The sequence below is a fragment of the Thamnophis elegans genome, chromosome 17 (assembly GCF_009769535.1).
Source record: "Thamnophis elegans isolate rThaEle1 chromosome 17, rThaEle1.pri, whole genome shotgun sequence".
Taxonomy (NCBI): Eukaryota; Metazoa; Chordata; class Lepidosauria; order Squamata; family Colubridae; genus Thamnophis; species Thamnophis elegans.
Genome location: NC_045557.1, coordinates 62 through 133,811, shown reverse-complemented (window position 1 = coordinate 133,811; position 133,750 = coordinate 62). Strand labels below are relative to the sequence as shown.

General features: G+C 49.3%; 2 protein-coding genes across 2 annotated transcripts; one reads left to right on the top strand and one right to left on the bottom strand.

Annotated features, from left to right (window-relative positions):
- The first annotated feature begins 21,671 nt into the window (after positions 1-21,671).
- PC (pyruvate carboxylase) lies at positions 21,672-132,201 on the top strand. The gene is given in 24 exon segments (XM_032233835.1): positions 21,672-21,815; positions 43,217-43,355; positions 43,605-43,789; positions 46,329-46,463; positions 46,465-46,495; positions 50,664-50,785; positions 50,787-50,827; positions 51,140-51,246; positions 52,364-52,515; positions 52,984-53,102; positions 59,836-59,855; positions 59,858-59,997; positions 77,157-77,339; positions 112,616-112,760; positions 113,203-113,292; positions 119,527-119,748; positions 125,943-126,099; positions 126,431-126,671; positions 127,029-127,278; positions 128,453-128,697; positions 129,220-129,399; positions 129,738-129,983; positions 130,636-130,776; positions 131,118-132,201. Coding segments are annotated over 24 exon segments (3,669 nt in total). The 5' UTR covers positions 21,672-21,686; the 3' UTR covers positions 131,367-132,201.
- LRFN4 (leucine rich repeat and fibronectin type III domain containing 4) lies at positions 87,841-97,591 on the bottom strand. The gene is made up of 2 exons (XM_032233836.1): positions 91,924-97,591; positions 87,841-90,651 (listed from the first exon to the last, which is right to left on the bottom strand). The coding sequence occupies exons 1-2, from the start codon at positions 93,405-93,407 to the stop codon at positions 89,991-89,993; spliced, it is 2,145 nt and encodes a 714-aa protein (XP_032089727.1). The 5' UTR covers positions 93,408-97,591; the 3' UTR covers positions 87,841-89,990.
- Positions 132,202-133,750: the final 1,549 nt, after the last annotated feature.

Here is a 133,750-nt window from a genome sequence, read left to right as displayed (position 1 = left end):
TTTGGGGGCTGGGCCTTGCTTGACCCTTTGTGCCCTAAGGAAATCCATTTTCCAGCAATGCAGTTTTGTTAATCAGAAGGAAATAATATGGGGAACCCTTGAAATGGGCTCTGTCTAGAACTAGAGCGCTAACTGGCTGTGTAAGATGTGCTCCCGGCCTCTCTGTCACCTTCCCTGGCCGCCTCCTTGTTTTTGTTGTCCAAGAAAGCCAAAACCAGCCGAGCCCCCCCCCACCCACCCAAGGGCCCTCCGAGCTTTCCTTCCAGACGAGGGAGCTGAGCCTTGCTTGCATCCTGGGGGGCGGGGGGGGGCATTGCTCCCTTAATCTCCCAAATGGGAACTAGCCTCCTCACAGATGCTCGAGGGGATCAAATAGGTAAGGTTGTAGAAACACCTTTGCCTAGAATCCCAGCTTGATTTGTCTGCCCGGATCCCCTTTTTCCCTCTGGGAGGACAGGAGCATCGCTCGCCCTTCTCCCATCATCCTTGGCCGCTGTGGTCACAGAAAGGCGACCAACAAAGCAGGCAGGGGCGGGTGTGGGGGGAGGCTCCTGTTTAGCCAGGCCCCTAAAGTCTGGGGAAAGAGCCATAAGGGCCTTCCTAAGTTACTTCCTAACAATTAGCTTCTTGCTAAGGTGCCTCCTTGGTGAGGTTATAAGAAAAGATGTGGAGACACATCTGGAAAGAGTGCAGAGAAGAGCAACAAAGAGGATTAGGGGGCTGGAGGCCAAAACATAGGAAGAACGGCTGTCTGGTGAAAAGAAGGACCAGGGGAGACAGGATAGCAGTCTTCCAATATCTGAGGGGTTGCCACAAAGAAGAGGGAGTCAAGCTATTCTCCAGGGCACCTGGAGGCAGGACAAGAAGCAATGGATGGAAACTAACCAAGGAGAGAAGCAACCTGGAACCGAGGAGAATTTTCCTGGCAGAACAATTAACCAGTGGAACAGCTTGCCACCAGAAGCTCCGGCACTGGAGGTTTTTAAGGAGAGATGGGACACCCACTTGTCTGGAATGGGGCAGGGCAGGGGGGTCAAACTGGATTTCTTCAAGGGCCGGATCAGCCTTGTAGTTGATTGCGGGCCAGAGAGGGGGGCCGGTGGGGAGATGAGGTGGCTTCCTCCTGCAGCACCCTGCTGGCCAAAAGAGGCTGCGTGCGGCCCGTTTTGGGCCCCATTTTGACCTGTTTTTGGGCCCGTTTCTGCCCAGCAGAGGCTGCAGGAGGGCATGGAGTTTGAAAACGAGGTGCAGTAGCCGCCGGAGGGTTATATCCTTTGATAAATCCAGCTCTGTGGGCCGGATTTAAGCACCCTGCCGGCTGGATCCGGCCCACAGGCCTTGAATTTTACACCCCTGGTATAGGGTCTCCTGCCTGAGTGGGGGATTGGACTCAAAGACCCCCAAGGTCCCTTCCTACTCTCTTATTCTGTTCTCATTGCACGTCTCTCCCTTTCAGCCCCGTTTGCTTCAGCTCAGGTGAAAAGCTTCCAGGCCATCCACAATGGCTTCCTAGCCCCCCCTTTCCCTCCCCCCCAATAGAATGGAGCGCAATGGACTTTATTCAGCCCAAAGTGGGCTAATGCAGTTTATCTCCTGTGTTTCAGGAGCTTTTTAAAGAGAAGCTCCTGACGGTTATGCAGAGATTGCCCAGCTTGAAAAATGGGTGTGCGGTTTATGCTGCCCAAGAATGTGGGGATACTTGAGCTGGGGGTGGCGGTGGTTGTGTGTGTGTGTGTGTGTGTCTTGCTGAGGCTGGTGATCCTGAAGCCTCCCAGAAGCAGCCGTCTCAAATAGGCACTGAATGAGGAAGCTGCCTCTGGTTGCCACAAGTTGGGAGTCCGAAGCAGCTTTGAGTCACAACTTTTATTAAAAAGCAGAATATTTTGTGAGGGGCCTAAGATGGATTTACAGTTTGTGCTGTTAACAGCTGTTAAACTGTTGAAGATTCAATTGTTTGTGATTTTAAAAGGGTGTTGTAGAAGAATCTTTAATTTAAAGAACAACATTTAATACCGGTGTATTTTATTTATTGTGCACCGAGGTCTCTCAACTTTCAGGCTTGGAAGTAGTTTGAGTCAGTGGGGGTTGCAGTCAGGGGCACGGAGTGGGCGTCCTTCTTTGTGTCACTACTGAGGGGCTGGCAACTGATCCCCCCCCCCCGGCTCCTACTTGGGGGTCAGTTATTTTTTCAAGTCAGTGGCCTCCCTGGGGAAAGCCTTTGGGAGCATCTTTGCTGGGCATCTGGGCGCCTCCTTCCTTCCAAGGTCAGGAGGGAGACTGAGCGGGAGTGCAGAGACGGGCCCTGATGCCGAAGGGGGTGTTTGCAGTGGGGCAGCTTCCCCTCCAGGGGAGCAACCCTCTCACCCGCCACCCGTCAGGGAGGAGTTGGGGCTGCCTGGGGGCACTTACCCTTTTTATCCACCCGCCTGGATAAGTCCCTGGGGGTTGGAGGGCCTCCACTGGGTGCCAGGCTCTCTCTCTCCCTCGTGGGCCGCTGCTGCTGTTGACCTTCGGGGCAGCCTCCCGGCCCTCTTCCTTCCCCACCTGCGGGGCACAGCTGGCTGCTCCCTTCGCAGAGTCGAGTAAGATGGCAGGACCTGGAGGCACGTAGCTTCTGCTGCTGGGGAGGGGGACAGCTTTACTGGAAGTCCTCAAGTCACAACCATAATTGGGACCAGAATTTCTGTTATTAACTGACAGCTGTTAAGTGAGCCACACCTGATTTTATGTTTTTTGCCACCGTCATTAAGCCCATCATTGCGGTCGTTAAGTGAACCCAGCTCCCCCCATTGACTTGGCTTCCTGGAAGCTGGCTGGGAAGGTTGTGAGTGGGGGTCCCAGGGCCCCAGGGGGACGCGGCAATTGCTGTAGCTGCAGGCTGGTCGCCACACACCCAGATTTTGATCAGGTCACCACAATGACGCTGTGTTGGTTGTAACCGTGAGGACCAGTCATAAGTTACTTTAGTGGGTTTGTAACTTTGGTCACTAAATGCGTGGTTGTAAGTCAAGGAGTACCTGTGTTTCTCGACATTTAATAGCCCTTTGAGCCTCCTGTACCAGATGGACAAGCTTCCCGTTTTGCAAGTAAACGTGTGCCTAAGGGCCCCCTTTTGTTTCTTTGAATCCCCCCCCCCCAGTTCAAGGAGAAGAAGGGCGCGGTGGGAGTCACCGCTTTGATTTGGCTGGGCAGCCAATGACCGGAACCTTTGAAGGGGGGACGTTTGTTGGGAGGGAGGCTGGGTGCCCAAGGAGCCTTTGTGTTCTTCTGCTGATAAGAGGGTTTCTCCCTCCCCCCCCCTCCCTCCCTCCCCCCCCTCTCTCTGTGTAAGATTAGAGATTAGAGCTTGAAGAGAAGGGAAAGGGAGGGGGCTCCCTCTGGCTGAGCCAGAATACCCCCAATGGGCTCCTGCTTGCAGCATGAAGCAGAAAAAGTAGCATTGCCCTCTGCCCCCCCCCCCAGTCAAGCTGCCCCGCCTCCTTCAGACCCAGCTCCACTCCAGCTGAGCCCCCCCCCTTCCCCTGGGCCAGAGCCATCCTGTGATCATCTCCCTTGCTGTCTTCCGGGGTGTCTTTGGATCCCCCTCAGTGCTTCTGGTTCTCCCCCAAAGACAGAAGACCGTGCCCCCCGACAGTGCTTGGTCTCCAGGGCCCCCTAGGGATCCCTCTGGGTCCCTCTTGCCTCTTCCTCTGCCTGGTGGGGCCCCCTTTGCGGACTGCTAGAGGGCCACCTGGGCCCTCAGCCTGTTGGCAGGAATCCCAGTTCAACCATCCCAGTCAGATGGCCGCCCGGTCTCTGCAGCCGCCTCTGGTCGCTGTGCACGGTGTAAGAGGAGGTGGTCTGCAGGTGGCCCTGTGCTCTGGGCTGGGGGTAGGGGGTCTAACCCCTTCCTCCTTGAAGAATGAAGTCATTGATCCGCCCCGACAAAAGAGGAACCAAAGTCAGTTCTGAAGGTCACCAAGCGGCTTTGCTCCTATGTGTGGGGAAAGCTTTGGAGAAGAGGGGGAAAGGTGAGGGGTCGGGGGGGGGGGAAAGCAGTTTTGCAGTCTCCAGGTTCAGAGGCATTTTGCTGGGTAGATTCCTCCCCCCCCCCCCACGGCCGGTCAGGCGGATATAGGAGCCCCCCCCATCTGCTGCGGGGGGGGGGCTTTGGCTCCATGATAACCAGGGGACCCTTGAGGGAGGCTTGCCCTGCTTGCAGCTACCAACTTGCTTTTCAGGTTTCCTTGACAAAGGAAGGGAACCGATTTAGCTCTCTCCTCCCCTGCCCCCCCCCCTGTTTATTTAGCAGGTTTCTTCCTTCGCCCGCCCTTCCTTGCCCTCTGAAGGGTATTCCTTTGGCCGGCCGAAGGTTTGCCTCGCCCAGGGCTCAGAATGCAGGCCAAAGGGTTTCTGGGAGCATGTTTTGGCTCAGGGAAAGCCCCCCGCAGCCCCTTCCTCTGGCCCTCCGGTGGGCCCTAGGAAATAAGGACGACCTGGCTCTCTTGAGTCCAAAGCCCCCCTTCACTCCCACAGGTTGCTGGCCCCTGGGAGGGAGCCTCGTAGTCTTGTGCCCCCCAGGGGAGTCCCCACAGAGACCTCCCCCCTGGGCTTCCCCCCCTCCCCTTTCCCCTGGGGGCAGGAGGGTGCGGGAGCAGACACTCAGCTGCTGGTTGTTCAGCCCCGGGGTGGATTCAGTTTAAATCAAGTCGATTGAAATAACTAGCAAGAAGGCTTGATTTAGATCACCTCGATTTAAATCATAATGTTTAAAGAGCAACTGCAGATCCCCCTCTGACCCTCTGCTGATTATTGCAGAATATGCAGCCTCCTCCTGCTGTATAACTAAGCTCCATTTCATGCTGAATAAATTAAATTATTAATTTACCTTAAATAGAAAACTATCTTTAGATAGATTTTTACTCCAAAAGCATTTATGAAAATAAATTTAATAAAAGTAAAAAAAAAATCTGATTTAAATAAAGACATCTGATTTATTTATTTATTTTTAAGAATCAATTGTTATCCACCCTGCTCAGCATTCCCCTCAGTTCAAAGTGTCCAGGCCTGGCCTGGTGTCCCAGTTTCTCAAGAGCCTCCCAAATCTTGACTTGGCTGCCTGCAAATGTGATGGTCACATTTAATTTCTATTCTTCCTGATTCTCAAACACTCCCCCCCAAAATCACCTTTTATTGGGGCCTCTTTTCCAAGCCCAAGTTTCTTTTGAGTTTTAGCTTTCTGCAGTTTTTAGTACTGTCCAGAGCATCTCTTAATAATTGAACGTAGCTCCTGTTTTTGTACATCTCCCCATTTGCTACTTACCAATTCTTCCGGTATGTTACTATTGAGCACTTCCAACTCTCTTGTGATTAACATAGGGATTTCTCCCCCCCCCCGCCCCCCACCCCCGATGAGGCCGAATTTGTGTTGAAGCTGGCTAAAGACTCTCCCACTTTCTTTACCCATCAACCAGCTTGTTCCAGTTAAGCAGCATCAGCTCATCTGGAAAATGAAATGGAGGGCAAGACCGAGGAGGGCGTTGGAGTTTTGGCTGAATTGATTTTCGTGACAGGCTCCAAAAACCAAGAGAAACACGGTTATTTCTGAACTTTTGTTGTTCCTCACATTTCATAGACACAAACCTTACCAAACTAAAGCTGCTATTTGCGTTGTCAAAAACGCACAACATCTAGGGAGGATGGTTCAATGATTAGAGCCAATGATCTAAACCTCTCTTGGTCCTCTGACTGGAGTGCAATCCCTCCTTCCTGGGACTCCGGAACGCACACCCCACCCTGACCCTTTATGTCTTTGCCAGTGACGCCTGTCCCCAAAAGCCTGTAATTTAGGAGAATGCAACATCTTCTGATCTATATTCTTGCTTTGGGGGTAAGGTGCTGGAGAATTTCAATTAGAATTGGGTTTTCTCAGGAAATAGTTAACTGAATCCTCATTTCTGCCCCTCTGCTCTGAGATGAGACGGTGCTGAAGAAGGCAGTGGGACTTCCAAGTCTTGGGGTGAGGGGTGCTCAAGCGGGAAAAAGAGCGGTAAACTTCAACTCCCGGCTGTCCCCAGCTCAATTGGGAGGTGGGATTTGCCCCAGAGGATGTGCGGCTGCTGGGAACCGTCCCCTTTAGCATCTCCTTTCAGAAGAGTTTGGAAGGAGGATGGCTGACGTCCCTTTCCCCCTTCCCTCTACAGGCCCTGCTTCTCTGAGACCGGATCCTCTGGTTGCCTTGCAGAAAACCCCGGGGTTCGGGCGCCTTTGCTGAGTGTGCCAGAAGAGGAACTCTTCCTGGAAGAAAGGTGCGTCCATGCGGGCGTTGCAGGGAGAGGGGAGCGATGGGCGACATCACAGGCAGGATGGAGGCATTGGTGCCAAGGCATACCGACCCACCTGGCCCTCTTCCTGCCCTCTTCAGGCTTCATGGGGTGCGTTGCAGCTGGTCTTCTGTTGGAGGGCCTACAGCCTGCTACAAGAGTAGAAAGATAGCTTTAGAATTCAAGGCTGTTTTGTTCTCTTCCAAAATGTCCAATGTCGACTCTCGTGTTTTCAACACGGGCAGGTCCACATGATCTCCTAAGCCATGCTGTGGTTCCAGTTGCCTTGTCCAAACCGACAGTGATAACGGTTCAATCCATCTGAAATCATGGCTTGTTTTAATTTCATTAATCTTCTGGCTGGTGTCAGGAGTAGCCACTTCTGCCTCAACAACTCCATCTGCTGCTTTGCCTCCCCCCCCCCTTTCCTATCCTCCCCCCCCCCCCCGCTCCAGTCTGGAGGAAATCTCTGCGGGGGGGGGGAAGAGCCAGAGGGGAGGGGGCCACAGAGGCATGGCTGAAAGGCTGGGGGTCCTCCAGGTCACCTGCAGTCCATCAGGCGACAGAAGTCTCTCAGCCCGGGTTAATATTAAGTGCCTTGCTGGATCTTATCAAGTGTTGGGCTGATCCATTTGTAGCTCCTTTGCTCATTGTGTACTTAGGAAACACAAATACCTTCCTTCTCCTCCTGCGTTCCTTAAGTCCTCCACGCATAGTGTCCCATTAGTGTTCCTAGTTCATTTAGTGACCGTTCGAAATTACAGTGGCACTGAGAAAAGTGACAGGACCATTTTTCACACTTATGACCGTTGCAGAATTCCCATGGTCAGTGATCAAAATTCAGATGCTTGGCACTGACACGTATGGCGGCCGCAGTGTCCTCGGGTCATTTCTGTGATCTTCTGGCAAGCAAAGCCAATGGCGAATCCATCAACCATGTTACTAACTTAACAACCGCAGTAATTCACTTGACAACTGTGGCGAGAAAGGTTGTAAAATGGAGCAAAGTTCACTTAATAAATGTCTCACTTAGCAACAGAAATTTTAGACGTTATTGTGGCCATAATTCGAGAATTATATGTAGTTAAGATTCAGCAGTAGCTCAATGTAGAATTGTGGTGTCCTCAGATCTGCTTTAAATAACCTTCTTGATTGATCCAAGTGTGGTTGGATTTAGGGATCTCCTCTTGATGCAGGGGGGATGGGTGAAGATCCGCCAGGCCGTTTCTTGGAATCTGACTTTGACACAAGTATAACACACCTGTGAATCAGAGGAGATGCACGTGTCCAGATTTGTGGAGATTCCGACATACGTGATGGAGTTAAAATGTGTGTCCGTTGCTTTTCTCTCAGACAGAAAAGCCTCAGGAGAAAGGAGGCAGAGGACGGATTACAGCCGTAGCTCCTTTAAGTCACTTCGGTCATAGGGGATTCTTACAATTTTCCATGTTTCTAAATTCAAATTTAAAATAAATGTAAGTAATTACCCTGAAGCAAATCAATAAGAACAGAAACAAAAAAAGAAATCAGGAATGCCACACTCAGCGTTCCAGACATTAAAACCCCTTTCTTCTTCAGAGGGAACAATTTCCAGCACTGGTGGAAGGGCCACAATTTGATGGACTTCTGAAGGTGAAGAGGGATGGGGCCATTCAGTTGTCTGGGACAAGCTATTCCTGGAATGATTCCCTTCCAGAATCCCTGTGGATGGTAGCCCTTGGCAGAAGGGGTGTGGAGGGAACCCACCTTGCTGGATCTTCTCTGGCCAGCCAAAGCTGATGGGAGAAGGTTGTGCTGAGGGAAGCAAAGATGTCAGGGAGGCAACACCGTCCGGTTTTGTTTTTAAGCCAGAGAGCTTTTAGCTGGTATAGTTTGGCAACTTTCCCCCCTTCCAGCTCAATCTCCTTTTCCAGTTTCCTGGTCTGCCAGGATGGGATCTAAGCCTCTCGGCTCAACAAATCACTTTACTTGTTCTGCGTCTCCTCCAAGCAAATTGGTCTCAGTCCCTTGCAAAGCCGGTTCTTCAAGTTCCTGCAGGAATTATGCCCCCCTGGTTGTGTCCCCCCCCCCTTGTTACCACGTTGATGTCTCATTTATGTTTTCCTCCTTTGGGGCTGCCCCATTATTGTGGAACAACAAGGCAACCCTTTGAATACTGTGAGGCTGCCTGAGTTGAGTTGGGCTCAGAGGTTTCGCAGGTTCAGGTTGGTTAGTCCTTGGATGGGCAACTTGCACAGAGATCCGGTGAAATTCCAGAAGACGGGAAGAGCCTAAATGTAGTCTTCCAAAGAGGGAAGGGAAAGGCTTCACTCTGACCCCTTTCCTGCTCAAAGATCTTCAGCACAGATTAACCTGACATTGGTGAGCGCTTGGATAGGAATGTGTCAATCAATCCACGAGAGCCAGAATGAGCTTGTCATGAACAAGTCTTGAAAGATTAACCATGGGAATTCCAGGCACCAGGAAAACATTCAGCAAAGTTCTTCTTTAATGAAATGGTCCTGTTCTCCTGTGCGCTGCTTGGAGAGTCCAAGCATGGGCTAAATACAGTCTGTCTGCCCTAGGACTGCGTAGATTTTTCTTTAACCACGCCTCCTTTGCCTCATTGAGGACAGTTTAAAAACTCAGTCCGCCCCTTAGGACTAAATTTGGGGAGATCCCCAGTTCTAGGTCAGATAGACTGGACTCCCCAAATAGAATGTTCTGCAGAGGCTGCAAAGTGGGACGTTCGGCTTGGAGAGCGGTGGTGTGCGGTGGCGGCCATTTTAGGTGCCTTTCTCGCCAGATCATCATCGGAAGACTCGTGGACCACCGCATCTTCGCGCTAAAGCCCCTCAGCTGCAGATTGCCGCCAGGGAATCTCTGACTTTGTCCGGGGCGCCGGCAATGTCTACCTCCCTGCAGCATAGTCGGGGACCACCGAGTGCGGCCCTAGGAGTTGTGGCTACTTAAGTCACACCCCCATCTCTGTTGATCTGCAGGCGCATCGGAGCCAGCCGGCCCGCGCCTGGTGCCACGCTACTGCTACAGCCCCTTCTATCCATCGGAGGATGACCCTTTGATCTGCAAGTAGAACACCGTGGCAGACGGAGGTTTGGAGGCGCAGGAGGAGTTGGCAGGGCCCTCTTCGAAACGCAGTAGGCCAGATCCTCCATCACAAGGGGGGGAGGGATGGAAAGGCACCATAGGGAAGGAATCCCAGGGTCCCTCGGGCAATATGATCACCCCTATGGAGGAACCCCGGAAGCACAAGCTCATTACAAATACTGCGGGAAAGGCAAGCGGGCCAAGCAGATCAGCCGAGCAGAGGGCTCCCTCGCCTGACCCATCCATTGAGCAGATGCAGGAGGAAGAAGTACCCGGATCCCCTCAGGGAGATAGCCCTCCATCCCCATGGTTGAAGAGGTGTTGTGGGACTCTTCCCCTGAGGCCTCCTGGGGATACCCTGACTCCCCTAGTTCTTCCATTAGGGAGGAACCGGAGCCCTTCCAGTGTTTTCCTCCCTCAGGAGGAGGACACACGTTCGAGCAGGGCCGGAAGCAGGTCCACACCTGCTCTAGGGCTCGACCTAAAGAGGACAAGGGCTCTGCCTCATCTGCAGAGATGAGGGAGGTTATTGCCATAGCCATCTCGCAGGGCATACCTGAGGGGATACGCCAGAAGGATGCTCAAGCCTCTGGTTCTTCCAAGTCTCGATCATGCCCTGTTCAGGACAAGGACTGTGCCCCGGTCTCTCCTGGCATCTGGATGACCACGGAGGAATCTGTCTCGGAGGGGGAGGAGGAGGCAGAGGAATTCGAGTTATCGGAGGATGAGGACCTTCCTCCCGATAAACCCACCTTCACCGGCCTTTTTAAACCGTCCTTATTTAAAGCCATCTTACACAAGGCTAAGGCCTCCGCCGAGTTAGGAGCCAAGGATAAGGCAGCCCCCTCCACCTCTCAGGACCCCAAGGAGGATCTATTTAAGGAAAATGCCCCAACGCAGGAACTGACTCCGGTTCCTGATCTCTTTATGGACATTGTCCAATGCCAGTGGGCACAACCTGGTACCCTGGCCAACCCGAGCGGGGGAGATAAAAATTTATATTCCGTAGAGACCAGAATGGATGACATCTTGAAATTGCCGGAGGCAGATGCTCCGGTAGTCTCATTAACTTCTAATTCAGCTCTGCCGGTGGACCTTTTAAAAGGTCTTAGGGAGGAGGATAAGAGGTCAGGGAGAGCCTGTCATAAAACACATCAGGCGGCCGCCTGGGCAATCAGGGCATCCACCTCGGCGTCCTTCTTTACCAGGGCCTCTCTTCTCTGGCTGCGCCAGCTTAGGTCTAAACCTCCTTCGGAGGGGTCTCGTTGGCCCCATGACATCAGCAAAATTATCACTGCTGTAGAATATGCAGCCGACGCTTCGATGAATGCGGCCAAGTTCGCTTCTCGAGCGTTGGCATCCAATGTCACCTTGCGCCGCCTGCTATGGTTTGTTCACTGGCAGGCGGACATGAAGGCCAAGTGGAAGTTGGCTTCCTCTCCCTTTAAGGGTGGGCAGCTTTTTGGAGATGCCTTAGATAAGTTTGTGATAGAGACGAAGACAAACGCAAAATCCTTCTGTCTACTCATAAGAAGAATGAGCAGAAGGGCTCGTGTTTATTCAAGAAACCGCGCTCATCCACAAGAGCCAGCACAGGCCTCTTCTGCCCCTTCCTTCTCCTACCAGAGGTCCTATTCCCAAGCTGGGGACAGGAACCAGGATAGAAACTCATTTGGGCCCTAGGGTAGACAACAGCAGGCTTCCTTTCGGAAGCCCTTTCGTGGCGGTTCCAACTCTCGCCAATTTCGACGTAACAACAGGTTCCTCCCATAGGCGGCCGACTACAATTGTATGCCCACAAATGGGAGGAGATCACCTCGGACTCTTGGGTCCTCAACACAATCAGGAGGGGCCTAGTTCTAGAATTTCTATCATTTCCTCAGCAGAACTTCATCCGCTGCCCGAAACCCAAACATCCCATGAAGAGATCCCTCATGCAGGCGGATATTCATCACTTCCTGCAAATAAGGGCCATAGAACCCGTACCGAGGGAACAAGAAAGGAAGGGGTTCTACTCCATTCTTTTCCTGGTCCCGAAAAGCTCAGGGTGGGTGGAGGACCATCCTAGGCTTAAAAGCGCCTGAATCAACCTCTGGCCTACAAGCGCTTCAAGATGCAGTCCCTCCAGTCCATCCTGGGCTGCATAAGGCAAGGAGACCTGTTCACCTCCATAGATTTGAAAGAAGCTTACCTGCATGTTCCCATCACACAGGAAGATCCTGTAGTTCTATTATGATGGGAGGCATTACCAGTACAGGGCCCTCCCATTCGGCTTCTCGTCCACGCCCAGGACCTTCACAAAGCTTCTGGCAGCTGTGGCAGCTCACCTCTGGGCCCGTCCGATTCGACTGTAATGCTACCTGGACGACATCATCATTCAGTCCTCGAGCCTCAGCCAGGCCCTGCGAGACGTTCGAGTGACTACATGCATCCCCCAACAACATGGCTTCTTGGTGAACCGGAAGAAAAGTCACCTCGAGCTGACCACGCGAATTCAGCACCTTGGCACCATCATGGACTCCGTCTCTTGCCAGGTCTTTCCTCTCACCGGACCGTCTGCGCATCCTCAGGAGCAGAGTGCATCAGAGCCGGCAGTTCAGGTCAGTGGCGATCATCAGACTATCGCAACTTCTCGGCATCATGATTTCCTGCCTAAAGGTAGTTCCCTGGGCGCGCCTTCATGCCAGGGAACCACAGTGGTTCCTTCTGCCGATGGAGAGGTAAAAGGACAGCAACTCTCTGAGGCAAGTACTTCTGCCACAGAAGGTGATCCGCTCCCTTCGCTGGTGGCAATCGGCAGCAGTGGAAAAGGGGTGCCAGCTCAAGGAGCCCGAAAGAATTGTGGTGACCTCAGATGCCAGCCTCTATGGATGGTGGGCACATAGTCAAGGACAACTGACACAAGGCAGATGGACGCAAAGGGAGGCAGCTCACAACATAAATTGGGTGGAGCTGAGACCTGCCTGGCTCGTCCTACGACGGTTTTCAACACAGATTGTGGGCCGCCACGTAATATTGCTAACAGACAATGTAGCAACAAAGGCACACATAAACCGGCAGGGTGGTACCCACTCCAAGAGACTCAGGACAGAGGCAGAGTCTCTGGGCAGGCGGGCGGAACGCCACCTAGCGTCCATCAGAGCAGACCACATATCTGGGGCAAGCAACGTGAAGGCAGACGGGTTGAGCCGGCAGACGATCAACAACTCCGAGTGGCGTCTGCATCCAATGCTGTTCCAACAGATAGTTCGGAGGTTCGGCCAACCTCAAGTAGACCTATTCACCACTCACGCCAACACACACCTGCCAAGGTTCTTTTCTTGTTAACTCACCCCGGGCTGAGGGGACGGATGCGCTGAGGTGCAAGTGGCCCTCAGGACTTCTCTACACATTCCCTCCCCTCCCACGTATTCCACAAGTAGTAGCCAAACTCTTAGCGGAGGAAGCGGAGATCCTCCTTGTGGCCCCACACTGGCCCAGGAGGTCCTGGTACGTGGACCTTGTCAGTCTCTCCATCCAAAGACCGTGGAGGATTCCTCAGGAGCAAATCTCCCTCAGCCAGGGGGCTGTCTGCCATCCGGGTCCCCAGTGGCTCCAATCCAAAGAAATCACTTAACTCCTTTTTTGCAGAATTAAGAGTACTTTTACTGATTATGAGTAGATAGCAGCTAAGCAAAGCAAGATCTGAGGCAAAAGCACGCATAGATATCAATAACCCCATCCCATAGTCTAATCCGCACAACCCTCAGGTGTCATATGGGTTCTATCTTCAAAAAGCACCATCAGGTTGATATGCTGAAGAGTTGGCCTTGGCAGCAAATCCACTATCTGCAGCATGCATGGTGAGAACAAAACTCCCTTTTCACTCCTGTACTTAAGACTTCCCCTCCCAAATACCATGCCTCCCCCTCCCTGTTTCAATGACAGCCGAAGCAAGAAGCGAAGCAGAGGCTGACAGTCCTGAGGGGACAAAATCTTTCTGACAAGGTCATCAAGACTATTCAAGCATCCAGAAGACCATCTACTAAGCGAATATACGAAGCGACATGGGTCGCCTTTTCAGCCTGGTGCAAGGAACGTGATATAAGGGACATTTCGGCTTCAATACCACAACTACTAGACTTCCTTCAGGAAGGTTTGGACAAAGGTCTGGCACCCAACACTCTCTGGCGCCCAACACTCTCTGTCACCCAACACTCTCTGGCGCCAGGTCGCTGCCTTGTCTACCATCCTCGCTAGGGGCTCGTCCAGGTCCCTGAGTCAACAACCTCAGGTCAAGAGTTTCCTGAAAGGCGCGGCCAATATCTGCCCACGGACTATATATCCTTCCTGGAACCCCATTTGTTCTGCGGGCCCGGATGAGCGCGCCTTTCGAGCCGATTCAAAGTACGAGCCTGCGTCATTTGACACTTAAGACCGCCTTCCTAGTGGCGATTACGTCTCCTCGGAGGGTCTCAGAGCTTGCGGCTCTCCCAGTCAGGGAGGAGCTATGTATAATTCATACTGATCGGGTCATATCGAGACTCGACCCCACCTTTATTCCCAAGGTGAACTCTCACTTCCACAGAGCCCAGGAAGTGATCCTCCTCAACCTTTGCCCTAAACCTACGCACCCCAGGGAGCGTACTTGGCATAAGTTAGACGTTAGGCAAGCTGTTCGCATATATGTTAGGAGGACTAAAGAACTGAGACGCTCCGAGTCCTTCTTTGTGTCATTTCAGCCTGGGCCGCTGGGCCACAAGGCATCGTCTTCAACCATGTTGGCTGTGGGCCTGCATCAAGATGGCCTATGAACTTCAGGGCAGGGCTGTGCCTGGTCGGGTGACGGCACACTCCACAAGGAGTGCTGCCACCACAGCAGCGTGGGTGACCCAAGCGTCCATCATTGACCTTTGCAGAGCGTCTACAGGGGGATCCCCCACTGCGTTCATTAGAAATTGCAAGATTGACACCTTTGCCTCATCCGAAGCCTCCTTTGGGAGACGTGTTTTGCAGAAAGTTCCTTCGGATCCGGACACTAACTCTTCCTGCCCTGGGACACAATAGCTTGGGTACTCTCCAAGCAGCACACAGGAGAATGACCGTTGGCTTACCTGAACGGTTGTTCTCTGGGCGCTGCGGGAGAGTCCACACCCGCCCAGGGTTTAACTAGGTGTCCGAGACTTGTCACGGTTGAAATTCTGTAGGGCATCCTGCAGCGGACAAGACCTTCGTTTTTAAACTGACCTCAGTGAGGCAAAGGAGGCGTGGTTAAAGAAAAATCTACTCAGTCCTAGGGCAGATAGACTGCATTGAACCCATGCTCGGACTCTCCCTCAGCGCCCAGACAACGACTGTTCAGGTCAGCCAACGGTCATTCAGGAGATACGATACTACTGTTAGATGTGCTCACTGTCGGTTGAATAGGGGTCCTTAAAGGCTCTGCGTCAGCTTTACAGTAGGATAGGGCAGAGGGCCGGAGGGCTCCATCTGAGGCCCTGTCCTTGTCAACATGTTCTTTCCCCCTGAAAAGGCAGTTTCGGCTTGTCCTAAGAAAGCAGAGTCTGGGTTGCAGTAAATACTTGTTCCTTTTTTGCCTGGGACATGGAGCAGCCAGAGAGAGCTCAGAGATTCCAGAGCATGAAGAAAGCAGATCCTTTGAGAGGCAGGAACAGAGGGGTCTTCGGAAGAGAAGGCTTGAGGGCCGATAGGATGGCAGCCATCAGGGGCCTGAAGGCCTCTTGTGGAGAGGAGGGGCGGGGGACATATTCTTGGTTGACTCTCTGTTGACCCAGAGGGCCGGTCCAGAACTAAGGGACTGAATCTGCAGGGCAGGAGACATTAGGAGAAATTCCCTGAGCTGCCAACCAGGGAAATCAGCTGCCTTGTCTTCACTGGAGGCCCCTTCGGAGACTTTCGCAGATCCTGCGTTGAGCAAGAGGTTGGACTCTGTAACCCTTGAAGTCACCTCCAATTTTATGATCCTGTGAGATACTTGTTTCTGTCCTTAGGATGGAAAAGAGATCAGCTCTTTGTGCGACACACCTCGAAATGTTTCAAAAAGGCTCTCTTCACCTTATCTTAGTTATCTTTACTAAAGGCTAATAACTTCTCCTTTTTCTCTTCTGATTATCCTCGTTTTTCTCCTCCGAAATCCTCTGAAGTTTCTCTGAACTTAAATAACAGTTCGATAACCTTAACTGGCCAGATACGAATCTAAGGGGATGATGATGAATGAAACTTGAAACTTTTGAGTTTGGGGAATTACTTCACCCTTCAGCCTTTTTTCATTTATCCTTCTAATGGCCTTTTCATACACGCCGATGATTCCCTCTCCCCGGAACTCTGCACTTTTTTCCCCCCTAAATGAAGACTTTTGTATTATTTCCATTAATCCTATGGTGCCATTTCAATTTGATGTGGAACCATTCCGTAGTTTTAAAGCCAGCCACAGATCTCAGTCTGTTTATGACTTGTGGTAGATCTTCCCATATGACAGATCTGCAGCTTCCCGGTTTTCCTTCTCATCCACTTTTGAAGAGGAGAACGAAACGACCCATTCTTTGTGATTTCTCAAAGGTAGATTATTGACAAATTCCTTTACTATCTTGGAATGCGATGCATTTATAACTCTGCCCTTTTAAACCCAAAGGAGTTACGTCCCCTGACCAGGCTTAAGTCCTGCCCCCTCCTCCTCCTCCTGCTCTTTGTGGAAGAGGTTGGTGGGACATGCTCCCTCTTTCCTGGAGGAAACGGCACTAAATCCAGCAGATGCCATGGCTTTGATTTTGGCTTCCTCGGAGGAAGCTCTCTGCTCTGTAGCTGGGATCCTTTTCCCGAGCTCTGCTTTCTGTCATGGGATGGCCCCTCTGGGTTGGGCAGCCACACATTTCCCCCTCGCTGGAATAGTTGGACCCGTGTTCCCATTCCTGCTCTGTACGTGCAATCAGCCCTGTTCCCATTGCAGGGAGCCTGAGCAAATTGCTCAGGTGAACCACAAGCTCTTACTGCGGAGTCCTTGGTGCTCTCTGGGGAGTCCCTGGTCCCTCTCCAACTGTGGAAACGTTACCCTCTTTCCTCCGGCAGTTTTGCTTAGATAGAATTCCTAAGTAGGGACAACACCCCACCCCCCACCCCCCGTTTAGATTCCCTGCCTCCACCCGCTGGTCACACACCAAGGCCACTTGGGACCTTGATGGCCTTTCTTGCAAAGGGAAGGAAAGATGAGCCCAGGCGGACTCTGACTTCTGTGCCTTCTTCCGCTGTCTGGGGAGGGGTGTGTGCAAAGTGCCAACTGACAAGACGGGGGCTCAGCAGTGGGGGGATTTCCCCCTTGCCATGAAGCATGGATAGGCATGGTATGGATGAGGAGGAGGAGCAGGACAGGCCCTCCCGTGGTTGCAGGCCCGCCGTTTCCCTTTGTGTCGGGGATCATCAGGTTACACAATCGCTTGCTCCCAAGTCCCCACAATGTCTACAGAGCCTTCCCCCTTTGGCTGCATCAAAGGTAGCTTGAGCTCCTTAGGTCTATTTCCATTCCCTTTTTTTAATTAAAAAGTTTTTTTATTGAACATAAATTTAAGACGTTGGACGCAGTGTAAACCGCCCCGGCAGAATCTATGCCATCCATGCTAAGATGTCTAGTTACACATTGTAGCCACCCTGATTTTTTTACATTTGATCCATACTGTATTTACAAAAAAGAAAAAAGTAAGCTACTTCCGGCTGTGTTGGTTTGTGTTTATCTTGTACATTCTCGCATTTATCATTTCGTACATTCTATGATTCTTGGCTCATGCCTATTTTTGGCTTTCCCTTTTCTACTCCAACCATCAATAAAATGTATCCCAGATCTTATAATATTCTGATTCATCTTTATTCTTCAGTTCCCACCTCAACTTATCCATTTCAGCGCAGATCAAGATTTTTCCCTAATTATTTCCCCTTCTTGTGGAGTTTCCCTATTTTTCCAATTTTGGGCAAAGACCATTCTTGCTCCATGATAATATGTCTTGTTAGAAAGATAACCCTCTTGTTGTATTTCTTGCTTATAATTCCCAAGAGAAATAGTTCTGGTGTGAATTCTGTTTCCTCTTTGGTTATCTCTGTCAACCACTTTTGGATATTCTGGCAGTATACTTTGACCTTTTGGCACGACCACCACATATGGTAGAACCTGCCTGGTTCACATTTCCAGCAATTTGGTGATGAATTTCTAAACATTTTGGCGATTCTTGCAGGCAGAAGATGCCACCTATAAAAGGTCTATTTTTCATTTCTGAAAGTTGCGAAACAAGGCAGACTAACCCTGGAAAAGGTGGTTGAGCTGGACTCTCAACAGAAGCGAGGAACCAAAATCTCCCACTATTTCAGCTTTAGGTCTCTTTCAAAGACGCTTTTGAAGTCCCCATCCTTCTTGGTTGTGGGGGGGGGGAGGGAAGGGGGGGGGAGGAAACCACAGGGCTGCTTCTTCCACCTAACCTAACACCTTAATTGAGTCTGAGGTATCTTTAATTCACAGTTTTCTCCCTTTATATTCCACCAGTTCCTTTTGAACAAAACATATTTTTCAATTTTCCACAGTTTTAACTGATAGGCCCACTTGTACTACATGAATGGGCTTTGAATGCTATCTAAAATTGACTTTGAAGTCACTGAAATCATGATGAAGCAGACTTAGAATATTTCCGCCAGTCAGTGCTGACTGGCAACCACAAGGAGGAGGGCCTTTTCAGTAGTAGCTCCGACCCTTTGGAACGATCTCCCCGTGGAGATTCGCACCCTCACCACCCTCCAGGCCTTCCGCGCAGCCCTCAAGAACTGGCTATCCCGTCAGGCCTGGGGACAAAGATTCTAATCCGTCCCCACCCGAATGATGAATGAATGTTGTGTTCTATTTTTACTTATGTATTGTCTCATGTCTTGTCTTGTATTCCCCTCCCCACAAATTGTAAGCCGCCCTGAGTCCCCTCAGGGAAAAGGGCGGCCTATAAATAATAAACAAATCAAATCAAATCAAATTTGCATTTGTGAACTGATTCATAGCCTGGATTTATAGGAAGTGACAAATTTGATAATATCAACTTTTGATACACTGAAGTTTTCTGCATACATTAAGACAATATTGATTCGTTTTCAAAAGTGCATCAAGAATTTTCTTGTTTGTGTTTTATAGCATCCCTATCTCGAATGGTATGATTGTTTCGCATTTAAATTATGTATTGTTTTTGTGTTGTTTGTCAAATTGTTTGTATCCCCCCTTCCCTTGTTTTGAGTTGTGAGCCACCCTGAGTCCCCCTGGGGGGTGGGGTGGGGGGAAGGGCGGCATACAAATGAAATAAACAGTTAAACAGTTAAACAGCATTGCATCTGAATTACTAGAAACACTCCATCATGACCTGTGAATATGGAGACCGTCCCAAGCTTTTCATGGGACTGATGTAATGGAACGTATCAAAGCTAAAGAATTGCAAATAGATGAGAAAGTTGCTTCGTTTTGTTTATTTATTCAATTTCTATAGCCGCCCATCTCAGTCAATGACTCTGGGCAGCTTACAATTTTAAAAAAATGCATTGCAATTAAGCACTAAAACCTTTTAAAGCAATAAAACGAACAGAGACAGCAGCCGAGATGCTTGGCCAGTTAGCAGTAGTGTTGCAGTCGTAACCATCAGAACGGCCCAGGTCCCCGGTGAACCTCTCGGCCCCTGAGGTGAGGTGGGCTGCCCCCCTCCCGACCTTTCCTCGGAGCCTCAAGCCTGAGCCTGGGGGATCCAATGGGGGAACTTCACACGGCAGGTGGTCGATTAATTAAGATCCCATAATTTTATCAGCGGTTTTTATCTGCTGTGTTTTTTACAATTTAATATTTTAATACCTTTCAGTGTTTTTATTCTATAACCTGCCCAGAATCATTATGAGATGGGTGGCAAATGAATGTTCTGAACGAAGGAACCCAGGGCAGTTTCGGAGGAGCTTGGGAAGGTTGGCAGGTGCCTCCTCTTGGCTTGGGATGACACTGGGCCCCACGGCGCTCTAGGGCAGAAAGGAGCAGCTGAATCCAACTGCACGGGGGGGGGGGGAGCCTTAGGAAGAGGGGCATTTACTCCTCAGGACAGCTGGGCAGATGTACCTACCTGCGTGTTGCTGTGTGCAGAATTTCTTTGTGTGACGTGTTCCTAACTCTCCACAAGGACTCTACACAACTGGCGCTGGGCCCGTTTGGAAAGGCAGAGCTGAGACGCAGCTGCTCTTCTGGGTCAGCCTCTCTGCAAGCCTCGGGGTGGGTGGGGTGGGGTGGGTGAAGGGCCCAGGCCAGGCCCTCGAGGGACAGGTGGGTGCTTGCTGCTTGGAGAACTTTCTCCGGGGCCCCTTCTCCAGTCGGCACGGGTCCAGGAGCCCAACTTCGCTTTGGTGATGGCCATGGCCTTCAGCCTCCTTCCTTATCAGAAAAGCCACTTTTTAGTTTATGCAAATAATTGCAAAATATCCCCTGGGATCACTGGGTGAGAAGTCAGTCCCTTCTTCTCTTTTGCTTCTACACCAAAAGCCTGGATTTAGTTAGGGTGAACAATATCCCCCTGGGTATCTGAGAGCATTTTTAGGAAGGCTGAGGGCAGCTCAGGGCCCCTGGTGATGGGCTGACACCCCCTCCCCTCCCGAACTGCGGAGCTCCGGCAGTAAATGGGTGTTTGCAATCTGCCCAGCAGCCAAAAAAAGGCTGGAGGCCACAGTACATTTTCTCCTCCTCCAAAAGCCGTGGCTTGGGGATTCTGCTGAGGTGGTCTCTGTTTTGACTCTGCTTTTGAGATGGAGGAGCCGCAGCCCAAAAGGAAGGGATGCTGCCTGCCCCCCCCACCCCCCTGCCTTTGCTGTGGAAATTTCCCTTGGGACGCTCCCGTCTCTAGATATGGTGGCTTCCAGAGGTGGTGAGGGGGGGGGGGTTCTGAAGCAGTGTTAGAAATATTTGCAGAATTTAGTTTTCCTGCTGTGCGGGGCCTGACTTCCCCAGACGGAGACCCTCAGATTTATCTGCGCATTTCCTGCAGGAAAGGGCTGGTCTAGGAGGCTGCTGGCAGGAGAGCCACTGGCTGGGTTCTTGGCAGCCCCTGGCGGTTCTACTTTGGAGACTTTGTCCCCTGGCACACTGGATTCCCCAGGCGCGACAGAGTCGGGAGAGAGGTACCCTCTCTCTCTCTTTACCGCTTTCATTTTTGTAGCCTGCTGTCTGCCGGTGTAACTCTGGGTAGTAAACAAAAGATAAGGCGTAATACATCATATATTAAAAGCATCCAACTGAGGCGGCTGTAAAAACACTGTCCGATGGCCAGGCTGTTGCATGGCCTTCGCTCCCTGGGCCTCATCGCTCGGGTGTCCCCATTGGCTGCCTCCTGTGGAAAAGCCTCCTGGCCAGTGACCCCAGCCGGCTGAGCTGCTCGGGTTCCCCTCTGCTGCTGGCGCGTTTCTCCCTTCAATGGGCGAATTTCCTGGAGGCTGAAGTGGGCATTCCCTCCGGCCACCCACCTCGGCCACCTGCTTTGGGAGGAGGAGGAGGAGCAGCATAGCCACAGGCTGCTCCTGGGTGCAAGAGCAGGGCAATATCCCTCCCCCACAGCAGAAGAAGCCTCCTCCTGCTCCTCTCCCATCCTGGAAGGGCTGGTGAGCCAACCTCCTTGGCATCTCCCTCCATTCCAGAGGGCAGAGAAGAGGGAAGACCTGAACGGGGGGGGGGGGGGTGTGTGGGGGTGCATTAGTGAGCATGGTGTTAAGTGTCGCTGTGGGAGGGGGAAACAGCAGGCGGTGATATCTGGGGCTAGGCAGAAGGGCAGGCGGAGCAGGGAGGCCTCTGGTTGCTGAGGCTGCTGCTAGGCTGGCCTTTTGGGGTTCCCTTTGCTACTGAGGAGGGGGCTCCAAGCCCAGATTTGGGGGGAAGCTGCCTCCCCCTTTCCTGTGCTGACCTGCAGCTCTAGTGACTCCTGCCTGCCTCCAGAGCTGCTCTGCCTGTGGTCTTAGTGGGGCCAAAGGTGGCTGATTTGGGCTTTTGTTTGGAAAGGGGAGACCCCCCCCCCAATCCTCGTGATTATGGCAAAGGGACCCAAAGCCAAGTGCCAGAGCCTACAAAGTATTGGGCCAGCTGGGGAATGGGTGTGTTTGTGTGTGTGTCTGTGTGTGTGTGTGCAAGCCAGCTTTTAGCCAAGGCCAAAGAAGGCTCCAAGAGCCGAGAGCCCTGTGCCTGTCTGCCCACCCCCCCCCATTGGTCCCAGCAATGCCCCCCCCCCACCTTGGTGACAAGGCTACAATCTGTGTATATAAATTGTGATGCAATTTAAAAAGCAACAGTCTTTAAATATTAAACAGGGAAGAAGTTTGGTCTTGTGGTGGAGGTTCCAGGCTCGAAGCCAGGAGACTGTGAGTTCTGGTCCTGCCTTAGGTCTGAAAGGCAGCTGGGTGAGTTTGGGCCGATGCCTTTCTCTCACCACAACCCTCCTCACAGGGCCGTTGTGATGCAGAAAATGGGAGGCAGGAGTGTGAGATACGTTGCCTCCCTGGAGTTGTTTGTAGAAATGATAAAGGCGGGAGACAAACTAAGAAACGCAGGGAAGCCCTGAGCTGAGCAAACCCTTGGAGCAACCCTTGTGCGTCCTTTGGCCTGAGAGGGGCTCCTGGACGCTCCCTGCCCGCTCTGGGCGAGATGGGCTCTGTGGCTTTGCTCAGAAAATAAACCCATGACAAAATGAATGAGCGACATGGGCTGCGTGTATATTTGTGACATTTAAAAGTGTGTAATTTAGGCCGTTCAGGCTCCATAAAATCATCTCCTCAAATAATAATCTAGAAACCCAGAAGAAGGAAATGCCGGAGGCCCCCCCCCCTACCAATTTCCCTCCCAGATGTAGCAAGGGACCCCGGTGGTCCTCAAACAGCCCCATGCTGGCAGAGTTGGGGTTGATCCCCCCCCCTCCCCTCCCTTTCTGGCTGGTGCTGTGGTGGCCAGATCCAGCTGCTCAGCAAATAGCCTGGGGCATCGGTCCTTTGGGGATCCAGAGCAGGTGATAGGAAAGGGGCGGGGGCAGCTGAGAAGAGTTCCATTGGGGGGGGGGGTCTACCATCTCTACTGTTTGTGGGAGAGGCAGATATGGTGGGGGCCGAGGGCCAAATTATGTTCGGGGGACACGGGTTCGCTGTTTAAGAGCGATCGTGCGTTTCGACCCTCATCACCCTTCTCACACCCCTGGGTGCTCGGGATTACAGGACCCTGGTCTCCGGCTGGTGTCGCTCAATGCCAGGTCCGTGGTACATAAGTCTCCCATCGATTGCGACCTCATACAAGAGGGTAGAGCGGACTTGGCGTGCATTACGGAGACCTGGTTGGGCCATGGGGGGGGGGGTGTGTTCCCCTTAGTGAATTATGCCCACCAGGCTTCGGGCATTTCACCAGCCGAGAGCCCAGGGCAGGGTGTGTGTGTGTGTGGCGGTGGTTATTAGGGAAAGTCTCGGACCTCAGGAGGTCACTGGGCCGGGGAAGGGCCGGAACGGGTAGGGGAGATCTGGCTCACAATGAGCGGTGCCCCACATGCTGCCACAAGAGGGCAGGAGAGAGCCAGACTAGAGTCCCGATGAAGCCGGGAGCTACCTGGGCAGGAATGAGGGGAGCCTCTTGAATTCACTGCAGTATCTTTTCTTCCATGTTTGCAGGGAACAGGATGGTTTTGATTTCTTCCTGGCCAGGGAATAATTTGAGATTTAAAAACCAGAAAGCATTGAAGAGCTCTTTGTCTTCCTGGCTTCCTTCAAGGCCTGCTATTTTCTTTTCTTTTTTCAGAGGCTTTGTTCACTTGGAGCAATTTCAGAAAGGAAGTTCTAGCTTTGCCGAGGCAAAGTTTTTCTTGCACAATATTTATCGGGTTCTGGGTTGACAGGGAATGTGTCAAGTACAAATCTTGGCAGATTCGATTGACTGAAGAGAATGCTGCAGCCATCATATGTTTTATCTTCAGAAAAGTCTTTGGCAAAGCACCCTATGACAGGTTGCTGGGACAGAAATCATATCCTCCCAATACTACCCTAATTTGAACCCCAATTTTAATTCCCATTTACCTTGCAGTGTTCAGCTTTTAATTAAAAAGAACAAATCATGCAAAGAAAGGTAATTGCACAGAAAATTTTCAGTAAAGGTTTCGGACGGAATACCCTGTCTCTGGTTTGTACCTACAAATTGTTGGAAAAGTATGTACACATATTTTATATATGTGGATAGATTTCCCCCACAGTGTATGTGCCCAGCCTGGCCTTTCATGTTTTCCATGGTCCCCGTGCTGACTCTGTCCATCCTGCAGTTGGTCATTCTCTTCTTCCTCCCCCCCTTCTCAGCCCCCGGCCTTCACATAGGGCATCTGAAGTGAGATCCCTTGAGCCTGGTCATTTACGCCCAGAGTGGCAACTCTAGGATGATTTGGACACTTAGATATGACACAATGACACAACTAAAACACTGTTTGATAGGATGGATGCCAAGTTTTAAAGAAACAGTCACAATAGAACAGTGAGAAAAACTATGGAATAAACCTATAAAATTTACTGCAAATTACAACTTGAAACTGGTGTAAAATGCTTTTGTTGAGGGTACAACAATGTATCAGTAATCAAAAGATAAACAAATCATATAGTAATAAATACTGGAAATGCCTTAAGAACATTTTTCTATATCTATGAATGTGTAAAAAGCCACAAAAGTACTGAAAAGAAATATACCACATTATCCAGAGAATGTTGGAATCTGAAATGAATCTGGTTTTTTAATCAGGCATAATTCCAAAACATATTAATAACACAAAAATGTCACTATGGATTTATTAAGATACATTAGATGTTCAAGGCCTCCAGGGCAAATCTAGTACAATGCTGAAAAATTGCATTATATCACTCTGGGAATTGGTGTGTGCCGTCATTGCAAAATTAACCACATATATCCACAACTGGTTGAGGTATATTTAAGCAATATTACATGTTATACAAGGCAAATTAATCACCTGGAGTAAGGAAGAAGGAAAACTATTTGAACTTTCTAATGTCAATAGTCTTTCTAGTTTTTAATTTTTGTTATATTCTTAAACACAGGTAGTCCTCAATTTAAGACTATAATGGAGACTTCCATAGTTGTAAATTGTGAAGGTCATAAAATGCATCAGCCATGTGACCGACCCTAGTTTATAACTATTTTTGTGGCAGTCATTAAGTCAATCACCACGGTGATTAAGCAAACTCCATGGTCTTTAAACGGCCCGGTTTTGCCGAAAACCAGAAATAAGTGCCAGTTTTTGGCAAAAGCATCATTAAAAAATGGTCCCATAACTCTGGGATGCTGCGAACAGCCATAAACGCGGCCATGTTGCCCAGCGCCTGAAGCTCCATTGTGTGGCGACCCTGGCACTTGGCATCTGGGTCACAGGTGGCCCCAAGGGAGGTCCATTGTAACTTCAAGCGGTGGAGGACTGCCTGCGGCAAAATAGGTAGGGAAGACTTTGGCACGTAGCTTTCAAGGGATCCAAAACGATCCACAAAATCCTTCGTATCATCAAACCTAATGAAGTCTGGTGTTGTATGACTGATTTTCCATCAACGGTGTAATAAAACACTCAAAACACACAAGCTCTATAATCCCTTCATCCATGCACTGTTACTCTCCGTCTGCATTTTTCTTTTTTCTTCTTTCGCTATTTTTCTTTGGAACAATGAAGTTCAGAAACAATGATACACCCCCTCTTTATTAAAGGACCCTAAGTTCTGGCTGACCCTCTCTCCAATCCCCCAGCTGAGACCGCGGGGGGCTCCCTTGTATTCTGAAACAGTAATTCAAGCTGAGGGGATCCCGGGGTCCCTGCTGGGTTGACCAGCGCCTTTTCCTGGTTGGAAGAGGATGGCCCGAAGTAGGCATCCTATCTTCCTGCCAGCCCCAGGGGAACGGAGGGCCTGAGGGGGCTGGCAGGGGAGCTTCCATCCCTTCTGGGTTCTGGTGGGGGGTGTGTGTGGGGGGGCCCCTCAGCGTCAGCCAGTGTCTGCCTGCAGAGGTGCTTTCTGGAGAAGGCAGGGCGGCCTTTGCTTTTCAAACAGGCCAAGATGGGCTTAGAAAGAGGCCCTTCTCCGAGGTTGGTGGAGACAGCGGTCATGCAGGGGTTAACCAGTAGAACTGCGTCTACCAAAGTGATGTCATCCGAGGAGCTCCCACTTTCTAGACTCAGTTCAATCGGAACTGGCTGTGCTAATTGCTCTCTCTCCTCAACTTGATTTATTAACTGACTATTCTAAATTAAAAATTCTGCTGGATACTTAGCCCCGGGGCTTCTGGAGAGGCAAAGCCCGGGCTTCTTCGTGGCTTTTGCCTCCGGACTGGCCTTCGGGCTTCAGAGGCTCCCTGGAAAACAGCGCGATTGGGCAATAGCCGTTGGAGGCTCCGCTGAGCGCTGCTGCCTCTGCTGGCTTCACCTGGTGGTGCCTTTCTTGAGGTGAGGACCCCCTAAAGGCTTCAGTCCCCCAACTCTTGGAGTTCTTACCACAGGGGCTTGATAAGGGCCTCTCCCCAAACACCTTACGGCGGCAGGTGTCGGCTCTTTCCTCGGTTCTCTCACTTCACTGAGACGAACCCCTCTCCTTGCACCCCCACGTCCGCAGATTCATGAAGGGAGCTTCTAATCTCTGCCCTCCTGTCATTCACCGTTTCCCCTCATGGGATTTGACCAAAGACTTTCCCACTGACCTGCCCTTCGGACCTCTCGGGTCAGCCTCGTTGCACCATCTCACGCTTAAAGCAGCCTTTCTGGCGGCCATCACTTCTGCACGGAGGGTCTCAGAACTGGCTGCTCTTTCCATCCGTGCTGTTTTGTGTGTGTTCCACCAGGCCGGGTGGTCCTTCGCATCGACCCCACCTTTGTCTCAAAGGTCAACTCGGCATTTCATCGATCTCTGGACCTCACTCTTCCAAATGTCTGCCCTGCTCCTTCTCACAGCCTGGAGCGCAAACGGCACATGTTAGACATAAGGCGGGCTCTTAAGATTTACATAGCCACGACGGCAACCTTTAGACGCACCGAAGCTCTCTTCGTCTCTTTCCACCCTACCAACAAGGGGCTGAAAGCCTCTCCATCTATGATTGGCCGTTGGGTCAGGTCGGCGATCCCAAGGGCTTACCTCTCGCATCACCTCACGCCTCCTTCCAACATTACGGCTCATTCCACACGCAGAGCAGCTACACCAGCGGCATGGACGCAACAAGCTTTGGTGGAAGAAATCTGCAAGGCGGCTACCTGGTCTACTCCTACCTCATTTATCCGCCATTATAAGGTGGATAGGTACGCTTCGGCGGATGCGGCCTTCGGAAAACGGGTCCTTCAGCAAGTTCTTTCTTCTTCAAGCTCCTAGTCCAGTTTGTTTCCCTCCTGGGGACACGCCAGCTTTGGTACGTCCCATGCATGACCGCTGTCTCCACCAACTTAGGAGAATGGGGTGTTGGTTCTTACCTGATACGCCCCTTCTCTGGGCAGGTGGAGACAGCGGCCATCCCCACCCTTTCGGGCTCCTGGCCTAGTCCGCAAAGGGAGATCTGGGAGCACTATTGTAACGTTGCAGGATGGAGAGCAATTGTTTGGCGCACAGCAGTCTACTTATCTCCTTCGCCAAGGAAAGCGGGAGCGTGCTCCTCAGAGGCGATGACATCACTTTGGTAAACTCAGTTCTATTGGCTACTGGCTGAGTTAACCCATGCACGACCGCTGCCTCCACCTGCCCAGAGAAGGGGCGTATCAGGTAAGAACCAAGGCCCCCTTCCCTTGCAGGTTGCCTCTGCCCACAGCCCTCAGGTTGCAGCTGCGAAGGGAACGGCTCGAGTTGTGCAACCTGGGAGATGATGACACACCTTGACTTGATTCCTGGCAGAGCAACTGTTGCCGCAGCCTTTGGGCAAAGTGGAAAAGCCCTGGGGGGGGGGGGGAAGAGCCCCGAAGGTGTTTCCCTTGGGCACCTGGGGAGAGGAAAGCAACCATCTCTCGCAAACCTCCCTCGACCTCTGCTCAGCCTACCAGCAGAACCTACCTGCCCTGCTCTGGTACGGGGTTGGAAGAGGGGAGCTAAACGGAGGGGATCCCATGAGGCTCCTTCCTGGAGATCCTGCCAGGGGCAGAAGCCCTGCTGACGGAACCCTCCTGTTGCATTATCCAGCCCCATCTGATGTTACGACTGTTGTTTGAATTTTAAATTGTTGTTTTTATTTTTGTACCCCCTTCCCTTCTTATTGTTAGCCGCCCTGAGTCTTCCGGGAACAGGGCGGCATACAAGCCAAATAAACCTACTGTATATACTCGAGTATAAGCCTAGTTTTTCAGCCCACTTTTTGGGCTGAAAAAAGCCGCCTCGGCTTATACTCGAGTCAGTGAAAAATTTGCCCGAAATGGAGGAGAAAAAGGGGCGGGGCCATGCCGCTGGGTGACGCTCGTGAATGGCCCGGCGCCCCTGTGAGTTTCCCCTCCCTCTGTGTCAGTTTGCCGCGCAGCGCGCACCGCACCATCCCCCCTCCTCACGTTCTAATGTAATGCAGGGCTGTCTTACGATTCCCCTTCCTCCCCCTCCTGCCGCTCTGCAACGATGTCCCACCTCCTCCTTGTTATGGCAAGCAGCCACATAGCGATGTCCCACCTCCTCTGGTACAGTGATCCAATGATAGGAATCACTGTGCCGTGTGTCATAGGAGGCGGGACATCGCTCCCGCGGCTGCACGGGACATCATCATCACAGCGGGACATCAGCATCATGAGGTGAGCGAAGTATTTCATTGAATACACCGCTAGTTTACTGTTTTTCTTTGAAATAAATATTCAAAAACATTATTGGTATCTATTTTTATTTTTGAAATTTACCGGTAGCTGCTGCATTTCCCACCCTAGGCTTATACTCGAGTCAATAACTTTTCCAGTTTTTTGTGGTAAAATTAGGTGCCTCGGCTTATATTCGGGTCGGCCTATACTCGAGTATATACGGTAATCTAATCTTCAATCTGGCCCAGCAGAGCCTGAGTCCGGATCTGTCCGAATTCCCTTGTTTCCCACCTGGGAAGCAAAGTGCCTGCCTGTTCTGCCCCCCCCCCCACACACACAATTACCCAGAGTGCGTATGGAGGCAGCCCCTCTGCTCCAGGTCAGTAGTGGGGCTCTGGGTGAGCCTGCTAAGTCCTTTGATGCGGTCGGCCCTGAACCTCCTTGGTGAAGGGATGGATTCCAGCCGGACTCTCGCCCTGCAAACACTGGTGGATCATTAAGCCAAAGAAAGGAAAAGGGAAGCCCCTCCCCTCGCATTCCTGGCTTGCGAAGGACAGGCATTTGGTCTGCCCTGTGGATGGAAGCAAGGCCGGCTGGCTCCTCACCCCAGCCTCCCAGCTGCTTTTCCTGCTGAGGCTGCACCCTGCAGGCAAGGCCGTGTCCGTATTTGCTGCTTGTTTAGCCTTAGAAAAACCCTGCAGCCAACGTGCCCTAAGTGGAATCTGCAAAGCGTTGGGCAAAATTCTTAGCAGCAAAGCCATCAATCAAAAGATTGCGGTGTTTTTTCATGTGAAAATACTTCTGCATTTTCCTCCTTCAGGCCCGACCTGGCTCCCCAGTTGCAGCTGAGAGGGAGGAGGACAGGACCTTCCCCTGCAGCAGCACTTTGTCACACACACACACACCCCACACACAGGGGTCTCCGGTCCTTCCCTCCATTATCCTCTGGACTGGGAGAGCCCCCCCCCCCCCAGGTGAGCAATTGGTGGAGCAATTAATGCTATTTTCCTTGGCTTTGGGCTGGGTGACACCCCCCGTCCCAAAAGCCCCCCTTCCTTGGGCGGTTCCCAATGGGTGATTCCGAGGTGGGCAGCTTCTTTGCCTTGTGATTTCGACTTGGCCTTGCTCTCCGAGGCAAGTGGGGGTGGGGGGGGGAGGCAATTGCCAGGCTCCCTCTGGGCCTGAGCCCACCCGTGGGAAGAGGCTTCTGGCAGGGAACAGGGGTCACGGAAGGGGGCTAGGAGCTTGAGGGGCATCGGCCTGGAGAAGGGCAAAGAGGAAGGGGGGAAACAGAGAGACAGGCAGAAGTTCCCATTTGAATGTGCAGGGGGCTCTGTTTGCAGATCTCCCCCCCTTAGCTGGGGAGTTTTGGAAAGGGCTTCCTCTGAAGGTGGCGGCCCTCGTGCCGGTGAGGGGGCTTCAGGAGCAAGGAGGCGGCATTCACACAGCATGTCTAACCAGGCCAGAGCTGCGTTTGCATCCAAGCTCAAGTGAAAGCGAGAAGCTGGAACCCGCCTGCTACCACCCAGCTCCCTGGTGCCCCAGCCTGCTTTCCCGAATGTATTTCTGCACAAGCAGCATCCGTCATGGCCACAAAGGCACCTGCCTTCCCCTTGCTGCCTCGGCCTCTGATAGCCAACCACACAACGGTTGTGGCTGCTCTTCACTGCCCGGGTCCCCATCTTGCTGTACCTGCGACTGCTGCTACTGTGGCCTAAGGAAGAAATCCTCGGTTGGCCTTGTCAAATCCTCCCTTTCCAGCTGCTTACATTGGAGTCGAGCCATTTCCTTCCATTTGCCGGTTGGACAAGCGTTTCCTCTGCAGGCCATAGGCAGGGCCTGGGGGTGAAGCTTCACTGGCGCTTCCTTCTGGCTGAAGGAGGCTGGGGGAGAAAGTGTTCGGAAGCCTGAGAGAGAGAGAGAGAGGGAACCATGCGTGCATCTCTCCTTCGGAGACGGATGCATAGTTGTTGCATTTATATCTCTGCCAATGTTAACCTTAAGCAACAGAAAACCTGGTGGGATCAGCCAATCAACATGCAGGGCGCCATCTCCACCTAACGTGCACTTGAGATTTGGGAGGTGTGCGTATTGGCTGGTCTGCAGCCGTTGCTTTGCAACCCAGGGGTGGGATTCAGCCAGTACAAACCAGTTTGGGGCCAACCAGTGGTTCTTGCGATCAGGTGACCCTGCCCCCCCTGACCTCCCCCCCCCGTGCTAGTCTGTCCTTTAGTTCCTTTGTTTGAAGCCCAGCTGATAGGCCCAGAGGAGCGGATTGCCTCAGCTGTTTTGCTCACTGGGGCTGCGGGAGAGGTCGGCCTTAGAGCTGTTTTCAAACTCACAGCAGGTGTGCGGAGCATCCACTTGGCACGTGAACAGTCAGCAAACCAGCTGGTACTCTGGTTGAATCCCACCACTGCATCCATCCCTCTGCGGCATAGGAGTGCACCAACTCCTCAGTGCAGCTGCAGAGAAGCCTAAGCAAAGGTTTGAGGAGGAGCTTTTGAACCAACTGCACCCACTAGGCCAGGGTTGGCGAAAGGGGAGAGCGGGGGAAACACCAGAAACTGGAAGAGCAGCTCCCTGGTGCGGACATGTGGGAACGCTGGAAGCCAGAATGGCTGTTCTGACACTGTGGAAGGCTCTGCTGTGGGGGTCAGACAAATGACTGTATCTCCGCAAGTATTGCACTGGCCAATGAAAGACTTTGCAGATGCACATTGGAGACGTTTTGCATGTTCCCACCAAATTTCACCAAAATCTGTGATGGTTGAGCAGGGAGCCCCAGACCCCTTGACATGGAGTGACCCTGAGGTGATCACCGTTTCTACCCTTCTGACAAGCAAAGTCAATTCAGAAACCAGTTTCACTTTACAACCGTGTTACTAAGTTAACCACTGGAGTGATTTACTTACCAACTGTATGTGTGCGCCAGGAAGCTGAGTGCATCGGTCACCTGGTCTTCCGGTTTCTGGCGCGCATGAAGTCCAGCTGGTGGAAACCGGAAGAGCAACGGACGACAGCTGGGGTGCCCAGAGAGATGCCTCTGTGTGTCCGGCACAGGTGCTATGCTGTTATAATTTGACCGCTGAAGTTCTTTGGGGAAATTAAGGCACAGCATTCCCACAATCCTAGAAACTGGATACTTGATGAAAAAGCCAAAAACCAGATGAAAATTTGACTTTGGCTAGGATTGTTTTTGACAAATTAATAAATCTGTTATTTCCAAGGGGCTTTCAGATCCTTCTCTTGAATCAAAGGGCTCTAGAGTAATTCCCATTCTCAGATGGCCTCTCTGCTGGTTGCCAGGTCCTTGTTTACTCCACTCCAACGGTCTGGCCTTTCTCCAGTTCTTCAGGCTGCATCAGAGATCATACTAAAAGCTCTGGTCAGGCCATCAAAGGGCTCTTCTCGCTGCTCCTGTTTCGCTGATTCTTTTTCTAGGCCTCTAATCACCACTCAGGGAAATTGCTTCCAATTTTTACAAGCCTTTTTGCATGCTTTGTCCGTGGCTCTGAAAAGACAGTTGAGGCCAAGATCTGGCCTGTTTGCAGGCTCTTTCAGAAGGAATAACTGAGGGTTTGGCACCCAGGGTGGATCTGGAATGGATCCACCAAAAAGAGAGTCACAAAGAGAGAAAGGAAGAGTTGGAAGAGTTAACGGAAGCACTTTTGTTAGAGAAAGAGGCTCCCACGAATTCTACATTGCTAAGATTTTAATTTTTCAAGCCACTCGGCTTGAAAAGGAATCAGTTAACAGGAATTTGGAAGACCCGTGACATTTTCCCTATCAGAGGGAAATGATGGCCTAGATTGAGCTCCTTTGCCAGAGAAGCACAGGAATACGAGCAAGAACTGTGCGTTGGTCCCCAGAAGGCCGCTAAAAAGAAACATCCATTCCTTAGCACTAGAACCCAAAGAGTTGGAAGGGAAGCTAAGCAAAGTAACAGTGCAAGAAGGAATAAAATCACTAGAAAAACAGTCATCTACATCTTTTCATCATCAGCTAGAGAAGACAGATTCTAAAACGGGGAATAAGAATCCCGCCTTGAAAACAGAAAACTGACAAAGAGAAGAGTTAGGAAGGGCCCTTCCATTCGGCCTATCCTCAGCACCCAGGGTGTTTACCAAGCTGCTGGCAGTGGTGGTGGCGGCCCACTTTTAATCACGCCCGAGCAGGATAATGTGCCACCTGGATGACGTCCTCCTGTTGTCCAGGTCCCCCAGTCAGGCACAACGAGACCTGGAGGTCACTCTACTGTCCTTGAGGGATCACGGGTTTTCTATGAACCCGTCAAAAAGCCAGCTGGTCCCGTCCACTCACATTCTCCATTCAGGGCCTCTGATAGACACCAGAGAAGTCAGGGTCTGCCTCTTGAGAGAGTGTCAGGACAGTCTCAGGGCCCTGGTCCAACACCTGCGGAGGTGCCATCGAGTCCAGCTGCTGCTGCTGCTGCTCTCTCAACTCCTGGGCAAGATGGTCTCCTGTTTCGCCGTAGTGCCCTGGGCCAAACTGCACAGCAGACCTCTTCAGTGACTCCTCCTTCCGCATCAGAAGGATAGCAGCAGCTGTTCTTCAGTCGCCATTCTGATCCCTCCAGATGTGACCAGATCCCTAGCCTGGTGGGAGTCTCCAGCCATCACAAAGGGGTCTCTGTTCCAGGACCCCTCTCGTGTGACAATCACCACGGATTCCAGTCTATTCGAGTGGGGCACACACTCGGCGACAGAGGTGGCTCAAGGTCAGTGGTCCCAAGCCAAATTCAACATACCATCAACTGGCTGGAACTGCGGACGATACGTCTCAGACTGATCCACCTTCAGAGGGCAGTGGAAGGGAAGCATGTGTTGATCCTCACGGACAACATGACGGTGAAGGCCCACATCAATTGACAGGGCGGGACCCATTCCACAGTTCTAATGAAGGAGGCCAAATGCCTGGGGCTCTGGGCGGAATCACATCTCCTGTCGTTGCGAGCCGAGCACATCTCAGGGACAGACAATGTCAAGGACGATTGGTTGAGTCGCACTCGGGTGGACCAGGCGGAGTGGACTCTTCACCCATCACAATTCCAAGATCTGACCAGGCTATTTATGGTTTCGAAGGTCGATCTCTTCGCCACCAGAGGCAACAAGCAGATCCCTCAATTCCTCTCAAGGTACTTGACACTGGAGGCGGAAAGAGTTGATACCTTCTGCTGCCCTTGGCCTGCAGGTCTCCTCTACGCCTTCCTGCCATTTCCCCTGATCCAGCGGGTCATCTGGAAACTGCTGGAGGAGCGGGCGCAGCTGTTACTTCTGGCACCCTCTTAGCCACGTTGCCCATGGTTTGCGGACCTCATGAGTCTCTCAGTGGCATCTCTCCGTGGCAAATCCCCCCCCTCCAGGACATCTTGCTTTCAGGGATCTGTAGCGCACCCAGATCTTCAGTGGATCAAATTGACCTCCTGGAGGTTGAGTGGCACTCAATGACTGTGGAGGGCCGCTCCCCATCAGTCATTAGGACTATACAAGCTGCAAGGCGACCCTCGACTAATCTCATTTACAAGGCCATGTGGAAAGCCTTCTATCGGTGTGGGCCCAAAAAGATAGTTCCCTCCCAGGCCCTCACTCACCAGGTCCTGGATTGCTACAGGAGGTTTGAACACAGGGTTGTCTCCCAACACTCTTAGGAGGCAGGTGGTGGCCCTTTCGTCTATGTTGTGCACTGTGTCCAGCACGTCTCTGGTGCTTAATCCACTGATCCGGTGGTTTCTGAGAGGGGCCACGAATCTACGGCTTCCTGTCGTTCATCGGTATCTATCCTGGGATTTGCCCTTGGTACTCCAGGCATTCACAGGTCCGCCATTCGAGCTGTTGAGGGAATCTTCCCTGATGTACCTGTCTCAGAAGGTGGTCTTCTTGGTGGCAATCATCTCGGCGAGGAGGATATCAGAACTGGTGGCCCTATCTGTCAGGCAACCCCTGTGCATTTTTCATGCAGACAGAGTCGTCTTGAGAGTCGATCCGTCAACCTGAAGATGAAATCTAAATTTCACCGCTCTCAAGAATTGGTTTTACCGAATTTCTGCCCAGATCCTGCCCACTGTCTTGAGTGTAGGTGGCACATGCTCGATGTACGACGAGCACTCCGCGTCTGTCTCCATAGAACATCTTCCTTTTTCTTTCATTTCAACCGAACACTGTGGGGCGCAAGGCATCACCTTCACTGTTGGGCAGGTGGATCTGGGCCTGAATCTCAAAGGCCTATTCCTTGCAGTCACAATCTCCTCCGGGTCGCATCACGACCCACTCCCCTTGGAGTGCAGCCACCTCAGCAGCATGGGGGACACAAGCTCCACTTGAGGTGTGCAGGGCTGCCATGTATACGTCACCATCAACCTTCATTCGCCATTATAAAATTGATAGCTACGCGTCGGCTGATGCGGTATTTGGTAAGTGAGTTTTGCAACAAGTTGTAAGGTTTCCTAAAAAATGCCCTAATTGATTCATGAGTATTGAGTCAAGTTTCAAAATAAAACTAGTCATTTATTAGGAGCATCATAGGCAAGATCTGTTTGCAATCGAGTCTAAGCTTTGTTTGAGTTATAGCTGAACTTTAACCGTGTTCCTTCTCTCCCCTCAGTCTGTGTCATAAATTACATTCCCCAATGAGTTGCACCCCTCCCAAGATGGCTGCAGTAATCTGAGATCTGACTTCAGCCGACAGTATGCATTGAATGCGCTGCCCCTTTCTCTCACGATGACAACGTTGGGAGTTGACACAGGTCAGTGCGAGTCAGCAGGCTCCGGCCTGGACAGCGTCCCACCCACGAAGTACGGACAAGTTTTGGTATATCCCACGCATGGAAGCTATGTCCACCAACATTGAAGAATGGCCGTTGGTCTTACCTGATACATCCATTCTCTGGGAAGGTGGAGATAGCATCCAGCCGCACCCTACAGATGGTCTGGTCCGGTCACAGTGGGGAGAGGTTGTTCAATGGTTCACGTGTCAGTCTGCATCAATGCCTTCATCAAAAAGCTGGGTGGAGCAGCAGGAGAAGGCGGGACTTTAACATTGCAGACTCAGTTCTATTGGATGACAGACGAGGATAACCTACACATGGATGCCATCTCCACCTTCTCAGAGAACGGGCGTATCAGGTAAGACCAATGCCCATTACCAGGCTACATTAACAGAATCTAGCAAGTCTGAGAATACAGCTCTCCCGCCATCACTTTTAAGTCTGAAACATTAGGGAGGATCCTTTTTGGCCACTCCCCCTTGTACCTTTCCCTAGGCAGCATCTCTTCCTCAAGCTCAAAGGACCCCGAGTTTCCTGCTTGGACAGTCAATGGCAGAGCGGGAAGAAGCGCCTGGGAAAGGACAGCCAGGAGAGAGTAGCCTTTTCCCAGGGCTCAAGCAAGGGGCCTCCAAGTGTCCAAGCCATGTTAACAAAGAAAATGATTTTGAGAGAGGGAGAACCCTGGTGATTTGAATGGCTAGAGGTGGGGTAGCAGGGAACTAGGACATTATTCAGGCAGATTAGAAGCTTCTGGTCTAATCTGAGTGGAGGAGTGCCGTGAGTAGTACTTAGAGGGCCCTCCTAGATTGGGAATGGTGCTGGGGATGCTGATAGATTTTGGGCTGCTGGCATCCTTCTGGAAGAATCAGTGGGAAGGGCTGATTTTACCCTGCGCAAGAAATCCTGCTCAGTGGAAGGGAGGCTGACATGCGCCTGCCTGACTTTCAGACCTGATTTAAGGTTGCTTTGGATTAGGAGGTCCGTGGGTGGTTAAAGAATTGCTGGGAGGGCCGAGTGGATGGGGCACCTTCTTTTGCCCCAGTCTCCTGGGGTGAAATGGCGAGTATTTGTGTAGATGTTTCTGTGTGCTTGTATTTGGCTCCCTGATGGGCCCCTTGTGATTCACCTTTTCTTGTGCCCAGATAGATTTGTAAATGTGCGTCTTTCCACTAGTGATGTGATCTTAATGTTAGATGCTCAAGGCAAGTTGAAGAATTTCATTGGCAAATGTAATATTTGTTGTAAAAAAGAGCAGACTCTTACAGAAGATGTGTGAACACAGGGTGGTCATTTGGGGTGAGAAAGGAAGAAATAGCAATAAGAGATGGAGCAAAGGAGCCCAGAGACCAAAGAGAGATAAGAAATGGCCAGAGCAAGGTGAAACATGGAGGAAGAAATAAAAACAATATCAATAAATATAAAAGGAAAAGAACTTTTAATAAATTGGTGAAATTAAAATTGGACATAATTTATTTACAAGAAGTTCACATCACAAAGCAACAGAAAAAGTTTTTGGAACACCCAAAGATGGAGAAATTGTACACTGCACTTATGCGTCAAAGTAAGAGGGGTATTGCGCTATACATTAAAGAGACAATAAAATCTAAACAAATTTTGAGAATGAGGGAGGGAAGATTTTAATGGTCGAGATAATGATGAAATACAAAGAATACTCTTAGTGGTGATATATATGCTCCATAATCAAGAGGAGTTTTACAGTAAATTACACCGGAAAATAATAGAATTGAGTATGAAACATATGCATCATGGGTGCTTTTAATGCAATTGTAGATAAAGAATTGGACTATAAAACTACAAAGACAAATAAGCCTAGAAAAACACCCCCCAAAACTTTTTTTACAATGGTGGAGGAAGATACCAAACTCATGATGGAGGCACACATGTCACTCTTATACTGAAAGACGATACAGACCTGCAACGGATAAAAAATTATAGACCAATTTCCCTGTTAACTGCGGACTGTAAGATATTTGCTTCAATAATGGCTGAAAGATTAAAGAGACTTTTAAATGAATTTATCCATACAGGATTTATACAGGATTGCTTTCGCACAAAACTGGAAAAAAATCAATACACCCGCAGATGAAACAATAATTAGAAAAGTACTTGAATGTGCAGAGATGGACAAAATGACAATAGAATTAAAAGAAAGAGAAGAATTGGATTTCTATAAAATATGGAATAGAATTTATGAGTGGCTAGAAAACAGAAGCCAAAACAGAAAATAGAGAATGCAAATATTAGATTAGATTAGATTAGAGGTTTATTTGTATGCCGCCCTTTTCCCTGGGGGGACTCAGGGCGGCTCACAATCCAAAGGAAGGGGGGAAAACAGACTTTTACATATAAGACAGTACATGATTAAAACGCAACATTCATACCATTCGGGCGGGTCACAATCTTTAGCCCCAGGCCTGACGGGATAGCCAGATTCTGAGGGCTGTGCGGAAGGTCTGGAGGGTGGTGAGGGTACGAATCTCCACGGGGAGATCGTTCCATTGGGTCAGAGCTACCACCGAGAAGGCTCTCCTCCGCGTAGTTGCCAGTCGGCATTGACCAGCAGATGGAACTCGGAGGAGGCCTAATTGATGAGATCTAATAGGTTGCGAGGAGGTGATTGGCAGTAGGCGGTCTCTCAAGTACCTAGATCCACTACCATGGAGGGCTTTATGGGTGGCAAGTAGCACCTTGAAGCGTATCCGGAGATCAATAGGCAGTCAGTGCAGCTCGCGGAGGATAGGTGTTACGTGGGTGAAACGAGGCGCACCCACAATCGCTCGCGCGGCTGCATTCTGGACCAGCTGAAGTCTCCGAATACTCTTCAAGGGCAGCCCCATGTAGAGCACATTGCAGTACTCCAGCCTAGAGGTCACAAGGGCACGAGTGACTGTTGTGAGGGCCTCCCGGTTCAGGTAGGGGCGCAACTGGTGCACCAGGCGAACCTGGGCAAATGCCCCCCTGGTCACAGCTGACAAATGGTGTTCGAAAGTCAGCTGTGGGTCCAGGAGGACTCCCAAGTTGCGGACCCTGTCTGAGGGGTGTAATGTTTGACCCCCCAGCCTGAGCGATGGAATACTTGCCAAATTGGCGGGAGGGAAACACAACAGCCACTGGTGATATAAATAATTAACATGATAAGTGTTAGTCCTACTGTTGTTATATTATAGGACAAGGTAAAAGCAATGGGAAGAAGGCAATGCAGATTGGGGACCTATAAAGGCTCAACATGAAAGCCGATACAGAAGGCTGTATAATTACTTTATATTGTTATGTATGTTTTGTGTTTTGTTTTTTCTTGTTGTGTTTTTCTTTCTGTTTTTAAAGATTAAAACGTTCAATAAAAACTATTTTTAGAAAAATGTGTTTGACAAACATCTTCGCTAGCTTCTTCGCTGGCGGTAACCCCGAGCAAGTGATAAAGTGGGCTTGCTTGGAGAATAAGTTGATGATTGTCCAAATTACTGTATTCCCACCGCTGTCTGGGAGCTCTATGATGAAATCAGTTGCAATATCTCTTCCCAAGGTCGGCTGGGGCTTTGCCACCTGTTGCAATAGTCCAGTGGGCTTCCCTGGCTGTATTTTCATCGCTGTGCGAGTGGTGCAACTTTTCATGTAGTCTCCCACTTCGGTTTTCATCTTAGGCCACCAAAATTGGCAAGAACGTATATCTTGGACCCTTTCCGGGCTAGCCCATCTCAAGGGCCTTAAGATGTATTTAAAGGCCTTAAATACATCTAATGCTAATACACCTGCCTTTAATTTTTGATTCTTTATATAATAATCTATGTTTAATACCCTTCTTACTATATCTGACATTTGTCGGCCTCTTATAAATCCACACTGGTTGTTTTTAATATAATTCTCTATAAATATATTTAATCTATTTGCCAATATTGCTGTAAAAATCTTAGCGTCCTGATTAATAAGTGATATTGGTCTTTGTGATCCTGGGTTTGTATGATCTTCACCTGGTTTCGCTGTCAGTGTTATCAAGGATTGCTTCCAGGAGCATGGAGCGTTTCCCCCTTCCATTGTTTTATTAAACATTATCTTCATCTTCGGCACCAATATAGCCCTTCGAAATTTTTATAATGATCTACACCTAATCCATTTAACCCTGGTATATTTTCACTTTATTAATAACTTCCACTATTTCCTTTCTTCTATTGGTGATTCCATTATTTCTTATCATTTTCTTGAATTTTACAATTTAAATTCTTCTTTATATTTGCCTGACTTTCGTTCACATTTATGTTATTCCCTTACATAGCTTTTCAAAGAACTTATGAAATATCAACAATTTTTCTCTCATCATATTACATCTTTCCCCCTTGTCATTCTTTATTACTCCAATCAGGCTTTTTGCCTTTTTAGCTTGTGTGGCTCTAGCCAACGTTCTAGAATTATGACTGTTTTCATAAAATTGCCTATTTAAGTATATTAGATTTCTTTGAACCTGTTCTATCTCAATATTTTGCAACTCTTTTCTTTTAGCTGGTAGTTCTAACATAATCTTATTTTCTCTACTTTCTATATATTTACTCTCTAGTTCCCCAATTTCCTCCTCCAAACACTATATATTTCTCTTTTTATTTTTTATATTATAAGAGTATTTTATCCCTAAACCTCTCACTACTGCTTTCATTGCATCCAGGGGTGGGTTTCTGCTGGCATTACTGCTGGGACACGCGATTTGCGCACATGTGCGTGCTTTGCTCATGCGTGTGCATAGTGGCTTGTAAATAGGTCTGTGCATAGCAGTAGACTTATATACCGCTTCATAGGGCTTTCAGCCCTCTCTAAGCGGTTTACAGAGAGTCAGCATATTGCTCCCAACAACAATCCGGGTCCTCATTTTACCCACCTCGGAAGGATGGAAGGCTGAGTCAACCCTGAGCCGGTGAGATTTGAACCGCTGAACTGCTGATCTAGCAGTAGCCTGCAGTGCTGCATTTAACCACTGCGCCACCTCAGCTCTTTAATGCATGCGCAGAACATTAAAAATGTTTTAAAAAAAGATGTTGTGGCGACCAGGGGACATGTTTGGGGTGTGTGTGGCGAGTATGCCGTGTGAACCGGTAGGAACCCATCTCTGATTGCATCCCATATTACACCTGTATTACTACCTCCCTCTTCATTTATAGTACATATTTCTTTCAATTCCCTTCCATTTTTTCTAAAAGCTCTTTATTTTTAAAAATTCTCAAATCCATTCTCAATCTACTTGCCTGCTTATAATCACAATCTATTTCCATATCGATAGCTACCATTGCATGATGAGATATTTTAATTATTTTTTTATCTTCTCTCATTATTTTAGATAATATTTCCAGTGTTACAAATATATAGTCTATTCTTGTAAAAATTTTATGTCTACCAGAAAAATATGTATAACTCTTTTATTACCTTATGGTTCTCTCCAGACATCTTTCAATCTATTTCTATTAAGAAATTTTCTTAAATCTGTATTATTATACTTTGTTTCTGCTTTTGATGGATTGGATTTGTCAATTCCAGTATCCATATAACCATATTATAATTGCCTGCCATTATCACATAACGTTTTTTGACTTCTTCTATTTCTTTATATACCCTATGATTTATATTAGGTGCATGCAAGTTTGCTAAGGTAACCTCTTGTCCATAAATCAATCTTTGCATTATAAGAAATCTTTCCAAAACATCCCTTTTTATAGTCTTTAGCACAAATTCAGATCTCTTAGCTACAATGATTGCTACCCCTCTTGCTTTTGATGTACCAAATGCCTTTTCATATACATCAGCCCATTATAACTTAAGCTCATCCACCCCTTCTTTCTTTTGACGTGTTTCTTGTAAGAATACAATACCTATCTTATCGTTGTTAATTGATTTTCAATTCTTGTTCATTTATATCCCCTCCCCCCCAAGCCATGTACATTCCATGTAGCTTTATTACATGTTCCCTTTGGTCTCCATTTGTGCTCTAACATAAATCTTACAAAACTAAAACTACACAGTATACATATTACCCCAAAACGTAAATAACCTCTTACCCACCCATAAACATATATAACATTCCCAACAACATGCATGTTTTGCTTTGCAGCCACACCCCCACTCTCATTTAACGTACAATCAGCTGTGACTATCTTGGTTCCCTTCACTTCTGTCGCCTAGTTGAAATTTCACTCTATTATGTTCAGCCTATTTCTCTGTCCTAACTAGATCATTTAAATTTTTATTTGTCTTTTGAGTTGTTAGAAGATCAACAGCATTTCTTTTCTTCCTCCTGTCCCCCAGTGTTTCTCCACCTTCTCAGGCAATGCTCAACAGTCTCAACCAGCCCATCAAGAGTTCTCCTTTGCTCCGTCTCACTCCTCCTCCTCCTCCTCCTCCTCCTGCCTTTCTTCTCGGTCTTTTGGGAGAAGAAGGATGAAGTGAAATAGCAGTGGAGCAGCTGCCTTTTCCCCTCCCGATGTGGCCAGTATTTGGCCACATCCACTGAGCAAGTGGTCCAGAGCTCTTGGTCCTTTGCTTTCTAGATCCAGAAAACTATCTGTGTCCTTCGCAACCGTGGCCGACTTCTGCCCATCCCTCTTTGTTCTTGCTTTCAGGCTGTTAGCCGACCCTTTACCAACCCTTTACGTCCCTTCCTTAAGCCTCTTCCTCCCAACTGTCTGCAAGCGTTGAGCACCCCTATTTTTTTAGCTGCTCGGACTATTTCCCAAAAGCCACTCTTGGTGGTGGTGGTGGCGGTGGCGGTGGCTGTTCTTATCATTGTAGCATTTTCTGTGAGTTCCTATGGGATAGTTTGTAGCTGAGTGTAGAGAAAAATGTATACAATTCAACACTCAAGTTAAATGAATTGGAGCACTGCAGAATTTCAGGCATCTGCCCCCCCCCCCTCCTGTTTTTGAAGCTGACAGTATTTTTATGCCCCATCCGCAAGTTCTAGAAAACATTTTATTTATTTTGCACTTAAGATATTCTTAGCCTTGCGTCAATTCAAGCTCTGTAATTCAAGCTCTGTGCCAAGGAAAGGCAGATTCTGTGTCATGAAATAAATTATGCAAATAGTGCTAATCTGCATACTTCCTTTCCTGCATGCTTTAATCTTCCTAATTGGGAAAGAGGCAGAGGCTTGCAAAGCAGCACCAATCAACCCCTCCCTGGTTTTGGAGCCCCCTCCCCGCACATGGGGGGGGGGGAGGAGGGAAGGGAAGGTGCAGGGACTTTGGCAAGTTCTTGGCTGGGTCAGTCATGTGGCCCAGAGCAGGAATTTGAGAGACTTCTCAACAAAATGTTGAAAATCTGAACAGACCATAAACTGAAATTGATTTGCTTCCTCTGGTATAGAATTAGTGAGCCAACCAAGATCTGTATTTAAATACACTTACATACATACTGTCAAATAAAGAATAATGTGCTAATGCAGGTTGGTAGCTAAGGAGTTTGTTTATTTGTTGAAGCACAAGGGTGTCCTAAAAAAAAAAAAAGAGCTTCTCTAGCCCCCCCCCCCCCGGTGCAACTTCCTAGATTCTTGTAGCATTGCAACTTTTAATGACACACCCAAGAGCACTTTTCACCCCTTCATACCCAACACCTAGGTGTGCCTAACTCCCCTGTCTCCAGAATGGGGCGATATGATTTCTGCCATTTTAAGGGAGGAGGTATGAAAACCGTAGCACAAGCATTACAGTTTTGGAGGCCAGCCTCGGGCTTCAAGCAAAGGGCTGTATGTTCATTGGTCTGTTGAAAGGAACTGAGGGGGGGGGGGAACTATGGAGACCAGGGTGCCCAACCTCTGATGATGCTGGCAAAAACCTGGCGTGGGATCCCCCCCCCCACAAAGTACCTTTCAACAGACCAAGGAATCCCCCTCTTCTTCACCTGAAGCCCAAGTTGGTTATTACAGTCCTGGAAAAGAGGCCGAAGAGAGTCAACCAAGGGATCCTTTGCAGCCCCTGCTTCCTCTGCCTGACATTTTCTGCCTGGGAACTGGAGAGGCCTTGCTGCTCTTCCACCTGTGATGGGGACGCCCTAACTCTGGACAGGCCTTTCACGATTTACTCCCTGAAAAGAGGAGAAGACTCTCACTTTAAGCTCCCCACCTGGTGCTCCCACGCGTCTTAATTCCTGCCCCCCCCCACCCCCCCACCCCGGCCTCTCCCGCAGCTGCAACTCGGAACTGCAGCTAGAGCTGCAACTGAAGGCCCAGCAGCAGCACCGGCTGACCTCCCTCTCTTTGCCCACAGATGCTGCTGCAGTTGCCTTGTGCCAAGGGCAGGATGCCCTTCTTGGCCCTCCGGCACCTCTTCCGTCACCCCGCTGCCTTCCTGAGCACCCCACGGGTAGAATACAAGCCGATCCAGAAGGTGATGGTAGCCAACCGAGGTGAGCAGGGCTTGGGAACTGGGATTGCTGGGAGCTGCTTCTGCCCCCCCCCTCCCCCCCCCCAAAGTCCCTGGCCGGTCTGTTTTTTCACAAGCATTTTTAGGAGGAGCCGCTTCATCGGCCTGGAACCAATGGCAGACAGAAACTGTTAAGCAATCTGAGTGGCCGACCTGGGCTTCTTTGACCCCGGCCCCAAACGCTTTCCTCCCATCCTGACCTTGCGCTCTTCTTAACGCTCGTGAATTCCAGGGGAGATCGCCATCCGGGTCTTCCGAGCCTGCACGGAGCTCGGCATCCGGACGGTGGCGGTCTATTCCGAGCAGGACACGGGGCAGATGCATCGGCAGAAGGCAGACGAGGCGTATCTGATCGGCCGCGGCCTCCCCCCGGTTCAGGCCTACCTGCACATTCCAGACATCATCAAAGTCGCCAAGGTGAGAAGGCTCCACCTGTGACCCGGGTGGCCAAAGACAAGCAGGCGATTCCCATGGCCCACAAGGGCGGAGCAGCCGGGGAAGCCACCCTTCACTTTGGGAGTCAGTGTGCTGAGATCATAGATGGGTATGAAAGTCATTTGCATGTCTTGACCTCAGACTGGCAGAGTGATGCCTGACCAATCCTCGAGAGGCTTCCTGGATCCTCTTTGACCTCTGAGATTGGGTCCCAGGTTGCACTTCCTTATTTGGGGCTGTTGTGCATCTGGAACTCCACGGGAAGCCTTTGCAGAGTATGGTCAGTTCCGCCAGATGTTGGACTGGATGGATCTCTCACTCCTCGATCACCCGGCATTTAAGACCATTGCAGTGATACGGGGCTGCCCTTGAAGGCTACATGAAAGGTATTCTTGGTCCAGAGTTTGGCAGAGTGATCATTTCTGGGTGGGTCTCATCATGGCCTCTGCTCCCCCGAGGTTGACGCCCCAAAGCTTCTGAGCGCAGTTCCAAATATTGCTTATCAGCCTCCAACGCCTCCAACGCCTACAGGGCCTTTCTCAATCAGCAAAGGACAAAAATCCAAACACCACTGACATCTTGAAGTCTTGTTCATCTAAAATATAAGAGTTGGAAGGGATCTTGGAGATCATGTAGTCCAATTTCCTTCCCAGCACATCCTCAAGCTGCTTGGAAGCTTCTTGGTCTAATCTATGCATTGGTGGCCAAGGTGCCAATGCTTCTCTTGCTGTTATGAGAGGACCAATGTTTCCGCCTCTACTGACATTGGTGGCAGAGTATTATTGTAGCCATTATACCTTGTAAAAAGGAGGTTATGTGAATGTGAAAGATTTGTACGAGATACCATGAAGGAATTTTACTCAAGTGGGAAAAGAAAGATAAGAGTCAGGCAAGCAGGAGGCCTATTTGGGATTAAAGGCTGAGCTACAATTGACCCAGAATCAAATTGACCCCATGTGTCCAAATGTGAATGTCCACTGACCGCGCTTTCCCTGCACCTAACACCGCTGGTGCAGTTCCCAGTGGGTCACAGTGGGAATCGTATGCGCTGGATGCAAAGCTTCTTGCTTACCCTTAAAAATGACAAGGTGGTTTCCCGATTATTTTCTCTCGTTCTGAGTTACAAGTTAAATACTGGGAGAGACATTTCTAGTCTGGCTGACCTGTGAGATGAGAGATTTGGAGGAGGAGGAGGAGGAGGAGGAGGAGGAGGTGCAGCACAGCTTCGCTTTTGGGCCCGCAATTCCCCAGGCGCGGAGCGTTCTGAGCACAACTTCCACAAGAAATATGTGCGTGAGAGGAGAGCAAGGAGGCCGTGGCAGCTGTGGCAGCTGTGACTCCTCCGACCATGCAGTGATGGTGGTGGGTGATGGCGCTGCTGGCCCTGAGACCGGCTGGCCAGGCCCCCCCTTTACAAAAGCGTTTTTTAGAAACATTGGACACAGAGCCTTCTTCCTGGCTTTGTCATTTCCATTCACATTTTAAAATAACCTGTGGTTGGCTGGGCACTCACTCCTGCGGCAGCCCGGCCAAGGAAGGTGAGCGCCTCAAAGCCCCTCACCGGGCCCCTTTCTTGGGACGAGTATTGGGAGGCCATAGCGGCAGCAGCGGAGGGGATAATGGTGGAGGCAGCAGGGAGACCCCCGCCCTCCCCCTCTTGGTCCCGCCATAGTAGCAGCGACAATGAGTATGAGCAGCACTACAACTGCACTCCCCCCCCCCTGCCAGCTCCAGGCCCACAGCGTGTTCTCTTTCAGCTACGACAACTACAGTACATGGCCCCCACTTTGCCTCAGGACGAGAGATGAGAGAGAGAGAGGAGAGAGAGAGGAGGAGATGAGAAATCCTGGTGTCCAAATGCCTCTTTGAGTGTTTAAGATTGCAGAAACAGGCGGCCAAGCTAAGTGCCTGAAGGACCCCCATCCCGTCACTGGGAGTCCAAGCGCTTCAGCAAGCTGTGTGCTGGGTTCATATTAGTGTTTCGTGGAATTTAAAATTATGAATCGGGTGGTCCCTGAAGTCCGGAAGGTTGGTGAGCCCTGCGCTAGAAGAAAGCCTGAGCAGACTTTGCTTTCCCACTCCACTGATGGCCTTTTGGCGGCGTGTCTGGTCTGCACTTGGGAGAGAGCAACGTCCTTCCTCTAAACCCTCCCTGGAGCATCAGGGGCCGTTCTGGGATGGGATGGGATTGGGGGGGGGGGGGCTGCTGCAAAGGGAAAGAGCGAGCCTGTTATGCAGGCAGATACAGTTGACACAGATGATCTTGGATTTAAAATGTTGACAAATTTAAATATGTGGTTTTGCAAAAAGATTTTCAGCATGAAGTTACGTTTAATTCCGCAGGTGTTTAAAGCAGTACCTGCAGGTGATGTTTTTGTATACATGTTTGATCTTCTAGACACATTTGCAAGAGAGACGAAAAGCACCCGGGCTTTCTAGACAGCCTGTCCAGTTTAGAAACCTCGGGGCTGCTTTGCTTGAGAGAGAGCAAAGATTTCCAGCGCTTCCTGCTTCTTTCCAGGATAATGCAGTGGACGCGATCCATCCCGGCTACGGCTTCCTCTCCGAGCGAGCTGATTTTGCCAAGGCCTGCCTGGAAGCTGGGGTGCGCTTCATTGGGCCCTCTCCTGAAGTGGTGCGCAAGATGGGGGACAAGGGTGGAGGCCCGCGCCATTGCTATCTCTGCTGGTAAGAAGGTTGCCTCACCAAGCAAGCCGTTCTAACGGTGACCGAACTCTGCTTAGTCAGCTCCCCAGAGGCCAGAGAGATGGCTTATTGCAGTCCCTTGGCTAAGACAGTCAAACGGTCACTTGTGTCCATTTCAGCCCTCGGAAATGGCTTCTCCTGTCCAGAGGTCCAGTAGCCCTTTCCAAAATAAGCAAGAATTCTACTTTGCCTGCTCGAGAGAGAGAAGCCTCTTTCCCTTTGGACTGAAGAGCTGCAGAAACAAAATAGAATTATTTTCCTGCCTTCTTACATGCAACCTTAAGCTTCTTTCTTGGCAATCTGAGGGACCAGCTTTATAGTCCAGAGAGTTCCAGCAAGCAGGCAGATATTGATGCCTCAGTCCCCTAACGTCCATTCTGGCCCCATCTGGCTCCATCCAAATCTGGCCCCATCCATATATACCCCCCTCCCTTCTGCACCCTGTTCACTTCATTCCAGTTTCCCAGTGGCTGAACGTACACTCAGAATTAAAAACAATGCTAGCCAATTCTCTATGTTACATGAAACATGCAGTCTTAACATCCCAGAAATCAATGATTGAAAGGGACCAAGAGAGCATCTAGTCAAACCCCAGCCTGGGGGAGGAACCCACTCAGCCTCTAATCAATGCCTCTAGCAAGGATATTCCAGCCACTCTTTTGAGGCATCTGTTGCACTTTGCTTGTGTGTGTGTGTGGGTGGGTGGGTGCGCGCGCGCGCACGTACATACATACATATATATATATATATATATATATGAAAAAAAATTATTGCTTTATTTAAACAAAATGACAAAAGAAACATCTTTCGTTACATCTTGTTGAAAGCGTATTGATTGGTTACAATATATTCCGTGCATTTCTTCCACAATCCTTACATATGCTTCATTCAAATCAGGTTGTACATTTTAAGTCAAGAAAGAAAAGTTATGTATTTTATTATCCCTGTACCATAATTCTCATTTAAACATGTTTTTATCTAGAATCATTGATATTGAAAGACACAATCACCGACTGGCATTCATTTGCAATTTCAATAGATCTCCAATAACATTGCACCTTTATAACATATTCTAAAATTAATTCGGTTAAGTAAGATATCTAAGCATCTCCCCCTCCCCGTAACACACCTGTATATATTTTCATTTCATTTCATTTCATTTATTAAAATTTATAGGCCGCCCTTTTCCCTGAGGGGACTCAGGGCGGCTTACAATCACAAGGGAGGGGGGTGCAGTATCAAAAAACAAAACAAAATGTGAACAAAGAAAAATAATAAAACACAACTTTCGTTCAGCAATCAAACACTCGGGCGGGTGAATTGGGAACCTATCCCCAGGCCTGCTGGAAGAGCCAGATCTTGAGGGCTGCGCGGAAGGTCTGGATAGTGGTGAGGGTACGGATCTCCACGGGGAGCTCGTTCCAGAGGGTCGGAGCAGCAACAGAAAAAGGCTCTCCTCCGTGTAGTCGCCAGTCGGCATTGACTGGCGGATGGGATTGGAGGAGGCCCAATCTGTGCGATCTAATCGGTCGAAGGGAGGTAATCGGCAGAAGGCGGTCTCTCAAGTACCCAGATCCACTACCATGGAGTGCTTTAAAGGTGGTCATCAGTACCCTGAAGCGCACCCGGAGACCAACAGGTAGCCAGTGCAGCTTGCGGAGGATGGGTGTAACGTGGGCGAACCGCGGTGCGCCCACTATCACTCGCGCGGCTGCATTCTGGACTAACTGTAGTCGCCGGATGCACTTCAAGGGCAACCCCATGTAGAGCCCATTGCAGTATTCCAGCCTAGAGATCACAAGGGCTCGAGTGACTGTTGTGAGAGCCTCCCGGTCTAGGTAGGGCCGCAACTGGCGGACCAGGCGAACCTGGGCAAATGCCCCCCCTGGTCACAGCTGACAGCTGGTGGTCAAAAGTCAGCTGTGGGTCCAGGAGGACTCCTAAGTTGCGGACCCTATCTGAGGGGTATAAAATTTGACCCCCCAGCCTAAGTGTTGGTACATTAGCCAAATTATTGGGAGGGAAGCACAACAGCCACTCAGTCTTGTCCGGGTTGAGTACCAGTTTGTTAGCGCTCATCCAGTTCTTAACGGCCTCTAGACCCTGGTTCATCACGTCCACCGCTTCATTGAGTTGGCACGGGGCGGACAGATACAGTTGCGTATCGTCCGCATATTGGTGGTATTTTATCCCGTGCCTCCGAATGATCTCGCCCAGCGGTTTTCATGTATATGTTAAATAGTAGGGGGTATAAGACCGAACCCTGCGGCACCCCACATGTTAGGGGCCTCAGGGACGATCTCTGCCCCCCGACCAACACCGACTCTGCGACCTGTCCGAGAGGTAGGAGGAGAACCACTGTAAAACAGTGCCTCCCACTCCCACCTCCCGCAGTAGTCGCAGAAGGATACCATGGTCCGATGGTATCGAAAAGCCGCTGAGAGGTCAAGGAGAACCAGGATGGACGCATAGCCTCCATCTCTGGCCCTCCAGAGATCATCGGTCAATGCGACCAAAGCGGTTTCTGTGCTGTAACCAGGTCTGAAGCCAGACTGGAAGGGGTCAAGATATACTAGCTTCCTCCAAGGCCCGTTGAAGCTGGAAGGCCACCACCTTCTCAACAACCTTCCCGATAAAGGGGAGGTTGGAGACAGGACGAAAGTTGTTAAAATGGCTGGATCCAAGGATGGTTTCTTCAGGAGGGGTTCTCACCACCGCCGTTTTAAGTACAGCGGGGAAGTGCCCCTCCCGAAGGGAGGCGGGTCACCGACCGCCTGGATCCAGCCATGTGTCACCTCCTGCTGTTGGCAACCAGCCAGGAGGGACACGGGTCCAGAATACAGGTGGAGGCACTTACAGCTCGAATGGCCTTGTCCACATCCCCAGAGGCAACATCCTGAACTCAACCCAGAGATGATTTGCCAAGTGTCCTCCCTGTGTCCTCGCTGGATCTACTGCGGTGGAGTCCAAGTCCGACCGAACCCGAGCTACTTTGTCCGCCAAGAATTGAGCATAGTCTCAGCCCTACCTGCAAGGGGGCTCCCGCATCCCTCCTGTTAAGGAGGGAGCGGGTTATCCTAAACAGGGCGGCTGGGCGTGGACCTCGGCGGACGCAACCAAGGCAGAAAATGTATGATCTTTTGGCAGTTCTTATGTATCATTAAATATTGTCCATTAAACATTTCATTGTTATTATTGTAGTTAAGTAAAAGTTATTTACTGTTTATCTCACCTCTCCTCTCCAGGCCCACACAATATTATAACTTTATAGCCGTCTTTAAACAATGATTTATTAATAAGATTTATAGGACTTTTCCCTCAATCCCAAATTAGTTAATTATGTGCTAAGAAAATGAACATTAGACATCTAAGATGAGGAAAGGCTAAAGGATCTGGGTAGGATCAGCCTACAGTAAAGATGACTCAGGGGAAGCAGCCGCCTTGAAATCGCTCCTTGTTGTCCCTTTTGCTCCAAGTTTGCTAATTTCCGGTAGGAAATTTCCATCATTTTGTTGGAGCCGAGTTGTTCTGGACCCAGGGCCAATTCAAAGAACAGGAACCGTATCAGTCCCCATTTTGGTAGACCATGGCAAGACCTGGACTGCGGGGGAGACAGGATCCTCTTCATTCTGAGATCTCGGAAGCTTTTGATAGATTGCATTTTTGGACTCCTGGTGAGAGTTGGGATCTTTCAGTACTTCAGCCAATCGTTGTAGAGCCTAACCTTGTAAAAGGCATGAGAGAGCTGTTAAGGGGGCCTTGGATCACGGCAGTTTTGAGAAAGAAACTCGCCATAATCTCACCTTGGTTTGGCTTAACATAAGAGAGGAAAGAGAGAAATTTGGAAATGAGGCTTTCAGGGTTCTGCCTATTTTCCTTAGTAAGGATGCTAATCTTGTAGGTGATTTTGAGTTTTTCTTACACCTTCCTCAAGATCAGCTTCATATTTCCTTACTTCTTCTGCTCCTTTTGAGGGACGGTTCCAGGAGATGGGTGGACGGGACACAGCAGTAGACCTGGAAGCGGCCCTGGGGACAGGGGTTTCTTAATCCTCCCCCCCCGCCCCCCAGCAGACACTCCCAGTCAGGGCTCCCAGTCAGACACAGTCCAGGCGCTGTTGGGCTCAGTGGGACTCCTCTTTGCTCCTCAGGAGTGCCTGTGGTCCCCGGGACAGATGCCCCCATCTCCTCTCTGAATGAGGCACAGGAGTTCTCGCAGGCGTACGGCTTCCCCATCATCTTCAAGGCTGCCTATGGCGGAGGAGGACGAGGCAATGAGAGTCGTGCGCAGTTACGAGGTAGGGCGTGTGGCTCAGCATGCAGGGCCTTGAACCCGGGAAGTAGCTGGGGCCAGGCAGGCCCTGTCAGGGGAGTCTGTCCATATTGTGTCAGAAGCCCCCACAAACTAATTGAAGGTGGTTCTCGTTTGATGGGACTTGTTGGTGACAAAACCGTTGCCCCACCGGGACATTGGATTCCCCCAAATAATGCAGTCTTTGAGGAGGCTCCTTTCTTGTCCCCGGATGGCCAGAATATTTGGAGGCATCCCCAGCTGGGAACAGGAGGGTCTTTGTTGAGGATGGGTGTCAAGCCAGGGCAATTCCTTTTCTCTGGGCAGGAGCTGAAGAGAACTAACCCGGGCGTTCTCTGAGGCCCTCTCTGCTTTTGGCAATGGTGCTCTCTTTGTGGAGAAGTTCGTGGAGAAGCCAAGGCACATCGAAGTCCAGATTTTGGGTATGGAACGAAATATTCTTTTCTTCTCTGGAGGGTGGCAGTGAAATATGATTTCTTAATCTGAGAAAGGTGGATGGAGAAATAAATATTTATTGAAGATTATTGTATTTTACAGAGTATACGACACACCTTTCCCCCCCCCCCCCAAAAAAAAGTGGGTGAAAATCTGAGTGCGTCTTATACACCAAATACAGCATTTTTAGGCCTCCCCAAACCCACCCCCTTTGCAAAATGGAAGTGCAGGAGGGTTTGGGAAGCTTATAAAGTGCTCCTGGGGCTGGGGAGGAGAAAAATGAGTGAGAAAACAGGCCCCCTTTTTTTGTGTTCTTGCCCACCCAGCCCCCAGGAAACACTCTACAAGTCTCCGAAAGCCTTTGCATGCCCTGGGTTTTGTTTTTTTTTTGGCAAAAAATGGGCCTGTTTTAATTAAAAACAGGCCTTTTTTCAAGTTCTTTTTGCCCCCCCCCCAGCCCCCAGGAGCACTTACAAGCCGCCCAAAGCCTATGCATGCCCTGTTTTTTGCAAAAAGGGCCTGTTTTCATGAAAAATGGGCCTTTTTTCGGTTGTTCCCCCCCCCCCCCCAGCCCCTGGGAGCACTGCTACAAGCCTCCCAAAGCCTTTGCATGCCCTGTTTTCCACAAAAAACAAGTGCGTTCAGAGGGTTTGGGAGGCCTGCAGAGTGCAAAAACTTTTTAAAAAAAATTATGTCGTCAAAATCTTGGTGCGTCTTAAACTCCTGTACGTTTGATAGTCCAAAAAATACAGTATATGAGAAGAAGATTAATTTTGCTGAAAGCAAAAAAGAACATAGCATGTTTATATGTTTATTGACTAGAAAAGTAAATAACTTATTTATACCAAGCCTTCTGACTACAGAAATATACTGGCCAGATAATCTATGAGTTTTAAGTTGCAGCTTTTAATAAAAGAACAGGATGGTGGGGATTGGCAGGGAATTCCTTCTTCGATATAAGCAGTGCCCGTGTGGAAGTCAGGCGGGCCCATCCTGCCGAGGAATGCTCTCTGCCAAGGCCTGCTCTCTGCACTCCAGCAGGCAGGGAGGGAGCCTCCGCCTTGGCCCAGCTTCATCTTTGGCCCGGTTTCTCCTCCTCGGCAGGTGACAAGCATGGGAATGTGTTGCACCTGTATGAGAGGGATTGCTCCATCCAGCGACGGCACCAGAAAGTGGTGGAAATTGCCCCTGCCGCCCACCTCGACTCCCAGCTGCGCTCTAAACTCACTGCTGACGCCGTCCGCCTCGCCAAACAGGTGAGGGACGGCAAGCTGCCCAGCCACTTGGGGAGGGGGGGGGGGTCAGCGAGGAGCGGTGCCCCTGAGCAAAGGGGTGGGATTCCCCAGTCCTTGTTCCTGGCCTTTTTGGGCAGAGAACAGGAGATCCGCTTTCCTGGGTCAGTTTGGCAAAAGGAAGAATCTTCACGGCCTGCTCAGATCTGACTCCTTGGTGGGCAAATTGTTCTCAGCAAGGGGTAGCCCTGCTTTTCCCCCTCCTTTCCTCCCCATCTGCCAACATTGTTCTGAACTGCTGGAGGCCGGCTAGAAAAAGAGAAAAATTCCACTTTGTGGAATTCATCTCAGCCTGCACCACAGATTTCTGTCAGAACCTCTTCCTCTAGTGAGTAACGTTCCCTTTAGCCTGGAACATGGAGCGTTGCCCGTATTCATATATGAAATTTCTGTATGTGCTACTGAGGCCCACTTACTGCCTCCTTTTTGCAGGTTGGATACGAAAATGCTGGCACGGTGGAGTTCTTGTTGGACAAACATGGCAAGCATTACTTCATTGAGGTCAATTCCCGGCTTCAGGTTGAGCACACGGTGACAGAAGAGATCACAGAGTAAGTGGCTCTCTCTTTCTCCCCCCCCATCCCCCCCCCCCCCAGTGTTTAAGATTCTGAGGTGCTTTCGGGTGATCTGGAGCGGCCTGGCTGCCCTTCATTTGGGGGACTCGGAGCAATCGTGCCCAGCCGTAGAAGGCGGAAAGAGAGCGGAAGAAAACATTTCTCTCTTGCTGGTATTCTAAGGAGGGAAGATGAAGATGGAGAAGCATTTGAAGACGCGCCCTGCAGTTGTGATGGCCTCTCCCTACCTGAGAGCAAGAAGGCCTGCTGGGAAAAGGCCAGGATGGGGCCTCCTGAGTGGCCACTGAGTGGCGTTATAAGAAGGCAGGGAGGGAGGAAACGAAAGGGAACGCGGGTTGACTGGAGCTCCAGGCCTGGGTGGCATGATGGCTTCTAAAAGAAAAAGGCCACGGGGATGCCAAACAGCTTTGAGTTCAGTGAGGCTAAACAGCTGCACCAAATCACCACAGATGGCATTGGAAGGAAGCGCAGCTTCTTCTTTTTTTTTCCTTAAAAGGTTTTTTATTGTTTTCAAAGGAGACACAACACATAAAATCCTCTTTCTTTACACACTGTAGAGATCACTTGGTTACAAATAAAATCCCTGCGTTTCTTTCACAGCCACCCATGATTCATATTAATTCTAGCATTTTAAATCAAACATACTTGTGCATATTACCATCATCCTACCCCCCATTCTCGTTTGGCTGTAATTCTTTAAACGTCCTTCATCATAAAACATACCAAAACTCAAGACGTAACCACATACTGGCACCTCGTCTGCTATTTCTAGTATCCCAATAACCCAATATCCTTACGGCCCGTTCTAGCTAAACATCAATAACATTTAGCAACAAAGGTTTCTAATCTTCCTTTCCAATCACTGTTTACAATTTACATCCAATTTCCCCATGTTGTACCCCATACCTATATATATACATTGTTATCATTATCTCTCCTTTGTTTGACTATATCCATTATCATAATTTAATTCTTTTTTATTAATCTTTATATGAAACCAAACCATTTTTCATCTTCCTTTCATAGGTACCATTCAATCTTCATATCCAATTACTACTTGTTATCCCAATACATATGGTATACATTATTATCATTTTCAATTGTTTATTTAACCATATCTATTGTCACTAAATTTCACTAAGTCCAACTAGTTTTAGATTAAACACTTTCATCTATCAGTCTGTATCTTTCCAATTAGCTAAACCCCCATAGTATTTAATAACAAAGTTTCTAATCCTCCTTTCCAAATCACCATTTAAAGTTTACATCCAGTTTCCTTATGTTATACCCATATCTATATACGCATTATTATTCTTATCCCTCCTTTATTTGACTATATCCTGTACCATAACATTTCCCCTCTACTAATCAGAACTTTAATTGTATCTAACTTAGTTCTTTTTTCACATTATTATTATCATTATCACAACAACAGAATTGTATCACAGCGGCCAGTGTTTCGCCGGATTTGGCATTGGTTACTAGTTGGGCCCCACCCAGGGGCCTAGGACGTCGTAACGTATTTTCGTAATATGCGTGCAGATCCAAGCAGTGTGGCTTTTGCACTTGACTGATGGTGATTTTGTCAATTTTTAACTGTTTTAAATGTAATTCCAGTGCTTTTGGAATAGCACCCAATGTGCCAATTACCACTGGAATTATCACTGCTGGTTTGTGCCATAGTCGTTGAATTTCGATTTTTAAGTCCTGGTATCTTGCGATTTTTTTCATGTTCCTTCTCGGCGACCCTGCTATCACCTGGTATTGCGATGTCTATGATTGTGACCTTATTTTCTCAACCAGTGTGATGTCTGGTGTATTATGCGCCAGTATTTTGTCCGTTTGTATACGAAAATCCCACAAGATCTTGACCATCTGATTTTCGGTGACTTTTTCAGGCTGATGTTCCCACCAGTTTTTTGCTGTTTTAATATTATAATTTTTGCACAAATTCCAATGGATCATTTGTGCTACTGAATTGTGCCGCAATTTATAATCCGTCTGCGTGATTTTTTTACAGCAGCTGAGTATGTGATCAACAGTTTCATCAGCTTCTTTGCAAAGTCTGCATTTGGCATCATCAGAGGATTTTTCGATTTTGGCCTTAATGGCATTTGTGCGGATAGCTTGTTTATAATAATAATTATTTGCTGGGATGACAAACAACAGGGAGAAAGCAGAACTATTTAACTCGTTTTTTGCATCTGTCTTTACACAAAGGGATAAAACAGTCCAACCTATCAAAAACAGCACCACAAAAAACAGATTAGGAACATAAGTTAAAATAGGGAATAAAATGGTAATGAACACCTGTCTATCCTAGACGAGTTCAAATCACCAGGACCAGACGGATTACACCCCAGGGTTCTGAAGGAACTGGCAGACAAGATCTCAGAACCACGGAACTATATCTTTCAGAGAGCCTGGAGCACCAGGGAACTGCCAGAGGACTGGAAAAGAGCTAATGTGGTTCCCAGCTTCAAAAAAGAAAAGAAAAATAGATCCAGGAAACTATAGACCTATCAGCCTAACCTCAATACCAGGGTAGATTCTAGGAAAGTTAATCAAGCCACGAATCAGCGAATACCTAGAAGCAAACTAAGTAATAACCAAAAGCCAGCATGGGTTTGTCAAAAACAGATCATGCCAGTCTAATCTTATTGCATTCTTTGACAAAGTGACAAAATTAGGGGACCAGAATCCACTGTTGATATAATTTACTTGACTTCAGCAAGGCATTTGATAAAGTAGACCATAATCTACTACTAGATAAAGTAGAAAAATGTGGGTTAGACAGCATCACCAACCACACTCAACGTGTAGTCCTCATGGAACTGCATCTTCATGGAGGGAAGTATGCAGTCAAGTACCCGCAGGCTCTGTTTTAGGCCCAGGACTCTTCAACATCTTCATCAATGACTTCAATGAGGGGATAGATGAGGAACTCATAAGCTTAAGATACAGATGGATCTTGACAGACTTGAACATTGGGCGCTACCTGATAAAGTGAAATTCAAATTCAAAAAAATAAAATGCACAGGTACAGTATAGGTGGTACCTTGCTCAATAGTAGTAACTATGAGAGGGATCTTGGAGTCCTAGTGGACAACCATTTAAATAGGAGCCAGCCGTGGGCAGCAGCTGCCAAAAAAGCCAACACAGTTCTAGGCTGCATCAACAGAGGGAGAGAATCAAGGTCACGTGGGGAGAAGGCAGGGCTTAACAGTGAGAAGACGGATTTTCAGGCTATTCCTGAAATTCCTCTATTCCGAAGGAATTGATGGTTCATCTTTGAACCCAAGCTGTCCCGGAGAGACAGTGAAAGATTGGAGGAGATCCAGTGACCCCAGAGACATTCACAAAGTCCCTGGGGGGTTGGAATTTAACCTCCTTTGCCAGTGACTTCTGGATTAGCTGTAAGCTAACCGAAACTGCAGGTTGCCCCTAAGAATGGCGTGAGTGTTTCCAGCTGGTAAGGTGATTTTATTACTCAGAGAGACATGGTCCGCATAAAAATTTAAGCTAATTGAAACCAAAGAAGAGAAGAATCTAGCGGCGAATTGGATCTTTTTATGGGTTTATGGACGGTGGTTACTCTATTTTTTAAATGTTTTAAATGCTACTTACATGGACAAAGGAAAGATTACTTCAACATCTCCTCTGACCCTCTGCAAGTGGGCTGTAAACCAATTTACTATAATTTGGCTCCCTACAACTTGACACTTTTATTGCTTGGCTGGGTTGGTCTAAGATCAGATAAGATTGTACAGCTCCCAGCTTGTTTTTACTTGCAAATACCTTAAAGCCTCTAAAGGGGAAATACTAACTGCGTATAAAGATGGCGTCTGTTCAAATTTCAAATGATTCATTTCAAATGATTTTTTCTGCTCTAAAAAAGCTATCTGACACGTACGATAGATTTGAAAAAAAGCTGGATTATTTACTGTTTTTAACATCAAAATATGAAGAAAAAAAGTGAGAATGTTGAATGTTTGAATGTTCCTGAAATACAAACGAAGGATGTCAGAGATGAACATTCTCAATTTGCTGACATTCTGGGCATCTGGTTTACCTCTGAGGGAGAAAAAGGTGGAACGTTGAAGGGGGGGCAGCTACGCAGAAGACTTACTTCGAAAGACTGAGCGCAGGAGGAATGAGAAGCATTAAAGAATTTATACTTATGAAATATCATTTGCAAAACTTTTGATACCACCACTGAGAATTAAAGACAAGCTGAAAAGTGGAATAAGTGTAGGACAACGACATTATATGAGAGGCACCTTAAGCAAAAAGGTGCAGGGATCTTTTTGTTTGGACTTGCTCATAAAGATGTTTGTAGAACTTGATCCACGAATGGCAATAGGATTAAGGAGGTTTTGTTATTGGAGAGACACAGGCTGATAGATGGAAGAATACAATTCAAAATTAGCTAAACCTAATTAATTTTATTTGTAATAGCCATAGTTGAATAATAATTGATAATGATAGTAATGTATATAATGTGGAGTTGATATGATAAATAATAATTGGATATGAGAAGGGAAGGTTAGAAATATTTTGGACCATATACAAAGGTTATTAATCACAATAATTATCACTATTAAAAAATAAAATAAAACTATATACAGTTAAACGTTAACTAATATGGGGAAAATGTTATGATATACGATATAATTACATAAAGAAAGGAGAATGATAATAAACTATATACATGGAGGAGGGAATTTTTGGTATTAAATATTATGGATGTTTAGCTAAAACAGGATATGAGGATTTGATGTTAATGGAGGATTTTATAAACAAGTAAATGAAATGCCAGCATGTGGTTATGGATTGAATCTTTGGCATAGTTAAGGATGAAAGATGTTTAAACAACTGTAGTCACTAAAAGTGGAGGTATGATGATGTCAATATGGTAAACATTTGAGTTAGGATATTTGAATTAATATGAATTAATGGAAGAGAAGCACAAAAACATGTTGTAACCAGCTGATATACACTTTTTATAATATATACCTGTGGGGTTTTTTTTCTTGTTTTTTTCTTTCTTTTTCTTTCTTTTTTCCCCCTGCCTTGTCTTTTGTTTTTTGTCTTTTTTGTGTTTTGATTCCCCCCCCCCCACTGGTGTGGGCATGTGTTGTTTATGGAACAAAATAAATTTTTTCATAATAATTAAAAAAAAAAGAATCAAGGCCACGTGAAGTGTTAATACCACTTTATAATGCCTTGGTAAGGCCACACTTGGAATATCTGCATTCAGTTTTGGTCGTCACGATGTGGAAAAGATGTGGAGACTCTCGAAAGAGTGCAGAGAAGAGCAACAAAGAGGATTAGGGGACTGAAGACTAAAACATGAAGAACGGTTGCAGGAACTGGGCATGTCTAGTTTAATGAAAAGAAGGACCAGGATGAGGTGACATAATAACAGCCTTCCAATATCTCAGGGGCTGCCACAAAGAAGAGGGAGTCAAGCTGTCCTCCAAGGCACCTGAAGGCAGGACAAGAAGCAATGGGTGGAAACTAATCAAGGAGAGAAGCAATTTAGAACTGAGGAGGAATTTCCTGACAGTTAAAACAATAAGTGGAACAACTTGCCTCCATGTTGTGAATGTTCCAACACTGGAAGTTTATAAGAAGATGTTGGATAACCATTTGTCTGAAGTGGTGTAGTGGTGCCTAAGCAGGGGGTTGGGCTAGAAGACCTCCAAGGTCCCTTCCAACTCCGTTATTCTATTCTCTATGGCAGCTCCTCAAATATTGGAAGACTGCTATCATGTCTCCCCTGGTCCTTCTCTTCATTAGACTAGCCATGCCCTGATCCTGTAACAGTCCTGCACATCTTTTAGCCAATGGTGAAATTCATTTATTTTTTTACTACTGGTTCTGTGGGTGTGGCTTGCTGGGCGTTGCAGGATGTTGCAAAATCCCCATTCCCACTCGGGGGCCAGCCAGAGGTGGTATTTGCCGGTTCTCCGAACTCCTCAAAATTTCCACTACCGGTTCTCCGGGACCTGTCAAAAACCTGCTGAATTTCATTCCTGGTTTTAGCCTCCAGTCTTCTAATCATCCTGGTTGCTCTTCTTTGCCCTTTTTCTAGAGTTTCAACATCTTTTTCATAGTGTAGTCACCAAAACTGGATGCAGTATTCTAGGTGTGGTCTTACGCTTTATAGAGTGGTATTAGTACTTCACTTGATCTTGTCTGTATCCCTCTATTAATGCAACCTGGGATTGCATTGGCTTTTCTGGCTGCCCCCGCACACTTTGGTTCATGTTTAACTGGATGTCCACTAAGACTCCAAGATCCCTCTCACATGGGAGCAATTTCCTGACACAATTAGAACAATTGTGTTTCACAATGAGAGCAATTAATCAGTTTCCCTTCAGAAATTAGGGGTGCTCCATAACTGGAGGTATTCAGAAAGAGACTGGACAGCCATAGTATATAATCTCCTGCTTGAGAGGGGATTGGACTAGAAGACCTCCAGGGTCCCTTCTAACCCTATTATTCTATGTTCAATGGTCATCTTCAGATGCGTAGTTTTGCCTCACTGGAGAAGGCTACAGTCCTCCGAAAGCCAAGTTTGTTGAGCTCCCTGTGCCCACTTAAGATGGTGTCTTGTGTTCTCCAGCCGCCATTTGTATGGCACAGCCGTAGTGCTCTCTGCTGCCACAGGTTGGTCTCAACTGCGCTCTCCTATGCTTTGCAGTGTTGATCTTGTCCATGCCCAATCCACATCGCCGAGGGGAAGAGCCTGCCAGAGCTGGGCCTGAAGCAGGAGAACGTGCGCATCAACGGCTGTGCCATCCAGTGTCGCGTGACGACCGAGGATCCTGCTCGTGGGTTCCAGCCAGACACAGGCCGGATTGAGGTAGGAGGAGGCTGCAGAACGGGGTTTCTCTCCCCAAAATCTGTGCCATGGGGAAGATAACAGGGTGAACCGAAGGGCCCCAGGCATCGTAAGAGGTCTCCATCTCTCATTCAGACCGGCCTTTCTGCCTTTCGTTTGAGCTGCAATTTTAATATTCAGTAAAAAGGCAGACTTGAATCAGTCAGGCATAAAATCTACCCTCATAATGAGGATGGGAAGAATAATATAAATGTGCTTGATATGGTAGAAGCTGTAAACTTTCCAATATCATTAGCCAATCAAAGATGAGTTGGCAAACGTCCCAGTCTGGCTGTGCTCACCTGCCCTGCCCTAGAGAATTCCCACTTCTGCCCAGGTGCCAGCTACTTCCTGGGTGACAGATCCTGCCAGTCTGGCTCAGCCCAGAGCACCTGGCAGCAGCACTCGCCCCCTCTGCCAGCTTTTAAAACTGCACCATCGGAAGAGTGTGTGACTTTTTGAGATGTTCCCAACCCCCTGCTCTTCCTTTGACTGCAGGCTATCAGGAAATTATAAATAAAATCAATTTCTTCCTGCTTAAAGGAAGGATGGAAGACTGAGGGATTCACATTTGTACAGAGTGGTAAAACATTAGATTTATGGGACACAGAAAAATACACCGAGCATCTTCCTAAGTCTCTGAGCAAATTTGAATCTGCACAATCTTCTGAAGCAAATGGCCGTTTACGTGCACTCGCCTTCCAATTTCTGGAACATATAAATTGGAATTGGAGACTATTTGGGGGAACAGCAAATCCCTCCTTTCTCAGCCTCTGTCAACAGTTGTTTGTCCAGTCATCTCATCTTTTAAAACATTGCTGGGGGGGGGGGGTTCTGCATTTTAGGGAGACCCTCTAACTGGAGAGGGACGCAATTAAGCTGAGTCCGGGATGGCATCAATCAGCTCTTGGCTGCTCATGAACGGGGAGTTTCGGCCCACCCAAGAGTTGCTCTGGTTCTCCTCCCAATTGTATCCAGTCATTTCTGCATTTCTAGCCTTTTCCCGATCTCTTGGCCCAGCAAAGCCACACGGGGGGGGGGGGGGAGGGAGGCCTTGTGGGGGAGGCCTTGTGGCGGCCACTTGGGGAGCTCCTCTTTCCAGAAGCCGCCAGCGCCTCGTCTCTGCCCCCTGCGGGTGTGCAGCAGCCTCTTCTGTAGCGCCCTGCAGAGTGGATGGCAGAGGATCCGCAGGGCCTGCTGTCGATGGTGGGGCTGAGTGAGGGGGGCTTCTTCTCCTCCTTCCCCTCCAGCCCAACGTCCTCTCTTCTAGTTTTCCTGGAAGGGGGCAGGGGGGGGGGGGTCGGGTCCTGGGGGGATGAATCCCGGCAGTCTTCGCAATGGAAAACAGAAACTCTTTGCTTTGTTGCCTGGTGCCGCCTGCCCCTCATCCACCATCAGCTCCTTTGCTGTTGGGGGTGGGGGGTGGGGGGGGCATTTATTCAAGCCACTCACTACCCCAAAGCTCAGCTCTGTCTGCCCTGGATGCTTTGCCCAGCGTGGCGTTTTGCAGAGTCTGGGCAAAACCACTCGTGGGGTTTCCGAGCGCTTTGCAGGTCACCTGTCTCAGTTGCTCCCCATCACGGTTGACTTCCAGCCTCTAGGACAGCTGATTCACTCCGCACTGCAGGGACCTTTTATGGGGCTCTTCTGCCGGATCCGAAGGCTTCCCTGTCTTTGCCCTTCCGCTTGAGAGGAGGGTGGCACCACCAGAACTGTTGGCTTCACTGGGCCAGTGGGGCAGGGCAGGTGGGCATCAGTGCCCAAGGCCTTTCCTACTTCCCTGGGGCCCCTCATCTTCAGCCAGCTCTTTCTCTCTGGGTTTCAGGAGACCAGGCTTGGCCCGCCTCCCTCCTCTTTCCCTCCCTCCCTCCCGTTTACCTCCTCAAGTAGCTCTGCCTTCCCCATCTCTTTCCCTCATTCTCAGGAGGAGAAGCTTGATTGCAAACAGGATCTTGTGAAGGTTAGATCCAGGAAAGTATAGACCTATCAGCCTGACCTCAATTCCAGGGAAGATCCTGGAAAAGATAATCAAGCAACGAATTAGTGAACACCTAAAAGCAAACAAAGTAGTAGCCAAAAGCCAACATGGGTTTGTCAAAAACTGATCACGCCAGACTAATCTTATTGCATTCTTCGACAAAGTGACAAAATTAGTGGACCAGAGGAATGCATCAATATAGTTTACTTGGACTTCAGTAAGGCATTTGATAAGGTAGACCATAACCTATTAGTAGATAAAGTAGAAGAATGTGGGTTAGACAGCATCACCACCAGATGGATTCGTAACTGGCTGACCAACCGCACTCAACGTGTCGTCCTCAATGGAACTGCATCTACATGGAGGGAAGTATGCAGTTGAGTACCCCAAGGCTCTGTTTTAGGCCCAGGACTCTTCAATAGCAGTAATAGCAATAGCAGTTAGACTTATATACCGCTTCATAGGGCTTTCAGCCCTCTCTAAGCGGTTTACAGAGTCAGCATATCGCCCCCAAACAACAACCAGGGTCCTCATTTCACCCACCTCAGAAGGATGGAAGGCTGAGTCAACCCTGAGCCGGTGAGATTAGAACCGCTGAACTGCAGATAACAGTCAGCTGAAGTGGCCTGCAGTACTGCACCCTAACCACTGCGCCACCTCAGCTCTTCAACATCTTCATCAATGGTTTAGATAAGGGAATAAATAGGGAACTCATCAAATTTGCAGATGACACCAAGATGGCAGGAATAGTCAACACTCCAGAAGACAGGCTTAAGGATCTTGACAAACTTGAGCATTGGTCACTATCTAACAAAATGAAATTCAATGGTGAAAAAAGTAAGGTTCTACATTTAGGCAAGAAAAATGAAATGCACAGGTACAGTATAGGTGGCACCTTGCTCAATAGTAGTAACTCTGAAAGGGATCTTGGAGTCCTAGTGGACAACCATTTAAATAGGAGCCAGCCGTGGGCAGCAGCTGCCAAAAAAGCCAACACAGTTCTAGGCTGCATCAACAGAAGGATAGAATCAAGATCACATGAAGGGTTAATACCACTTTATAATGCCTTGGAAAGGCCACACTTGGAATACGGCATTCAGTTTTGGCCGCCACAATGTAGAAAAGATGTGGAGACTCTCGAAAGAGTGCAGAGAAGGGGAACCAAGGTGATTAGGGGATTGGAAGCTAAAACATGTGAAGAACGGTTGCAGGAACTGGGGATGTCTAGTTTAATGAAAAGAAGGACCAGGGGAGACATGATAACAGTCTTCCAATATCTCAGGGGCTGCCCCAAAGAAGAGGGAGTCAAGCTATTCTCCAGGGCACCTGAGGGCAGAACAAGAAGCAATGGGTGGAAACTAATCAAGGAGAGAAGCAACTTAGAACTGAGGAGAAATTTCCTGACAGTGAGAACAATTAACCAGTGGAACAGAAGTTGCCTCCAGAAAGTTGTGAATGCCCCAACACTGGAAGTCCTTTAAGAAGATGCTGGATAGCCATTTGTCTGGAACGGTATAGGGTTTCCTGCCTAGGCAGGGGGTTGGACTAGAAGACCTCCAAGGTTCCCCCTCACCTCTGCTCTTGTATTGTATTGTTATTATGCTGCCACCCCTAGAATGATGCTCTTCTCTTCCTTTCTTCCTGCTTGCAAAAGATCTCTGTCCCTCCAACAGCCATTTGGTGCATTCAAAGCCCAATGAAGTGGTTTATAATCCAGGGGAGCTCGTGGGATGATGTTTTTACGTAGTTTTATCCTTGGGCAGAGCAAGCGCCCCCCCCCCTCCATTTCTTAGAATTGAAGTGAGTGGAAAGGCAGCATGGAGAGCCCTTGCCGGACTCCCTGGTGGCCAAGGGGACCCTGAGCTCTCTGGAAATGTAGGGGTTTGCCTCTCCCCTCCCCAACGGAAGTTGTCCCTGGAAGAGTCTGGGGGCCCAAGAGCCTCCTGCTCCCTTCTTGGTGGAGCGGGGCCCCACTTGAGCCTCACTTATCTTAATGGCAGATACCGCTCCAGGTTGCTTCCTTCCCTGCTCTCTGCCAAGCCTCCCCTCCTTTGCCAGTCTCTCTCCAGCTCACTGATAACGGTTTGCAATTAAAGATAAATTTAGAATAAAGTTGTTTCTCTTTTCTGTCTTCTTCCACGCTCAAAGGGAGGAGAGCCCGAGAAAGTGAAGAAAAGGAGCTTAGGATGCCCCTTTGCCTTTCATTATCGCTGATCTTTGGGGAGGATAATGCCGGGCTGTCTCTGCTTGTTTCCTCCGGCGATGGCACCATCTGTCCAGGTGTTCTTCCAGCAAAGAGGCGGCTGCTGTTTGAAAGCCTATCCTTCGCCTGAACCCCCCTTTGGCTTTCTGCCCACCAGCCCCGGCTCTGCGCTCCAGTTCAGAGAGGACATTGGTGGCAGCCTTTGCACCCCATCCCCCCCCCTTTCCCGCCCCCCATCTTCTGCCATGCAAGCTTAAGCAGGTTCTCCCTAGAGCTTGACGCCAGCCCCCTCCTCCCCCTGGCAGCTCTCCTCCGAACCCAGCCCGGCCTCTCCCTTGCTCAGGCCCAGCTGGTGGCGTCCGAGGACCCAGGTGCTTCTCACCCTGATGCCACTAAGCGGGTCTCTTAGCAGAGAGGTCAACATGCCTTTGCATTTCCCTCTTCTCACCCAGAAGCAGGACTTTGCTGAAGGTCTGGTAAATAGAGGTTTTGCCCCCCCCCCCTCACCCGTGTTAGCCAATCCCCTCTGCTTGGGATCACCCACACATTTCCTAAGCCTCCCTTGCAATCGGTTCTTTGCAGAGACAAGGGCTGAAGACAGAGAGGACGTTCAGGGGAAGCTTTGTCTCCTGAGCTCCAGACACATCTCTGCCTCCAGTTGACCCCTTTCTCCATCATTGAATGCCCCCTTCCACCTTCTCTTTGGCACCCTGGGCTTCTTCCTTGGCACCACTGGGTGGATTGCTGCCGCTCTGGCCGCTTTTACAAGTTCTGCCAGGCAAAAGTCCCTCTGGAAGGGCTGTAGTGGATCCCCAAACAAACTGTGGGTTGTTTTTTGGTCCCATGGGCAGCCAAGGCTTGGCCTGGTTTGTGAGGGAGTGGGATTGGCTGTCCTCCTGCCCCTAACTCTGTCCCATCTTTCAATTTAGGGCTTCAAAAACCTTAACCTACCTTCCTCACCCCCCACTTGAACAGCTACATGTTGGCAGGTGAAACAGAATCCGGCTTCGTTTTCAATAATTGCAGGTGTGGAGAAATTGCTCTTCAGAGCCCCCAGTCTAGTAGTCGGGCATTTTCTGAGTGGATAACCAATCGAACAGCAGCTGATTAACAGCTTGAAAAGAGATTAGCTGCTCTTGGAAATAGTAAAGAAGCAACTGCAAATCAGATTTCATTAAACCAGCAAGCCCTCGGCAGATTCTTGGGAGGAGACAGTTCAGTCGCATTAGATAACCGTCCAGTTTTCAGGGTTCCAAGTAGCATCCATAGCATTTTATCCTGCCTCCTCCTCCTCCTCCTCCTGGGAGTGATGGTCCCTTGAAGGAAGGACAGTTGCCTCGGGGCTAAGGCACAGGGAGCCAGCAGCTGAGGTGGGCCCCGGCACTCCTCGGCATGGATCTGAAAAGGTCTGGGCGAGCAGGAGAGCCCAATAGAAATGGGGACGGGTCACTGGGCCAGGTCTAAGGCTCCAGGCATGCTGTCCTCCATTGTGTTTGCCACAGCCACCCCCTCCCCCCCCCACCCTGGGCTGCATCTACTTCTCCAAGAGAGAAATTAAGATGATGGCAGGAAACTAGGACTTTGTCCCAGTCCGATGTTACTTTCATCATTCTATTGTTAGCCTTGAGTTGGTTGGATTCGTACAACACACCAGACAAACAAGGTTAATGCTTAGCGCAACGTCGAAACCCAGCCCTATTTTCTCTTTGCCAAAGGCCACCCTCTCTCGGCCACAACCTCCTTCTGACCGGTGCTTTCTTCTGCTTCTCCTGGCAAATATTATGAGAAAGGAATACCGGAAATGGCTGGAGAGAGGAGAAAAAGGAAACCAGAAGTTGATAGACTGGGGGAGGGAGCAGTAGACAAAAAAGCCCCACCCCCCCGCTCCCCTGTTGGAGGACTGTCTCAGCTCCCCTCCCCTCTGGAGCAGCCCGGACATCTTCAGTCCCTCCTTAACTGCCCTCTGGGTGCCTTGAGCTTTAAAAGGGCTGCTGCCCGTCCTTCTTCCACAGAGAAGAGGGAAGGTCTACTGTCCACATCGCCCCTCAGTGCGAAGTCCCGTCTGGTTGCGCCCTGCGTGAGCAGACACCCAGATGCCAAGCCAGTTTTGTAGGGCACGGCAGAGGGAAGAAAGAGGGAAGAAAGGCTGCCTTGTCTTATTGCTGAGGACGTCCTTCATTTCCCCCCAGTTCTTCTGACTCCGGAAGTTCAAGAGATAGAACTGGACGCAGCCCTGGCCCCCAGCCCTTCAAGAACTCAGGGAACTGATTCAACAAGAACCCCTGGAGTTCCACTTTGCTACTGTCACATATATTGGCATCCTGAAATTTTGAAAGAGAGTCAAGGCAGGTTTTTCTTTCTTTCTCGTCCTCTCTTCTTTCTGGGAGCTAAATTAGGTTTATGCAGCTGTTCTTGCATTCCCCCTTCAAGGTTACCGCCATGTTCCTCCCTGACTGCAGAGCCAGCGAGCCAGGCCAGTTTACTGCTTTTCTTTTGTCCCTTTCTCTTCTTATGATACTGTGTGTTTCCTCACTGCCAAAACTTAATGAACATTTCTGCAGAATTAGGCACTTTCACAGTTTAGTGACACTTTGATTCATGCTCTTAACACACTTCGGCTTGGGTTTCTTTCACCCCTAATAAAGCGGCTTTACGTGTCTAGTGATGCTGCTGCTCAGCCGCCTCCTGGAATGGAGCAATGGCTGGGACCAGATTGCAGCCAGTGGTCAAAGCTGGACCTCTCTTTGGTGCCTTGTCAGGAGCAGATGAGCAAATGAGGCAGGAGAGCAGGAGGAGGGAAGTCAGGTGCTGTAGGCCAAGAAGCGTGCCTCCTGCTGTTGGGGAAGAACACGAGGGCCGTCTCTCCTGGCCTTGGCAACCACGGTCCCAGCTGGTCATTCTGGTCGAGGTGCAGGAGAGCAGCCGGCTCAGAATGCTTGGACGCTGCGCTCAGGAAGATTCCTGAATTTTGCTTGCAGAGGGCAGAAGAACGCCTTTCCTAGATTAAGCTCAGCAAGAGACTCTCCTCCAGCCTGCTGAACACCACCGTGGTTCCAGCTCTGGAATGCCAGTGGTCTAAGACGTGTCTCTGCAGCTGGAGACCTCTCCCAGCACGGGTCCATTGCCAGATGCTGGTCCTGTTGGGGAGCGGTCACCCCTCAGAGGACCCGGGCAGCTTCTGCCAAGGAGACCTCTGAGCTCTGCTCTGCAACGGGCAGACACGCAGCGGCACCTGCCTTCCAGCCACAATTCACAAAGGATTTCTGTTGTCGGCCAGAAAGAAGCGGGGGAGGGGCGAGAGACGTGCTGTTGTGCTTTCCAGGAGTTGTCATCCCTAATTTGGAAGGTGGGCTGTAACTGATCGCCTTCCCCTCCTCTCTGCAGCCTGCAGGATTTGTGTTCGAGTGACCTTCCTACCTGTCCTCTGCACCCAGCACCACGTTTTCCCAGCCTCCTAGAAACAAGATTTCATTCCTGTCTGTGGTGAGGTGGGAAGGCTTCACTGCCACAGTGCATTCATCAACCACCTTGATTTCCAAATTGTCTCATTTTTCAAGTTTGCACAACATGTGCAATGATAAGCTAAGAAAACGGCTGGGTTCACAGAACACGCCAAGCCAGAACCACGTGGGTGAAGATCAATGCTAACCAAACTGAGCTTGGTGTGAGAATATAGGTGCTAAGCTGGTTGAGCCTTCTGCCCGAAGGTAGCCTGGAGCGCCCACTGGGCAATTTGGCTTGACTTGATGGGGTATGTCATGGATGGACATTTTGCCGTCCAGCCGCAAGTAAAAAACAAAAGGCACAAATCTTGGTTGGAGCAAACCTGATTTGAGAGTGGAGGTGCTTGTGAAAGGGATCTGGATGCCCTTGTTGCCCCTGAGTTAAATGTGAGCTGGCTGGGTGCTGCAGCTTCCTTGCGGGGGGTTACAAGGAGCAGGTCCTGGTCAGGCCTCAGATGGAGCCCTCTGCCCAGTTTCCCGGTGGAGAGAGAGAGAGGCAAATGGAAGGAGATCTGAGGAAGGCTTTTGGGACGGTGAATATAGCCTCCAGAGTAGAGGAGTGGGAGGCACTTCTGACCACAAGAGCTGTGATCCAGTGGCAGAATCGACCATGTGACAGGTGGGATTCTCTTTGCTGGAGTCTTCAAATGCTGTAGCAATAGCTGATCAGCTGCTTGAGCAAATCCTGCACTGAGCAGCAGAAGGCTGGGGCTACGTGGCCCCTAAAATACCTGCCAGGTCTTTGATCTCATTCCACTTGGAAATCGGGACCCTCCTTGGCTAGAGAATTCGGGTAGCAGATGCAGAGAAAGAGGGCTGGGACGTAACTTCTGCATTACTCCTGATGTTTGAAGTAACCCAATTAGAGTTGCCATTCAGGGCCGGAAATGTCTTTAGCAGAAGCCCCCTACTCTGCTTTCCCAAATTGGTTTGGGATACTTTTCATTTTATTTAAATTGTAAGTCCTGCCTAATTGATTAAAACCTAATTGTCTGCCTGGTTTACAACATCTAAATCAAGATGTTCTTACAGTGTGTAAAGCACTAAAGACTCCGAGCAGCTCTCATGAGTAGCCTGAACAGCAAAGGAGGAGAAGCAGCATATGCCAGGAAGGCAGGCCAGCTGCCTTTGGCTCTGCACCCACTGAGCCCCTCCCTCACCGGGGACCCTGGGCGAGGCCCTGGCCTGAGGACCAGAGGCCCGGTCTCAGTAGTCCTCTGGGCTCCCCACACATCCCGCCTCTTCCAAGCCAGCGGGGTCTTCCCAAAGTGTCCGAGCCTTGGACGTCTCTTCCACAAGGCCTTGACCAGTTTCAGCCAGTGGCTGCTTCCTTGGATGGCATCATGATGGTTGGGAGGGGCTTCTTTTCCACCCTCCTTTGGTGCCGCCTTAATCCTCAAGTGGTCCAAGTCCAGGCAGCTGTTTCTGGCTGTCCACAGTGGGTCTCGTGGCTGCCACCCTTCCAAATCCACCACATCCACGGCACCTTAGGCAGCAAAGGGCAGATGCAGCTCCATGAAGTATAGAGGAACACCTGGGAAAGTGTCAAAAGCAGAAGGCAGGAGGCTTTTGTGTGTATGTGTGTGAAGCCCCAGGGCTTTCTTAAAGCTCCACCCTGTGCCAAAATGGTTTCCATTTGTGGCATTGCAGGCGGGTGAGGTAGCAATAGCCCTTAGATACGTGATGGTGAACCTGTGGCACGCGTGTCACAGGTAGCACACGGAGCCATTTCTTAGGGCACGCAAGGTGTTGCCCTGTCAGCTGCAGCGCACATGTGTGCTCTGGCCGGCTGATTTCACCCTTCATTTTTCACCATTTTACGTCCTCTGGAGGGTTTCCTGAAGCCTCCGGAGGGCAAAAAACAACCCAACGAACAAACCGGAATTTCGGCAACGGACTTTCGGTTTGCGTGTTGGGCCATTTTTCACCCTCCAGAGGCTTCAGGAGGCCTGTGGTGTGTGCTGGGGGGTTGCGCGCATAGAGTTACTGGGTGGGAGCACATGCGCAGGACCTCCCAGCTTTTGGCAAAAATGTTAGCCATCACTGCCTTATATGCCCCTTGACAGTCCTCTTACAGCCCTCTCTAAGCAGTTTACAGAGTCGGCCCATTTCCCCCAAACAATCTGGGTGTTCCAGATAGCCTCCGAAATTAAATCAGAGTCCAAGGCAAAGTACTGCTCAAAGTTCCAATTTATTAGAGAGCCATGCTGGTACATCTGGGAAAACCCAATCTGAAGCTTCTTATTTTTCCCCACCTAAGTTAAAGTTCATGATCTTGCCCCCCCCCCCCCCCCCGTCCCCAAGTCCATCACATGGTTCAATCTTCCACTGCCATGTTGGCAGTTCCACCCATCCAGTTCCGGTGAGGTGCAGAGATACCAAGACAAGGATGACCTTAGCAATCTAGAAAGGAATTTTATTTTGGCTGCATAATATTCTACTCTGTGCTATTCCCCCTCCCAATTCCCCACCATCGAAACAGCGTAGTAGAATAGACGTGTGTCAGATCCAAAAGGAACATGGCTGCAGGGCTGACACGGGCTCCTCATTTTACCCTCCTCATAAGGCTGGAAGGCTGAGCCTGGTGAGATTTGATCTGCCCAATAGAGATGCCAGCCTCGGACCAGGCAAAGCAGCTCTGGAGGTTGGGACTAACTGAGATGCTCTCAGACGTTTGCAGGAATAGGGCAGGGGTGAAATGCTGCCAGTTCTGCCTTGTTCACTGGAACCGGGAGTAACAAATGCTTCCATTTTTAAAAAGTAAAAAAAAAAAAAAGGTTTCAAGCTTCAGCTGTTTGACGATCAGCTGTTTGACCACCAAGTCACGCCCACAAAGCCATGCCCACAAAGTCACATTCAGAGAACCGGTAGGGAAAATTTTTAGATTTCATCACTGGAATAGGGTCCCCACAGCTCCTGGCATCAACCACATCTGTGCCTGGCCATGGGTGTCATTGATGGTGGGTACAGAAACATATGCACATACCTCCATGTTCTGGAATCTTATATAATAATCTGCCCGGTCCATTTCTAAAGAAATAATTATGAGTCGTGAGTCTGTAATCTTTTCTGTTGACTCAGCTTTTCTTCTACGTTTGAATTCGTCGTTCGTTTTCTTCCACGATCCCTTTAACATCTTTTTATTCTCCTACTTTCTCCATTCTCTCATCTAGCTTGTCTATTCTTTCCTTCAAATCTTTATAAAGAGCTCGTGTCATATTCTTTAATTCTAAGGACATTGTATTAGTTTCCCCTTGTGCCATTGGATCCGATGTCCTCTGATCCGCAGGGCTGGAGGTTGTAGCCGAGGGTGTTGAAGATAACGCTGATATTGTTTTCTTCATCTTGTAATATCTTGATGTTTGTAATCCACCAAATATAGGTCATTATGATTCCAATCCAATTTATAATTCAAATATAAGTCCACCACAAATGGAGGACAAAAAGGAAGGGGGGAAAAAAGAAAAACCAAGAAAAAGGGGAAAAAAAGAAAAACTTTTATAATCCAAGTCCAAATCTCGTAGCTTTACTTCTTTTCTTCAGGTTCTTCTTACCTTAATCCAAATTACCTCAGGAAGAGGAAAAATAAATTTGTAATCCAAATCAGCCCACCAGCCCCCAAAATTACAATTATCCTATTTTCATCCCCCCCCCCAAAAATTGCACTGTTACCACAAGGGGAAAAAAGGAATAAAAATGTAAACAGGAAGACAAGGAACAGCCACTAAAGAAAGGAATTTTAAAAAACCATAGTCTTATTTCAAAGTATTCAAAGAAAAAAAAAGAAGGAAAAACTTTCTGTAATCCATTTCTACTGCTTCACCTTTTAGTTTCCAAGAGCAACACTATTCCAGCAGAAAACGCAAAGTTCCCACTGGGCCACGCTCTATCAATAAAAACAATTTCTTATCAATTCAGTTCACAGGCTCCCAAGGTCACATCTTGCTCTTATCTCCACCAATTTACCCTGGTGCTTCTAGATGGCACAGTTCCAACGAAAGAATAAAAAAGTTTTATAAAAAGAAGAAAAAGACTCATATAATCACTTTAGTTTTAGTTATTAATCCCCAATTTGGAAATTAAGATATCCAGTCCGGTTTTCTGACTTTACTCTCCAACCAATCTTTCTAAGCCAGTTTTATTTTTTCTTCTTTTATCCTTTGGGCTCCATCCACCTTCCTCATTGATGTTCTACTGGAGGTGGAAGGAAAAAACCCACTCCCACCTCCTCTGTTTAAGCTGCACTCTCCTCTCTTCTGATATTCCAAGGAGGTTCTTCTTACAAAAATTTCAAAAAGAGAAATAATGTATATATATTAAAAAGATATCTCATCCAGATCGCTCCCATCTTTCTTCTGCCTCCACGCTCTTGCAGTGGCTGCCCCAGATTCGTAGCGGCCACTTTCTCAGCTATTGGCTTAGGGAGCTTCTTTCAACTCAATCAGGGAATTTGCGGGTTCCCTGAGGTCGTCGGCATGTGCTCCCCTTGTTATCGTCCCTACAGGACGGCTTTGGTCCAAAAGGACACTCCCTGACAGCAAAGATATTGACGGTTCTCTTGGGAGCCCCCAAAGGATGCGTCATCTTGCCACGATGCTAACTATGCCTCTCCCCCAAATCTATTTAAGATTTCAGAATATGGAAGAAGAGACAGAGGAAAACTTAGCAGAGATAATGGCAGAGTTATTGGCAGAAGTGATGGAGGAAACTAAGGAAAGAGTTCTGAATGAGATTGGTGAGATATTTAGAGTGCACACCAGCTATGCAATGAGGAATAATTACCCAGAGAGGTGCATGTTAGATTTACCAAGAAGCAATAAAAACAAGAGATTTTGCAGAGAGTAAGGAACAATCCAATGAAGTAAAAGGGTAGAGAAATAGTAGCATTGAAACAAATATCGAGAAGAGTTAGAGATCTGAGAAGAGAGTACCAGTTTCTGGCAAAGTGTTTAATCAAAAAAGGAGTTAATTTTAGATGGCTGATAGCTGAGGGAATCTTGGTGAATTGGCAGGAGCAAAGACATAGATTCAGTAGAGAAATCAGAACAATTTTATGATCAATACTTGGGGCCACACGAGGAGGAGAGACTGAGAGAGGAGAGAGAGGTTCGGCACCAGGAAGAGAGGCAAAGAACAAAGAGAGAAAGCAGTTAAGGATCGGGAGGAAATGGCAATAGGAGGAGGAGCCAAGGGCAAAGGAATCAAGAGAGACAAGAAGACGAGAATGACCAGGGCAACAAAATAAGTAAAAGTAAAATATGGAAGAAGTAAAATTAATATCAATTAACATCATTCAGTAATAAAAAGGAAAAAAACTGTTAATAAATTGGAGAAATTAAAATCAGACATAATTTGTTTACAAATTAAAAAGCAACATAATTTTTTGAAATACCCCAAAATGGGGAAATTATATGCTTCGCTTGCACATCAAAGTAAGATGGATGCTGCATTGTACATCAAAGAAACAATAAAGGCTAAACAATTTTTTATGGATGAGGAAGCGAGGATTTTAACAGTAGAGATAACTATGAACTATAAACAAATACTTTTAGTTGCGATATATGCGCCAAATGACAATCAAGAAGAATTCTATGGTAAACTATACAGGAAAATAATAGAATTGGAGTATGAAAGTATATGTATTGTAGGCAACTTTAATGCAATTGTGAATGTTGATTTGGACTATGAAACTACAAAGAGAAATGAGAAACCTAGGAAAACACTTCCATTTTTTTAAAAATGGCAGAAGAATTGGGTATTTAAGGTGCTTGGCGAGGAAGATATCTGGAGAAAAGTCATATACATTTTATTCAAATAGACACATGTCTTGGCCTAGAATTGACATGATGTGGAGATGTCAGATGATTTAATATACAAAAAATAAATATTGAAACAAGTATGTGGGCAGATCTTCATCTGATGAAAATTATATGGAGGAGACACAAATAGAAGTTAAATCAAACCATTTTAAATGAAAAGAATTTTTTTCAGTTTATGGAAAAAGAGTTGGTCTTTTTTAAAAAGAAAAAAGAAAAGAAGACACCCGATTACAAATGTATGGGACACAGCTGAAGCATGTATATAGAGGATTGGCAATGACATATGTGGGCATAAGAAATAAAATAAAAGACAACCCCCCCCCCCAAAAAAAAAACACCTAGAAGAGGAGTACAAGGTAGAACTACAAAAGACCCACAAAAAAGGAATATAAGAAATCAAATGGATTTGAAAAACATAAGTTGAATTTCATAGAAAAAGAGGACTTAGCACAAAAAATTAAGAGTTCCAAGCAAAACCTTTTTGAAAATGCAAATAAACCAGGAAGATGGCTAATTTATCAATTAATTAATGATGAAGGGACTGCCTGTTATCAAAATGATGAAAAAAAGAAAATAATTCAGGATTATTATGAAAAGTTATATAAACAAGAGACAATTGCAGGAGAAAAAACAAAACAAATAGAAAAAGCTGAATTACCTCCAATATCAGAAACATTTAAGAAGACATTAGAGGAAAGAATAACAATGATGAAATTGACATAGGCAATTAAAAGATGAAAGAATGGTAAAACACCGGGTCCAGTTGGATTACCAGCAGGGCTGTACAAAACACTACAAGATGTTATAAGCAGTACAATGTTGTAAGTATTTTATGAATTACCGGTAGAGGCAAAGATAACAAATTAGTGGATGGAGGCATATATCACCCTCATACCAAAAGACTCAGATTTGTAACAGATAAAAAACTATAGACCAATTTCCCTATTAAATGCGGATTACAAGATATTTACTTCAATAATGTCAGAAAGATTAAAGAGATTTTTAAATGAATTTATACATACAGACCAAGATGGCTTTTTACCCAAGAGGCAGATCAAATACAATATGAGAATAATTTTGAACATATTGGAATATTATGAAGCACATCCAGAGAAACAAATGATAAATCAATGATTTTTCTTGATGCACAGAAGGCATTTGATAATGTGAACTAGCAATTTATGCTGATACAAGTTATGGACTTTGGGGAGAGATTTATTAACATGATTAAGACGATTTATAATAACGGCAAAGGTGATGGTAAATGGAAATATGATGGAAAAGGTTAATATTATGAATGGTACAAGGCAGGGATACAAGGCAGGGATATCCTCTATCCCCACTATTTGTATTGAGGTTGCAGGTATTAAACAGAAATATAAGAGAGGACAAGGAGATAAAATATGAATAATAAAAACAATAAATAAAAAAGGAAGAATATAAATTACAGGCATTCGCAGATGATTGGTGTTCATCTTAGAAGATCCGCAAGAAACAGGGCCAAAACTATTAGAATGAATAGAAGAATATGGTGAGGTGGCAGGGCTGAAAATTAACAAGGAGAAAACTAAGATATTAGTGAAAAACGTTACAGAGAAGCAGAAAAGGGAGTTAAGGAAGAAAGTAGCCATCCAATTTACTAAGAAAGTAAGATCTCTAGGGATTCAATTAACTGCAAGATGTGTAACGATTAAGGAAGATAATTATAAATAATTTAAGACAAATCGAGAAAGATTTGGAGAATTGGAAAAATTTGCAAAAATAGGAAGAATAGCAACAATTAAGATGAATGTATTACTAAGATTATTGTTTTTATTCCAAACAACCCCAATAAAATTGGAGAAAAATATTTGAAAATCTTAATAAAGTAATAGTGAAATTTATTTGGCAGGGGAAAGAAAGCAAGAATAAATTTTAACATGTTACAGGATGCAAGAACTAGAGACGGGTTTGGACTACCAAATTGGGAATGATATTACCAGGCAGCAGTGTTAACGTGGACGAAAGAATGGATCGTATTGAGAAAGATTATTGACATTGGAATGACTTGCAATTGGGTTGGCCGGCCTTTTTATGGTATGGGAAAAATTAGATACATGGTTATTTTCAAAGACATTATATAAGAAATGCTTTATTAGTAGCATAGGAAAAAATTAGAGAAAAACATTACTTGAAGATACCAGTTTGGCTTTCAATGATAGAAGCATTTAATATATCCAAATATTATCAATACGGGAAATTTTAGATATAAAGATATTTTGTCAGAAAAGGGGAACTAAAAAGAAACAAGAATTGGAAAAACAAGGGATTGATATGGTTTGATATACACAATTGCAAATCTTATCTGGATATGAAAAAGATGCTAAACTATTTGGTTTTTATATGGAATTGACAGAATTGGATAAGATTGACAGGAACAGAAGAGAGAGTGCGTTAAAAATCGTATAATTATTTACTGCACATTAAATTAGAAGAAGAACGAGTAAAAGAAACAATGATATCATGGGCAAAAAACTTTGGACATACAATAGAATTAAATAAATGGCAGAAACTATGGGATAGAAATGATAAACTAACAATGACAACTGCATACAAAGAGAATTTGTATAAAATGTTTTATAGATGGCATATGTCACCCGAAACATTGGCAAAAATGTTTAAAGACAAATCAATTAAATGTTGGAAATCTCATCAGGCACCGGGGTCGTATTATCATATGTGGTGGATATGTGTAGAAGCAAAAAATATTGGGCAAAAATTTGGATGTGGTTGGAGAAGATTACACAGCAACATATTGATCTAAAACCTTGTTGGGTATCTTGTCAGAAAAATATAGTAAAGAAAATATGTATTTGATTATTCATATAATAACTGCATTTGTATTTGCACAAAATTGGAAGAGTGAAGAGATCCCTACAGATGAAAATGCGATTAAGAAAATATTAGAATGTGCAGAAATGAATAGATGAACACTTGCAATTAAAGGAATGGAAGAATCTGATTATTATAGTATACGGCAGCTATTTTATCAATGGTTAGAGAATAAATATGAAAGTAATGTATTACAAAGTTAAATAAGTTAAGAAAAATGTTATAACAATAGATAGATATGTGAACTTTTAAGTACTAGTATTAAAATAAGAATAGATATGCGTAATGAATATGGTGGTAAGCTTTAACTATTATGACACAAAAAAATTGTACCCAGACGACACACTATTTAACGAATGATGAAATGTTTGTATTAAAATAAAATTCAAAAAGAATTCAAAAAAGAAACCCCCCATGCACAAAACCTACAAGGCCCGATGCGTTTTCTTTTCCTCGGCCACTGCTAATCCTCCTCCTCTGAGGCTTATTCCAGGAAACATGCCAGCTGACCCCTGACTCTGCAGGCAATGCCTTGGACACTGGGGAGGGGGAGAGCTGAAGGACGCCACAGCCCCCCCCCAGTCCCTTTAGAGCACTGGTCCTAATGCCGCGATCCTTTAATATAGTTCCTCATGTTGTGGTGACCCCCAACTATAAAAGTTTGGGGGGAGGGGCTCCGGACTCTGCATTTGGACGGGTCTGCCTCTTCCCTGGTGCAGGACGTCCACAGTGATTCCTGGACTTGACCTCTGGCCCCTCTCCTCCAGGTCTTCCGGAGTGGCGAGGGGATGGGCATCCGCCTAGACAGCGCCTCTGCCTTCCAGGGAGCCATCATCTCCCCCCACTACGACTCGCTCCTGGTGAAGGTCATCGCCCATGGCAAGGACCACCCCACGGCAGCCTCCAAGATGAGCCGGGCTCTGGCCGAGTTCCGCATCCGTGGAGTCAAGGTAGGACCGGGGCCGTTTGGGGCTGCAGGGTGCCCCTTTAGTGGCCCCTGTGGGGCTGGCGTGGCTGGAGGGAGCCCTTGAGGGAATCCTGCCAAACAGTTAAGCCATATTTTGGGTAGCTGGTGTGGCAGAGTCAGCTTGGGGAACGCGGCCGTTGCCTTTTGTTAAGGCAGGTACGGATTTCCTTTTATTCTCTGCTCTTTATTTGCCGCAGTCGCACCTCCCCCACTTTCAGCTAGATGCTCCATGTAGAGAGAAGAGCACTGAAAGGCCAATGAGGAGGCCTCCGGGGACTTTGGGTGCAGCGGAACTGGCTTCAGTGGGGGAGATCTGACTCTGGCTAGCAGACCTGGAGTGGGCTTCCCTCTCCGTGTCAGGAGCTGCTGGGCGGGGAGGTGGGAGGGGACCCCATTGGCTCCCCTGGGCAGAGTGAGGGTTAGGGTTAGGGTTAGGGTGGGGGGAGGGGGGAGATGGGTGGGGGGAGGTCATTGGCAAACCCAGCAGACGCCTCTTCCCACGCTGGGTCTGAGCAGAGCCCGCTGGGCAGGGAGTGGGGAAAGGCCAGGGGGAGACAGGGAATGGCACACAATGCCCCGCCCTTCGTGTGGGGGGTGGGGGGGAGGGAGCCCCCAGAACAGAGGTGGGTTCCTATTCGGTAGAACCGGTTCGTCAAATCTACCGAACCGGTTGGAAGAGGTTCCACCAGTGGACCCGGAAAGCAGGCCACACCTACAGAAGAGGTCCCAAATTTTTTTGAAACCCACCACTGGTCCTTGGATATGATTATTCTACACTATCATGCTCCTATTTATAAAACTCAGGGCCTCTGTGAAAGGTAAGGATGACTACTGCGTTTGTGGTGCAATCAGAACATTGCGTGTGTTGAAGTTGTTTTAACGCAAACCAAAGATGCCTTTTAAGAAACAAGTTTACATCATATTCTTATGCAGGCCAGTGCTGTGTGTGAGGTTATTTAAGGTGGTTCTGACAAGTGTCGTCGGCATCTTCATATCCGGTCACAAACCACTCCCATCCAGTCACATGGGCGGCAAGCCACTCCCACAAAGGAGGCCACACCCACAGAGTAGGTTCGAACAATTTTTGAAACCCACCACTGCCCCAGAGGGAAGACGGAGGAGGCACAGCTGGCTGGATGAGTGCGTATGGGCCTCTTCCAGGGGTGGTTGTCAGTTTTTTTGCTACTGGTTCTGGGTGGGCGGAGCCTCTCACCACTGCCACTGCCAGTTCGCCCGATCCGGGAGCAACCCACCACCTCCGGCCTCTCTTAGAGGGAGTTTGTGCTTTTCTTCCGTTACTGCCTTGATTTGTACAGCTGTTGCTCAGCTCACATCTGGAGCATCAGCAACAACAATCAAATCCACATAAAAGTCACGGGGGAAGCAAAGTAAATAAAACAAGCAGATCAGCCTGTGTGTGTGTGGGGGGGGGGACTACAGTGCTGGGGAAGAGTTGGGGTCTTGAAGGGGGGCTGTTTCAAAGGCAGGGACGTGGCCTGGATAGGCAAGATGGTAATGGAACCCGAGCGTGTGGATTTTTTGGACCTTATCAAAGGGGCGAAATAAAGGAGACAGGCCTGGTCCTGTTATATACAGGCAATCCTCACTTACTGACTGCCTTGTGCAGTGGCCATTTGCAAAAAACTAACTTTGCAATCTGTTCTTGTTTTTGCGACCATTGCAGCATCTCAACCCCGTAGTCGCTGTTTGTGTAAGTCGCAATTGACTTGTAATAAACAGAATTCAAACTGTACAGTGTGGAAAGCTGAAGCAAGATTGTAAATTGCAGTTGTGTGATTTTTCAGTTAGTGACGTCCTCACTTAAGAACCGGAGGAGTTGCCAAGTTGTAAGCTCAGTCGCACTCACACGATTTTCTGCTTAAGCAGTAGCTGGTCCCAATTGTGGTCACTAAGTGAGGATTACCTGGTGTTTCCTGAGTTCTGTTCACAACCTTTGGGTGGGTGGGGCTGGTGATGACCCCTGCCTCAGTCGGCTGCTTCAGCTGACTGCAGTTCTGCAGTTTGGCTGTTCAAATCTCACCGGCTCAGGGTTGACTCAGCCTTCCATCCTTCCGAGGTGGGTGAAATGAGGACCCGGATTGTTGTTGAGGGCGATATGCTGACTCTGTAAACCGCTTAGAGAGGGCTGAAAGCCCTATGAAGCGGTATATAAGTCTAACTGCTAACTGCTAACCCTGCGACCGTTTGAGCAGCAGGGCAGGAAGAAAGAGAGGCGGGGGGGGGCAGAGGTGGGACGGGTGCCCTGCCCATCCAGAGGTCTTTGCCAGGACTGCCTCTCCCTCTGGAAGGGCATGGGTCAGGATCACGCCCTTGTCTGTGCCAAGAGACCCTTGGACGGCTGGCTGTGAGTTTGGGCCTTGCTCTTTTATCTGCCCCCCCCTCCCCAGATGCCCCATTTCAACAGCTGAGGGCCACTTGCCATGTTGCCCTGGCTGCCCTTGCAGGCTGACCCCCTCCCCCAAGCTGGAGGGGCTCTGAGCTGCCAAAGGCACCCGGAAGAGAGGCAGTGCCCTGGGGTCAGCCAGGGAGGCTCCTGGCTCGCCCGTCTGGGGGAGTCCTGGGTGCTTCTGCAGTGCCAGGAATTGAGGAGGCCATGAAAGGAACGGCTGACCTTTGCTGCTGCTCTCCTGGTCTTGATGCCCAATGGAGTAAATGTGGATGAGTCTCTCCAGCCTCCTCCTCCTCCTCCTCCTCCTCCTCCTGCACATCCTGCTCTCTGCCTTCAGATGTCCTCTGTACCCATTGCACTGTGAGAAAGCAGACCTTGTACTGGGACAAAGCCTTTTCTTCACTGCTGGAGCTAGCAGATCTCGTAGCATTTGTACAAGCCGCTCCCTCCGTGCCCAGCGTATTCTGCAGGTTCAAACAGCAGCAATTCTCCTGCTTTCCCCACCTCTGGCTTCGTTTGCTTCCAGGAATAGGAAACCAGGATAGAGAAATGGCCCTTTTGCAGGCCTGGAGTGGAAGTGGACTATCCGTAAAACAGCTCCTTTCCCCACTTTCCTCTGGCCTTTGTAAGCTAGCTAGGCTAAAATTGGATTTTTTTGGGGGGAAAAGCTGTTGTGACGGAGGCAGAAAGAAGAGGCTAAGCAGCCATCTTGGTTTCCTCTCGAACGGAAGGAAATGCTGTACAAAAGGTAATGAAGACCCAACTACCTGTTTCAAAAGGGCAGGGGGAGCTATGTAGGAGGAAGGTAACGTTGCCACAGAGTGTTGCACCCACAAAAGAGTCTTGCCACTGGAAGAATGGCAGGTCAGTTGCCGCTACTTGGAATCTCACATCAGCTTCCTTGGCTGAGACGTCCGGCTGCAACACCTGGTCTTTTAATGCTGAAAAAGTGTATCTGGCAGAAATGGGGAGGATATTCTTGGTTATTTAGTCCCCTTCCATATTTCATGCAGAACAGTCCACAGATGCCACGTCCTCCAGGGGTTTCTGTTTGGTCTCTGTTTAGTCCCTTCAATCAACTAGGTATCTACTTAATTGTGCCAACGGTGCCTAATTACCAAACTGTTTGATTATCATGGGATACTTTGTCAAGTGCTTTAATAAACTCAAGATAATTTATGTCTATGACACTCCCCTCTATAAAGAAGTAGACATGATTTATCTTGATTTCATTGAAGCACTTGGCAAAGTATCTTCCTTAGTATCCTTGCTACTAAGCAAGTTAGTCAGTCAGAAAATGAAATAAGCCTGGTTTGATAAGCCGCCTTCTTGACAAATCCACGCTGACTGCTAATAATTACTGCATTTCTCAAGATGCTTTCAGATAGTTGTCTTTATGATCTGCTAATATTCCCAAGAATTGATGTCAGATTAATTTTGTGCCTCCTTTCCCCCTGCTTGAAGGTGATATTTTCTTTCGTTCACCTCTCAGTTGTTCCCTAGTATCCCTCAGATACAACAGTTCTTCCAGGTTGGACTTTGGCATATATGGTGATTCATCCATGATTCCAGGTATTTTTTTGAGCCTGGTTCCTCCTTAGAAGAGATAGAAGAGTGTTTGTTAGCAGGTGGGGCTTCAGTGCCTTCACAGAGCATCTGGAAAAGGCTTCCACTTTCTCTCCCTTTTCTTTGAAATATATCTGAAGACGCTTTCTCCCATATTTGTTCTCAGGTCTCCATCAAGCTTCCCATGTTCCTCACTGGGCTTCTTTGCCAAAGCTCAAGGGCAAACTGGGGAAGGGAGCTCTTCCTGCTCCCCTCTGCCCTGAGTAAGGGGCAATCAAGACCACCCGCACCTCCCATTTCCACCCAGAGCATTTTTTTGCTGCGGTCCATGAATCCCCATTTATTTTATTCAGTGGCCAAAGTGAAAAAACAAACAGGAACCCGAAATGTAATAATTAACAGTGAGGCAAGTAGACTGGCAAATAAACGGGCATGCTTTATTCATCACTGTTTCATTATTCATTATTGAATAAAACATTTTGGTGATTCCTTTTCTAGTCTTTCAAAACAAACAAAGAAAGAAATATGTGTAATAGTTCATAACCTCTTCTTGAGTTCAAGGGAAATTTTATTGCTGGCAGATTTAAATGGAAAAAAAAAAGTGTGTTGCTGTGCAGTTCCCAATGCAAGTGGAGAAAGGGACCCACAGAGGCTTCCTTGTGAAAGGGACACCTCCACACCTGGGAGCCCAGCAGGTGCTCCGTAGGGAAGGTGCCCCAGTGGAGAGAGGACGAGCAAAGGGCTCCCTCCGCCTGTGGCCCCAGAACCCCTTGCACTGAGCTGTGGGGCCCAGAGGTCTCCTAGCATCCCCTGCCTGGGCTCCAGAGCTCTGCACACCAGGTCTTCCCTGCCAGATGGGCTGGGCTGGCTGGACAAACCACAGAATTGGTAGCCAAGGATTGGATTCGCAGCCCAGGCGAATTGCTGGAGTACAATTTGCTCACCTTGCTTTCCTCCCCGGGATCAGGACAAAAACCAGCCAATGCGACATGCAGCCGTAGGAGAGGAATGCAAACGGTGTGAGAAGACAGGCCCAAAAGGTCTGCAGAAACAGGAACAAGGACACCCTACCTTGCAGCCAGGTAGAGGCCGTAAGTGAAACCCTGCAAGAGAAATGCCGAGCGGAGCCAATTTGGCATCTTCCAAACAAGTCAGGCTCCTGCCCAAGCGCCTGCCTTTAACACCCCGGCTCACTCGGGGGAGCAGAAGCCAAATCTAGAACAAAGGCAGAACGACGCCAGTCCTCATGGCTCCCTGAGCTCAGTTGTTCCTGCAGTCGTCCAGCTGAGACGATGAGGGATTTTGGCGGACAGGCATCCATTTCCCAGCCAGGTGGGAGGGAGGGAGGGAGGGGCCTGCTTGCCTGTGCAGCCCCTTGCCCAGACAGTTTCCTCCTCTGGCGTTTCTTGTCTTCTGCCTGATGTCTGGTGCTGATCTCCGTTGCCTACTGGATCCTTTTATATTTCCTCCTCTGGAGTCCAAAAGACAGATGTTGCCCTTTTCCTACCTGGGCTTCCCTTGCCAGAAGGTGAAAGTATTCTAGTGCAGATTCCCCCCCCCCCCACCCTGTTCCTGTGTCTCAGGTTAGAGGCTCTGAAGGCGAAAAGAGAGTCAGAGCAGCATCCTTTGTTTTGTGAATGTCGACTCCTAAAAAACCTTCCAAATAAATAATCCCTTGTTGCCCAAGAGGCCCTTCGCCCTTTGCAAGTAGGACTCTTTGAAGCCAAATCGTTGCCATGATTGGTGAGGTGGGGTTTGTGGTTTGTGATTGCCTGGAAATGCCTGAACATCTCCCACTCCAGGTTTTCTAACCAGGGAACCTCCCCCCCACCCCCCTCCCGGCCGAGTTTGAGGATGGAGGATGACTGAAAAAGAGGCTGGAAAGCTTTGAGTTGTCTTATTTAGGAAGATTTTCAGGTAATAATGTTTTATCCATCATAGAAAAATAAAAGAAATAAACATCAACATTATTTGAAGCCTCATAAAATAAAAGTGTTTTCAACTATACTTTCTAATTACAACTAGGAAAAAGTCATCAGGGACCAGAATTACATGAGAGGTAATTAATTATCAGGTCAAATAACATATAATCCCCAATGGCCTAATTACATCCAGTCGGAGGGAATGGCCTTATTTCTGCTGCTGAGGGAAGGTGGCAGGGCTGGAGGCCTCTCGCCCGACAGCTCTCTCCTTCAGGAAGCACCTCAAGATGGTGGTCGCCCTCTTGAAATCCCCTTCTCCCCCCCCCTCCGTGGGGCACCACGAAGCATGTCTTCATGACAAGGACTCAGTTGCACCATTTCCACTTACGCTTCCCTTTCAAGCTAGATGTTTGTAGCCCAAAAGATCTGGAATCTTGTTTGGTCATTTCTAGCTTGAACTAGAAAACCGGTCTCCAGGGAGAGCACTCTAAAACCTTTAATAGGACAAAGAGAAAAAAAATGACATATAATAATAATTTTAATGTAATTTATATCTTTAAGAGTGGTTTCCAACCTTTTCTTCATCATAGGCCCCCTTTAAATACCTTTTGTGGCCACAGACCATGGCCGAGGGACCCCAAGACGTAAGGCATAACATTTCTCCAAGCCTTTGTGGCTCCCCAGGGGTCCATGGAGAACCACTGTATTTAGCACGTGTTACATGCAATGGGAATGGCACGAAACGAACATTGGTCTTTGCCCCGGCTTGGGAATGCAGCCATTGTCCCGGTGGGGCTCCTGGCCTGGCCACCCTCCTCTCACCAGGCAGGAAGGGGAGGATCTTAATGGGCTTCTTTTTAGGCTACTGAAGAGGAACCGACCCCAGCGACTCCGGGCCTTGGCTACTGCCGTTTGAGCCACCTTCAACCTGGGTGTTTGGCTCTCCGCCCAACCCTCTCTCTCTCCCACACACTAGCAGAGTTGCGTGAGAGCCTAGCGGTCCTCTAACCCAAACGCCTAATGAAGCAGTAAACATTATTCGTTTCAGACAAATAGTTCTCCAATTTCCTCTTAAAAACTTCCAGTAATGAAGCACCCACAGCTTCTGGAGACAATCATCCCATTGATTAATTACCCCCACAGTCAAGGGAATTTTCCCTGGTTCTGGGTTCCTAGTTCTAGGTTCTTTCTTAACTTCGAACTATTGCATTTCTATTAAACACTTTATAACAATTAAGTTGGCCACTCTTCTTTATGGCAGCCCTTTAGTTCTCTCTCTCTCTCTGTCTTCAGTAAATCATTTGCACTTTGCCATTAATTTATCTCCCCCATCTTCAAAGACATTTTTCCTCCATGGGCCTTTTTTCCATTTCCCCCCACTTCATTGTAACCGTTACTATTGCCCTTCCACTCCCTTCACAATGAAACACCTGCAACTTACGGTTCCTTTGTAAGAACGGGAATCAAAATAACCAGCCCCTTTCATAGTCTGGGGGTGAGGATCAAACACAGGCATTCATATGGTTTAACACCAGCCCATTCACACATTTATCCTTCAGCAGCCCTTCCACCACAGGCTTTAAATCCATTCTTCCTTCCAATGTAAGATTACACGGTTTCTGGTGAATTACTTCACCAGTGTTCTTTAAAGTCACTTTTAAAGGGCCCGTGGGTACCCCTCCTCTATTGTCTTCTTGGGCCCATGTAAGCGGGTCCATTTTTCCTTGTGCTTCCTTATTCTTTTTCATCTCCTCCTCCTCCTCTAAATCCTGATTATTTTCAACTAATTCCTTGGTTTCCTTTGGTGGGTCCTCTGGTGCAGGTGGCTCAACTTGGAACCTTGTAGGTACAATACTGTCTTCTTCCTGTTTTGGGCCAGGATATGGAGGAAGGGGATCCAAGGGTTCCCGGTGGTGGAAGGGATGTGAATCCCGTATGAGCCCCCAAGGCTGTTGTGTGCTCCTGGCCACTTCCCTTCACAGGTTTGCCAATGGCACCCTTGCCTGACCAATAACCAGCCAAGACACAGTGAAGGCGTTTCGTTTATTGCAGTTAGGCAGGGAGAAGCTATCAAAGGTTGGTTCTCTCCAAAGTTCATCGTCTTAAGTCAACGTCTTGATACATTCCCTGCACCAGCTGCCCGTCCCTCCTCATTCCGCACTGGCTGAGGTTACATTCTCTCTGGCCACCTTCTACATTTTCCTGCTGCCTTCCTCCGCAAACATACTAAACCATACATTGCATGTGCATTTAAATGAGCAGACAATATATGCTAGGTGTGTCAGATAATATTCAGCAGTCTATTGAGCTCTTTTAGCTTGTTTTCAAGTTCCTGATTATTTTATGGATTCTTAGAAGAATAGGTTCTTTCCTGTTTCTCGGTTCATTTAGTTTTATCTTTCCTCTTTTTTCAATTTTCTTTTGTTTTATCTTTAAGCTATTTCTTCTTGCCCCTTCTTCCTCTTAGAATTCTAAGTTCTGAAGACCTTTCATTTACTCCTATCACCACTGCACCCCTAGCTCAGCCGAAGTCTCCTTGCAAGCCAAGCTCCCTGCTCCCTGGTGGTGGACTTTATGAGCCGCTTTGACCAAGGAGCCTCTATGAGCCTCTGTCCTTGGAACTCGAAAGGGCCCCAGAGCCAGGAGGGCGGTGGAGCTTCTGATGCACATCCGGATACGGCCGTTGCGTCCTTTGGTGGCCCTTCCACAACTTTGTGCAAAGAAACCTTTCTCGCTACCCTTGGTCCCAGATGAGGCTCGCTCTTAGAACATTTATGCAGATCTGTCTCACACGATCAAAATAATGTTTAAAAATTAAAAATGAGAGTTTAACTGAATTCAGGCAAAGGCACAACACATAATACGTGTGCCAAATAAATCAAAAGGTGTCCCGGACCTCTCAATCCAACAGCTTTGGCCACTGGTCTTTGTGCATTTTGCTCACAGTCACATATTCTGTGACTGACACCACAGCAGACAAAACCTAGGCAGAAACAGACATGAGGGCAATTCATAGTTAATCCCAGTTGACCAGTTTCCCACCAGCATCACAGAGTCCTTCTTTTGGCAATCAAGGCTCCCCGTAGGTAAAGCAGCCAGGCGGGGTGAGCTCAGAGGGGCCAGCTGTTGGCAGTCCTCCTCTCTGTCCCCAGAAGGGCCCGCGGGAGCGAGAACCGAGGCCTATAGGCGCCATCCTTTGGCTGCCCACGTGACAGCCACCATTCACACACAGCCACTCGGCCCTTGGAACTTGTGGAAGCGATTCTTGCTTTGGATGGGCTTTTTTAACTTAAAAAGTAGCATTTCATCTGTATTGAAAGAGGCCTTTGCAAGAGATTCTGATGCCAGGTTTTGGTTTGAGGCGAGGGCTTCAGAAGATGAGAAAGAAAAGTTTAACGATGTGCCTGATGCAGCTGAAATTCGCCTTTGGCTTCTGCAGGAGCCCAGCTGTGTGGTGTGAACTAGGCCACGGCATTAAGCTGCCTTGGGGCTGATTGGTTTGGGCATTAAGTGTCATCTGATGCCAGCAATTGTCACAATTTAATTTGGATTAGAGAATTAAATACACGATATCTCTAAGGAAAAGGCCTTTGCTTCTACCAGCTGTATCATACATGGGAAGCTTTCTGGGAAAAAATGCTGTTTGATAAGAGGCCGCCCACGTTCCTTTGTCTGGCATCTGGTGACATGAATCAATAAAAACAGGAAAGGGCCATAAATGTTGGTGTTAAAGTCAAAAATTCATTGCGTGTTGTTCAGCTGGCCAGGCCCCCAGAAAGCCACGGTGGGCTGTAAAATGCTGCCTAGATATTCTGGGGAATGGATGCTTGAGAACTGATGAAGCTGCCTGATTTAAGCCTGTTTACTATTGAGAAGCAAAAGTGGCGTTATCGGGTAATACATTTTGGTCAGACTAGAGTCATATATTACTCAGGATACAATTAGACCCATCACTTCTCTGAGAAGGGAAAGGTTTCTCTCCACCATTTATCGTGTGCCTTTACAAGTTATTAGTGTGACTCTGTGAATGGTGTGGTGCCATGTTAGATTAACTCTGTCATCTTTCCTTCTTCTCCTAAATGTGTTAGCAATTTTTGTGTTCGTAAAAAGAGGGGGGATTTTGGTTTTTCGCCCCTGAAGGTATTTAAGCCCTCGACAGGCTAGTCCCAGTGCCCCCTAAGGCTGTGAGGAGCCCCGCCTTCTGCCAGTCCATGCTGGTGAGCGCCAGCCTTCTCCAGAGGTGCCTCACCTACCTGGGAGGAAGGTGGGATAAAGGAGCGGGAAGTGCGTCATCAGGCTGGCCCAGCCAGCCCTGTTCTCTCTTTTCCAGCTCTCAGACTGCAGCCTCTGCTTTAGCAATAGCAACAGCAATAGCAGTTAGACTTATATACCGCTTCATAGGGCTTTCAGCCCTCTCTGAGCGGTTTGCAGAGTCAGCATATATTTCCCCCACAGTCTGGGTCCTCATTTCACCCACCTCGGAAGGATGGAAGGCTTCCATCCTTGAGCCGGTGAGATTTGAACCGCTGAACTGCAGATAACAGTCAGCTGAAGTGGCCTGCAGTACTGCACCCTAACCACTGCGCCACCTCGGCTCTTATCTTTGCTTTGCCCCTCCAGGCTCTCAGTGAGTCTCATGGTGGGCCCCGGAGGCCCACCCGGAGCTGAGCTTCCTCGGCTTCATCTCTTGCTCTGGTCTCTAGGCTGTCCTCCTCCCAGAGGTGCTTCCTGCTGGGCCCAGAGATTTTGAATGATGCAGCTTAGCTTGGGGCCAGGTCGATCCTGCCATGGCTCGAACTGTCTTTGCCCAGCTCAGCCACAGAGATGGCCCCTCCAGGGCGGGGGCGGGCTCTGTGCATGCCCTCCTGCCACCCTACCTCCCTCCCTCCTCTTCCAAAGGGGGCGGCTGTATGCCTGCTGCAGCCCCGTCCCTGAAAGGCCAGGCTCCCCAGCCTTCTCCTGATGGTCTGAGTCTTGTGGGATGTCCGCCTTCTGGAGAGCTGTGCCCCATGCCTGCCACTGGGGCTCTTCTTCCCCACAGCTTGTGGCCGGCTCAAGCAGACGCTTGGTGGGGGAGGCTCTGGCTCCACTTGGGCTCCTGGAGAGCCACATGTCTCGGGGCTCTCAAGCCTCCTCTGTCTTGCTTGATTGTGCATCGGCCGACTGAGCTCTGGGGTGAAGAAAAACAGGGAACGCGAGTCTTCCTTGTGCAGAGGGTCAGGTCCCCCTCCCCCACCTCCTATCGCTTCTTTCAGCCTCCCCAAGCGTCCCCTCTGGCCTGCTTGCCATCTCCACCGGGTAGAGAGGGCAGTAGACTGTTTACCCCTTCTGAAATAAGGTCCCTCTGGCTTGCCCATTTGGTCATGCGCAGAGGACAGGGGCTCCTCCTTCCGGGGCTGCCACTGATCCCTGCCCTCCAGATCCCCTTGGCAGGAGCAGTGGGCGATGCCCGCAGTCTGGAAGGGCCAGAAGGGCATTTTGTTAGCCTCATTCCTGAACCTGTCGCTCTTGGAGAATGCAACGCCTTTGAAAGGGACAACAAAGTTATTCAGGCTAGAGAGCTGACCTAGTTTGAAATATTCCACTTCTCCAGGCAAACTTTGAGAGACCCTGGGTCACCCACAGTAGCGCTGCCCCACCAGGCAGTAAACATCTGCACCCAAGGTGGGATTTCACCTTTCAGGGCAAATTCCCTTTTAGAAGTTACTTGTAGGAGATGAGCAGGCTGAGCTGAAGGGAGGAAGGGGTCAAGCGAGTCATCAGTCTCGAGTCTCTTTGTGCCCACAAGAGAACCAAGTCCTGCTCACCCTGAGTTCGCCAGTTTGCTTTGACCGTTAGTTGGCCAGATTCTTGTTGAGAGTTTGAACTAGAAACCAATCTTTGCAGCCATTTGAACTGCCTGGATCTTCTCGTTTTCCTGGCACTTGGCATTACTTCAATTAATGGGATTGCAAAGGTCGACTTAGCAATTTTTGCCTTCTTTGTGGATCAGAGTTGGGGTTTGGGGGAGGGGGGCTGCCCTCAGCTGCCTGGCTTCCTTCCCTCCCTCCCTCCCTCCCTCCCTTTTCTGCAGAGTGAACCCCCTCCCCATTGCACACCAGGAGTAACGTTTATGCCAAAAGAGACGCACATATGGACATTTATAGAGGTCATTAAATGCCACATACAGATTTTGCCTTTAACATGAATTCCCCAACCCCAACCCCCAGCCTTCACACCTCTGTTTTAACACAGACAACATCCAGTCTTGCCTGAAATAGTTCTGTATTAACCCTTTTGTCTTTAAATCCTTGATGACTTAGACTTATTGAATAGCATGTTCTTGCTCTCTTTTGGAAACTCTTTTTCCTTTAAAAGTTGTCTTCTTTCCTCTTCAAAATAATTGATTCTTGAATCCAGGTCACTCTTTGCATCTCAATTAGTCAGCTGCAAAATGCAGAAGAAAAAGCTGTTTCCAAGCCTCCCTCCCCCCTCTCTCTCTCCCTCCCTCTCTCCCTCTCTCTCTCTTTCTCTCCCTCTCCCTCCCCAGCTTGCAGGAGGTCTCGCCCTGAGCCTGGCTGGCTCGGGGGCTCTGCTCTGGGCAAAGCACGGCCTGGTCAGCAGGGCTGGCCTCTACCTGGGAGGCTTGGCTCAACCAACTGAAGTGAGGCCAGGATCCGCCCTCCATGGGCCTCCCCATTGGGAGTTGCTGTCCCAGATGCTTCAGGGGTAGGACGCCAGTCCTCCCCCATGAGGGCTATACTACGCTTTCCTCCAATTTATCCACGTTAAGGAAGGGCCCGGGTTGCGTGCTGGTGCTGTCTTCAAGGGGCGTGCCCTGCGCCAGCCTCCCGTGGACTGACTGGCTGCGCTTGGCCCACATGAAGCTTAGGCGCTTGGCATAGCTGTAGCAGGCGCTGGAGGAGGCGTCTCCCATGTCCAGGGAGTTGCTGCGCCTGGCTTTGGCCGAAACCAGGGCGCCCCGCCTAGCACCTCCCATCCGGCGCTCTGCACTCTTGGCCTGCCCGTGCTGGCACTCCGCAGGGGATGTCCGCTGGGGCAGGAGGCCGTTTGGGTGTCCGCCATTGGTTTGTGAGTGCACATTGCTGACCCTGGGCAGGCTCCCGTGGACGCTGCCACAGACTTTGTACTTCACCATCATGACTCCTGTGAAGACCAGCAAGGAAGCCACGATGATGCCGCCCACCGTCACTGTCAGGGCGCCCCCCAGGAAGTGGACGTGCAGCGAATGGCAGTCTGGGTAGGCTTCCTGCGTGGTAAACTGGGCACAGCCCAGCAAGTGGGTGGCTGCCAGCGAGGTGGCCAGGTCGTCAAAGATGGCTAAGACACACAGGTCGTAATCCATGCTGGGCACAAGGTGCTTAAGAAGGAAGTCCTGGCTGCTGGCGGGGATGATCCTGCAGGCGAGAAAGACAGGGAGAGTAAGCGTCTGCAGCCTCCACCCCTTCCCTCCTCCGATTGGGGGTGGGGGGCGTTCCTTTCTCTAGGGACAGAAACCCTCATTGCTGGCCAGGGGGCCTCTACCCCCCCCCCTTCTCTTAAGTAGGCAGCTTATCTGCACATTAATGGCCCATCATTCTCTACCCTGGTGAATCTTGCCGCCCAGGTATTGGTGCAGAAGGAAAGAAAAGGTAGCCGTAACCGGAAAGAGGAAGAGCTGCTGCCCTGCCCTGGAGGTCTCTCGGGCCTCCTCGGTTCCAGTGAAGCTTCACCTGGTTCTTGAACACCGTCCCTCCGTTGATTGAAGGAGCCCCGCTTGAGCATTTCGTTTGGGACCCATCAACCCCCCAGAGGCGGCTGATGAGGGGGCACTGCTGGAGATGTGATTCCAGGGAGGGGGGTGCTCTGCCTCAGACGGGCGAGAGAGCGGCCGCTTCTCTGCCCAGACCCCCTGCCCAGGAGGACGGAGGGGCTGCCTGCCAACCCCAGCTGCTGCCTCTGGGAAGGGGAGGCAGTTCCTTTAGACCCAGGGCTCCTTCGGGCTGCCCAGTGGCATGAAATGGATCGGTGTGATCCGCGTATTCTGTGGTTTTAAGGTTAGAAATGCCTACAGAATGGAGCCGTTAGGAAAGAGATTTGTTCCTGCCTGGGTTTGCTGTTCATATTGTGCTGAAGGATTCGGTTCATAGAAAATGAATTCTGCGTCTCTGTGGTTTAATCCCCCCCCCCAACCTCCTGCTGGGCAGAAACCTCTGACTCTCCCTGTGCGTGAACCTTTGAAACCTCCCCCACCCTGCTGAAATAACTTGGACCAGGCTCTTTATACCAAGCAGAGCCGAGGCCTGCTTCCGTTTCCTTGGGTGACTCTCTGCTTCAGGGGAGCAAGGCCAGCGCTTTTGGGTCTGCTGCAATCTGTTTGCACGACCTACTGCACCCCCAGTCCCTTCCTGCGCAGCCGGCTGTCCCACTGGGACACAGTGCAGGCCTTGTGGGAAGAGAGGAAAGGGGTGAACCGGGGAAGGCAACGCTGTACACCGAGGGGGAGCTCTCTAGCTGAGTGAGCAGCAGAGATGTAGTTAGGGAGAGGCCCATTCGTAACCTGAGAAATCCGAATGGTCCCGAAGCAGCCAGGCACCTTCATTGCCAGGACTTCTCCAGGAGAGAGAACCTGAAATGCAGAGTCCTCCGTCTTGGGAGCAGGCCCCGGCCCCACACTGCAGCCCCCTTACCTGTAAACAAGGGCATCGTCCGCAGTGCAGTTGTACTGGATCTGATACATCCAGGCCACGTAGGTCGACTTATCTGCCTGCCAGCGCACCAGGGCTGACGTGGCAGTCACCCCCAGCACCTCCACTCTCTTTTCGGAAGCCTCCTGGGTGGCGTTGGCGGAGTTCTTGGCCGAGGTGGCAATGTCGGAGGATCCTGGATCCTGCTGCAGCACCGTGATGCTGCCGTTCCCTCGGTGAGGCAAGGGGATGATTTTGAGGTCCACAGTGGCTGTTGACTCCCCAGCAGCATTGATGGCAATGCAGGTGTAGGCCCCATCATCGCGGATGGTGGTCACCAAAAGGTCGAGGGTGCCATTGCGGAATGATACGGTCCTGGAGGAGTTGGCGATGATTTTGTCATCAGGGGAGACCCAGTGGATGACCGGCTCAGGGTCTCCGAGGGCTCTGCACCTCAGGGTGGCCCTTTGGCCTTCCAAGATCCAGAGCTTGTGGGTGTGCCGGGTGATGAGAGGGGGCTCGCAGGTGAAGTCCTCCTCAGGCACAGACCAGAAATAGCGGCCAGCCACGTGTTGGGGAGAAGCACAGGTCTCCATGTCATCCTCTCGCGCCAAACGCCGCAGCCACAGCAACTCACAGTTGCAGTGCAAAGGATTTCCTCCGAAGCTGAGCATTATGGTGGCCATGTAAGGGGTTGGGCTGATGGCCCCGATCTGGGAGCGGGCAAACAGTGGGTCGGGGGGCAGTGTGGAAAGACGATTGGAGGTCATGTCCAGCCGGGAGAGTTTATAGAGTTCATCAAAAGTTCCTTCCATAATGAAGTCAATCAGGTTGTGATCCAGGTTCAGGGTGTGCAGGCAAAGCATGCCTTGGATGCCCTCCCAAGGGACGCGGCGCAGGTTGTTGTAGGACAGATCCAGGTCTTCCAAAGTAGAGAGGAAGTCATCAAAAGCAGCCCCAGAGATGTTGACCAGCTGATTGTTGCTCAGGATGAGATGCTGGAGGTTCAGCATTCCCCGGAGAGCCTCCTCCCTGATCTCCATCAGCCGGTTGCTGTCCAGGTGGAGCGAGCGGAGGCTCTCCAGGTCCCCGAACGCAAAGGGCCGGAGGGTGTCGATGGTGTTCCGCGAGAGGGTGAGATCCACGAGGCCCGTCATGTTCAGAAAGTCTGGGGCTTCCACCACCCGGATGAAATTGTCAGCCAGGCGCAGCTCCACCGTCCGCCGGTCGATGTTGACTGGAATAAAGAGGAGCCCCTTGTTGGCACAGAGGGTGCTAAGCGAGTCGGAGAGGTTTTGGCAGACGCAGTGAAAGGGGCAGGACTCCACCTGAGCTACGGTGCTCCCCACCATCAGAAGCTGGATCAGGAGCAGCCTTTCCATGGTAGTCGCCTTGGCAGGCCCTGCAAGAGAGAAAAACAGGTCAGCGGAGCTTTGGTAACTTTTTGTCCTGCCTACTTGACCACCTCTGGAAGTAGCCTGCTCCATGGCTCCATCGCTTGCGAACTCAGGAAGTCCATCTCCTCCTTTGCAATTTTAATCTAGCAGTTCTGGCTGCGGGATACACAGTAAGTCCATTCCGTCTTCTGTGTGGCATGGAGAGGCTGCTCTTGCATTGCAGTCCTCGGTTCTGTAGGCCAAACATGCCCCCCCCCACCTTTTAAGTGAATCTCCTCCGCCCTATTAGCCCACCCCCGAATTCCAGCTCACCGCTATCCCTTCTGGCGCCCAGAATTGGACCCACAATGCTCTCCCTGGCGCCTGGCCAGGGCGGAATAGTAACTTCCTGTGCTCCAGTTGAGGCACTGCAAGATTTGCCCTTGTGGCGGCTGCCTCCCTCCCGCGGCTGGCTCGGATCCCTTTCCCTCCTTCTCCTGCCAAGCCAACTTTCCCCACATCTTGTGCCTTTCTTTTTCCTGTCCCTGTGAAGAATTTCTGCTGTTAAATTCCATCCCGTTTGTTTCGGGCCAATCTTTGAGGCTGCCCAGATCTTTTTGAATCTTCTGTCCGACCTTGTGTCATCTGTGGCAACCTCATGTTGGTTAATTGAAGGATTCATAAACTCTGTACAGTTATAAATGATTTATCAGACATACATTTTTCCATCTTATTTCAGCATAGAGGTTTGCCACTTTTATTGAAAAACCCTTCAGATAAGGAATTTTAGTGCTCTTTTGATCACTCGACTGACACCCCTGGGCCCAATATGCACAATTACGAGCCAGGTGAAAATCTGAATAAATTGTCATGAGTGAGAAGAGAAAGGTGGAAGGCCAAATGGCGTTTGGTGGGAAAGAACCTGATGCTTCTAGAGGCTTCTACTGCGTGTTGAGATTCATGGCCATCCTTCATTTTGGTTTTCATCCTCTCCTCTCCCCGGATTCCTCTTTCTGGGTGGGATGTTAGTGAGGAGCAAATGGGCTCTCAGGATCAGATTTCGCTAACCTGGTTGCCTTGAGCTCCCTGCTTCCATTTGGAGAGTCTTCTGGGAATCCACTTGGCAGCTACAGGAGTTCCTGGACTTCAAGGGGGAGGAGAAGAATCAGCTTCTCAGGATCAGTTTCTCACAAATTGCTCTCTCGCCCCCAGGAATTCTTCCAAAATTTGCTGCCACAGAGATTCCTAATGTGGCTAAAGGGCAAAATGTAGACAATAGCCCCATGATTGCGTTGAATTAATTAAACCAAATTTAAAGTAAATTAAATGAATGTTGGTGTTCGTCTTAGCAATACCTTGTTTGTTGAGTGAGCATAATTCAAATTAACATTAAATTAAAACTGCATTAGCTTTACTGAGGCTGCACTCAATTTGTTGAGTAAGCCACAGCACGCTGCTCAAAATTTAGTATTGGCCCAAGAAGATGGCAGACCATGTCAGGTTCCAGAAACCCACCCCAAGGGACCGGAGCTTAGCCTCCAGCATTGTGTGTGTGTGTGAAATTAGAGGCCTGTCTTCGCAACGCTTGAAGCCATAATGGAGCCTAGTTCTGAATGTGGGCAGCAGCCACCGAGGGCCTGAATGCCACAGACTGTCTGCCGGGCTACACGGACTGTCCACATGGGGTCCCTGTGTTGACCACCCCATTTTATGGTTGGCCTCTTGTGTGATCCAGACCAGTGACTTGCACAACTAGTCATAGTTAAATGATTTGTGTACACACAGCGTTGCGTGTAAGAACGTGCTCCTTTGGATACCCTCACCTCTTCATTGAGTTTCATTAGCAACTATCTGAGGGAGGAGGCGTTCCATGTGATGACTTGGTTTCAGCCCACCAAGGGTGTCCAAGGGCTTGCAAAGCTATTTCTCTGGGAGATGCAAAAGAAAAGCTGCAGCTGTTCTGTTCCAGCCTCTGTGAGATGCTGTGTTGCCATTTGGGGAGGCTCAGTTACTTCTGGGGCCCTGGAGGTTCAACCTTAGAACAAGAGATGGTAGAAAAAGTGGCGGGACAGCGAAGAGGCGAGCAGGCCTGGGCAAGGGAGCGCTGGCGCCTGTTGTTTCACGGAGCCCTTTGTAGGGCTGTCCTGAGAAGGGGGGAGGTGGCCCCACAAGTCCCAGGTCAGGCAGGGGACTCCAAGGCCGACCCATCAGCTGCGTTGGACTGCTCAGCATTTCCTTGGAAGGGAAGGGAGGGCACGATGCCCCTGGGCCCGTAGCTCCTCTGTGCCCTGGATTTGGATTGTAAGCGTTTATTTATTAAATTTATCTGTCGCCCATCTCACTCTGAAATTTTGGGATTCTTCTAGGGAAACTTCAATTTTTTCGTTTGTTGCTTGGCCAAATGCTGTGTACAAAAATTTCTTTCAACAGCCACTCTTTTATTTATAAATGACTTCTTTTTTGAAGACTAGAAAGGTGTAGCTTTCTGTTAAAAAACAGACTTGGAGGGGAGAAATTGATATTCTGGACATGGCCTCCTAACAGCCAAAAAGTCATCTATAACTAGAATAGATAAATATAATCTGTAATTCCCACTGCCGCTGGGTCACCGCCATATTGGTTTTTAGGGACTGTGCGTGCGCAGTTCACTGTAGATTTTTCTGCGCAAAGAACAATTTACATTGAACAACGCAGGCGCGCAGGTTGTGAAGAGGGAGTAAAACCATGAGCAACCCACCCCTGGCACAATAGGATAATGTTGTAAACAGAAGAGTGTTAAAGCCACCTTTGTGGTTTGACACCCTGAAACTCTCTCTTGTGGAGGGAGGCTCTGACTGGGTGAAAGGATCGACAAAGGAAGGGAGGAAGCTTTTTAACGCCAGGCCCTGATTTTAACGGGTGACCAGAACTGGGGCCGAATGGAAAGAGAAGAGAGGCTGAGAGGAATGGATAATTGAAGCCACTAGAAAGACCATTTTTAAAGAATTCTTCAGAGTGAGGCAGCCAAGGCTGGTGGCAAAGTCTAACTTCTTCGAGCGTTTAATGCAAAAACATGGAAAAGTCTCTGCGCTTACCCCAACCAGAAGAGGCACCCCTATGAGGTGGCAGTTATGGGGGCCCTGGATCACTCTCAGTCAGAGGTCAGACCTGGGCCTGAGACTGGCACCGCATTGGTTACTCTTGGCCAGCTTGATGGGTGGCGCGGGGTCTTCAGTATGAGCAACTGTGCTGGTCTACGCTGTCTGCTGTGGTTGGAGTCAGCTATTCTGCCCACCCAACCCCAAATCTGAGTGAAGCCACTGCAGAGGCCATCTGTCAGCATGAATCTCAGCCAGAGGCTCCCTGGGACAGAGATGGGCAGGAAGTCTTGACCGTGCCTGGATGGGGAGAGTCATGGAATGGAATGGAAGGCCTTCCAGTCTCGGGACAGAAGTAAGCTCCACCTGGGCATGCTAAGACAGGAGGGCAGACGTGGGCGGACATCCAAGGAGCCCTTCAGGAATCAGTCCTTTTACTACGGCTGTGCTTTGTTTTTATCCTTTTTAGAAATAATAATAATAATAATAATAATAATAATAATAATAATTGTGGTTTCCTGACTACTGTTTTATTGTGCTAGTTGTCAGCTGCTGCAGTGGAGGGACAGAGGCAGAGGGCCCAGGATCCAAAGCTTGTGTTTCTGTTGATGTGGTCTTGGGCTGGCCAGGGAGGACATAATGGACCACAAACACAGGACAGCTGCCCTGAAGGCCTTTAGGAGAGGCAGGGAAGTAAAACTGGCAAGACTTCCAGGCAGGTTTTGGGGCAATCCTGTTTGGACCACCTTATGCAGCAAGCAGAGGTACCCTAAGCTTTTCCCCCTCCAAAAATGAGGAAGGGGCGGAAGAGTACCCCTCCCTGCAGCACTTGAGCCAATGGCAAGGATCAGAGCTAGTCATGTGAGAAAAGTAGCCCCCGTCCCCCCCCCCCCTCAGACAATGGAACTGGAGACCCAGGGGTGTTAGGAAGTTTTTTCATCTGATGCTGGTCTCCCCTTCTTGGTGAACTTCCTCATAGGACATGTGGCCTCTCCCAGGAACCCTTGGCCTCTGGGCGCTGGCAAAGCCTGAAGCTGTGGAAGTTGTGGGACTGGAATGAACCCAGACCTTAATTGCAGCAGCTCCTGTCTCTCCTTTTCTTGGCCTCCCTCTCAACTGGCAGTCTTCTGTCTGTCACAGGACACAGAATAATAGAGTTGGAAGGGACACTGGAGGTTTTTACGGTCAAAACTCCCTGCTCAAGAAGGAGACCTATAGCATCCTGGACAAATCTCTTCTTAAACCCTCCAGTGATGGAGCAGCCATAACTTCTGGAGGTCAGCTCTTCCACTGGCCATTCTCACCATCACCTCCTTATTTCCAGAGTGGATCTCCCTCTAATGGTCTTCCACACCTGTCTTGCCCTCAGGTGCTTTGGAGAATAGGTTGACACCTTCTCCGTGGCCGGCCCCCAAATATTGGAAGACTGGTATCATGTCACCCCTAGTCCCTCTCTTTGGTAGACTAGACGTACCCAGTTCCATCAGTGGTTCATCATACAATTTAGCCTCTTGATTCCTGATCATCTTTGTGGCTCTTCTCTGCACACTTTCTAGAGTCTTTCTAGAGCTTCGGCATCCTTTTCATATTGTGATGACCAGAACTAGACACACTATTCCACGTAGGGCCTCACTAGTGGGACTATTACTTTATGTGATTTTGAAACTACCCTTTTGTAGAGCTGAAGGTCCTCTAGGATTCAGAAGCATCCAAGCTTTCCCCATAAGTCCCACCCCCATTGAATAAATGCTCTCTTGTGATTCCTTCATCTCCCTCAATCGGCTTCCACTCCGACTCTCAGCTGGCGTGGCAGCATTGGCACCTGACCTTCATCGGGGTTGTGGTAGACCCAGATCGTAAGTATTCTGGGCCCCCTTGATGTGTTTGCTCAACTTGGGCTGCAGACGTCCAGCTGGGCTAGGCTGTATATTTGGTGGGTGCCCTTCGGTCCGTATAGAAAGGGGAGGGCATGCACTGGGGGGGGGGCGGGGGTTGTGTGTATGTGGGGTGATCTTAGTTGCCTAGCACTCTTCAGACTGTGGGGCCTTCAATTTTGTAGGTTTGTAGGTTTATTTATTTTATTTATTTATTTTGAATCACTCTCTGTCCAGGCATGGACCTCAGTGGAGAGCAGGCAGATTCATGGAGGCAGCTTTTAGTAGGACCATATAACACACACACACACACACCCAGATACTGGTTGCTGATGGGGAGGGGGCAGCTATCCCTCAAGAGCATCCAGGAGGGCAGCAGGAGCCGCAGGGCAAGGAGGGTCCCTGCCAGTTCAGGGACTACCGAGGCAGTTTCTGGTCCTTCTCCTGTACTTGGCTTGGGGGGATATTTGGGGCTGGGGTGGGGAGTGAGGCTGAAGGATAGAGGCATCTTAAAGCAATCCAGGGTTGTAACCAAAGTGACAAACATTTGGGGGATTCTGGGGGATTGGAAGGTTTTCCCTTAAGGCTCCCTGTTCTAGGTGGGAGCTGCTGGACTCTGGAAGAGGACCACGGATGGCAACAGGCTCTCCAGTTGTCAGGGACACCTCGAGTTGCCCCTTCCCTTCCTTTCTCCCTCTCAAGATGAGGATGGACCCTGGTCATGCTGCCTGGGATGTAACGCCTGGGGGAAGGGGGGAGAGTGGAGTAGGGGAGAATGCCTGGGAGGCAGGAAGGATGATTTATCATGGATTCGGCCATAGAGGTCTGGGCTCAGGATAGAGAGAAAGGTCAAGGAGCAAGGAGTGGGGGCACATGTGGGGGAGACCTTGCGGTGTCTGTCATAGCACAACTTTCCCAGGGAGGTTGGGGAGAGGAGGAAAAGAGAAGGCCCAGGGAGCGGAAGGCTTATGATATATGTTGCAGCAGAACCGGTCGTTCTGCAGCCCCCCCCCCCCAAAGGCCCCCAGTGCATCTGACACAGCTTTACCTTGGCCTCTGGGCTCCCCAGAGATGAGCTGTGGCAGTCCAGCTGCTCCCCACACTGAGTCACCTGTCCCTGTGCCTCCTTCTCAGCGTCTCCTGAGCAGGCTGTGGTCCCAGGGCTCCCGCAGGTTCTTGGGGTGCCATGGGGAGGTGCCCAGCTGCCTTGGCTCGGGGTGGCCGAGGGCAGCATACAGCCTGCAGGCGGAGGAGCATCCTCGGTCCCCTCCCCCAGCCAGATAAAAGAGAAATGCTGCAGCTTCAGGCAGGCGGAGTGACGGCAGCCATGCCAAGCTCTTCAAGCCCCGGTGGTGCCGATGGGGGTGGGGTGTCACTCTCTGGACACCCGGCTCATCCGTCCTTCGCATCTCAGCCCATCAGGTTCTGGCTGCCACAGCCTTCTTGGCTTCCAGTCCCAGGCCCTTCCCAGGCCTTGGGGTTCCTGATGCTCCCAAGGGAGATGGGCTGCCCGGGTGCGCCCGGTCCATTCCGGGCCTTTCAGCCCTCAGGGCTCCCGGTGGATTCCATAGGTTATCAACTGGAGCTCTCCCGGAGGGGCTGGGCCACCTCCTCCGGCAGCCTTAGAATCTGAATCTCCAGCCCAGGCCCATTCCGGGGGGGCCCTCAGCCCGGTGCCTGTCTTTCAGCTCTGGAGCAATTCCCCCACCTGCTCTCTTCTGGATGCTGCCGGCCTTCTTTTGCTTCGGAGACCCAGCGGCTGCTCTTCCATCCTCCTGCCCCTTAGACCAGTGGAAGACTGTTCTCCTTTCTCTGTGCCGGTGGGACCGAAGCTCTCTGGACCGTGGCCATCTGGATTCCTGGCACCTCCGCCCTCCTTCAGGCACCGGAAGGTCTTGAGGGATCAGCCGCAACCTTCCCAGAATGGTCTCTTTGGCAGCCCCCCTTCCTGCAGCCCCTCTTTGTCTCTGCCAGCCTTTCTGCTGCTGCTGCTGCTGCTGCTGCTGCTGCCGCCTCAGTGCCCAGGAGGGGTGATGTGAGGAGGAGCAGCCTGCCCACAACCCGTGCTCTCCCGGCTCCCGCCTGCTTTGGCCCCCTCCCACCCCGCTGTCTCCTCAAGCTGCTCCTGTTCGGGGGGGGGGGGGGGCTAAGTGGATGGAGGCTGGGCTGCTGCTTTTCTTGCAGGGGAGGGGGCCGCCTCGCCACATCCTCCTCCTCGAGCTCTGATTGGGGGGAGGAAGATGGAGGAGCCGAAAAGGTCCTCCCCCTCCTCTCCCTCCTTCCCAGCCTTTCTGGGGAAGAGAGAGACGGATGGAGCAGTTGCTCAGGAGGGAAATCCTCCTCTCCCAGCAATCTGGGGCACCAGCCAAGGCCCTTGTCTTATGAAAGGGAGTTTGTATTATGAAATTAAGCATTACGTTTCTACGCTTCTCGTTTTAAGATGCGCTGGCTGGATGCTGTCTCTGATTTGGGAGGTTTCCAAGTATTTATACACCTTTCCCCTCTCTCCTCCCCATCAGGATTGTGGAAGGAGAGAGAGCAGCCAAGTTACCTTCATCCCGTTGCCCTGGGTGATTGTTGCTAGGAGGCGGGCTTCCCTTAAGGGGAAAGGCATCCTGGAGCAGCCCAGACTCCTTTGGCCCTCGGGCAGGAGAGGGGAGGTGGAGCAGCGGGGGAAGAGGAACACTGGACCCCCCTCCCCCGTAATGGCAATTACAATTTCCTGTTTCAAGTATGCAGACTTGTGCCTCAGTATTGACCCTCTGAAACAGTGAAGTCCTGAGGCCGTTCTGCACTTCAGGGAAGGCTGCTCCTAAAATGAGCATGGAAAGCATCTTTATTCAACAATGTTTAAGTTTCTCTCTCAGGCTCATATTGGGGAACTCCAGGTTCCATTTTAGAGGTAGGTTGAGATACTTGAGGAAGGTTCGCAGAAAGATTCGGTGGGCCAGAAAGGAGCCTGAGTGACGATGTCGGTGGCAAACCCTCCTGAGAAGCAGCTGGCAAAGGACTGCCTCACCTCCTGGGAATTTGGGGCCAGCTAATCAACCCAGCAACCGACCTGCAGACAAGTAACCAGGCAGAGCTTGGGGGCCACCAGATGCTCCACGGGCAAATGCTGTGAATGTGACCGTGGGCTCCTGGGTGTTTGACAGCCAAAAAGCCCCAGAGGAAGGTCTTGGGACAGGTAGCCATGTCCACTCTGAATACGAGGCTCCTCGGCAGACCTGAAGAATGACAATTTTGGATCAGATGAATCACTACAAGAAGAACCTCTTGGAAGATGCTTGAAGGTCCATTGAAGATGGGCCAACTGCAGGTGACTTACTGGAATGGAAGCCAGAGTCTTCAGGAAACCAGTAGAGTCAATAAATCAATAAATAAATACATTTGTCACCATCGCAAAGGTCAATAAATAGCTTGGTGTCTTAGTTTGATAGAACTGAAACTTGAAGATGGGTCTGTTTATTTATCTCCCCCCCCCCCCCCAGCTGGCCTGGTTTCCATCCGCCCTGAGGGAAAACTGAAACTGAAAGCTCAGTTCAGGAACTCCTGTCGGTTTTGCTGTCCTGTGGTCGTTCTTGGGCAAAGTGTTTGGGAGAACTCTAGAGAACATTCCCAACTATTTCAAGTTTGGGGCTTCCAGGGAGGGTCTGCACCTGTCTCTATGACCTCACCCTTTACTGGGGATTCAGGGAATGGCTGTCCCATTGGCTTGTGTTAAGGTTTTGCATTGTTCCTTGAGCAAATGTGCTTTTGTGGATGGGTCTGGTCTGCATCCAGGAATGGATGCTGCAGGGGGCCTCGAAATAGCTTGGAGGGGGGGGATGTCACAGAGTAAGTGTAACTCAGTGTAGATTATAACTGAAGTAACAGAATGGCTCTTGAAGGCTACCTGCCCTTCCTAGGAAAAGTTGGCGTTTTGTTTCTGTCCCTGAAGCTTTTCTGCTCCAATGAATCTGCTAAGAGAGTTGGGTGATCTTTTGTGTCATTATGTCTATCAGGCCAAATTCCAGCAACTCCTGAAAAAGTGGCAGCGTTTTGTGCCATCATTTTTATGAGGCAACAGTGGGCAGTCAAGCCAATCAATCAGCCTAGTTATTTCGTTTACTGAGTTGTTTCCTGAGTTGGGACGGTCTCTCTTCTGGTGGCATCCAAGCCACAATGAGGGCGGTTCTGGTTGCAGTCTCCCGGTCCTGGGGCAGGTCAGCAGCCCCAGCGATAGGAGAAGAAATAGTCAGCCTCTGCTTTCCTTGCTTGCTATCGGCTGCCATAGATACGGGGAGGGAGGGGGCCTGAGATATTTGGGAGGGGGAATTAGTGGTGCTGGAGGAGTTATGAAGAAGGGACTTTTGTCCTCACCATCTTCTGCACCTGCTGGTGCCCTGTGTTTGGACTTGGTCAAGGCCAACCATCTCACATACCAACTTGATGAGGCTGTTTGAAGATTCACCCCACATGACACCTTAGGGAGTTGCAGATTGGACAATGGGTTGGGGAATTTGGGGGAGGGTGCTGGGTAAACATTTGATATGTACGCCTTTCTGGCTCAGATCTTGCTTTCCTTTTCGCTGCTTTCAATTCATATCTAGTAAAAATACTGTATCTCTGTTCAAACTGAGCTGAGGTTTTCCTTTCTTGGATATTGAAGGAGGCATGGCTGACATTTGGGGTCCAACAGGCCCAACTTGTTTCCTTTCCTGACATGTGCTTGAAATCCAGAGCCACCAAAAGGGCCATTTCCCCATAGACCAATAAGATAATAATAGCAATAATAGCAATAACAGTAGACTTATATACCGCTTCATAGGCCTTTCAGGCCTCTCTAAGCGGTTTACAGAGTCAGCATATTGCCCCCAACAACAATCCGGGTCCTCATTTCACCCACCTCGGAAGGATGGAAGGCTGAGTCGACCCTGAGCCGGTGAGATTTGAACCGCTGAACTGCTGATCTAGCAGTCAGCCTGCAGTGCTGCATTTAACCACTGCGCCACCTTGGCCCACAGGAGAGGGGCCCACAGGAGAGGTTGTGATTTAGGGTGCACCAACACTTCTTGGTGGGCAGGACAGGCAGATACGAAAGGGATGGGCTCCACTTGACTATCAGAGGCCTGCCCTGATGGCATTAAATATTAAAAAGCGATGGTTAAGAAGGTGAACCCATCCTGGGCTCTGAGCGCATCTGGCTGGAGAGCACTGGCAGAGCAGAGGTTCCTAACTTTGTAATGTACACACCTATCCTACAAATCCAAACCTCCAAACGGGCACTAATGAACCATGAGACGAATACAGTGAAACTCTGGGAAAGGGGGACTTGTTGTAACAAAAAGGTTCTTCACGGCTCCCCTGGGGACCCCAAGGGAGGAAGGTCTCAGTTTGGGACCCTGCCCTGCGTGAGGAAATGGGGATTGGTGGGTTGGGAGAGGCCGGGTGTGGGGATACGCAGTGACAGGGCTTCTGAGCCAGTGACAATCTCCAAATATATTTAGGAGGATTGAAAGGATTCGCAATTGTTCCCCCTGTTCCGCCTCTCAAGCTCATCCTCCAGTGGAAAAGGCCATTTTCTCAAGGTCCTCGGGGCCTTAAACACAGGTATTTGGGGCATCAATAGAGTGGCAGGGCGGGGGAACCCCAAAGTCAACGTATTATATTAATTGGGACTGAACTAAAAAGGAGAAATGAGGATTCATGCTGAAAATGTCAGCACAGTGCTAAATTCCACCCTCCGAATTTTTAGGAAGAGAATTAAAAAAAAACCCCAAAGCTAACACAAAACATCCTGATATAAATCTGTTGCCTGAAATACTGTGTATACATGCCTCATCACCGCACTTCAGAATCCATGTTTAGGGTTAGAAAAGAAGCAGAAGGGAAGGCAGAAGGATGAAGGAGAGGAGCAGCTCCCATTCTGGGGAAGATTGTGGTAAAAATTTGCTTTCAGCTCAGAGAAAAAGCAGGTGAGGGAAGATCTCAAAGAGGGGCACCTTAACCTGGTGTGGTTACAAGAAGCCCTTTTCTCCTCCTTTCAGCATTAATATCTTTTACCCGGTGTGAATATTCAGGAGTTTTTACCCAAAGCAGAAATAATTAATTTTAACCTTGCTCTAATGGAATTTCATTCTTGTTGTTTGCTACTATTTCAATGGTTTTAAGATATTGATATTTATGATCTTAATATTTTAATGTTTTACCTTGTTTTTACACTGTACTAGAGTCGCTTTCAGGCAGCTTAACAACAACAGTGTAAAACATTAAAATCTTAAGATCATAAATATGAACAAAATTGGCAAGGTCGGGAGCAAAGCACAAATCGGTTGGAGGTAGTTTCAGTTCAGTTTCAGTTTCACTTTATTTGTATGCTGCCCTTTTCCCTGGGGGGACTCAGGGCGGTAGAATCTTTCCTTAAATTGATCAGTGGAGCAACTTTCCTGCAGGGATTGTGGGTGCTCCAGCACTGGAGGTTTTTGAGAGGAGATTGGACAGCCATTTGGGTGGGAATGGTCTATAGGATCTCCTGCTTGTTCAGGGTGTTGGACTAGAAGGCCTCCAAGGCCCCTTCCAACCCGGTTCTTCTGTTATATAAATGCATATGAGTGGAGCGCATACAGTGGAATGGAACGGGACGCCTTTCACGTGCTTCTCCTAGTGCACCGACTCTCCTGACCACCATCTCACCTGGCTGGACGGTTTGTGTTCAGCCTGTCAGAGACAACACCAACTCTTTCTCCACCTTGTATGTGTGCCCCAGGGTCTTCTTTTCCAATTGCAACCTTTTGCTGGAAGACCCCCTTGTTTCTTTCCACCCCTCTCCTAGCCAGTCTGGGTGAGAATTGCACTCTTGCTGTGTGTTAGCCTGACCTTCTAGTTTTTTTAATAATTTTTTTTAATTTTTTGAATAAACACAAACAAACACCTTAAAATCATCCTCCATTACAAATCGTAGAAAGTGTGTCAATTGGTTATAAAGAACTTTCGTGCATCCCTTCCACAGTCATCACCTATGATTCATATCAAGTTATATATTTTACATCACATATATTTATATATATTGCTATCATCATACCTCATCCTTCATATGGCTATAGTTGTTTTAACGTCCCTTTATAACAAACATTTCAAAATTTAAAACAAAACCACATAGTGCCATTCCCTTATCTATTTTCAATATCATCCAACCACATTTATAACACATTCAAAATAAAAATTATGTTTAATAACAAAAATTTTAGACCTCTTTTCTTAATCATTGTTTACAATTTATATCCAATTTCCCTTTTATAGCAGTAGACTTATATACCGCTTCATAGGGCTTTCAGCCCTCTCTAAGCGGTTTACAGAGAGTCAGCATATTGCCCCCAACAATCTGGGTCCTCATTTTACCCACCTCGGAAGGATGGAAGGCTGAGTCAACCCTGAGCCGGTGAGATTTGAACCGCTGAACTGCTGATCTAGCAGTAGCCTGCAGTGCTGCATTTAACCACTGCGCCACCTTGGCTTGTCAATACAAATTATTTTATCATTATCAGTCATTTATTTAACAATAGTTTGACTATGTTTAACTTACTTCCCCCCCCCTTTTTCACCATTTAAAATTTATACCAAATTTCCTCTTATCAAACTAATACATATGTATACATTGTTATCATTATCAATTATTTACCTAACTTTATCATTATCACTACATTTTTAACATAATGCTCTAATTTTAACTAAATTTAACTAGTGTTTTATTATTAATTCTCAACCTGTGTCTTTCCAGTAATAGTGTAGTCCTATTTCTTTTGCATTTGTGTATTTAGTCTTCTGGTTATTTCCTTAATCAAATTTGTTTGGACTTCACAACTTGATGCTTGTAAGATCTTGAAACCCTCCATCAGCTTCTTTAATCAGCTTATCTTTGGTTATCAGTAGTGTTTTTGTCAAAGTTTCTCTCCTTAACTCCATCCATTCTTCTCTTTTTTCTTGTATACCTTGAAATCTGTAGTAAAGCACCTTTCCATCTTTCTTCCCTTTCCTTGTTCCACTCTTTCCATCTCCAACCACACTCAGTTCACTGTCAATATCCACGGTTATCTTGCCTCTTTGTTCATTTTTCCCTTGGGTTTTTAGGACTCTAGCCTCCACTTTTTCCATTTGCTGAATATCTTCCATTTTTCCATCAGATTTTACCATATTAAAATTTATATTTTTGGAGAGGGAGGAGTCATGTTGCGATGTTACAACATGCGGTCTCGATACTCTGATACCTCCATTGATACTTTTGCCGCTGGGGGGTCCATTGAGACCTAAACCGTGACATAGAGACAGTGATCAGGAAGACAAAGCCTTGCTGGTCTCAGGGATATTGCAAAATCCCTGATAGACCCAAGGGAAGTGCTTCAAGCACGCGGTAAACAAGCAGCCCCTAGGCTGATGAAATCGGGCCGCTCCGGAAGGAAGGAAGTGAAAAGAGAAAGTGAGTCCATCTGGTGAGGTATTTTTTTCTATTTTGCTAAAGACTGCCCAAAGAAATGTTTCTTTAAAGCCAAATTAGATCCGCAAACAAAAGAACTGAGCGGCGAAAATAATCCTAATGGGATAGCTGTGGAAAGTTTTTTTCTTTTGTTTTTTCTAACTATTTTTTGTGGATTGAAATGCTCGTAACATTCTTCATCTCTCCTCTTAAAGTGAATGGATTGATTTTTTTTCTTCTGCTTCTTGTTGCTTTATTTTTTGACTTCTGGATTAAAACCTTCCCTTTTATTTTAACAATTCTTCCTACTACTTGTTATTAAACCACACTAAAAGAAATCCAAAGAATTTTGTTTCCTACAGAAGGTGAAAATTAACTGCGACTCGGAGGTTTTTTTTTTAAACAACGTATCTCTCTTCTTACTTGACTTCACTAACTTTGCAGCTGAAGGGTTTGCAATTTGTTTACAGAAACTGATAAAGAACCAAGGGCACGAACTGTTTCACAGGTGCCTCTGAGAATTATTTTGGCAGGGAAAGAAAGAAGGAAGGAAGGAAGGAAGGAAGGAAGGAAGGAAGGAAGGAAGGAAGGAAGGGGAGAGCAGAACCCTTCTCCTATGAAGAGAATAAATGAACTTGTGTTCAAGTCAATTTAAAATAAAAGTAAGAGAGGACTGGAAGACTAGAGTCACAGTCATTACTAGTTTTTTCTTTCTTTTTCTTTCTCTCTTCTGTTTTGGAAACATGGGTCAATACTTAGATGAGGAAACCTTAAAATTCCAAAATATCTTGGCTGGAATTCAAAATCTATTGGAAGGATATGGGAGAATTGAGAAGTTGGAAAGACTAGTCTTCCTTACAGCAAAAAATGATGGAGTTGGATCCCCAAAAATTAAAGGGGAGAATGAAGATATAGAAGATAAAGATAAGACAATAGATGAATTTATTAATGGAGCAAATGTGGGTGAAAATGGAAGAAGGAAATATGGGAAAGGGAATTTGACGAATTGGAGCTCTACCCCAGATTCCAGGACACAGAAGAGAAAAAAATACTAATGATGATAAGAAGAGAATTTTTTTCAGAAGCAAGATTGACAAACAAAGACAAGTTAACTTTAGTAGCAACTGGTGGGCAAGGAGATTATCTGAGAGACCCTTCAAGCAACAAAGTGCGGAGAGAAGCCTATAAAAACCTTTTAAAGGAGATAAAAAGAAGACTGACTCCACAATTGGCAAGAGAGATAAGACTGTTTTGTTACTGGAATGATACAGGTTGACAATGAAAGTTGGTAATAAAAATTTGTTTGTTTTTTATTATTGGTGATTAATAAGTAGGAATTTTGTAACTCCTAGATTGTTTTAGATTGTTATTAAATGTTTACTCACTAACAATTAATTAACTATAAATAATAATAATAGCAATAGCAATAGCAGTTAGACTTATATCCCGCTTCATAGGGCTTTCAGCCCTCTCTAAGCGGTTTACAGAGTCAGCATATTGCCCCCAACAACAATCCGGGTCCTCATTTTACCCACCTCGGAAGGATGGAAGGCTGAGTCAACCCTGAGCCGGTGAGATTTGAACAGCCAAACTGCAGAACTGCAGTCAGCTGAAGTAGCCTGCAGTGCTGCATTTAACCACTGCGCCACCTCAGCTCTACTCTAAAGAAATGATAATGGATACAGTGTAATGATATATACATGTATTGACAATTTAGTAAAAGAAATTTGGATCTAAATTGTAAATTGTGACTTGGGAAAAAGACCTATAATTTTATTAACAAATTTTCATTTAGATCTTGTTATAAATGTGTATGGTTTTTTTGGGGGGGAGGGGGGGCTGATGAGAGGAGATGGGGCATAAATAGTTAAGGATTTTTAGCAAATTATAATAACAACAAGGAAATGTTGATGGACATTGTTTAACAATAATTTGTTTAAGTAAATTATCCTCGACTTGCATAAAGCCAATTTTTAAATCTATTTTCCATCTAGCCTGTAACTGCCGGTACTGAAACCATGTTTGAATTACCTTTTCCTTTTTTAGTACATCCAAAGGTTTCAGTTGTAGTACACCTCTTTCTGCAGTGAGAAGCTGTCTATAAGTAGTTACATCCTGTTTTTGTACTATGTTCATATTTTCTATTGCATGTCTGGGAATAGCCCACATAGGTATCTTATCATTTAATTTGTATTGATATTTTTTTCCAAACCTGCAGTAGAGCATTCCTTAAAATATGACTTTTAAAATTCTTATCCACCTTTTTGTTGTATAACAAATAAGCATGCCAACCATATACCAAATCATACCCTTCAATATTAAGTATTCTATCATCTGTTAAGTTGATCCAGTCACTAATTATAGATAGAACTACTGCATCATAATATAGTTTTAAATTGGGTAATTTCAAGCCTCCTCTTTCACGCACATCTTGCATTATTTTTAGTTTTACTCTCGGCTTCTTCCCTACCCATACAAATTTATTAATACCCTTCTGCCATTCTAGCAGGTTTGCATCATTTTTAAGTATTGGTAATGTTTGAAAAAGAAATAAAAATTTAGGTAGAATATTCACTTTCACTGCTGCTATTCTTGCTCCAGCCTCATTTCTTAAGTGACAGACTTTCCAAGGATTGATGACTTGCTGAGGGACCCTCCATAAGATCTCCCCATTTGAGGGGCCCTTCGTCTTGCTCTTCTGTTGGCCTCTTTTCCTGCTGGACTTTTCCCAGTGGTCAGCCTTAGCTCACTTTGTAAGTGCGATGGCCACATCTTTAGGACCGTATTGATTAGCAACAACAAGCTAGCCAGTTCCAGTAACCTGAGGACGGCCTGTATGCAGAAGTCTTTTGAGAGAACAATGAGAAATCAGGGTCTAAAAAGAAAAACACCGCAGGAGACAGGCAAGAGTTCACAGTTGTCAGATGCAAAGCTTGTGGCATAATTTAAGCGTCCGGTGGTATTTGCCCCAAAGTGCTAGCTGGAAGAAAAACCAAACTCTGTTGGTACAGGACAGTGACACTTTTTTTATCATTCCCCCCCACAGTTTTGCAGCTCATGAATAATTGCTTGTTTATTGTTCTATTGAATGGGATATATTTTCCTTCTGTGAATCATATTTATATTAGTATGAATTAATACACATTATAATAATCATGCAGATCTGAACATAGCATGCCTGTGGCTGTGTTTGGAGAAGGCAGGGAAAGTGATCAGGAGCTGAGTATCCTTGCACCATACTACTAATCGTATTCTGAAATACGTTTTGGCCTTCGAAGGCTGGCTACCTGAAATGGAATCCCAGGGTGACCCTGGGGAAGGAGGGCGAGAGATGCTGCCTGGGGGGCAAGGGAGGGAGGGGGCCCCAGAGACAGAAGGACAGAAGCAGTGAAAAGGGGGGGGGGTGGAGAGGTTTTTACTTTCAGGCTTGCAAAAGTCCGTTAATGTCTCTGTACGATGCAGGAAGTCCAGTAACGTGGAATTGGGGGGAGAAAGGAGCCGTCACTGAGCACTGGGGATCCCACCTTGTCTCAAGGGGGAAGTAATGTGGTAGCATTGCACACAGAATACCGCAGCAGCACTGGCTGTCCCAGGAGAACCGACCTGCCTGAAATCGGATGTGGGAATGATGCCCATTCAGCCTGCCTTTGAAATGGGAACCAAAGGCCCCCCACCCCACCCCACCTCGGAGGAACCAGGTGTGTCTGCGCAGCTTCTTCCTGGCCCTTCTGCTTGGGGCGATTCAGCTGATGCAGATTCAGCTTGGAAGAGGCTGCACAGACGCTCCCATCTTGGAGAAGGGTGGCATTGTAGCTGATGGGCTGAGGATCGCTTCCCCAGAGGACCTTAACCCCCCTGGAAACAACCTCCTAGCTGCTCAGGTGGCCGGGTGGGGGGGGGGGAGGCAGGTTCTGCCAGAAATGGAGCATCCTCCTGGCTGCCTTGTTGAAAATGCCTCTCCATTGCTTAAAACCTTCTTCCTTCAGAACATACCAGTCTTTATCACTACCATTAAGTTCACAGCTTGCTTTTAAAATTATTTTTAACGTGCATGTTACTGCATAGAAAAATAATGAATTCATTGTTTGGGGGCGGGGGGGGGGGCTAAGAATGAAGAAACCGTGTTTGGGAATTTCCATTTCCCAGTCAGGCACTGAGATCAAGATTTGGGCAAGAACAGCCAAAATGACCTACCTGCTCCCCGGCATGGGAACGCTGGATGTAAAAGAAGTGATGGATTGATGGCTTACGTCCCATTGTTGACCCTCAGCAACAACAGAAACCGGTTTATTTCCCCCGTGATGATCCCTGGCCTTTCAGGCCTTTTGGCAGAGCCCCCGTTGCCACTTTGGCCGAGTGTGTCCCATCTGCTCCGGGTTCTCTTCTTTTCCTCTCTTCTCCCACTTTCCCAGCAACAGACCCTTCTGCAGAGAGCTGGTTACATGTCCAAAGAAGATCATACGAGCCGGCCCTTTGTGCCTCAAGGGGTCCGATTTGTTCAATGATCCATTGGTTTGTTTTCTTGGCGATTATTCTCAGCGGTCTTTTCCAAAATCAGAATTCAAAAGATCAAAGTTCTGATATTAACGCTCTTCATAACCTGCTTCTTCAAAGTCCACCTTTCATTGCCGTAGAGGGTTGCATGGAATCCTCCGTCTCGCCTCGTTCTGATCTTTGTGGGACGAGAAGTAGCAGAGTCACCGAATTGCAAGGGCTGCTCTGCCCAAGGCTGATCACCTGCGGCGTGTTTCTTAACTGCCTCTGCCTTCCTCGTGGATGGTTGATCCTGGAAGGCAGAAGCTCTCCGCCCCTTGTACACCTTCATTGTCCATTCTGAGGCTCATTGTTCTACTTGCCATTACTTTTGACTCCTTTAAGTTTAGCAGAGAAAGTCGCTCTGTTAAAAGTTGACACAATTATCTGAAATTGGAATTGTCTTAGAAAGTGGAAGCTTGAAGACGGGGCCAGACAAGAGATTTGTAGAGTGTAGGTGCAGTTTGGGGCTCCCTTTCTGCTCTTGACAATGGCGCCAGAGCACGTGGGGTGAAATCCCCTGAAGCCCCAAAGGAAGCTGGACGAGTGCGGAGGCTCCTCTGAGCTTTGTCTTGGCAAATGTTCCTCCAGATCATAACTTTGCTCACAAACGTACCCTTTCCACCGCCCAAGGCAGGACACGCCACTGCAGGGTTTCAAATGAAGTGGTTCCTAGGTTGTTTGGGGTGTTTGCTTACTTCAGCCCCACCTGTTTCAAAGCAGTCGGTGGGTGAATATCCGAGTTAGTCCAAGTGGAGAAGTGACGGGAGAAGAAGCTTTCGGGACTGGCAGCTCAGTGGAGCCTCCTTGGGCTCCCCTCTGGATTTCCACTGCTAGAAGCCAAAGGCTGCCCACGGGGCTGGCTGTGGAGGGGATCAGGCTCCCTCTTGGCCAGCAGAGTGCCCTTCGGTGCCAGCTTCACATGGCTGCCGCTCCCTCCCTCCCTCCCTCCTTTTGTAGGCCTCCCAGAGACAGGGTTCCGTCCCCTTTGGCCCCGGAGGCCTGGCCCTCCTCCCACTTGCTATCAGTCATTGCACAGGAACATAATTCATGGGGGGAAGAGCAGTCTGCTCTAGCAGCCATTATATGGGAGCAGCTGCAGGTACGCAGAAGGGGCGGAATCAGTGGCTCTGCCTCTCTGGGCCAGGTGCCGGGCCTGCTGCCATCGTCTGGGGGGGGCATTTACCTGGCTTTGACCGGAAAAGGTGAGTCGGGCTTCCAGTCTCATCCAGCAACAGGCGTCTCCGGGTTATCCAGCCGAATCCCGAGAAGAGCCAGTTCAGTTCAGAAGAGGCTCCTTGTGCTGTTGAGGGGTGCAGGAACGGAGCCACCCGTAGTGCCTCTCCTCAGCCTCCTCTCCCTCTGCTCTCCCTTCCCTTTCAGACCAACATCCCTTTCCTGCAGAACGTGCTCAGTAATGATCAGTTTCTCCATGGCACTGTGGACACCCAGTTCATTGATGAAAACCCAGATCTCTTCCATCTGCGGCCTGGCCAGAACAGAGCTCAGAAGCTGCTCCACTACCTGGGTAGGTTTAGAATCCTGCCATCCAAAAGACTGCATCCCCCCCCCCACAATGACCAAGGAAGGAACCCAAGCCCTTCGTGACCAATGGCTGCCTCCAGCAGAGGGGGATCCACTGCTGTCACTGTTAAGAATCTCTCCCCCATTTAACAGGATCTGCTTTCTGTCACTTAAACCCTTGTTCCGATCCACACCCTCCCCCTGGAGAGGCAGAGATCTCAGCTCAGCTTGCTTCGGGTCTTCGGTGGGTTCCCACATTGGGTCTTGACTGGGCGGGGAACGAGAAAGGAAGCCAAATGAGTTTGAGTCATCTCGGGGTTACTTCTTAGAAACGGAAGTTCAGAACCACGTTAGGGGATGGGCAAAGCCTTTCTCTCCTGCTGTGAGCAGCCAGGGGCATCTGCAGGCAGTCCCCTCCGTTGACTTCTCCTCCTCTTCCTTTCCAGGACACGTCATGGTAAATGGCCCCACCACGCCCATCCCTGTGAAAGCCCAACCTTCGCCCATTGATCCGTTGGTCCCTGCGGTTCCCTTAGGTGAGTTGTTCCCAGAAGCCGTCTTGTTTTCCAGAAGAACTGGGGAAGCCTCCCCCAAGACATCTGGCTGCAGCAAAGAAAACGCTCGGCTGGACCGCCACTAACTCTTGGCCTTCAGGAAACGGCTGCTGGTGCTGCTGCTGCCCTGAGTCACAGAAGCACTTGGGATCCCGGGGACCATTTACGGCCAAGGATGGTTAACTGCTTGCTGACCTGGTGGGACTCATAAACTACCCAAGTCTCCTGCGACTCTCTGCAGCCTCCATTCCAATGTACAGGAATAGGGCTAAAAAGAAGGGACTGGAAGGAAAAGTAGGAGAGAGAATTAGCTTGATCAAGGGACCTAGTCCCTCCCTTCCTCCCTCCCTTCCTCCCTCCCTCCCCTGGGGAGGATGGAGCCCCCTTGCCTCATCTCATCTGTTCTGGGGCATCCAGCATTCCCAGGGTTTGCTCCAGGGGTGGGTTGCTGCCGGTCCCTGCCGGTTCTCGCGAACCGGTTGGTCACCAGAACCAGAAGTAAGCCTGCCCCGTCCCCGTCCCTGTATACCCATCCCGGCCGGATGGTATTTTGTCCCTTCTGTCTCCCCGTTGCTCAGAAAAGCAACTTCGGGAAGGTCCTTTGCTAGCAGGCATGTTCTAGGATGCCTGCCGCCACCAAAGGACCTTCCCAAAGTTGCTTTTCTGAGCACGGGGAAAACAGACGGTATTTTGTCCCTTCTGTCTCCCTGTTGCTCAGAAAAGCAACGTTGCTTTTCTGAGCATACAGCCGCCGCCGCTTCTGGACATCTATTGCAGTCGCGAGGAGCTGAGCAGAGCACGGAGAAGAGTGTGAAGGTTCTTGGCACTTTGGGAAGCCGCGAAAGCGGCAGGGAGAGGCGCACGGCTTGGTTTAGACTCCCTGGATGTCACCGCAGCAGCCTCAAGAGCGCCGATCTCGGCATTTTTCGCATCGGGCCGTGCTGCAAGTGGGTAAAGACCTTTTCCGGATTGTTTGTGGTGGAGGTGCAGGCCCATCGCCCCCTGCTCAGCAAAGCAAGTCAGGGGAAGTCCTTTGCGCTGGCAGGAAAAGGCCTGCACCCATTCCCTCCTGCAGCACGCCCCAATGTAAAAAACGCCGACATCAGCGTGCTTGCGGCTGCTGCTGCTGCGACGTCCAGGGAGGTTAAACCAAGCCACGCGCCTCTCCCAGCCGCTTTCACAGCTTCCCAGAGGGCCAAGAACCTTCGCGCTCTTCTCCGTGCTCTCCTTGGCTCCTTACGACTGCAATAGACGTCCAGAAGTGGCTGGTGCAGCCGGACTGGAGAACTTTCTCTTCTCAGTGGAGCTGTGGCCGCCTGCCTGTCAGGCCTTTCAGGTACTTCGACCCCCAGGAGGGAGGAGGCCATGGGGGGCATAAAAGGAGCCGCAGCTCCTCTGTGAATGGAGAGGAGAAAGGTTGGCTTCTCTCTGCCATTTAAAGGCTACAGCAGGGAGAATCCCAACTTTTTTCCTCTCCCTCCATTCAGAGCGGAACTGCTCCAGCCTTCCCCCCCCCCCACACACACACACGTTGCCCAGTAATGGGGCCAGCCTGCTCTGCCCCGCAGTATTTGGGTGGCAGGGTCCTCTGTTTGGGGGGGGGGGGGAGAATTTGGTTGCAAAAACACCAAGGGGGAGGGGGCATACTTGGAGGGCCTGTTCCTCTTCCCCTTTTCCTCTCAGCCCTGCATATCCAGAAATCTCCCCCCCTCCAAGCAGCAACTGAGACCATGCAGGGGGGAGGGGGGCAGGAGAAGATAGTGGACAAGAGAAATTGAAAGTCAGGAAAGACGGAGCGATTGTCCAGCAAGAGGAGTTTCTGCAAAAGGGGGGGGAGGGGACAGCTTCCAAAGAGCTTTTGCTTTTAGCCATAATTGCCATCAGAGCAGATGTTGGGGGGCAAGGAAGAAAGGGATCCCAGGTGCCCAGCACCTTGAAGAGGAATGCATGGATGGGGTGACAGGGAATCGGAGGAGGACTGGAGGGGATTCCCTCAATCGTCTTCCTTTGTTCCCCTCCCTGGAGGGAAGACCAACAGCGTTTTGCAAAAGAGGGGGTTTCCCCTTAAGGCTCCACCGTGTTCCCACATTCTATATCTGGATGGGTTCGCCGGTTCGCTCCTTGCCTTGATCGGGGCCTGTAGTGTACACGCAGTGGGTGAAAGGAGTGAGGGGGAGAGGGGTGCTGGACAGGAAAATCCATTGGATTTGGCCGGCTAATAAATTCAAATAGGTAAATAATTAAAAAAGAAACTTTGGGGGCTACAGGGCTCTTTTGCAAATTCAGACTGTTAAAAGGGTCTTTATCAGAGGAACCTATATGTACTTGCAAGTAAAGTAAAAGCCAGATTATATGCAAAGACAACATCCCCACCAAAGTTTTTTTTTTTTTTTTAAATATTCTTGAAAGGGTAAAGAGGAATGACTTGTGTGAGAATCACCAATTGTAATCCATCATTTAGAGACTCCCAATTTGTTCTGCACGTCCATAACTGAGTTTGTCTATTTATTAAATTTATATACCTCCCATCTCACTAGTTTAACTGATTCGGGACAGCTTACAATGCCATGAAAGCTAATAGACAAGCATTAAAATTAACAATTAAATGAAGGCTAAAAATCCATGAGGATGAAACACTGCAGAGATGGTCTTGTGTCTCTTAGGGACAGCACCACACCTCCATATTTTCCCTCAGCCCCTGCTTTCATTTATTTATTTGATCAAATTTTGAAACCAACCATCTCTCTCACAAAGGGACTCCGGGCAGTGTACAAGTAAAATATTAACACCCAAAAATAAGCATATAAAATTTGAAAGAGGCAAAGATGATTAAAATGCGAAAACTGAATTAAAATTAAAACTTTCAGTTTTCCCTTGCATCAAGGCTCTCCAACAGAAGAGACTCTTGATAGCTCCAGGTTGAAATGAGGGGTCGTGGGTGCTCTCTGAGCTTGGTGGTTTTCTTATAGACATTTCATTACCAAACTAGGTAACATCATCAGTGCTAAAAGGGAGTGGGGTTGGGGGGGTGGAAGGAGGAGAAAGATAGGACAAAAAAGGAAAAGATAAGGAGGGAGAGGACTGTGGGGTCCTTTGGTGTTCTCTGAACTTGGTGGCTTTTAATTATTTTTAGGGAATTTTTATTTATTTATTGTTTATAGAATGTTTGTTACAAGAAATGTTATTCCTTTTTTGCAAATGTTTTATTTGTGATGCAATATGTTGCTTTTAAGTGTGCAGGTTGGTGCATGGTTTATGTGTCTCAAGGTGGCTGCTTTTCTATGGGCAGGCCAGGTTGGTGCAAGGCAGCTTTGCCAGATTTTGTGTGTTTCTGTGTGATACCTGGTTGTTTAGGTAATTGTGAGGTGGTTGCTGGTTCTGTGAGCTTCCTGGCACTGTCCTTTATAATTTCCCACAATGCCTTGTTGGTTTTTATTCCAGTGGCTTTGTCTTTCCTGTCCTTAGGGTTAGGTGAAAAAACTGGTTTCATCTGCAGTCTTTTGGGGGGGGGGGGGGATTGTTATTTTTTGGTGTTTTCCTGGCCCTGTCATAGTTTGTGTGTGTGGGTGTGTAATGTCCCACAGTTAACTACACATTAATAATGATCAAGTACTAATAATATTTCCTTATAAATTAGTGACCTTTCCTTACATAATTGGTGTTTTCTTTCATACGTTTAAATTTCTAATTGCTGTTTCTGTTAGTAATTGATAAAACAAATCCCACATGAAAAAATATTTGAAGCCTTCTTGATTTTAATTGTCAATTTATTCATTCCTGCACATTCTAATATTTATTCATTTTCATATCTTTGTTTTTTCCACTGTTGTGCAAACACAATTCCAACAGCTGTTAACATGTGTAAAATTAAATATGTATTTATTCTCTTTGAAATACAAGTAGTAAGTAGTAAGCTACATACCTTCACATGGCCGGCAAGCCACTCCCACCCGGTGACATGGCCAGCAAGCCACTCCCACAAAGGAGGCCACACCCACAGAGTAGGTTCCAAAAATTTTTGAAATCCACCATTGGTTTGCTCAAACCCTCCAGAGGAAGAAAAGATTTATGCCTCCTATGCTCAGCCCTTGTGTTTTTAAAATAGCAATTTTATTAAATATTACAATAAAAAGATAAAAACTAAAACATACTAAAAATGAAGTAATGTCAAGAAAAATAATGCAGAAAAGAAGGAAAAAAGTAAAATAAGAATATACTAAAGAAACAGAAAATATATAAAAATGATTTCTCCTTTAATAACAGTATAAACAACTTTAGTAAGTTATTACTTTCTCTTAAAATACAACAAATATCTCTTCTCATATCTTGTCTCTTATCTTAAATGAATCTAAGGAGCCTTATTGTTCACTCCTGCTCAGCAAAAGTCCAATAAACTTTACTGGAGATAATAACACCTCTATTTTAACTTTGGTTGAATAAATCTAATTTATATTCCTTTCCAGGGATGGTGTAAGGCAGGGCTGCCAAACTCGATCTCATTGTGGGCCGCATCAGGGTTGACCTCGAAGGGGCTGGGGTGGGCGTGGCCAGCTCGACGTCACTCATGTCGGGGGGGGCCCTGTGGTGGCCCAGGTGGCGCTGGGGGGATCCATTGTCTCCATCAGAGGAAGGTGACACCAGGGAGAGCACCAAACTGTCCAGAGGAGCCTCGCCATCCCTCTCAGGCCATGCAGAGGACCGTCAGGTGGCAGGGCAGGCCGTCCAGGGGCCTAGGCAGCAGAGTGGAAGTGCCTGGCCCTCGAGCTCCCAGGGCCCCGGGGCCCTCCAGCCCAGCCCTGCTTCCCCAGTGCCGTCCGTCTCCACGCAGGGAGACCCGACTTTGCAACAAAGCATCTTCAGAGATAGGATGGGGGACCACCAGGAAAGGTCAGGAGGAGGAGCCAAGGGCTGCTTGTGGCCCCCTGCTAAACCTTCCTTCCTTTCCTTCTTTTTTTCTTCCCTTTTCCTTCTCATTCTTTCTTCTCCCCTTTCCTTCTTTTTCCTTCCTTGCTCCCTTCCCATCTTTCCTTCCTTTTCTTTGTCTTTCCTCTTTTCCTTTCTCCTTTCCTGTCCCTTCTTGGATGCTCAAATGCAAAAGGGGAAACATTTCTCCTGTCGTATTGCTTTGCTTTTGATTCGTTTTGCTAGCCCTCTGCCAACGAAAGAGGAGCTCTGGGGAGACGTGTGCGGCCCGCCTGGCCCCATTTCCATACGTGGTGGCTGCATGTGGCCCCTCTGAGCTCCCTTTTTGCTGGCAGAGGCACCGCGGGCCAGTCCTTCACTGTTTCCAGTTGCAAAGGAGGTTTCTGCTTATTGCCCAGTAACAACAGTGACAACAGCATGGATTTGGGGGGGGCAGCTGGCAAATTGGGGTTGTGAGTTAGTGAGTTTTTATATGTTTCTGGGTTCTTTGTTATCAGCGTGTTGGGATTTATATGAAAAAGTTTCTTCTCTGCCCCTTGGACTTGATACAGTGCTTTAATTGTCATCATGAGATTCTCTTTTGTGGCAGGTGGAGTCATGACTGGCCCTAAAGGAAAAGGGGAAATGTAAATCCTAAGTGTTTGGTTTTCCTAATTTGACCTTGCACAACCAATTCCAGTCCTTGGTCTGTTCTGCTTTCTTCTTGGAGATGGCTTTTGCAATGTGCGCATTATTTTATGAATGAAACTTGGTTTCCTTAAACTTTGCCTGCAGGGTGTTTTAGTGGAGGAAAAACTGGGGCTTCTTTCTGCCTTTTTAAAGGAGATTTTTCTCCTCTTCCCCTTTAGGGGAAATTCTGCTTCTTTTCTTGTTCTGTGGAATACTTTGTTCTGGGGAGGGGGCCCTTCTACCTGAGCCCTTCTCAGCCCACCAACCGAGCAACAGAGGTTTGGTTAACCTTTAATTAGCCATTTTGCAATTGGCTGCTGATCTTAATTGGAATGGTGGGCACTTCTGCTTGCAGCCCCAGGGCATCTGAGGAAGCTCCCTGCAGGGGCAAAGGCTGCTGGTCCCAGAGTCTCTCCTGGAGGCCCCGAGGCTCTTTGGTGTGCTGGCTGCAACAGACTCTGGAATGGACACCAGCACGAGAGGAGAAGAGGAGAGCTGTTCGTTTGCCAGTTTAAAGATCCTTAGATAAGAGTCCGCAGAGCTACCATGTCCTTGGGAAAGGAGTGAGGTTTTCATGGCCACTTTCTGTGCTTTGCATATAACGGAATCCTTTTTCTGCAACAGGTCAGCCCCCCGACGGCTTCCGGGACGTCCTTCTCAGAGAGGGCCCTGCGGGCTTCGCCAAGGCCATTCGGCAGCACCAGGGCCTGCTTTTAATGGACACCACCTTCCGAGATGCTCACCAGTCCCTGCTGGCCACTCGCGTTCGCACCCACGACCTGAAGAAGATTGCCCCCTTCGTAGCTCACAACTTCAGCAGGCTCTTCAGCATCGAGAACTGGGGAGGTGAGAGAGCGCTGGGGTCCCCCTGCCACCCCCCCCCCCAGGAAGTCTGTGAGGAAGCTTGTGAGGAGGTTTCTGGCTGCCAGGTTGATGGCCAGCTGAGATGGGGCTGCCCACGTGCGTTCTGAGTGGACGTTTGCCCCCCAAGGGCTCTCGATGAAGCTAGCAACTCAGGTTTGAAATAAAGGGACAGGTTTACCCTGCCTGCACATAATCACCACGGGCGATAGTCATAGAGCTGTGAGCCTGAAGGAAGACCTAGCAAACTTAGTATTATAACTGGTCAAAAACAGCAAATCAGAAGAGCAAATAAAATAACAAAATTACCCAAAGAGCTTAAGAATGGCATAAAAATGGATATTTTAATTTTAAGTGAGGATTTGGCTTTTTGTTACCTTGCCAGCCTTCTTACCGGATTATACAAACGTTACAATTCCCAAGCCCAGTCAGCAGAATAAAGGGCTCCATTTTATCTAATCAGAGCCTGGGAGGAGAGAGTATTGCAGCGCAGCAGAAAAAATAGGTGGTACAAGCAGTAATAAAGCCTCCCTGATTGGTCAGTCAAACAGCAGGAGGGGTGGGTTAAACACAGCAGTCAATCATCGTGTCTTGGGGGTGGGGGAGTTATGTGGTGCCAGAGAGGCATTCAGCCAGTCCCGAGTCCTGAGCTCTACTATTAGAATGCATCGCTCTGTGTGACCGTCTTTCTGACGGTACTTAATTCCTCCCCTTGCAATGTCAGGTGGAACTGGATGGGGAGGGTGAGAGCAGTGGCGAAATGCCATGTCAGACCTTTTGCCTGCCCCCAACTGCCTGGAAAAAGGAGAATTGCCACAACTTAATTTCCTCACTTCCGACCCCCAGAGGGCTTCCAATCATCTTCTCAACAACCTTCCCTAAAATGGGTAGCTGGAGACCAAATAAACTTTGTTTCTTGAGGAGTCATCCCTCAAGGATGCATCATTACCAGATGGATCCCACCACACGTCATCTTGGGATAGTTTTCGTACAATCATAAGCAACATGGATCTTTTAAGTGATCCCACTTACAACTTTGAGGATCCTCTCCAGTTCCTCAGGACCAGTAGGTTCACCTCTTCTCAGATGACGGAGCAGTCAACTCCATGTGGGAGTTAAGTGGGATCACTTAAAAGATCCATGTTTACAGTCAGGCCCCACTTGGAACAGATCTCTTATGAGCGACTTCATCCAACAGATGGCCCCTTTGTCCAGGAGAGAGTGGGGTCACCTTGAAGAAGCTGCCAGCCCAGCTGTTGGCAGATGGAAATGTTGCCCTCATTGCAGTAAAATTCCTACTTATGTAATGACCCACAGGTGGTCCTTCATCCTTATTAAAGCTGCATCTTCACTCCCTTGCATGTTCACCTCAGACTCCAATTGTGTTCATCCAGATGTTTGGAATGTTTGGAATGTTTATTAACATTTGTAGGCCGCCCTTTTCCCTGAGGGGACTCAGGGCGGCTCACATAAAATCAGGAAGGGGAATACAAACAATGACGTAGACACATATAATAAGCAACATTCATTCATCATTCGGGAGGGGCGGCTATCTTTGTCCCCAGGCCTGACGGGCTAGCCAGTTCTTAAGGGCTGTGCGGAAGGCCTGGACGGTGGTGAGGGTACGAATCTCCACGGGGAGCTCGTTCCAAAGGGCCGGGGCTACTACTGAAAAGGCCCTCCTCCTTGTAGTTGCCAGCCGGCACTGGCTGGCCGATGGAATTCGGAGGAGGCCCAATCTATGAGATCTAATTGGTCGCAGGGAGGTAATTGGCAGAAGGCGGTCTCTCAAGTACGCAGATCCACTACCATGCAGGGCTTTATGGGTGACTAGTAGCACCTTGAAGCGCATCCGGAGATCGACAGGTAGCCAGCGTAGCTCGCGGAGGATAGGTGTTATGTGGGTGAACCGAGGTGCACCCACAATCACTCGCGCGGCCGCGTTCTGGACTAGCTGAAGTCGCCGGATGCTCTTCAAGGGCAGCCCCATGTAGAGCACATTGCAGTATTCCAGCCTAGAGGTCACAAGGGCCCGAGTGACTGTTGTGAGAGCCTCCCGATTCAGGTAGGGTCGCAACTGGCGCACCAGGCGAACCTGGGCGAATGCCCCCCTGGTCACAGCCGTCAGGTGGTGGTCAAAAGATAGCTGTGGATCCAGGAGGACTCCCAAGTTGCGAACCCTCTCTGAGGGGTGTAAAATTTGACCCCCCAGCCTGAGTGATGGAATATTGGTCGAATCTTTGGGAGGGAAGCACAACAGCCACTCGGTCTTTTCTGGGTTGAGTACAAGCTTGTTAGCCCTCATCCAGTCCATAACGGCCTCAAGGCCTCGGTTCATCACGTCTGCTGCTTCATTGAGTTGGCACGGGGCGGACAGATACAACTGGGTATCGTCCGCATATTGATGGTATCTTATCCCGTGCCTGCGGATGATCTCTCCCAGCGGTTTCATGTAGATGTTAAATAGTAGGGGGGATAAGACCGAACCCTGAGGCACCCCATATGTTAGGGGCCTAGGGGACGATCTCTGCCCCCCCACTAACACCGACTGCGACCTGTCCGAGAGGTAGGAGGAGAACCACCGCAACACGGTGCCTCCCACTCCCACCTCCCGCAGTCGTCGCAGAAGGATACCATGGTCGATGGTATCGAAAGCCGCTGAGAGGTCAAGGAGAACCAGGATGGAGGAATGTCCTCCATCTCTGGCTCTCCAAAGATCATCGGTCAATGCGACCAAAGCGGTTTCTGTGCTGTAACCGGGTCTCAAGCCTGACTGGAAGGGGTCGAGATAGCTTGCTTCCTCCAAGGACCGCTGGAGCTGGAAGGCCACCACTTTCTCAACAACCTTCCCAAGGAAGGGAAGGTTGGAGACTGGGCGATAGTTATTAAGAACAGCTGGATCCAGAGATGGCTTCTTCAGGAGGGGTCTCACCACCGCCGCTTTTAACGCGGCGGGGAAGTTCCCCTCCCGAAGAGAGGCGGTAACAACCGCCTGGATCCAGCCTCGTGTCACCTCACTGCTGTTAGTAACCAGCCATGAGGGACACGGATCCAGTACACAGGTGGAGGCACTTACAGCCCTCATGGCCTTGTCCACATCCCCGGGGGCAACATCCTGAAACTCAACCCAGAGGTGGTCTACTTCATCCTCTTGTGCCTCGGCTGGAACTGCAGAGATAGAGTCCAAGTCCGACCGAAACCGAGCAATTTTGTCCGCTAAGAATTGGGCATAATCCTCAGCTCTGCCCTGCAAGGGTTCCCCCGCTTCCCTTTTATTTAGTAGGGAGCGGGTTATCCTAAACAGGGCGGCTGGGCGGGACTCAGCGGACGCAACCAAGGTGGCTATATAAGATCTTTTCACTGCCCTAAGTGCCCTGGTGTATTCCTTGGTGCTGGTGGTTACCATTGCTCGGTTCGATTCGGACTTATCGGACCTCCATCGGTGCTCTAGGCATCTCCTCCGGCGCTTCATCTCCCGGAGTTCCTCGGTGAACCAAGGAGGTCTCCGGGATCCGCCGCCTCGGAGGGGCCGTAGTGGCGCAATCCGGTCGAGGGCCTCCGATGCTGCCGAGTGCCAAGCAGCAACCAGAGTCTCTACCGGACTGTGGGCGAAAGTATCAGGAATGACCCCAAGCTCCGTCTGGAACTTTAATGGTTCCATAAGTCGCCTGGGGCAGAACCACCTGGTCGGTTCCTCCTCCCTACAGTGGGGGTTTGGTCTCTGGAAGTCGAGCCTCAGTAGGCAGTGGTCTGACCACGACAGGGGTATGATGTCGTTACCCCTCAGACCAAGATCACAAATCCACTGCTCCGAGAGGAATACGAGGTCGAGCATGTGACCCGCCGAATGGGTTGGGCCCCGGATTACTTGGGTCAAGCCCATGGCTGTCATGGAAGCCATGAACTCCTGCGCCCCATCAGAGTTTTCACCGAGCGACGGCAAATTAAAGTCCCCCAGGACCATCAACCTAGGGAACTCAATTGCCAGCTCGGCTACCGACTCGAGGAGCGAGGGGAGGGCTGCTGCAACGCTGTTGGGAGGCAGGTACGTTAACAGCAGACCCACTTGACCCTTGAGGTCCAACTTTATCAGCAGAGACTCACACCCGACAAGCTCCGGAGCAGGGACCCTACGAGGAACTAACGACTCCCGGATAACAATGGCCACACCCCCACCCCTTCCCTGGGCTCTCGGCTGGTGCAGCACCTGAAATCCTTCTGGGCACAGCTCTACAAGGGGGACTCCTCCCTCTGGGCCCAGCCAGGTTTCAGTAATACATGCCAGGTCTGCCCTCTCGTCTAAAATTAAGTCCCGGACGAGAGGAGCTTTATGTACCACAGACCTGGCATTTAGCGACAGCAGCCTGAGTCCAGGGTCCTGACTACTTGCGCCATCTGGTCTCGGAGTGGGACTCATAGGGCCGGAAGGAGGGATCTCTGTAATGTAGCGAACCCTCCTTCCCCGGTAATGGCCTGCCCTAAAGTCCCCGCCATATCTGCCCCTCCCTGTTACAACCGTAATACCCCGACCCTCTCCCGTGTCTCTGGTCCCCTCAACCACCCCCATGGCCCCCGCATCTCCCGGCAGGTCCTCCGAATCATACATACCCATGCACTCCCCCAAACAGTCCCCACGTAAGAGTTAAAACACAGAAATTTACAACAATATAATAATAAAAAGTGGGACATTCATTCATCTCATACGTATCCCATGCATATCCCATACAAAGAAAGAAGAGAAAGATGAAAGAAAAGAAGGAAACTAAAATAATTGCGCAGTTGATTAAAATTTAAAGTGCGAGTTCAGATGGCAAAATTGGCTCTTAATGTTCAAAGTTAAAGTGGCTGGGGGCCAATTACAGTTCAGGTGGAATATATGGGGGAGTGTCTTATAACCCCTCTCTTCTTCTGTAAATTTGTTGGTCAAAAGGTCCTGCGGGGGTTCAGTGCGAACACACAATGCTGCCATCACCTGTCCACCCGCAGCCCAGGCCCAGAGTTTTCTTTCCGGGGATAAAACCACTCCAACGAGTTCCCAAAGGCACACCACTAAAGATAAGTAGGGTAAAAAGATGGAACCGGCGTTGTAATTGCCAGGAGAGACCGTCGCTGTTCTCAGGATGGAACTTGCTTCCTCAGTATTAAATGGCCGAGGCAGCACGAGAACCACCGGAATCCCTAGAGCCAATGGGGTCGTCCAGATCTGTAAAGTCCAGGGGTGGTCTCCCCAGCTCCTCGACCCCACTGCAGGCAGACAGAGCAGGGAGGCCCACAGGATAGGCGATGAAGCCGCCGCAGAACGCCGCCGCCGCTTCCAGGCTGAAATTCCTCTCCTCGCTGCCAAGCGGCCCAGCCAGCATGGAAGCCGCTGAAGGCGCTGGAGCCTTTGCGGTCCGGGGTTATCCCCAAAGTGGTAACCCCTACCGCTAGCTGATCTTTTCGGGCTCCCTGGGTCTCAAGCTTCCCGGACGGGCCTCTCATGTTAAATTTAAAGTTGTTTCTCACGGTTTTTTTCTGCATTTTTCATCGGATAATTCAGAGCAGACGGAGCCTCGCAGCCATCTTAGTCTCGCACATGCGCTTCCCCGCTTTTTTTGCAGGATTTCAAGAGCTGCTCCCCGCTCCTCTCCCCAAAAGCCTCCCGATTGAGATACCCATCCTTTATCCGCCTTCTCTTCCGATTTCTTTGCTAAATCGCTCCAGGTTAAGCCAGAAGGGGAAGAGCCAAAGCCAGATGGATCTGATTCCTTTCCCAGGTCTGCGAAATATCTGAAACACTTGAGCAGAGGCTGTTTTGAAATGAGTGGGCTGTTGACTCTTGAATTTGGCCACAGGTTTGGCTCCCACAGGCCTGAGTCTCTCTGGCGTATAGGACTCATGGAATTAAGGGCCGTAAGCAGGGGTATTGCTGTGAAGATGGCGGTGAACAAAGGAGTTGAACTTGGCTCCGTGGCTCCAACTGAGGCCAGAGCCAGACCACTTGACCAAGGACCCCTCCTCCTCCTCAGACTTGCCGCTGTGCCAGCCGAGAGCCCTTTGGGGAAGAAAACACGCTCTGGGTCCCCTGATGTATTTTTCTTTCTGACAGTCAAGGGGCTGAGAGGAAGCTCCCAAGGAACCCCAGGGCTTCAGGTGAGTGCAGGAGACCCCTCGCTGACCCTTCTCTCCCTCCCTCCCAGGTGCCACCTTCGATGTTGCCATGCGCTTCCTGTACGAGTGCCCCTGGCAGCGGCTGCAGGAGCTGCGAGAGCTCATCCCCAATGTCCCATTCCAGATGCTGCTGAGGGGGGCGAATGCGGTGGGCTACACCAATTACCCAGATAACTCTGTCTTCAAGTAAGTGGTGGGCAGCTTCGCCTTCCGGTCTGCTGGTCTTTCTCAGAACCGGTCCTGCCTTTCTGAGGTTTATTTGGGCAGTTATGCCTTTTATGCTCAAGAAGCTTTTGTTTTTGCTTGTTTGAATCCTTGAAGTTCCTTTGGTCCCTCCTGGAAGCTCAGTCACCTTGGAGGAAAAGCCCAATTGTGGCTTTCCACACTAAGCCGACATCCTTGCTAGAGTTTTATCTGCCTTTGGCTAGCCTGCTCCCTCCCTCCCTCCCTCCCTCCCAGGCAGGCCGTGAAGCAGAGCCTGGCCTTGACTCAGGACTCCTCTCCGTCCCCATGGCAGGTTCTGCGAGATGGCCAGAGAGAATGGGATGGACATCTTCCGTGTCTTTGACTCCCTCAATTACCTCCCTAACATGCTGCTGGGGATGGAGGCAGCTGGACAGGCTGGGGGCGTGGTGGAGGCTGCGATCTCCTACACGGGGGATGTGGCTGACCCCAGCCGGACCAAGTACACCTTGGATTACTACCTTAGCCTTGCGGAGCAGCTGGTCAAAGCCGGGACTCACATCTTGGCCATCAAGGTAGGCCGGGAGGGAGGGAGGGAGGGAGGGAGGGAGGGAGGATGGGGAAGGCTTTGCCTGCGTGCTTCCACTGCCCCCAGGGGGCAGGGCACACCCGTTTCCATTCTTCCTCATGGCATTCCATCCAGGAGGTTTCCTGGGACTTGGAGCTGAAATGAGAGAGCCCGAGGGAGCCGGTTGTCCTCCTCCTCCTCCTCCTCCTCCCCCTGGCCTGGCTCCAGAAGGGAAGCTGACGCCCCTCCCTCGACCCCAGGGGAACCGTCTCCTCTGCAGCTGCATCTCCTCCCTCCTCCTCCCTCCTCCTCCTCCTCCTCCCCCCCCCTCCTCACCGGCAGCCTTTGCCCTCTTCTCTTGCAGGACATGGCTGGAGTGTTGAAGCCGCAAGCCTCCTCCCTGCTCGTGGGGGCGCTGCGCAAGCAATTCCCCGACGTCCCGCTTCACATTCACACCCATGACACTTCAGGGGCCGGCGTGGCTTCCATGTTGGCTTGCGCTGCTGCCGGGGCTGACATAGTTGATGTCGCGGTGGATTCCATGTCGGGCATGACTTCCCAACCGAGCATGGGTGCGATGGTGGCTTGTACCCGTGGCACAGAGCATGACACAGGTCTGAAGCAGAAGCGGAAGGGGTTCTCGTCTGCCCCACAAAGGGCACCCCAGTCTGCAGCCAGGATTTTGCCCCCCCCCCCCTGTCTGGCCTGTGGGTTGCAGCAGGAGAATAGATGCCTTCGAGCTGCTTCGAGCAATTATAAAATCGTAATTCCACAAAGAAATTTTAAAAAAAAATCTATATACGTAAGGAATTGCGGCCAGTCAGTCCGAGTGAACCCACAGCAGCTTACGCCAACTTTTAAAATCAGAATTATAGCCCACAAAAACAGAAGCAGAAAGAAGATGTGTGTGTGAGAGAGGGAGGGAGGGAGAGGGTGGGGAGGGAGAGAAATAATTGGCCCCTGGCCAGGGCATTCCAGCCAAGGCTGTCCCTGCCCTCGGAAGGCTCGGGAACCAGCCAGACCAGCCCTTGAGCTCTGAGAAGTGAGTGGGGGGAAAGCCATGGGCAAACGTCTGGCTTCCTACGCTTAGTAAGATTGGGGGAGACTTCGTGGCCTCTAGGATTCTCTCGTGAAGCCGCTCTTCTCCATGCCTGTCCGGCACAAGGAGTTTCCTTGCAGGTGGCCTTCTCAGTACTGGTAACTTTATTCCTCGGACCAGTTTATTTCCAGAGGGACGTTATTTCTTCCCAGAGGAGCTTTGTGGCTGTTTGCTGAGCTGTCTGGACGTCTTCCGGACCTTTGGCGAACTGGGCTCCCCTTGGGGAATCAGGGGGCTCCCCAGACGTCAGATCAGAGATCCCCCCCCCCATTTTATCCCCACAACCGTCGTGTGAGGTGGGTTGAGCAGAGAGAGCGAGGGACTAGCCCGGAGTGCCCGGGGCAATTCAGGACGGGGTTCTGCAGCTGGATCAACCCGTCCCTTGTCCCAGAGCAAGGCGCCACCAGTTGAGCGCACCGGCCCCTGGCGCCCTCTGCCAGGGAGGAACCTTTGTCACTTGCAGCTCCTTAGAGGAAGGGGAAGGGGGCAGTCCTGAAAGGGGTCACTGCACTGTGTTTCTGAAGACACAACGCTGACTCAGACCCGGCCATATTCAGCCTCGAAAGAAGGTTTGTTCATTTGGTTAGCTGGTTGACTCTGTCTGGAAATGGAGCTGGGCTCAGGTTGGGTGGCAGGGCTGCCCGCTGCTCTGGGCTGATGGGAAGGATTTCCCCCCTCCCTTCCCTCAGGCATCCAGATGCAGAAAGTCTTTGACTACAGTGAATACTGGGAGGTGGCCCGGGGCCTCTACGCGGCCTTCGACTGCACGGCCACCATGAAATCTGGCAACGCAGACGTCTACGAGAACGAGATCCCCGGTGGCCAGTACACCAACCTGCACTTCCAGGCCCACAGCATGGGGTTGGGTCACAAGTTCAAGGAGGTGAAGAAAGCCTATGTGGAGGCCAACAAGCTGCTTGGCGACCTCATCAAGGTCAGTCTGCCCACCCCAGTCCTCTCCCCTCCTGGAGCGCAGGGTGGACATCACAAAGGTGGGCGGGCGAAGAAACTCTCAAAAAGATTCCAGGTCTTCGCATAATTATCTGCTTAGCCAGCGGCGTCACTGGCTAAGGGGCTCCAGGCCTCTCAAGGGTTGACGGTCTCTAATTCAAAGGTCCCTAAAGGCCACAGGAGGCTCAGATGTTCTCTGCCATCCCTTGAGAAAGGGGCCTCCATGGGCAAAGCGCACTCTTACGTAAAGCCAGAGCTGGGCCAGAGCCCTGTCTAATTTTTCTGAGCACAGTTTGTTCCAGGAAAAGGCAGTAGCGGCTGTGACCATCTCTACCTGCCGCCCGGTCCTTGACAAGATCGCCTCACCCTGCCTGCTGAAGGGTCCCTTCCCCTTGTCTGCCTTTGTGCCTCAATGGCTGTTGGCTGCTTCTGGGGAGAGAGACACACCTGGTGCTGCTCCTCTCAGCGTGTGCCGCCCCCCCCCCCCCGTTGCTGCCCTGTGCAGGTGACACCCTCTTCGAAGATCGTGGGGGACCTGGCTCAGTTCATGGTTCAGAACAACCTGACGCAGGAAGACGTGGAAGCTCAGGCAGACGAGCTCTCCTTCCCCCAGTCCGTGGTGGAGTTCCTGCAAGGCTACATCGGCATCCCCCACGGGGGCTTCCCAGAGCCCCTCCGCTCCAAGGTAGGAAGGGGGGCCTGCCTTGCCACCTAGGAGGAGCCCAGAGAAATTGTGTGTGTGTGTGTGGGGGGGGGAAGTAAACCCACAGCCTTCTTCTCTTAACTTCATACCAAGGATTTGAGGGTTTTTTTCTTTGCATTTGGGGGGGGGGGGGGCTTCTGGCATGGCTGAAACCTAACAAAATGGAGGCTTTCAGATATTCTCTACCCCTCGATTCCTGCTTTGGGGAGTTGAGGGGGAGGCCGAGCACATCGGAAGGAGCAGAAAGAGATTATGCCCTTCCTAAGGGATAAGGCGGCTTCTATGGGGCTTCCACCTCAACACCCATTGTGCTTCCTTAGGTGCTGAAAGACCTGCCCCGCGTGGAGGGCCGCCCCGGGGCCTCCCTGCCCCCCCTGGACTTCGCAAAATTGGAGCAGGAGTTGTGCGAAAAGCATGAAGAGATCACCCCAGAAGACGTCCTGTCCGCTGCCATGTACCCCAAGGTCTTCAGTGACTTCAAGGACTTCACAGCCTCCTTTGGGCCTGTCGAATGTCTCAATACGCGGCTCTTCCTGGAGGGGCCCAAGATAGCCGAGGAGTTTGAGGTGAGATCCAGAGCGCAGGAAGCACCAAAAGTTGGGTCAAAATGCCAGGAGTTGGACCCCCCAGGAATGAGCAAAGGTGATGAAGCGGGGAGGCCGGTCGGTGTAGGATTAGTCTGCACTAGGAGCACCAAACGTGGCATTTCATTCATTCCTTCATTAAATACAAACAACCTCCATCTCACCCGTGTGACTCACGATGTTTTGCCTGCGTGCCCCACAGATCCAGGTCTGGCCTCCTTGTGGGGACGCCCCTGAGGGATAGGTGGAGCCCAAACTTGCTCCTGGTTGTGCGCTGCTCCTGTGATGCCTCCATCCTGACCTTTTTCTCTGGACCAATTTCCTTATTGCTTTATATGCTTTAAAGAAGCGAAAAAGATTGAAACCTCTTCAGTGATAGGATTATAAGTCCAGATAACTAGTGACAGCCCTTGAAAGAGCAGGGGAAGGTCATCTAGGAGGAAACCCACTTTTTCAAAGCTCTCCAATATCACAGAGATAAACAAGGGGGGTTGCAGAAGGAGACGCAGAAGCTGTAGCAGGGCCAGGGGGCTCCGTTGCCCAGGTCGCAAGGGCCAGAGGGTGGGAAAGAAGCTGCCAAGGACCCACCTCTCTCTCCCTCTCCCTCTCTCTTCCCTCCCTGGTGCCCTCGCAGGTGGAGCTGGAACGGGGGAAGACGCTGCACATCAAGGCCTTAGCCCTGGGAGACCTCAACCGGGCTGGCCAGAGGGAAGTCTTCTTCGAACTGAATGGACAGCTGCGCTCCATCCTGGTCAAGGACACCAAGGCCATGAAGGTAAGGAAAGAGGCAGGCGGGAGGCAGGGCAGGGCTGGCACCTTAAAGAATTCAACCCCGGGAGATTGGGTTTTGCTTTACAGAGTTATCGGTCTTCTTTAAAATCAGTGGCATTTAAAATATATCTCTTACTCATAAATGATATTTAGGTTAATTCCTAACGCCATTAGCCACAACCTGTTCTACGATTGTCAACCAAGTGAGTGTCGTCTACTTCCCAATGAAGTAGACGCCTCCCCCCGTCTCCGCCAGCCCCCTTGCGCTCTCTCCTGGGCAGGAAGCCACGGAAGGAAGCCGGGGGTGCCTCTGCCCACCTCACACACTTAATCTTGCCTTGCCAGGAGATGCACTTCCACCCCAAAGCCCTGAAGGACGTCAAGGGCCAGGTGGGGGCTCCCATGCCTGGGAAAGTCATCGACATCAAAGTGAAGGAAGGCGGGCAGGTTGAGAAGGGACACCCGCTCTGCGTCTTGAGCGCCATGAAGATGGAGACCGTGGTCAACTCGCCCATGTCAGGCACGGTCAAGAAGATCTATGTCAAGTCTGAGATGAGCTTAGAAGGGGATGATCTGATCCTGGAGATTGAGTAGCCGTCTCGTCCCAGGGACCCCAAAAGCTGCGGCGGCTTCTGAGCAACCTGCAGGGCTGCCGAGAGGCCCTCAAAGCAAGTTTCCCAGCTTTCATCACTGGGCCCCCCCCTTTCCCTCCCCTCCCCTCCTCTAGGGGAGGAGCAGGGCTGGGCTTAAGGAGGGCAGGGGACTCATTGCTCCCCCCTCCTCTGCGAGTATCGTGGCACTCGGCACTCCTTGTTGCCTTCCTCCTCCCGGCAGAGAGAAAAGGAGCCGAGTGCGAAGAAACTGCTGTGGCTGCCCACCCCCATCTCTCTTGCACCCCCTTTTCCTGGAGGCTGTCAGCCAGTTTGGCAGTAGAAGGGGCCACTTCTGTCCCAGGCGGGGCAAGGGGGGGGTGGGCTTCTTCCTCTCCAGCTGCCTCTTCTGCCTCCCTCCTTTCTCCTTCCTTTCTGCAGGATAACCTTTGCCCCCATTGGAAGCTTTTTTTCCCAGAGGGGGAGCGGTCCCTCCCTGCTCCCTCCCTTCATCCATCCACCTCACCCCTTCCATTTCAGTTGCCGAACCGAGGAAGGTTGGCTGTGCCCAAGTTTAAACCTTGGGCCGCCACTTTGCGACGTAAAAGCCAGCTAAGCCGAGACTCCAGGGTTGCTTCGGAGGGGGTGCAGGGGCTGCCGTCCCTCCTTCCACCACTGGAGGCGGCAGTGCAACCAAATCATGATTTTCCTGTTGCCAATTATTGGATCGATCATCTGGGCTGGGCCTGAGAATCGTGGATGGATTTTACTTGGGTAAAACAAGGGCAAAGGGCAAAACTTTTAATGGAAGCCCTTGAAATAAATGAAATAAAATGCGATGGCTCTGTGTGTCTCTTTGCACTCCTTGACGTGCCTTCCCTCGGCTACTTCAGCCTTGGCTAACTTACTTGAGAGCTTCCTTTTGCAAACTGTGTCAGAAGAGCAGCAGGAAACCTGAGGAAGAGGGCTAGGATGCTTCGCGTTTGTTCAGCAACTGTTCAAAATTACAAGGGCCCTGAACCAACTGGCAGAGCAGAAACACAGGAGACCGTGGATCGCTTTGGCCCTCTGGGTGTCCACTTTGGGCCAGGAGGGATGGCTAGGGAGGGAGGAGGCTGTGGGGCTTGGCCCTCGGAGACACTCAGTAGTTGGGGTGGGGGGTTTGTAAAAGACAAGTTTATACTTTATTTTCAATGCTCTCTTCCAGGGTCTCCTTGACCCTCTTTCTAGTTGCTACAAACACTCTCCCATCCACACACACCCATTTTTCACACACATTGCTCAAGGGCATCTCGCTGTTTCAGCTGAGCCAGCACCGAGCGGGACTGCAGGGCAGGTCATTTGCTGGGCTGGTAGTCTAAGGCCGCCCTTGGTTTCTGTGCCACACAAAGACAGACGCAGGGCTGCTGCTCTTGCGGCTGCTGCTGGAGGGAGTGCGTGGCCAGGACTGGGCAACGATCACAGCTACCCTGAGCCACAGACAGGAGGGGGGGGGAGGGAGGGAGGGAGATCCTGGGCCAGGACCACGGCAGATTCCCCAAACGTAGCCTCCTGATGTGGGTCCTACAGCTTCTGGAGATGGCCTTGCAGTCTTTGGTTCTGTTTCTACCAAACTCTCCCTCCCCCCCCCCCCATGTGCACTGTATTGGCCTCTTCGGATTTCTCCTCCTCCTCACAGGCTTTGTGCCAGCGTGGTGGAATCGCTGGCTGAAGGGCAGCGTGGAGTCAATTGAGGGGGACGGACCCTGAGGTCAATCTCTGAGGCCTACCATTTTCCAAGGGAAGGCAGGCAAGTCTGGCCAAATTCTTGCAATGGAAACCAGTTTTGTCTACCAGTGAGGGATGCCGAGTTTTAAAGAAGGGAACGTTTCTGAGGAGGCCTCCATGATGGGAGATTTTGTGCCACCTGGAACCGGATGGGTGTTTGGAATGTATAAGCAAAGCATGAATAAGAACCAAGAAGAGCATTTTGCCACTCATGAGATTTAGGATCATTCCATTTTTGTTACAGAATTCTCATTTCATGGGCACCGGTCGGGGCGGGGGGGAGGGGGATCTCTATGCTGGGGATCCACCGCTGTGGCCATAGAGGAGAAGTTGGGGAGCCGCTCTCTTCACATGAACGGAGTGCCCTCTTCTTTTTCGGGTTCTTCTGCAAATGGGACCTCAGGAGGACTCGGGGGGGCCTGGTACTCCTCACAACGTTTTACTTTTACTTTAAGGATGTTGAAAGCAGGGACGGTTTCCAATTCCAAGTTGCACTTATATTTCTACAGGCATAAAGAAATAAAACAGACTTTGCAGAGCTCTTGCATGGAGGCTGATCTTTACTTTTTCCAAAATCCTGACACCCCCCCCCCCATCCACCTCCTTTCCTGCATTTCCATT

Bases quoted from the DNA above. Each gene is read 5' to 3' on its own strand.
- LRFN4 (XM_032233836.1), bottom strand. From the start codon at position 93,407: ATGGAGCAGGCTACTTCCAGAGGTGGTCAAGTAGGCAGGACAAAAAGT. The intron at 90,652-91,923 runs GTAAGGGGGCTG...TCTCGCCTGCAG, and splicing joins GACGATGCCCTTGTTTACAG to GATCATCCCCGCCAGCAGCC.